The following is a 144,179-nucleotide window of genomic DNA, read 5'->3' as shown; positions in this document are numbered from 1 at the left end:
CAGCCAGATAGTACTCATTCCTTTTTATGGCTGAAGAATATTCCATTATATAGTATACCATATTTTGTTGATCCATTCATCAGTCAATGGACATTTGGGTTGTTTTGCTATTATGAATAATGCTGCTATGAATATTCATTTCTCTTAGGCATATACCTGGGAATGGAATTTCTGAATCTTATGGTAACTCCATGTTTCATGAGGAACTTTCAGACTGTTTTCTAAAGAGGCTGTACCATTTGACACTCCTACCAGCAAAGTATGAAGTTTCCAACATCTCTGTATCCTCATCAACATTTGATATTATTTGACTTTTTGATTCTCCCCATCCTACAAGGTATGAAGTGGTATCTCATTGTGGTTTTGATTTGCATTTCTGTGATGACTAATGAGACTGAGCATCTTTTCATGTGCTTATTTGTCATTTGTATGTCTTCTCTTGAGAAATGTCTATTCACCTCCCTTTTTCATTTTTTAAAATTGAGTTGTTTTTTATTGATTAGTTGTAAGAGTTCTTTATGTATTTTGGATTCTAGACCCTTATCAGATATATGAATTGCAAATATATTCTCCCATTCTGAGGGTTGTCTTTTGCATATTTAATTTTATAAGAAACTACATTACCAATCTGTTTTTTAGAATGGCCTTACCATTTTATATTCCTACCAGCAGTGTATGAGTGTTGGTTTATCTGCAGTCTCATCTGCATTTGGTGTTGTCATTATTTTTAACTTAGGCATTCTGATAATTGTGTAGTGCTATCTCATTGTGGTATTAATTTTGCATTCCCTAATAGCTAATGATGTTGAACATCTTTTCATGCACTTATTTGACAACTGTATACTTTCTTCAGTAACTTATTCATTCTGTGTATGTGTCTTGTCCATTTTCTAATTTGATTCTTTGGGTTTTTTGCTATTGAGTTTTGAGAGTTCTTTATATAGTGTAGATACTAGTCCTTTGTCAGATTTATAGATTTCAAAGTTTTCTCCAAGTTAACAGATTGTCTTTTCATCCTGTTAACAGAATTTTTCACATAACAAAGTTGTTGTTGTTGTTTTTTTTTTTTTTTTTTTTTTTTTTTTAAATATATTTTATTGATATTTTACAGAGAGGAAGGGAGAGGGATAGAGAGCTAGAAACATCGATGAGAGAGAGACACCGATCAGCTGCCTCCTGCACACCTCCCACTGGGGATGTGCCCGCAACCAAGGTACATGCCCTTGACCGGAATCGAACCCGGGACCCTTCAGTCCGCAGGCTGACGCTCTATCCACTGAGCCAAACCGGTTTTGGCGGTTGTTGTTGTTGTTTTTACATAACAAAGCTTTTGTTTTTCATTTTGGTGAAGTTCAATTTATTTTTTTTTTTAAATTTATTCTTTTTAATATATTTTTTATTGATTTTTTACAGAGAGGAAGGGAGAGGGATAGAGAGTTAGAAACATCAATCAGCTGCCTCCTGCACACCTCCTACTGGGGATGTGCCCGCAGCCAAGGTACATGCCCTTGACTGGAATCGAACCTGGGACCCTTCAGTCCACAGGCCGACGCTCTATCCACTGAGCCAAACCGGTTTCGGCGAAGTTCAATTTATTAATTTTTCCTTTTATAAACAGGTTTTTAGAGTTCAGTCTAAGACCTACTCCTTTGATCATGAAGTCCTAGAGCCTGAAAAATTTTCCCTTTTACTTCTAAAAGTTTTCGTTTTACATTTAGCTTTAAGTACATTATCCATTTTGAGTTATTTTTAAATAAGAGGTGAGGTTTAAGTCTTGCTTCATTTTTTGGCCTATGAATGTTCAATCGCTCCAGGACCATTTGTTGATAGTCTGTTTCCAGTTTTCCTCAATTGAATTACTGTTTCACATTTGTCAAAAATTAGTTGAACATATTTGTGTGAGTCTATTTCTGGCTTTTTATTTTTTTATTTTTTTAACATATTTTATTGATTTTTTACAGAGAGGAAGGGAGAGGGATAGAGAGTGAGAAACATCGATGAGAGGGAAACATCAATCAGCTGCCTCCTGCACACCCCCCACTGGGGATGTGCCCGCAACCAAGGTACATGCCCTTAACCGGAATCGAACCCGGGACCCTTCAGTCCGCAGGCCAACGCTCTATCCACTGAGCCACACCGGCTAGGCTATTTCTGGCTTTTTAAATTTGTTTTGTTGATTTATGTGTCTATTGCTCTCCCAGTGCCACATTGTCTTTTTTTTATGTTTTTATTAATTTCAGAGAGAGGAAGGGAGAGGGAGAGAGATAGAAACATCAATGATGAAAGAGAATCATTGATCAGATGCCTCCTGCTTATCCCTTACCAGGGATTAAGCCCACAACCTGGGCACGTGCCCTGACTAGGAATCAAACCGTGACCTCCTGGTTCATAGGTCAATGCTCAACCACTGAGCCACAATGGCTGGGCAATACCACATTGTCTTAATCACTATATCTATATGGTAGGCCACTTTATTTGTCCTTGTCAAGATTGCTTTAGTTATTTTAGGACCTGTGCCTTTCCACATAAATTTTAGAATTAAATTGTCAAATACCCTAACATTTAAGTTAGTTAAATGTATGTAATTTAAAAGAGCTATCTAGAGAATGTTATTTTAGTAATTTATTTGCCTTTTAAAATTATTTTCAGATATCTAGTACAAGTTAGAGTAATGCATATGGATGGCGCTGATTGACTTCTTGGCACTGCAATTTATTTTTTTTTAAATACATTTTATTGATTTTTTACAGAGAGGAAGGGAGAGGGATAGCGAGTTAGAAACATCGATGAGAGAGAAACATCGACCAGCTGCCCCTTGCACACCTCCTACTGGGGATGTGCCCGCAACCGGAATTGAACCTGGGACCCTTCAGTCCACAGGCCGACACTCTATCCACTGAGCCAAACCAGTTAGGCCTTGGCACTGCAATTTAAAGAGTTGAGTAAGCCACTAGGTTTTTATATTGCTTCAATTAAGGCAAAAAGAAGTAAAGAGGGATATTGCCATTTGTTTATAGACTTCTATATAGCATGAAAGTGATTTACTATGAATACATTATTCAATCAAACGGGTAAGAAAGAGATAACCAAATCATGAGGGAAGTGAACAAGTAGTATAAACAGTCAATTTCACAACAAAGACATGAAGGATGCTCAACCTCTCCAGTAAGTATAGAAATTCAAGTTGAAGTCACGGGAGACCTTTGGGAGCAGGATCTTTCAAAATGTTAAACATGGACAGCCTTTAACTAGCAATTCTACTTCTAGGAATAATTTATCACACATAATACTTAAATGCATGTAGAAATTCATAGTATGAGATATCACATTTGTTTGTAATAGAGAAAAATCCGAATAAGCTAAGTTAATAAAAATGGGACTCACCAAATTGTGTTTTACCATATTATATAATACTATGTAGGGTTTAAAAAAAAAAAGATGATCTTGCTGAACAATGATTCTCTCTCATGCCTCTATCTTTCTCTCCCTCTCCCTTCCTCTTTGAAATCAATAATAATAATTATTATATATATATATATATATTTAAAAAATAAAGATGATTTTGCCCTAGCTGGTTTGGCTCAGTTGATAGAGCACTGGCCTGTGGACTGAAGGATCCCAGGTTCAATTCCAGTCAAGGGCACATGCCCAGGTGTGCAGGAGGCAGCCGAACAATGATTCTTTCTCATCATTGATGTTTCTATCTCTCTCTCCCTAGCCCTTCCTCTCTGAAATTATATATATATATATATATATATATATATATATATATATATATATATATATATATATATATATATATATATATTTTAAAGTAATAATAATAAAATAAAGATGATCTTTATGTATAAAATGAAAAGATCTCTAAGATATATTGGATAAATGAAAAATGCATGTATAATAATACAGTAACATGTATAATACAGCTATAAAGTATATAAAAATGCAGATGTGTAAATGTGTGTAGAGAGAGATGCAATAATAACTTGGAAGAACACATATATCTGTTAACAGAGGTTATGTCAGGGGAGGCGAGGGGATTGGGATAGATTGGAGATGGTGATGATTAGAGAACAGGCCTGAAGGTTTCACTTTATATGTTTCTTTATTGTTTGAAATTATTTTTACAATAAGCTGCTTTAGTACTTATAATAGTCTAAGGTATGTTATCTTGTGTGTGTGTTAGATTATATTGCTGCCAATATCAGGTAACTTCTACCATAAGTCAAACCAAACCTATTTGATTTAACTAAGTATATAGGAGTGATATAATATTGGCAGCCGAAAACCAATTATAACCCCACCTAAAATATCAGGGATTGCTCCCAAATATTACTAAACAACTCCCTTAGCATTTCAGACACAGGCAGATCTGGTGCTCATTAGTGAGTCATTCCCTTTGGCTCTGATAAAACAAATCTGGGATTTCAGAAGCACTGAAGTGAACATTGACCTACTCTCAGTCTGTACACGGCAGAGATTAAAAAGTCCATCATTATTTTCATAGGTAGCGGATACTGGTAATTAATTTTTAATGGGGCAAGTATTTGAAATTTATTTTCTGAAGACTTGTTGAATTTGTGTCTGTCCATCCTCTCCTCCCAACCTCCTGTGGCACTTGTAAATTGCCTTCCTATGGTTGTCATGTTTATCAGTCAGTGTTTCTATTTGCAAGTGACTGAAACATCACTGGCTAACAAGTAAATGAGAAATTTGTTAGAAGGTCATCAGGGCTGACTGAGTTGATAAGAGGCCAGATGGCCAGGCTGAAGAAATGGGAAAAACCTCAGGGTGGACTGTCTGATCAGTTTGAGCAACAGAAACCCAAGCAACAATCACCCAACCGGACAACAAGTCCTCTGACACTGTAAATCTGACCCCCCTCTGTTCCCACAACCTTGTATGACAAAGTGCAGGACAGAGTATCCAGTGGGAGGATCCAAAGTCATCTGTCCCTTGAATCTGTCAAGGCTGAGGTGGCCACTACATCACACTGAAAATACATGCATTGGAAGGTTTCTCAAACGGTAAATGAGAGTTGCTAAAACAAAATGTCACAGTTTGCGTGGTGGCCATGACCTACAGAAAAGTCATCCAGCCTAATGAACTTATCATTAACTTGCTAATATGTGCTCTAACAGTGATATCAGAGCACAGTTCTTGAGTCATCCCTGCTTTTTCACAAGATCACTCAGTTCTGTGTAAGAATAATATATCTTACCAGGCTCAACAATTATGAAGTGCTCTTGTTTCATTGGTAATCAATAAACAACTGAATCCTGGCCAGTGTAGCTCAGTGGTTGAGCAGCGACCTATGAACCAGGAAGTCATGGTTCGATTCCCGGTCAGGGCACATGCCTGGGTTGAGGGCTCAGTCCCCAATTTGGGGCATGCAGAAGACAGCTGATCAATGATTCTCTTTCATCATTGATGTTTCTACCTCTCTCACCCTCTCCCTTTCTCTCTGAAATCAATAAAAATATATTTTAAAAAAGGAGAAAATTGTTTAAAAATAAATTAAAAATAAACAACTGAATATTGGAGAAGTGCTTTAAAGTATTTAGAAGGCAAAGAACAGGCCATTATGGATCTCTTTCTTTAGCTATAGGTAATTATAATCAGCTTTAAATAGGTAAAGATGATGGGTGTAACAAATGCATTAATAGTCTCTCCCTCCTGAAATCACACTAAAATAATACTAAATGGATATATAGTAGTCCCCCCTTATCCATGGTTTCACTTTCTGTGGTTTCAGTTACCTGTGATAAATGGTGGTCTGAAAATATTCAGTGAAAATTTCAGAAATGAATAATTTTTAAGTCTTAAATCATGGGCCATTCTGAGTAACATGATGAAAACTTGCACCATTCTACTCAGTCCCACCTGAGACATGAATCATCCATTTGTCCAGCGTGCCCATGCTGTGTACCCCACCTGACCATTAGACACTTAGTAGTCGTCTCAATTTTCAGATTGACTGTCGTGGTATTGCAGTGTTTGTGTTCAAGTAACCCTTATTTTACTTAATAATGTCCCCAAAGCCATTCCATAACTCCTATTAAAAGTATGTTGTTATAAATGAAAATAAACAAATAAATAAATAAAGTATGTTTTTATAATGGTTCTACCTTATTATTTGTTGTTAATCTCGTACTGTGCCTAATTCATAAATATTATCATAGGTATATATGTATAGGAAAAAACATAGTAAATATAGGGTCTTGTATTATCCTTGGTTTCAGGTCTTGGAAAATATCCCCCACAGATAAGGGGGGACTACTGTATTTTAAAAGATCTTTATCTAATATGAAGATTTTTGGAAGCTAGAAAGCAGATATGAGAGTGGCAACTACCTTAGCAGAACAAGAAAGCTAAGCCCCATCCTACTAGTGAGGGGATCTGAAAAGTGACTATTACAATGTAGAGAAAAGGTGTGTGGGGAGGGGAAAGCTCAGGACTTGATAGTGTCATATACTTGTAGAAGCGGTAAAAATGTGAATATTGGTTGAAAGTGTGTTGAGGAATCACGGTAGCTCCCAGATCCATACTGCGATTCTGAGCAGCTTGGCTACTGGTCTCCTCCTCCCCCTGTAGAAGACCGAAGGGTTTCTCCTTTGAAGGGGCAAAATAGAGGATCTCTTAATAGGACAATACCTGTTACAATAGAGAGTGGAGGTGGTATACTACAAACAGGGGCATTGAGTGGATATTCGCATAAGGAGTGATGAGGACCTGCCCTTCTTCCCCTACACAGCTCCCAAGTATGACAGCCAGGCTGTACCTTCCAAGCAAGTCATTGGAAGATTCTTATCTAGGGAATAGGACCAATCTAAGAGCTCAGACCTTAAGACACTGGTCCTGAGGGTTTCCCAACTGCCCAGCCCAGTCAGGTCACCCTAGAACTGAGATCACAACCAATAAGACTCATCCATGCACTCAGGACTTTCATTCATATTTTTACTTCCAATTATATATATATATATTTCAGAGAGGAAGGGAGAGGGAGAGAGAGATAGAAACATCAATGACAAGAGAGAATTATCGATTGGCTGCCTCCTGCATGCCCCTTACTGGGGATTGAGCCCGCAACCCAGGCATGTGCCCCCGACCTCAATCGAACTCGGGACCCTTCAGTCTGCAGGCTGACACTCTATCCATTGAGCCAAACCAGCCAGGGCTACTTCCAATTTTTAAATATGAACAAACACTCAAGGGTTAGCAGAAGAGAAAGCATCTACCATGAACAACAGTGATGAAATCCAATGAACAAAAGGAAGTTGGTGAAAACAGACTATGTAGGGATAAGAAAATTTCAAAATTCAACATAACCAATATCCTCAATAGTCAAAAGAAGATATTATATCCATGAAATGTAAATATCTACTTTTAAAATGGTTCATCCCAAGGGAAAAAAAGTGATCTTGGAAATAAAATAAAAAAGTGATGGCAGAAATGAAAAAGCTCAGTAGAAGTGTTGGAAGGTAACGTTAGGTAAATATCTCAGAAAGCAAACAAAAAGACAGAAGTGTAACAGATAGGAGGCAAGATCAGAAAAACTAGAGAATGAGACAAGAAGATCTAATACCTAATATTATAGTAATATGAATGCTAGCAAGAGAGGACTTGGGAAACACAGAGAAGAAAATCAACAGCAAAATAATCAAGAAAAGTTTTCAACACTTTAGGACATAAGATTCCAGATCCTAAGAACCCAATGTCCAACATAACAATGGAAAACATCTTTCAAAAAGACACAACTTTGTGACGTTTCACAACACCTGGAACAAAAAGAAAATTTAACAAGATTCCGGGGTTGGAGAGACAGAAATTCAGGAACTGAAATATTATCAGACTTTCAACAGCAACACTGGCAGCTTGAATCGATGAAAGGATGCCATTAAAGTTCTGAGCAGGATTATTTATAACTGAGAATTCTATAAACTATCAATCAGGCACATCAGCCAGAATCCTGGCAGGAAAGAGATGGTACAATCCGGAAAGGTACTGGAGGAGGTTCAATAAAGGGACTGGCTGTAAAGGTTTGGGTAGAGCATCACTACCACCGAGGCACAAAGGGAGAAACGAGTTACCAGTGCCCAGAAGGGAGCCGCATGCAGGGCCACAAGACAACAACTCACCCTTTAGTGGAGCTGGCAGGAAGGAGGCCAGGAAACATCCCCACCCCCTCCTCCTGCCTCCCTCCAATCTCCTGCCCATGCTTTCCATGGGCCAGACACTCTGACGGCCAGATGGCAAGAGTCTCCAAAGATGTCTATAAACCTCTGCATCCCGGGAAATTAAAGTTTTAAAGTTATAGACTAAATTTGTTAAAATGTATAAAGCCTTTAGAAAAATGCCCATAACCTTTTAAACATTCAATACATCTTAGCTATTATTACTGTTGTTAGTTTTGTCATCATTATTGTCATTAAGAGGAACTATAAAAATTCACTTGAAATTAAACATTGACAAACTTCCTCATCATTTTTTTAAGTCCTTCCCCTCTTTCATTAATAAGATTCTTCAACACAAACATATAAAATGTATTGTAAAATTTTATTAGTGTAAGAAACAACTTTCCACTGACTCCCAGGGACTTTTTAAATTTTCTCCAGATTTATTAGTGACACGTCATTTGTAATAACTTTTTATTAGACTTACTGGTAGAAATGTGTAATTCAGAAGTACTGTGAGTAGGCAGAAATAACTATGAAGAACTGATTCAGCACTACCAGTTTCCAAGGAAATATTATGGCTTTAGTAGTATTTTCCCATTAAGTAACTTAATCAGATCACCATAGTGCAATGCTTTGCAAAATAAATACGGTATTCACCAGAAGTGTTGAATTGGATAAGGTAAGAGGTTGGGATGGGTGGGGCACATATAATAACATAATAGAATTTAATCGATCTCCAAATCTGATTAGCTCAAAACACAAATAGCCATTACTATATAAAACATATAGTTCAATGTTTCATCTCAAAAGCAATCAATGTGATGTAAATTTAAATGATAATGAGATGCCAATTTTGGTCAACCAAATTAGCAAAGATTTTTTTTTAAATAAATCTTTATTGTTCAGATTATTACAGGTGTTCCTCTTTTTTTGCCCCCATAGCTCCCTTCCACCTGATTCCCCACCCCACCCCACCCCATGCCCTTACCTCCCACCACTGTCTTCATCCATAGGTGTAAGATTTTTGTCCAATCTCTTCCCGAACCCCTCACACCCTCTTCCTCCTGAGAATTGTCAGTCCACTCCCTTTCTATGTCCCTGATTCTATTATATTCACCAGTCCATTCTGTTCTTCAGATTTTTTATTCACTTGATTTTTAGATTCACTTGTTAGTAGATATGTATTTGATGTCATTTTGTTGTTCATAATTTTTATCTTTACCTTTTTCTTCTTCTACCTCTTCTTAAAGAATACCCTTCAGCATTTCATGTAATCCTGGTTTGGTGGTGATGAACTCCTTTAGCTTTTTCTTGTCTGTGAAGCTCTTTATCTGACCTTCAAATCTGAATGATAGCTTTGCTGGGTAGAGTAATCTTGGTTGTAGGTTCTTGCTGTTCATCACTTTGAATCTTTCTTGCCACTCCCTTCTGGCCTGCATAGTTTCTGCCGAGAAATCAGCTGACAGTTGTATGGGTGCTCCCTTGTAGGTAACTAAACGTTTTTCTCTTGCTGCTTTCAAGATTCTCTCTTTGTCTTTTGCCCTTGGCATTTTAATTATGATGTGTCTTGGTGTGGTCCTCTTTGGATTCCTCTTGTATGGGGTTCTGTGCACTTCCTGGACTTGTAAGTCTATTTCTTATACCAGGTAGGGCAAGTTTTCTGTCATTATTTCTCCTAATAGGTTTTCAATATTTTGCTCTCTCTCTTCTTCTGGCACCCCAAAAATTCGGATGTTGGTATGCTTAAAGTTGTCCCAAAGGCTCCTTACACTATCTTCATATTTTTGGATTCTTTTTTCTTTTTGTTTTTCTGGTTGGGTGTTTTTTGTTTCCTCATATTTCAGATCTTTGGTTTGATTCATGGGGTCATTTGATCTACAGTTGAGTTTCTGTATATTCTTTATTTCAGACAGTGTATGCTTAATTTCTGACTGGTCCTTTTCCATTTTTTTGGCATTCTCATTAAGGTCCTTGAAGGTCTCACTAAGCTCCTCGGGGGTCTCATCAAGTTTCTTGGCAGTTTTTAGAAAATTCTTGAGTAACCTTAAAAATGTGGTTCTGAACTTTATGTCGTCCAGTAGTTTGCTTTCCTCCATTTCTTTCATTCGTGACATGTTTCTTTGTCTCTGCATTTTGCTGCTTCCCTGTGTTGATGGAGTGGCTTTGTGTGGTAGGTGACCTATAGGGGCCAGTAGCTCAGCCTCCCCAATCACCTGAGGTGGACGCTCTTGGTACACCCCTTTGTGGGCTGAGTGCAAAGTCTTGGTGTAGTTAAGCCTTGATTGCTGTTGGTACACTGGGAGGAATTGACCTCCAGGCCAATTGGCTGTGAGGACCCGCTGTGTCTATAATGGAAGAACTGCTGCGCTGGAGACACGCTTATGGTGCAGGACTTGTTTCAGTGGGGCTTTGGTGCTCACTGAGTCTGCCTCTTGAATGTGTCACTTATGGATGTGAGGAGTTGAAATCTGGTGTCTCACACTGACCACTAGGTACACTGGCTTCTGGATCTCCAATGGGGTGCAGGTCAGCTACTGTCTGAGGCCACCCAGCAGGAGCTACAGCGAGAACTACAGTTTTTCTCCTCTTTGCTTGGGGTTTGGAGGTTTTGGAGCTGTCTGACCCGGGCTGCAAGTTTGCTAGGTTAAGCTGCGATAGGGCAGGCCATTCATATGCTAAAGCCGCTGCTTGGAGCTTGGGTGGGTTTGTAGGTTGTGCGGGGCGGGGTCTCAGGGCGTCACTAGGCTAGGGCGTGGCAAACAGCAATGGCTGCCAGTAAGCCGGCTCTGCGTCCCCACGTCCCATGCCCCAGCGCAATAAACAATTATTCCTGCGCGCAGCCCTGCAAGCAAGCCACCCTCACTTTCCGACCTGATGGCAGACAGTCCAGCTTCTCCCCAGAAACTGGAGTTCGGAGTAATTGGGAGCTTGTCTCCCTTTGGGTTGAAAAAAGCAGCGCTCCCAGTCGCCCGCCACCAGCCCGATCCGCGCGCCTCTGTACCTCAGCTTTTCAGCGCTTGTGCACGTCTCAATGCTCTTTTCTCTTTCCTTCTAGTTGTAGAACTTCCACTCAGCCAGCTTCCCCATGGTTCTGGGTGATAGACATTTTGTCTTTTAGTTGTAGTTTTGAAATTGTTGCGCGAGGCAGCAGTTTAGGTGTTTACCTACGCCGCCATCCTAGCAAAGGTTTTTTAACTTATGCTTTCCAGTGTTTGTTTGTGTGGAGGAAAATGGTACTCACACTGAAAATGGATTGAATGTTAGTTCAGTTCTTTCTAGAGGGCAAGCTGGTGTTACATGTTAAAAGTCCTTAAACATGCATACACATCACAGTCTAGTGCAGAGGACAGGTATGTAAAAAGATATAATACTTTGCATAGTAGAGATGTGTCCCGTGTGCTATGGGAACCAGTGGCGGAAATAATTCAAGTGATTAATTGTTCAAGAGAAGCAAAGGTCATTTCACAACAAAGATGGCTTTTGGATAGATTTGGGAGAAGTAATAAAAGTTCATCTCTCAGAGAGAGTAATTTCAGGAGTAGTCAGACTTCTGGTGAATTGCACGTCACTACACAAAAGCATAGAGGCATGGACAGGTAAGGCATTTCCATCAATAGTGAGACTTTTGATGTGGCTGGAAAGGTGTCTGAAGATAAAATGTCATCATTTGAAAACCCTGGACAATGAAGAAAGAAAAAGCATCTGCTTTTTAGTTAGGTGAATATTGGTTTTAAAATCACAATGTAGAGAGAAGTTAAGCAATTGCCCATCTGCAACATCCCCTCCCCCAACCACTAAAAAAAAAAATCTCAATCTGGCAAAAAGAAGATAAAATAAGAAAGCTGACATAAAGACAAATATTTAGAAAGCTAAAGTGGAATCTGTTCCATGCAAAAGGACAACCAGGTTAGCAAGGAATGAAAGAATGGGCATGAGATAGTGGCAAGTAGCCTGAAATGCCACACCACCACTTAAAATTATCTTAAGTTTTTAAAAATAATTCTTTATTGTTGATTGAATTACATATGCCCCCTTTTTGCCTGCACCTGCAACCCAACTCCCCACCCCGCACCCCACCCCCACCCCAGGCCTTCAGCACCCTATTGTCTGTGTCCATGAGTTATACGTATATGTATACAAGGTCTTTGATTGATTACCTCCCACCCAACCACCCTCCTCCACCTTCCCTCTGAGATTCGACAGTCTGTTTCATGCTTCGAGTCCACTCTGTTCATCAGTTTATTTTATTACTTAGATTCCACACATGAGTGTGATCATGTGATACTTGTCTTTCTCTGACAGACTTATTTCACTTAGCATGAGACTCTCCACGTTCCTCCATGCTGTCTCAAAGGGTAAGAGATTCTTCTTTTTTATTCCTGCATAGTATCCCATGATATAAATGTACCACAGTTTTTTTTATCCACTCATCTACTGATGGTCACTTGGACTGTTTCCAGATCTTAGCTATTGTAGATTGTACTGCTATGAACATAGGGGTGCATACATTCTTTCTGATTGGTGCTTCAGGTTTCTTAGGATGTAGTCCTGGTAGTGGGATCACTGGGTCAAATGGCAGATCCATATTTAATTTTTTGAGGAAACTCCATAATGTTTTCCATAATAAATTAACTTGAGTTTTTAAGAATAAAATAATTATATTTATTTTATAATGATAATATTGACTGTTTTGAGAAAACTTCTATTTTAATAAAGTAATGTTTACCACTTTTACAAATGAACTCATCCATAAGCACACTAGAAAGGATGACACAAATCAGGAGAATTTGGAATAGGTTTTTAAAAAATAATAATAACCAGCAAGATCTGAATGCAGCAAGTAGCAGTTGTTAGTAACTGGTGTTAAGAGAAAGAAGAGCAGCAGATGTCTGTCTGCCTACCCTGAGTTTCCACTCTTCTTCTTCCCTGGTTTACAGTGATATTTCGTCTCCTCCCTCAAATATCTCTTCTTCCATTGCCCCATCTCTTCTCATTTGGGAAATTCCTAACAGAAGGGTTTGGGCCAGCAGTCATGAGCACAGTGCCCTTCAGGACACCTCTGCCCCTCACATTTTCTCTGAGGCACTGGGAGGAACAAAAACCAAGAAGGGAAAGAAAGGAAATTCCACTTGGAGAATCCTAAATGCATTATTATTTCCTGGAATGTCTTCTCTTTATTTTCTCAAGCAAACTGGTGTGTGTGTGTGTGTATGTGTGTGTGTGTGTGTATTTGGTTTTCATCCCATCTGTGTCTTTGAGATCCCATGTTTCCCTGTCTGAGAATTCTGCTTCTGTTCAATAGAGTGTATACCAGTTCTTGTTGGGAAGGGGTAGAATCTGATGCCTAATGTGTTACAGTAGCTTATCTCTCAGAAACACCAGTTCCCCTTCCCTTCTGAGGCTAAGAAGTCCCTGAGGCTATTGTCCTGCCTCTCATCCACCCTCACTCGATCTGGGAGGGAACGTTCTGCTGTCTTCCTCCTGCCGGGACAGGGCTGACCTGGCTGGCCATTCTGGAAGTTTCTCCAATCACACTCATGATTGCTGGAGGCATCCCTTCTATTCCTTAGAGCCAGTGCCATGCATTCAGAGCAGTCTCGCAGTACTTTTCTGCTCATGTATTCTCCTCTACTTGGCTAACCACATCTGTTTCTCTTTAGAATTTTTCAAAATTTCTGCTTGATGATAGCATTTTTCCTGGTTCTTAGTCATTGTATGGATGTGTGCCTTTTGAATTTGTTCTTTTATGGCAGCTGTGGAATTTCTATATAGGAGAGATTTAAAGGCTACATCCTGTTTTGAAAGAGGGGACTTTTAAATCTAATGGTATGTGGTGGATGCTGTTAAAGTATGGGTAAATAAATAATCACTTTTTAAATTTTTATATATGTGTTTGTGCTTAACTATTTTTATTTTTATGTATTTATTCTCCCAATAGCATCTGATGGAAAAGTATACCAAATACATGCTAACACACACACAACACACACACACTTTGCCACTGGATTAAAAAGTCTCTTCCTTTAAAACATTGCAGCCCTTAAATCTCTCAAATAAATGCATTTAACTGGTCCAACGAGTCACAAAAGTTCGTGAACAAGAAAGAGTCTGCAAGGTTGAATTAAGGAAAGAAACATATTGTAGACCAAGCATGTCAAACTCATGGCCCACGGGCCGCATGCGGCCCACAACAAATATTTTTGTGGCCCAGCCAATATAATGGTATGTAAGAAACATTTTAATAAAAATTTTGTAACTTAATTTTTACAGTATTCTCTTATGCATAATATATAATAATAAAAGGGTAATATGCTAATCTTAGACTGGACGTCTTCTGGACATCATTCCAAACATCCTTCCTGATGAAGAGGCCAGAGGGAAGCCAGCCCAGGTCCCGGGTGCCAGAGGGAAGCCGGTGCTGGCAGCTGGGAGAAGGAAGGCCTACTCTTGCAAGAATTTTCGTGCATCAGGCCTCTAGTTATTAATAAGGAACTACATTTGTTAATGACTGATAACTATAATCGTGTTGCATTCATTTCCCTTGTGCCTTACGCACAGGTACACCATTTCTCTCTACTAATACTAGCAGCGAATATTTTAGCAGCCAATTGCTACATCATTAGTCTTGACTGACTTGTTCGGTGTGCGTGACAGGAAATATTTCACTTTCGGAGAACACAAAAAGGTTAATTTGTGTTACACTTATTAATTTGTGCAGTTATTCAGTGTCTGATAAGTTAATGTTCAAGAAAAAAAATTAATTTTTATTAAAATGTTCTATTATTTTATATTAACGATTACTCATTTATTTCAGCCCTTTGTATTCAGCATGTGTCTATAGAAAGAAACCTACGTTTCTATGAAAATTGAAGCTTTTGTGTTTTTGCGGCCCACATAAACTTAAACCTTGTTTATTTGGCCCGTGTTAGCCTGTGAGTTTGACATGCTTGTTGTAGACAGTTTCTTGGCCCCTAAGAGGTGCCCTCTAACTTGCAGGATGAAATTCAAACTCCTTAAGTAATACTTGGCTTGTGCTTCCCTCTGGTCTCATCTCCAGCTACTTCCCCATCTCCTACTGTGCCTGTTCTCCAGCTCTACTGAAGAACTTGCTGTTCCTCAAAGGAGTCAGCTGTTTCAGTTTCTGATCCTCCATGTGTGTTTCCCTTTGCCTGGAACGTTTTTGGCCCTGGCAAGTTTATCTCATCCAAATACTTGCGCTGTTTAAAGATAATTCTTTGTTTAAAGAACTCAATTGCTGGTGTGTTTATTGCGATTAGCTATCATGTTTCAGCTCATCATATGCAATAATATCTTCCTTTTCAAGGATGCCACAGCATGCTTTATGTGCTAGCCTCCCCTGGATCCCAAGGCCATCAGTATCTGGGAGGCGTAGCTGTGCAGTGACAGGGCATCAGATAGGTATAAAGGCTTTCAGAAAACACCCTGCTTCCCCTCTCCACGAGATAACACGTGGACTTTATTAATGATATGTGAACAGCATTCAACAGACTTGGGCCTTAGTCCAGATTCTTATAAATATGACCTTGACAAGCTAAGACAGTTTATTTCTCCAGGTCTCTGTTTCTACATTGAGGGTGTAACCACTACATAAGGGTGTTAGAAAGAGGCTCCCTGAGCTCTCTCTCCGGTTTCAAAAAAAAAAAAAAAATTCTAGATTAATTTAATTACTCCGTAACTACATTGTCATTTAAATACTCAAATAATACTGATTAAAAGATGTTCCCCTTGTACCCTAGCCAGTTTAGCTCAGTGGATAGAGCATCGGACCTCAGATTGAAGGGTCCAGGGTTTGATTCCAGTCAAGGGCACATACCTCGTTTGCAGCCCTGATCACGGCCCTGGTCCGGGTGTATGTGGGAGGCAACCAATTGATGTGTCTCTCTCACATTGATGTTCCTCTCTCTCTGTGTCTGCCCACCCCCTCCATTCTCTCTGAAAATCAATGGAAAAATATCCTCAGCTAAGAATTAACCCCCCCAAAATTCCCCTTGTATCTTGGAATTCTTCCTTCTCATTCTTTACACTGCTGCAAGCCATCATTTATTTAATTATTGCTTTGTTGATTAACATCACGGTTGCTTCTAATTTGTCTTATTATACACAGTGTTAGAGTGAATATCCTGGTAAGAAGTTGTATTTATCCTAATGTATCTCTGCTTTACTTAGAGCAAAAAGTCTGTGTTCTGGGCTTTGTCCTCAAACACAAATCAACTAAGAAGAATGAAAATAAAGGTCTCCAACATATGCAGATAAAAGTCCTTTGACCTGGGAGCTAGAGAATAGTGTCAAAGTGTTTTCTTTCACTTGAATGCCATAGGAAATCTAACAACTGCAACCTGGAGGAAGTGAATATCAGCTGTGGTCAGCCGTCCCTTGGAAAAGGATGTCAGGGCTGACATGTATGGTGCTGACTCCTTTGAGGTTTGGACCAAGGTTGAGCACTAAAAGGGGCTTAGAGAGTGCAGCAAATCCTTAAAACAGCCCTGGAACCTCCCAGCTCTTGGCTTGCTGAATCACTAGAGCCAAAAAGCCAGGAGACACCAGGAATCTATATTTCACTCCTTATATAGCACTGTGGGTCTTGCAAAAAAAAAAAAAACAACAAAACACCACATTTAATCATCATCAGAGAAGGAAGGAAACTGGAAGCTTCTCTCTTCTGCTAGTAGGGAGGTTGCTGAGGAAGGTCAGTGACCACCCTAACCTGAAGAAATAACCCTAGTGAGACAGAAGCCCTGGACCAGTGAAGGGCAGCACCACAGAACAAAATAGCAACAAAGAAAAACAAGAAAACCAGTCTTACTGAAAGGGTCAAGCCAGTGAAAATTGGTAAACTGACTTCAAATGCAATAGGAACCTCTGTACACTGAACACCATTAAACACCAGCAGGGTGCTCAGGGCTTTTATGGTGAACACCTCCTATGGTCCTCACAAGTACTCTAAAGGCAATGTTTTTCTTTATTTTTATTCTTTTCATTATTATTGTTGACACTATTACAGATGTCCCCATTTCCCCCCTCTTTGCCCCTCTCCATGTAACCCCCACCACCCCATTCCCTCTGGCCATCACCACACTGCTGTCTGTGTCTATGGGTTATGCATATATGTTCTTTGGCTAATCTAAAAGGGATATTTTTACATGTCCTCATTGGATATATGAAAACATAGAGATTCAAAGAGGTCTATTCCTCCTCCTCCCTCCCTCTATCCCTTCATCTCTCTAACCCTTCCTCCCTTTCACAAATATATGTTCAGAGTCTATGATGTACCAGATACTGTTCCTGGCACTGTGGGTACAGAGGTAACCCAGGAAGTAAGGTCCTATATTGATGACAATAAAAGAAACAAAAGAGTAAAATATGAATGAATACATAAACAAGAAAGAATATTATATTGCAATAAATTTAATGCGGAGATTTAAAATGAGGTGATAATGAAGGAACGTCAATGTGGTGATGGAAATGCTCTATATGTTAATTGTGGTGGCTCCACAATTATATGTAAATTCTATCTCAACAAACTTGACCTTTTAAAAATAGAATCTGCACTAATAAAAGAGAAACATGCAAATAGACTGTACCTCTGCTACACCCAAAGCCACACCCACCAGCCAATCAGGAGAGAGTATGCAAATTAAACCAACCAAGATGGCGGTGGCCACAGAGCTGGAGTGAGCAGGAGGCTTGGGTTGCCCCGACGATGGACAAAGCCAAGCTTCCCGCCCGCCCTAGCCAGCCCTGGCCTCCACTCAAGGCTACAAAGTTTCAATTATAGAAGATAAATAAATCCCAGATACTTGCTTCCAGCTGGCCCTGGCCTCCGCTCAAGGAGGCGCTGAAAAAAAAAAAAGAAAAAAAAAAAAGGAGGGGCTGGGAGCTTGGGTCGCCGGGGGGGGGGGGGGATCAGGCCAGGATGGGACGGCAGTTGTGGGTGATCAGACTGGTGGGGGGCAGGGCCATTGGGGGTAAGCAGACCAGCAGGGGGACCACATGGGGGTGAGCAGGCCAGTGGGGAGGGAAAGTGGGGGCAAGCAGGCCAGCAGGGGGGGGGCATTTGGGGGCGAGCAGGCTGGCAGCGGGGTGCAAGCCGGCTGGCAGGCAGAGTGGTTAGGGGCAATCAGGCAGGCAGGCAGGCAGATGAGAGGCTGGAGCCAGCAGTCCCGGATTGTGAGAGGGATGTCCGACTGCCGGTTTAGGCCTAATCCCTGTAAACCAGCAGTAGAACATCCTTCAAGGGGTCCCAGATTGGAGAGGGTGCAGGCCAGGCTGAGGAACACCCCCCCCCATGCACGAATTTCATGCACCAGGCCACTAGTTCTACAATAAGAAACGATGGGAGCATGGTCAGTGTGTCTCAGTGGTTGAGCATGGACCCATGAACCAGGAGGTCACGGTTCAATTCCCAGTCAGGGCACATGCCTGGGTTGAAGGCTTGATCCCCAGTAGGGGGTGTGCAGGAGGCAGCCAATCAATGATTCTCTCTCACCATTGATGTTTCTTTTTTTTTTAATCTTTATTGTTAAAATTATTACATAGATCCTCCTTTTTCCCCCATTAACCCCTTCCAGCCTGCTCCCATCCTCCTCCACTCCACTCCAGTCATCATTAATGTTTCTATCTCTCTCTCCCTCTCCCTTTCTCTTTGAAATCAATAAAAATATATTTTAAAAAATAAAATAAAGTAAGAAAAAGAATGATGGGAGGTTGCTTTAGATTAGGCAACAAAGGCCTTGCTGAGAGGGTAGTAATTAAGTTGAAATATGACTATCAGAAAGAAAATGAAGGGAAAGATAATTCCCAGAAAAAGGAAACAGTAATTGCAAAATCCTTACTATCGAAATGAACTTGGCATGTTCAAGTTAGAGCAGGGTGGGTGAGGTTGGAAATGTGGATAGGAACCAGAGAATGTGGGATTTTAGCAACTAAGATCAAGCAGTTGATGGTATTTTAGTGTCACAGGATAATCTGGGTTTTTAGCAAGGGAGTTCCAACTTCTGATTTATACTTTAAAAAAAAAAAATCAGCCGAAACCGGTTTGGCTCAGTGGATGGAGCGTCGGCCTGCAGACTGAAGGGTCCCGGGTTCGATTCCGGTCAGGGGCATGTACCTTGGTTGCGGGCACATCCCCAGTGGGAGGTGTGCAGGAGGCAGCTGATCGATGTTTCTCTCTCATCGATGTTTCTAGCTCTCTGTCCCTCTCCCTTCCTCTCTGTAAAATATCAATAAAATATATTTAAAAAAAAATTTAAAAAATAAAAATAAAAATAAAAATAAAATCACTCAGTGCTCGCTTCAGCAGCACATATACTAAAACTGGAATGATACTGAAAAGATTAGCATGGCCCCTGCACAAGGATGACATGCAAATTCTAAAAGCATTCCATTTTTTTTTTTAAGAAAAAGAAGAAAAAAAAAATCACTCAGGTGCTATGCAGAGAATGACTTGAAAGAAGCACGAGTATAAGGAGGAAACCAGGAGGCTATTGTAATAGTTCAAGCAAGAAATTATGGTGTCATGAACTAAGGTGGAAGCATAAAGATAGAAAGAGACAGATACTCTGTAGTCCCCCTTATTCACAGGGGATACATTCCAAGACCGCCCCCCACAGATAGTACTGAACTCTATATATACTATGGTTTTTTCCTGTATATACATACCTATAATAGTTTAATTTATAAATTAGACACAATAAGAGATTAATAATAATAATAAGATAGAATAATTATAACAATATACTATAATAAATGTTATGTGAATGTGGTAGATCTCTCTCTCTCTCTCTCTCTCTCTGATAACTGATCTGATAACCAAGATGACTTCTAAGTGACTAAAGCGTGGGCAGCATATACAGGGTGCATACGCTGGACAAAGGGATGATTCATGTCCCAGGCTGGATGAGAGGAGCAGTGAGAGATTTTATCACACTACTCAGAATGGTATGCAACTTAAAACTTATGAGTTGTTGCAGTTTTAGAATTTTCCATTTAATATTTTTGGACCATGCTGACTACAGGTAACTGAAATCTCAAAAAGTGAAACCAAGGATAGGGGAAACTACTGTAATACAATATAATGGTATTAGTGTAACAAGTAAGTCCCAACCTCAGTGGCTTAACACAGTAGCATTTTATTTCGAGTTCCTCACTGGTGTGCATCTCTCTATCTGGTCAAATACGGAATGAGACTCCTTCTACCTTTTAACTATACTCTAGGGCCACAAAAGTCTTCCTCATTCAGTCATCAAATAGCAAATAGGTGACCACATGTGGGAGATTCCTATGGGCCTGGTCTGAAACTGGTATGCATCAAGTTAACCCACACTCTAGTAACTAGCCACATACTATATGCACCTAACTGAAAAGGGGGTAGAGAAATATAGTTTATGACTGTGTCCAGGTAGAAAGGGAACCTGGTTTGGTAATTATCTAACAATCTCTGCCACCATTTTGTTTTGGAGGTAGAGACCACTGAACATAGAACTGGATTGGATGAAATTGGTGAAAGGAAGAGAGGAATCAAGAATGTAGTCTCGGCCCTGGTCAGTATGGCTCAGTTGGTTGAATGTTGTCCCATGCATCGAAAGGTCACTCGTCAGGACACACGCCCAGGTTGCAGGCTCGATCCCTGGTAGGGGTGGGTGCAGGAAGCAACTGATCGATGTTTCTCTCTCACATCCATGTTTCTCCCTCTCCTTTACTCTCTTTAAAAATCAATAAAAATATATTTTTAAAAAAGAATGAAGTCTCAGACTTTTCTCACTAGTGACGCTTGGTAACAGGGTTGAAAGAAGATCTATGCTTGATTCCTTCCTTCCCATAGCATACCTTTATCTTTTGTACTGAAAGAAGGGATGATGAGTGGAAGGAGACACAAAGCAATTTGAAGACTTAATCAGAGGTATAGGGAACAGTTTGATTGGAATGAATGCATATGAGGGAGTACTGGTAAACAAGTTTGGAAGGCAGCTCATAGACCAGTTGGGGAGCTCTGTGTTGTAAGGAGGTGGGGTGGGGGAGAGAGAGGATATTAATTAAATTTATCGTTGTCTCCTTCTCCTTGTTCTCTTCTCCTCCTCTTCCTCTTTTGCCTCCTTGTAGGAACTTTCATATCCAAATGTCCCTAGATCCCCAACCCTCTGAAGTCACCCTTTGTTTGTGTGTGTGTGTGTTTTGTTTTGTTTTGTTGTTTTAAATATGTTTTTATTGATTTCAGAGAGAGGAAGGGAGAGGGAGAGAGAGATAGAAACATCAATGATGAGACAGAATCATTGATCGGCTGCCTCCTGCCTACTGGGGATTGAGCCTGAAACCTGGACATGTGCCCTGACCAGGAATTAAACGCTGATTTCCTGGTTCATGAATCAACGCTCAACCACTGGGCCATGTTAGGGTCACTGAAGGAGGAATGCACAGGGCCAAAAGGGGTAATGAATTCTGAATTTATTGTTACATCCGCTAGCAGAAGGGCTGAGACCAAAATGGCATCAGTGGGGCAGACTAGGGGGAGCGGGATACTTATGTCTCTTGTAAAGGTCAGTTAGAGTAACCGGTCAAACCAGGTGCAGATGGGGGCCAGGTGTAGGCGGTCCACTGGAAACTGGGTGAGGCAGTTCACTGAAAACTGAAGGCCATTAATCATGAAACCTATAATGAGAATAACAGGAAAATCGCTGGGAGGGGCAAGAGCCCCAAGCAGGCCATAATGCAAGGATGTGCCTAACATTCCAGCCTCTCTCTCTTTTTTTTTTTCTCCTGTAAGCTGGGGCTCCTGCAAGCTGGGGTTGATGAAGGCTAGTCTCATTTTTCTGTAACTTCTTTATGCTTAGGTGGGTGTAGAGATGTCCCTAATTAGTCAGTAATTGAGGGAGGGGATGATCTCTAGTGTAGGTCAGGAATAGCATCATTTCCCCTATGGATCTATTGGTAATTGCTTGAATATGGTTTTGGAGAAGAAGGAAAGAGCTCTTAGGATGCATGGGCTAAAGATGAGTGCCAGGAAGAGCATTCAGAGGGGTCCAACTAGAGGTAGAAGCCAGGAGATCCCGTTAAGATTCCATAGCCAGGTGCCCCAGGATTCCAAAAGATGTGGTTGGACTTTTGAGGCCCTGTCAGCTAGTTTCTTGGCCCCATCCCTTACTATGCCAGACCGGTTGGCATAAAAACAGCATTCTTCCTCTAGGAATAGGCATAGCCCCCCTTTCTCAGCTGTGAGGAGGTCAAGTCCTCTTTGATTTTGGAGGGTAACTGCTGCCAGTGAATCTATCTGGTCCTGGACTGTGACGATACTTTGGGCAATCTCCTCTAAGCTATCTGCAGGGTCTTTGTTTAGGCTCTGATAGAAGGAAAGGGAGGTTCCCCCTATCCCAGTGCCTAGGCCTGTAACTATTCCTAGGCCGGCAAAGAGGGGAAGGACAGCAATGCCCCTCCTGGTCTGAGCGTAAGTGGTAAGAGGAACCTTAATTTTCCAATGATAACCAAAACGTAAACAACCAGCATTTCTTAGAACATTATCACTTTTAAAAAAAAACAAAAAAAAACAAATTTTAAACAAAACACATGACATTACATTAACAGTTCCAAATCTATTTTATAGATTATCTGTCACAAAAGCTAAAATCAGGTGAACTTAAAACTTATTGAAATATTTAGATGTTTACCATTTAACCCAGCAATGCTCCAAAGCTTTCAAGTTACCAAAGACTTTAGAAAATTATGTATAGGCATATGAGGCTGGAGAAAAGGCAGAGAGGGGCAGGGAGCAGGCCCTGCAGCCTGTTCTAGGACTGCAGTTTCCAGACCTCCAAATCCTTGGATTTGAAACTGCCACATTTTTCCTTAGAGATAACATGCTAAGGTTTGGGTGACGATGAGGTCAGCTTCTGATAGTATCAGGACTGTTAAGTAAGTGTTTGCAGTTTTGCAGTAAAAAAGTTGTTCTTTGGGAAGGGGGCGGGGGTGTCTAGTAAGAAGCAGTGTAGAAGTGAGGTGACTAATGGCTGTGAGATTAGTCCAGCCGTGGGCAAACTACGGCCTGCGGGCCGGATCCGGCCCGTTTGGCTGTTCTATCCGGCCCGCGGAGCCGAAAGAGCGGAGGGTTCTCTTGCTCTCCCCTCCGCTCCTTTACTTTGAATTTATATTAGTTCACACAAACACTCCATCCATGCTTTTGTTCCAGCCCTCCGGTCCAGTTTAAGAACCCATTGTGGCCCTCGAGTCAAAAAGTTTGCCCACCCCTGGTAAGTGAAAGGGAATGTCGGTTGTGAAGTGGTCTAAAGGTCAGTTCCCAGGGGAGGGGGTGTCGATTCAATGATTTGATCAGACCTAACAAGCCACTACTGGCTGGGACATCCTTTGTTTTAATACCCACATAAGCTCACTTCTTTCCATAAATCAGAACAGATTAAGTATTGCTAACCATAATGAACAACCCCGAAATATTAGTGACTTAAAACAATAAAGATTTATATTTTGTTTATGGTACCTAACATCAAGCATCAATCAGGGATTCGGGTGATGGAGCAGCCACCACCTCAAACGTTTCCTTCCATGCCAAGGGGGGAAGAGAGTTCTCAAATGCTCATCTCTGAGATAACATGTATAATTTCTGCTCACATTTTATTAGCCAGAAATAATCACAGGATCCCACAAAACTACAGAGGGCCAGGGAGTACAATGCTAAATGCTTCCAGGAATATTGTAATTTTACTGACATATTTGTAATTCACTGAGCTCCACCCTTTTATTTTCTTTCCTTTCCTTCTCCTCTTGCCTTTTCTTTCTCTTTCCAACATTGCAAAATATAATTAATAAATGAATAATTTATGTTTTGGTTTTCATACTGTTTGCCAAAGAATTGCATTTTCCCACAGTGTCTTATTATTCAAATCCAGTCTTTAAGAATAATGTGATCTCTTAGAACTTGCTTCTCTTCCCTCTCTTCCTTTCTTGCATCTGCGCACATCCACCTGACATTTTTTCAATACTTTATTTATTTATTTATTTATTTATTCTCACCCTAGGATATTTTTCCATTGATTTTTTATTTTATTTTTTTTTTAATATATTTTATTGATTTTTCAGAGAGGAAGGGAGAAGGATAGAGAGCTAGAAACATCGATGAGAGAGAAACATCGATCAGCTGCCTCCTGCACGCCCCCTACTGGGGATGTGCCCGCAACCAAGGTACATGCCCTTGACCGGAATCGAACCTGGGACCCTTCAGTCCGCAGGCCGACGCTCTATCCACTGAGCCAAACTGGTTTCGGCACCATTGATTTTTTAGAGAGAATAGAAGAGAGAGGGAAAGACAGAGAGAAACATCAATGTGAGAGAACATCGATTGGTTGCCTCCTGCATGAGCCCTTACCAGGACCGGAGCCGGGGAGGAGCCTGAAACCAAGGTACGTGCTCTTATTCAGAATCGAACCCAGAACCCTTTGGTCCACAGGCCAATGCTGTATCCACTGAGCCAAACTGGCTAGGGCTCCATATATTTTCCCTGTCAGCAGAGACTGAGCATGTAAGTCAGATGGAAAAGGACGAAAACCCATATCATCTCACTCATAGTGGAATATAAAATGAAAAGAAACAAAAGAGCCCAGCCAGTGTTGCTCAGTGGATGAGCGTCAACCTATGAACCAGGAGATCACAGTTCGATTCCCAGTCAGGGCACATGCTCGATCCGCAGTAGGGGGCGTGCAGGAGGCAGCCTATCAATGCTTCTCTCCCATCATTGATGTTTCTGTCTCTCTTCCTCTCCCTTCCTCTCTCTAAAAATCAATAACAATATATATATTTTTAAAAAGTAACAAAAGAACTAACAAAGCAAATCAAAAACAATCTCATAGATACAGACCACAGAATGGTGGTTACCAGAAGGAGTGAATGGGGGAAATTGGGTAAAGGGAGTCAAATATATAGTGATGAATGGAAACTAGACTTTTGGTGGTAAGCACACAATAGAGTATACAGATATCAAATTATAATATTGCACATCTGAAATTTATATGTGATTAACCAATGTGACCTCAGTAAAAAATTAATTAAAAATTTTAAAAGAATTTATAATGCCTTCTTCTCTTGTCCTCTGACAGATGTTTGAAATCCTACTTTAGAGTCTCAGTTGTTTCTGTTACTGTTGTTTTTAATATTTTTATTGATTTCAGAGAGGAATGGAGAGGGAGAGAGAGACAGAAACATCAGTGATGAGAGAGAATCATTAATCGGCTGCCTCCTGCACGCCCCCTACTGGGGATCAAGCCCGCAACCCAGGCATGTACCCTTGGCCAGAATGGAACCTGGGACGGTTCATTCACTGAGCCAAACCGGACAGGGCTAGAGTCTCAGTTTTTTAAGGGAGTTTGTGAAATAGTGATGTCACTAAACCACTGTGCCAGCTTAGGAGATCTCAAGCTTGTTCAGTGCAATTTCAGCCCAAACCAGATGTCTAGTTCTCCCCACCTTGTCTTTAGGTATCTAGTGGATGCTCAGGCTTATGGGCATTGGAACATTCTGGGAAAGCAACCAAAAGGGGAACTGCCTCTGCAAAAATAAATAAATAAATAAATAAAAAGCAGTTTTGTTGGGTTTTCAGCCAGTCACTGACATGTGAAAAATAAGTCACTGCACAACCTGCCCAAGAGATGGGGGAGTGTGGCTAAGGGGGTGGTTGCATTCATCATGAGGGCAGAGCATTTGACTGGTAGAGACTTCTGAGCCCTTGAAAGGAACTTTTATCCAGTGTATCTTCTCTCTGCTCCTCAGACACATCCTCAGGGGTGTGTACCAGGAGTTGGGCAGAGGTGCCCATATACCTTAGGCAACTTACAAGGTAGGTTCATAGGCAACACTCCCTCTGCCACTCCTCTCTTTTTTAAAAAATATTTTTTTTATTGGTTTCAGATAGGAAGGGAGAGGGAGAGAGAAATAGAAATTTCAATGATGAGAGAGAATCATTGATCAGCTGCCCATTGGATATCGAGCCCACAACCCCGGCATGTGCCCTTGACAGAATCAAACCTGGGACCCTTCAGTCCACAGGCCAACACTCCATTCACTGAGCCAAACAAGCCAGGGCTCTTCTTTCCTTCTTATTCTCCCCTGGTTCCCACTCACACCTATTGTATCTCTTCCATATAAAACCTCATTTTCTTTTCTTCTACAATAGAATTGAACACCCTCTTGTGGACAAAAAAGGAGCCACATACTAAACCTGATGAGCTCAGGGGAGGCCAGTATGGCAGGCCCTACAGAGTCAGAGACCAGAAGTACCCACATAGGATGATCTGAACATAAATATTCCTAACTAAAAGTGGGTCATGAGGGTCTTCATATCCTAGGCCTGTAGCTTCCTGGACAAAGGTCAATTTTACCTTAAGTGAGCCTGTGCATTGTCTTTTTGCATCTAGGATAACATACATTTGAATTGTCAGAATAACCTCCTTTATCAGACCCCTTAAGGCACAACCAGACACCAGAGCATGAGACCACAGAACCCCTCATTGTTATCTTGTTTTCTGAATACCATCTCTATGTGCTATAAATATTATTAACTATCCTGTACCCACCAGTATAAAAGAAGTATGAGTCCCTCCTCTTTACTTTTTTTTTTTTTTTAAATATATTTTATTGATATTTTACAGAGAGGAAGGGAGAGGGATAGAGAGCTAGAAACATCGATGAGAGAGAAACATCGATCAGCTGCCTACTGCACATCTCCCACTGGGGATGTGCCCGCAACCAAGGTACATGCCCTTGACCGGAATCGAACCCGGGACCCCTCAGTCCGCAGGCCGACGCTCTATCCACTGAGCCAAACCGGTTTCGGCTCCTCTTTACTTTTTATCCAATTCCAGAAATTTCACCACTTTGCTTTCTCTCGCTCCCTTAATCTACCACCAATGGAATTCATGTAACCCTCCTTATGTCTCCACCTTTGATTCTAATGTATAAAATAATCTGCAAAACTATCTTTTTTTTTTTTTAAGCATTGTCTCAATTCATTGAGATTTTGCTTCCTGGAAATTGTCTACAGTTTGGTTCAAATAAACTCATGAAATTTCTCTAAAGGTTTGGACATTTCTTAAGTTGAAACCCTCAAAACCAGAGCCCACATCACTGGGCACTATTTTCTATTTGCTGGATGGTAGGAAGGATGGGGTTTCCAAACATTGTAAAGAGGTAAGAGGAAATACTTGTCCTCTGCATGGAGAGTTAGGAAAGGAGAAAAGAAATCCTCCACCCTGGATTGGGTTAATCCATCAAAACCATCATTGAAAGTTGTTTTTATAGAAGTTGAACATTCGCACCCCACTCTACCTGGCGCTTCCTTAAAATGCAAATGAACAAAGAAGGGTATCTGCAGTTAGTTATTTGACCTAAGATTAATTTCTAGCCCTTTCCTGAAAGTAATTTTTTATAAATGAGAACTAGAGAAATTGGGTACTTTGAAGAGATGCAGAGAGGAGGGCATGACCAGAGATTGTGACCAGGCAAAGAATGGGAAGGCTGTGAGGGTTTTGCTGTAGCCTTGCGCAAGTAAAGTTATATTTACTTCCCAAACCGCAGACTTAAAATACTCATGTAATTCTGTTTTCCAGTGCAATAATATCAGTTTGTTCCTTCCAACTATTTATTCATCCTGTACTTGCTGACCATGTCTGTCTTCTCCATGGTCACACCTACTTGGTCTAGACCAGTGGTCGGCAAACTGCGGCTCGCGAGCCGCGGTTTGCCGCTCTGTTGACTAATGAGTTTGCCGACCACTTAGGGAAAAACACTTAAAAAACATTTTAATAATGTACTAATGTCTTTAACCTGAAGTCAAAACTTCTGGGTAAGGGTAATGCCTTACGCAGTGGTCGGCAAACTCATTAGTCAACAGAGCGGCAAACCGCGGCTCATGAGCCACAGTTTGCCGACCACTGGTCTAGACTATATCTCTCTTGCACCAAACTGAAAACTTTCTAACCCTATCAGTGAACTAGGATAATACAATGCTCTCCTCTCTCACTTGCCATGGGCCCCAAATAGAGATTTTGAACCCTAATAACTTTATGCATACCTCAGTGAGCGTCCAATAAATTCTGTACCCTCAGCCTAAACCCCCACAACTGCTTTTCTGAGGAGAGATGAGACCAGGCCAAGCCTTCAATGTTCAATGCAGTGATGCCTAAGGGATTTAAGGGATTTCTGGACCAGAAAGTTGTTTTTTTCAAAGGAATCCAATATCACTGGAGGAACTAAGAAAGTGTAAGAGAAATGAACATAATGGAAGCAAATGGGAGGCAATTTGGCAGCAAGAGTAGAGACACTAGGTAGCAAAGAATGACCTTCAAGAAAGAGAAGCAAAAGCTGCCAAGACATTGACTGTCAATCAACAGGAAATGACATTCACAGCAGAGCAGTGCGGATAGCACCAGACACCTGCACAAAAAGAAAACAAAATTTGGTATACTTTAAGGTATGACAACTTTTATAATTATTACCTACTATTTTGATCATCTTCAAACTTAGAATGTTGTGGGGAAGCGAGGACCATATTTTTCTTAACTTTATGACAATCTACCCATTCACCTTTTCCCCAAAACTTCAAGGATTTGTGGCCTGGGGAAATTAGTGTTAGACTAGCTGCTGGAATGTCCTAGGACTCTGAAACAAAATTACTTTTCTGGAACTGATGTATTTACCTGATAACCACAATAAACCAAGGACTGCAACAGACCTTACCCAAGGAGAAAGCAGACAGAGGATAAGGGAATCCTACATCACTGGGGATAGTTTAGGACTTGCCAAATTGTGCACACTTTTTCTTTTAAATTTTCTCTACAAGCCTGGCAATGTTTAGGGAAAACTGAAGTAACATTATCAGGGTTAAGTTCATGATCAGTGCTTCATCCCAAACCCCATACTTTATAATTGACTTACTACAAATACTATCAGGGTTTTTCTTAAAATTTCTACTGAAGTTTTTGTTCTTGTTATTATTAATGGCTGCTGACTCTGCACCAAGTTACACAAATGTCCTACCAGGAAAGTGTCTGTGACAGACAGAATTAATAAAAATGTAGATGATCACTGTATCTTTAGCTATAGTTGCCAATGCAAATGAGTCAGAGGGTTTGCTTCAGACACTGAGTTAATTGTGAAACTCTGGAGCGGGAAATGCCATTGGAGAGTGCTTGCTGACCTCACAGTTGCAAAAACTATTTAAAAAGATGTGGAAACCAGATGTTTCAGTCGCATTGCAGCCTCTGCACTGAGAATTTATCCTGAGGAGTCCCTAATAGGCTATTATTTCTCTACAGCTGAGATATGATCATCCTAATTTACTTATTTGTCTTGCTGTGGGAAGAGGCGCACGGATGGGGATTCAAGAATGGAATTTTTCATAACTCCATATGGCTTGGTAAGAAACTGTACTTATTGAACTTCTGGTTGAGAATGTCACTTCTTTGAATTTGTGGAGAAGTGAATCAAAGCAGTAGATTTTTCTGTTCTGGTCAAGCCTGGTGTTTTCAAAGAAAATGTTTAGGAAAGATAACTTTTGGAATGTCTATACCCTTTTTAAAATAGTGTTCCTGCCTTCTAAGATTTAAAAATAGCTTTTTATAAAGTTGTTCAGTAGGAAATAGAGGTTAATACTTATATTCTATATGAAAATATATTTAAAATTTTTCAAAGCAGATGTGGTGGTATAGTGGGAAATGTTTCTTTAACAAAAACATCAATGTATGTTTTGTTTTTATTTCAATGCATTTGCAATCAGATTTTATAGCAGGTAATTGTAACAAAATCATAACAGGTAAATCAGAATATACAATAACTTTATAATCATTGCTCCACGTACTCTGACCTGTAGTATATATCTTACTTTTTCCAAATAGTCTTTTGACTAGTTTGACAAAGTCAATGTATTGCTGAATGCATTCTTACCACTCTGGTTCCTTTTGTTTGAGCTATCCATGTACTTTTCTACCCTTTTTGTTAGACAAGGAACGTTCCTTTTGCTGCTTTGTTTTGTTAAATGTTAGTGAAGAATTGATTGGACCTAACTGTGAATATAAACAATAAACAAACAAACAAAAAAGCTAAATACTGAGAACCCAAAATACCCTTTATAGTATTCTGAACAATGCTTTAATTCTCATGATGCAAATTAATATTGCTTTATGTTCATTATTGTGTTTGATAGTGAAAATATTTTTGAATTCTTAAGAAGAAAATTGAGGGATTCTTGTATAAAATAAAGAAATAAAGAGAAAGCAAAATTAACTTTAGGCCAGAGCGTGGTTTTATGCTTGCTAAGCAGTGCACAGTTGTAGAATATTTCAGCATGTCTCTCCCTGGTAATAGTAACTGCAGCCATGCGGATTTAATTAAAAAGCTTGATTTGCAATGCACAGCCTTGCCGCCTCTTTTTTCAGCTTGAGCCAGTGAACTAGCTTCATGCTGAACACTGAGATCTATTTGGCAAAACTGGGGTCTGGAATTTACCAGAGGAATGAAGGCATCTCTGTTTATTTTCACTGCACACAATCAAACTAAGGAGATAGCCACAGATTTGTTAGAGAGGAAAAAGATGGTCACGAAGCTAGTAAGAATTAAACCCATATGGATGAACTTCGAAATGCTGTAAAACTCTCTAGTGCTCAAGTAATTAGGAGCTGTTGTCGTTGGTGTTTTTAAAAGTGATCTTGTATTTTACAAAAATATAAACCTGCACAATAGAAATTCTGTCCTGGTGGTAGAGAGAAGCAAACCCAAATGTTTGTTAATAGTGCTGCAAATTTGAGGCTTGGGGTAATTGCACATTGCTCCAATCTGGGACAAATTATTGACCAGTCAGCCTAGCACGAATTGTTTACCGTTGGTTAGGTCCATATAGCATGAGAAACTATTTAAGGAGGAAGGAGAGTTGGATTAGAAGGCAGGACTCAGCTAGCAACTATCAAGAACAAGGCACTTGAAACCCTTGGACTCAGTGCCACACCAGTAAAATGAGGAAACAGAGGACCCCTAAGGTTGGTTTTTAACTCTGGTATCATAAATTGAACCAACATGAATGGGGACTGTCTGTACTTGCATTGCCCACTAGTGTCCAAGTAAGCAGGAGTAGGACTTGATCCTCTGCATCTAGCAAACTACCTAATGGTACATGCTCAAAACAACCAGACTGGAAACTAGTGAAAGTTTCGTTAATGAGACTTTACCATAGGAAGGACAGTGGAAGTAGGTAGGTTTCAAAGGGGAAAATGAGTTTTGTGTTCTCTGATCTAAACTAGTAAGTGTCAAGTTGACTGAGGTCTTCAGTAATGGGCTTTTACCATATAATGTACAAAAGGACCCGTTGGCGTCCAGAAAAAAAAAAAAAAAACAGAGAAAATGCCATGCAGCATTCCTATTGAACTGTGGCAGTGTCACCTTCAGCCTGGGGAGGACAGCAAGGAACAATCTTTCTAACACTGCTGGCTTCATGTCACTGCATGCCAAGATATATGTGTTCTCATTGGCAATGGTCTTGATGGTGACTGATTGCCCAGGTTAGGGTACAAGGACTGAACCATAATCTGACAATCTACATAGAACTGTTAGAGCTACGGTATGATTATTACCCTGAGAATCTTTTCTCATTGTTTCCATGGCAAAATGCACTCCAAACTCAAAACAAGCCTTTTAAGTAGTGATCTACTGGGAGATAACTCATGTGTGATTTAACACTACTGAAAATATGTTGGGAACAAAAATGTGAGCTAAAAAAGGACAAAACAGTTAAAGAACTTAGGAACCGGTAATTAGGTGTGCTCAGGACTTTCTCTGCTGCGTTTGAATCTAGTTTTCTTCTCTTTAATGAAATATTTGTTTGCTTTGGATTCCTTTCAACTTTCCCTCTGTTTTTTATTTGTTTACTACACTCTCAATTATTTTGTATTAGTCATTTCCCTCAAATGGATATTGTGGCTTATTTTTCTCCATCATTGCAAGCTGACATAATGGATCAATTTTCATGGTTTCTTTGCCTTCACCTCCTTTTTTCTCCTATTAGTTACCTTTCCAAGTTTTTATGTAACTTAAAGCCAAAAAAAGGTCAAAACTTGATCACCTTTGGTAGTGTAGAAATGCAATGTTGTACTGAAACCCTTTCAGGCTGTCAGTTCAGAAACTTAATTTAGCCTCAAGTTTCTGTCTATGTCCCCCGGTTTCCCTAAAATTCCCCCTCATTCATATTTTTCCCCAAAGCTTTCTAATAATGAAAATGTAGCTACCCAATGCTGCTGACCCAAAGAACCCTTTGGCAGGAACAATAGCTGATGTAATCTTCCGTCTAAGGTCACAAAATTTCCCTTGTTCTGCAAGAATGCAAGTAGTGCATTTACGACTTTTTGTGAATTCACAGAACAAGCAGCAGGCGTATATCACAGAGAAGCTCGATCAGGCAAATACAAGCTCACCTATGCAGAAGCAAAGGCGGTGTGTGAATATGAAGGCGGCCGGCTCGCCACCTACAAGCAACTAGAGGCAGCCAGAAAAATTGGTAACTGATTTGACAATGGTTTTCTTTCTTGTTCACCCTTGGGAAAAAATATCCCACCTTTCCTGTAACCCCTTAATAAGACTTCTCTACTCACCTCTGCTAATAGTTCTCTAAGTCCCCATGATATCTCTCATCTCTGCCCCACTGCTTTTCCCATCTTCTCTGCCTACAACTAGGTAGTGGAAAGTTCCTAATACTAGTAACTTATTTGGGGTTACAACCCACTGTGGGCTAATAAATAAAAATCAAAAGAAAATGAAGGCATCTCGATATCATTTCAATTCCTCAGAAATTTAAAGCCATTGCTATTCATTTTAATATTCCTCTATCTCTTCTTGACTTCTGAGTATGGTTTTCCTCATGTGTTGAGCGATGTTACTATGTTGAGTCTTACAAGAAAATTTACTTGGTAGAAGAAATACTGAATTTAGTGGCTTTTTTCAAAATGTTTCAATTTTTTTCATTTTTCTTTTTTTCAACATTAAATGGGAGAATGCATTTGTATTTCAGGATCCAAAGCTGTGAGGAAAAGGAGGATAAGCAAGTTATAAGATGGTAGGAGAAAGGAATTGGGAAGATGATGTCAGGAGACCTAGTGGAAAAACCCAGTAATTAACTAGTGGTTTTTTTATTTATTTATTTAGAAAAGGGGCCGGGGGGGGGGGGGGCGGGGGGGCGGGGAGGCTGCTACCATCTCTCCTGGGCTTTCAGGAGAATCCAAAAGACCACCCTACTTGGAACTCTTCTCCATTGAAGAAGCCCTTTGCGGATAGAAAAGTACCTGGCAAAGCTTATGCTGGCAAAAATACAGGTGTTCTCCAAAATGCCCCAAGTCTCCCCAGATAACTGCTCAGCCTGTTCCCACAGGACTGAGTGTGACAGTGACTGGAATGATGGATACAAAGCCAGAGTCATTACTAGCTGCCCTGGACTTCAAGTAAAATTGTTCTTGGATGCCATTGGCAAGTATTTAAACAGCCTCTGAAGTTGAGCAAGAAAAACAGGGCTGAGGCTTTGTTTGAAATTTATGAGCGCTTTTATCCCTCTTCACATTTTAAAAAATATTAGCAATATCTTGATTAAACCTGAAATAGAAATGACAAACTATGATTTGAAAAAAAAAATAGTTTTCAGGACCAATGGTACTTTCAGAAATTATCTCATTGCACTGGATAGGTCATTGGTTAAAAGAAGCCAGCTCTGAACATGCAATGTTTTCAGATTCATGGGGTTAAGATTTCGAGTTCACCTTCATCTTTCTTTATTTTTTAAGTAATATGTCATTTCTTACTAAAAGTCAGATGTCATATTTTTATATGTGTTTCAATTTTTATTTTTATTTTTAAGAAAACCGTTTTTTTCCTTTTCCATGAACTGAATTTGGGCAGCTAAGAAACTGTCAGTGTTGGAAAGGACCATCTTTGTAAAGATGATGTTCTCTCAGCTGAGCCAGTTTACCTGTTAAGTGTAAAACCCTTTCATTCTCTTGCAGGATTTCATGTCTGTGCTGCTGGATGGATGGCCAAGGGCAGAGTTGGATACCCCATTGTGAAGCCAGGGCCCCACTGTGGATTTGGAAAAATTGGTGTTATTGATTACGGAATCCGTCTCAATAGGAGTGAAAGATGGGATGCCTATTGCTACAATCCACATGGTTTGTTAAAAATAATAATTTTGTACTTTGCAAAAACAGTTACTTGTTACTACAATGTTGTTAAAATGAGATAGCTTATTTTTCCAGAGATAAATCAGTTTAGTGATAGTAACTAATAATTATCATTCATAGAGTGATTATGCTGTGTCAATCTGCACTGTCACTCAATATTCACCACCCTACAAGGAGCTATTTTTATACCCATTTTAGAAATCAGGAAACTGAGAGTTAAGAATTTAAGCAACTTACCCAAAATTCTGTAGCCAATAATTAGTAGGCAGGCAGAATTGTGAATTTAGGTCTTGTTTGTGCCATGGAACTTCCTGACCACAAAGCAGGGGGGGGGGGGAAACAGGTTATGAACTCACACTTAATTAAAACAATAAAGTGGTACTACCAAATGTTAACTGTTCAAAGTTATCCCTTTGCTAGAATGGGGAAAAGGAAAGAGAATAAACAAGCTTCCTAATTTATTTTTGTGCATCAATTCTTAGACTTCCAAACTAAGCAACTCACACTCTGTGGTTTGTTTCAATAGTTACATATTGGGTATACTAGTCATTATTATATAGTATATTTTTATTCCTATTCTTATTCCATGGTGGGTCGTAGCTAGGAAAATTTAAGGAGCAAAATTAACTCTATATAATTACTATAAAGAGTTACTCTTTGTTCATATTCTTAGAGAAAAAAAATACACTATTCCTTTTGGATGTAATTTCTCCAGGATAATATTACAAAGTGTTAAAATGTGTTACAAAGTCTTCCCTGCATTTATGATCATAAACATCCTCAGGTGGTGTCCCATTTGTATCTACCTTATAAGAAAGTCCATAACACAGAGGAGAATTAAAATGAAGTTTCAGAATATTATTATAGAATTTATTATTTAATGATATTAACTACTGTTCTCATGCTTTTAACTAATCTATATCTCAATATAATGTGTATTTCATGTAGAAAAGAATTTTGCCTAGAGCTATCACCTATTCCCACTTGAGACAAAATGAATAAATGCAGTGCATTTATATAGGACTATAATTTCCAAATCACTTTGAGATACTTTAAGCCTATCCAGTACTACACTGTATTTAATCCTATATTTAGTCATTGTTAATAATTCATAAACCTTCTTTTCCTTCTCTCTCTCTTCATCTCTTTCTTTTTCTTCAATATATTTATACAGGCAACTTTCTTTTAACTCTCAAGAGTAACTTTTATTTCCAAATATATTCTCTGATTCTTCTTTTGCTTGATAAATTTGAGGCTCTCTGAGCATTTTATTCCATTGTTTTCATAAGTCAAAGTCTAGGGGAGATGACGAAGTGCTAATGGAAAGGTTCTTACAGTATTTTATTGCCCTTTTGTAAAAATATTACTTTAATTACAAATTTTATAAGCTTTTTTTACTTCTCATAGAAGCTGAATTCTTTTTACTCTGTAAATATGTGTACAGAATCCTGAATTCAACGATATGCTGATTATTTAGGATTATTTGGTTAACTACATGGCAAATGAGGACTGCCTCAACTAGCATTGGGAGAAGAAGAGCTCATTGAAAAATAATTGGCATAAAAAAATTACAACAATCAGAAAAAATAAGATAATTATTGTTAATTACTCAATATCACCAAATTACAGCTGATTGAAGTCAGATGAATAGGGTCATTAAGAAATGTTTAGAAGTAAACTTGCTCATTCAAGTTCTGAATGTATGAACTGATGTTGACTGCTTTTTATATGAACACTTTTTAAAAAATAATTCTTTATTGTTGAAAGTATTACATATGTCCCTTTTTTTCCCCATTGACCCCCTCCAGGCCACTCCTGATGCCTGCCCCAGGCCTTCACCACCCTATTGTCTGTGTATATGAACACTTTTAAACCAATTAAGTCCTCAGGGACCTAATCAACTTTGTGAATCTGTCCTTTTCTAAATAAAAAGAGATGAGGCAATAACTATATATGTAACATAAAATATACAGCTGAATAGATAAAGCTAAATAGACAACTAAAATAATCCAATATTTGAATTTTTATCCTAATCTAATGATATATACAACAAAGAAAGGGCGCTATGGGGCAGAGCGAGTCACTCCAAATGCTTGCACTGTACATACTTATGAACACATATAAACTATGTATTGTATAAATTGTAATAATACAATAAGAATAACTTACATTTTGTATAACGTCCTTTTTTAAATCTTATTTGTTGGGTATGAACATATCGCTTTTTTAAAAATATACTTCTTTTTTTATTTAAGAGAGGAAGGGAGAAGGAGAGAGAGAGAGAAACATCATTGATGGGCTCCCTCCTGCACGGCCCCTACTGGGGATCGAGCCCACAACCCAGGCATGTGCCTTTGACTGGAATTGAACCCAGGACCCTTCAGTCCACAGGCCGATGCTCTATCCACTGAGCAAAACCGGCTAGAGCTGTATAATGTCCTTAAGTTATCATCTATATTTTATCCCCAGAATAATCCTGAGTGGGAATTAATAGGGGAGGCATGATTACATTCAATTACCAATGAAGAAACAGGTATAGGATGGTCACAGAGTGCTCAAACCAGATCTATGAACTTCCTTTTATTTTTAATATATTTTTATTGATTTCAGAGAGAAAAGGAGAGGGAGAGAGAAACATCATTGATAAGAGAGAATCATCCATCAGCTGTCTCCCACATGCCTCCACACTGGGGATTGAGCCCAAACCTTGATGTCCTGGTTCACAGACTGATGCTCAACCACTGAGCCATGCCGGCTGGGCTCTGACCTCCCCAGCCTTTCTAAGGTCCCGTTCTGCCTTAGAGATAAGCTTCCTTAACTTCAATGGCAGTAAGAATTCTAACAAGATTTTTTAAAAATAGTTACTTTAATGGAGAATATTCTTGGAAAAAATCTCTAATTGATAAAGAGAAAAATATCTTCAAATGCTACCCTGAGTCAGCACTAGCACCACCACTCAGATTATTTTTATGTTTCCAGGTTTGGTTTGGTCTTTGAAGATACTGGATACTTACTTGATATGGAATTAAAATTAATCAGGGCCCCTCCATACCTTTCTCTCTTGGTCATACTGTAAGTGATTGGTTCTGGAAGAGATTGTTCTTATAACAGGTTATGTGACACAACATAAATATGTAAAATGAAAAATAACTTAAAAAAACATAAATATCTTCACCAAATCCTCAAATAAGATTAAGGTGTTAGTTTAAAACCAGGAAAAAAAGTATAGGAAGATTAAAAATTATTCCTTTCAGCTGGATTAGAGTGACCTCCAAGGTCTTTTGTAATCTTAAAATTCTATAATGATTTCCCAAACAGAATATATTGGACTCATTATTCTACATATTCCAGTCTCTAAAGACACAGTGGTGACACCACAAGACAAAAACACCTGACTGGGCTGTTGGTAACATGAATATATGTATTTGTTAAAACATATGGAAGGGTTCACATAATATTTGTGCATTCTATGTTTATAAAATATAAATAAAAAGACATCCCCCAAAAAATCTAACCAAGGATACAATTAATTAACTATTTTTTTGCTATCTTACTTTTTTAATTCACAAATGTCTGCTTATTTTAGAGAATTGAACAACTATTGATGAAAAATACATTTATTCTTTAGCTACAGGAATACATTATATACTATAGATGCTGTATGTTAAACCATTTCTTTACTTTTTCATAAAGGGTTATAAATAAATGAACACTAAGATGTGAATATCATTTTAAAGTAGGAATAATTTTTTCTAATGCTTTCTTATCTTTCCACTCCCCTCACCTCCCCCCCATTCCAGCAAAAGAATGTGGTGGAATCTTTACAGATCCAAAGAGAATTTTTAAATCTCCAGGCTTCCCAAATGAGTATGATGATAACCAAGTCTGCTACTGGCACATTAGACTCAAGTATGGTCAGCGTATTCACCTGAGTTTTTTGGACTTTGACCTTGAAGATGACCCATCTTGCTTGGCTGACTATGTTGAAATATATGACAGTTATGATGATATCCATGGCTTTGTGGGAAGGTAAGTGTTGTTTTCTCATACAGAAAGTTAAAGGAACACTCAATATTGTGTTTGATGTTTCTTTAATTTTTCCCCAACTGTACCTACAATATTGATTTTCCAGTGTTCCTACACTCCTACATCATATCCTTTTTTAACAAAGATTTTTCTTAGCATGTTAAGTCATAGTCAGTTGCTACTTATTATTAAAATAGTGATATATCGCTGCCTTTTGATTATTGTTAAGTTGTAACAATTATTTAAATAGTCTATTTATGGCCCTAACCGGTTTGGCTCAGTGGATAGAGCATCAGCCTGCGAACTGAAAGGTCCCAGGTTCGATTCCCGTCAAGGGCATGTACCTTGGTTGCGGGCACATCCCCAGTAGGGGGTGTGCAGAAGGCAGCTAATCGATGTTTCTCTCTCATTGATGTTTCCGACTCTCTATCCCTCTCCCTTCCTCTCTGTAAAAAATCAATAAAATATATTTTTAAAAAATAAATAAATAAATAAATAAATAGTCTATTTATGAAGACCTCAAGATTGACTAACAACATGAGGGAGAAAGATGTGAGATGAGAACTTTGTCGGGGTTTTTAAGTGTTCTAATTTCTGTCAACCTTTAAAAATAATTATAAATTCAGTAATGGGTGCCTTTCTTCTGTGTACAAAGCAATGGGCTAAGTATTGTGGGTATACGGTAAATAAGCAAAGCATAGTCCCTGCTTTCATACAAGTTAGCTAAACCTACAAAGGGCAGCTTCTTAAAAATAGCTTTCTTTGCCATAAAAAAGAAGTGCTCTTTTCCGCAATATTTCTTTCTCCCTTGGTCTTCAACATGCTGGGACATAATTTTTTTGTGTTCTCTCCTTAAATCTTTAATGCAGTTTACATTTTCAGAGCCTTACAAAATATTTCAATTTAAAGAGTGTGCAATTAGGTGTTTTATATATTCAGGTCACCATTTAATAATGTGTATTTTAGACTATCCATTATCAATAGAATATCAATTCTCCATTATCCATGACTACATATAAAAATATGTATACTATTTTTTAAAGGTCTTCAACAGGCTGTAAATTTATATTGTGTAATTTACCTTTATAATAGATCCCCCTCCCCCCTCTGGAATAAATTACACTTTCAAAAACTGACAAAACTCAACGTTTATATAATGTGCAAGGGAGCTCCTTTCAAGATATGATTCATATAAAAATGAAACCCTCTTATATCTATAAGGTCCAAGTAATTTTTCCACCTTTAAATCTGTCTACTCCAGAATTCAAAATATACTACTACCAACTATACACCCATTGACTTTCAATTGTGAAGAAAACTTTATGAGATTAATCAGAGACAAATTTTTAATTTTTTCAAGAAGATTCAAATTGTCTACTAGACAAATAGTTTTGTAGGTGCACAGAGTAGAAATGCCACATATCCTTCCTTAAGAATCTCATTAATAGTTTGAGAAGTTTACTTCAAATAATGTACATTGTTCTCACTTACAAACTGAAATTAAAAAAAAAACAATAAGACATCATAAAATAACAGAAAAATAAGCCATTACCTGGGGGAAATAAAGCACTTTAGTTATCAGTAAGAGCTCATTGCAGTAGCTGTATAATGTTCATTTGCGTGAATTCTCTTTAAAATTCCCTTTCAGATACTGTGGAGATGAGCTTCCAGAAGACATCTTTAGTACAGGTAAGGGCTCTAAATTAAGGAGCAAAACTATGATTTGTTTTCTCTCAGTGTCACTGAAAGTGAAGGACCCAGTAGTCATCACTGTTTACTTTTTTAAAGTTGAGAGACCTGCTTGCTGGCTTATAAATTCCAAGTATTTATTTATACCTAAAGAAAGATCTGTGCCAACTCCTTGCACTGAAAACGTGTAGACTCTTGTTATTTGTGGGAAATACAGACTGAGATAGTCTTGAGTATGCACATCCATGAATACTGCCGTGGCTTATGATTTCCATAAAATGTAATAAAAGGCCAAGATTTTTCATTGATAAAGAATTAAAGTAATTTATAAAGTCGTTAAAAATACCGTCTATCACTGAAAAATTTTTACCTTATTTATTGCATTTTTATCTTAGTATAGCATTTTCCAGAGAGAGTTGTAAAAAACACAGTACTGTGGAATGTTTTTAATAGGTGTTACATGAGAAAGGGCTCTTAGGTCAGGTAAATTTGGGTAACATTGAGTTAAATAATGTTAAACAGGTTTCTTTATTTGAAGATGTCAGAGACTTTTTAATATGTTAATTATGCATAGCAAGCCTCAAACGGCTAACTATGGTAGGTAACCTTTTCCAAATCTTTTTTTCTCCTGCAAATTATTTTGTGTGACTTTGTTCCACGAAATGTACCTCAAGAAATGTCCTTATAGTAGCATAAATTTATCTCATTAAGTAATACCACTGCTATTAACCCAAACTCATATTTTCTAAGAACTTGTATTTTCTTATATATCATTTTTAATGTAATCACCAGCATTAGTATTTGGCTTTTTGCATGCTCAATTTTTCCTCCAAGTCATTAAATTATCACAATACTATGCAACTAAAAATAATAGTCCGTAAGCTCAGCTACTGCTACCTAAATTATTCCCACGCCCTAGCCTTTCAATACCCACAATTCTCATTTATTTGTCATTATTGCAAGTCATGGAACTACTTGTTCAATTCTTGAATGAATAATGCTTAAAACTTACTAATTCATTACTCTGTTACAATTTCCATAGGATTAGTAAAGTATTAAACCTTTTGTTTATCTCTATTTTTTTCTTGAGGATATATTTTATGTTAACAGAAAGTTAAAAGAAGACATCATATGAGCTGTAGGAGGTAGTTGGGAGATGAAAACTCTATTTTTAAAGAGAGAGAGAGAGAGAATCAAAAGGAAGCCCTGAAACTTGCCATTTTTGTCTGCTAAGTTAAAGGAGAGTAACATCTTTCTTCTTTTGCATCCTCTTCCTCCCCAGGAAATGTCATGACCTTAAAGTTTCTAAGTGATGCTTCAGTGACTGCAGGAGGTTTCCAAATCAAATATGTTGCAGTGGATCCTCTATCGAAATCCAGTCAAGGGAAAAATACAAGTACTACTTCTACTGGAAATAAAAACATTTTAGTTGGAAGATTTAGCCATTTATAAAACAAAACAGGACATTTAGTATTTATGTTGTATCTTTTGGAACCCCTTGGATCTCACTTTTATATTATTATTGTTATTAACATTTATTTATTACTTTTCTAGATGTAAATGTTATGCCTGATAATTTTGAGAAAATTGGAAAATGCAGAAAATTTTAAATGAGAAAATAAAATCTCTCATAATCCCATTGCATGAAAATAACAGGTGTTAACATTTATATATTTTTCTTTTAGTCATTTTTTTATTTGTGGTATCTGTATATATGTTCCTATATGTATTTGTATTTGAAGTTTTGGAATTCTGCTATCTGACTTAAGTATTTTCCCATAACATTGAGTATTATGCAAAAACATGATTTTGAACAGCTGTAAAATGTTCCATATGATTTTTCCATACTTTATTTAAGCCTGTCTCTATTGTGGGAATTTTAGATTGTCTTCATAAACATTGCTTCAATAAACATATTTGAACATATGCATTTGTACAGCTCTCTAATCATTTGGGGGAGGGTCCTAGAAGTGGAATTACTGGGTCAGAGATTAATTAAAATGGAATTTTCTTTTTTGATAAGCAAAAAATGACATAACATTGTGGTTTTTGTTGCCAGAAGGTGGTGTGGGTGAAATTCCTCCATTGCCAGTGGGAGTGGGGTACTTGCGATATCTTGAGAAAAAGAATTATCTAAGATGCATTCAGGAGAATGAATGATTTTTATTTGTGTGAAATTATATTCCTCAGTTTGCGAAGTCCCATTTCTCTTAATCTAGTCCTGGAAAATGTGCAGCTGGGGCTTCAATAAAGCTAGAAGCAAAGCCAGTGTCCAGAGAGTTTCTGTTCCATGGTGGATTTGGGTCCAATGTAACATCAGGCTACAGTCCATTAGTCCATTGTGTGGAATCCACATCCATGTGGGCCACCTGGGTGAGTGCAGAGTGTGCAAGGCCACAAGCCAGGAGCACCAGAGGGCCAAAAGAGCCAGCTCCCTTTGTTCAGGAGCTTAGGATCTCAGATTTCACACCCTCGTAGTGGCCACGCCTATTTTGGCCAATGCCCTTCTCTCAGGTGTGACTAACAGATAAACACCTTCCCACATCACCCAGACCTTACTGGGCATGTGTTTAAATTGCAGCTTCCCTCTGCTCCTTTCCAGTTATTAATATTATAACCAGGTTATTACAACATGGTGTGGGAGGCAGATACAGGATAGAAGGGGACAATGGGGGAGGGGGGGGTAAAGGGGATATCTGTAATATCTTCAACAATAAAGATTTTTAAAAAACAGGTTATTACAATGATATCAGTTTGAATTTGCAGTGTGATTGATGGTTGGTTTACAGTTGTATTTTTATCCAATTTTATTTCTTTTGTGAATTATTTTTCTATGCCTTTCACCCACTTTTTTAAACCTGTGTCATTTTTTTTCTTACTGATTTGTCTATTAGGTATATGATTTCATGTCTGTCATACATGCTGCAGTGTAATTTTGTTTGTAGTTTGATTTTTTTGTAATGTTTTTAATGCATTAGAAGTTAAATTTTAGTTGCTGTCATACTTATTGCTGCGGTCTCTTATCTTTATGTTTGGCATGAATATTCCTATTACAAATTGTCGAATGAACTCAAAAAGAATTAAGAGGCTTTGCTAGAATATAAATGACAGAGATTTAGTCAAGGATCTTAGAGTTTGCAAACTGGAAACACAGCTAAGCAAAACCTAGATGTGTTCTGAAGGAGAAAGGAAAGCTGAGGGTTGGTTCTTATAGGATGTAGTACAATCTTAAGAAGAATCAGTCCTGAGTTCTTAGTGTCAGGATTGGTCCAAGTTGTTGTAGACAAAACAGGGGCCACATACTAAACACGACAAGCTCAGGGAAGGCCTGAATGACTACAAACTGAGAGTCCAAAAGCAACCACCTAAGATGGTCTGAACATAAAAATTCATAACTAACAAGTCAAGGCAGTAATCACATCCTAGGCCTGTAGCTTCCTTGACAAAGGTCAATGCTTGCTTTAAGTGAGACTGTCTATTGTCTTTTTGCATCTAAAATGACATACCTTTGGAATGTCAGAGTAATCCCTTTTTCCAGACCCCTCAAGGTACAACTACAATATCAGAGCAGAGATCACAGAACCCCTTATTGTTATCTTGCTCTCCCACATACCGTTTCCATGGGCTGTAAATATTAATTGTTATCTATCCTATACCCACCAATGTAGAAGTATTTGTCTCTCCATTTTAGTCTCTATCCAATCTCAGAGATTTCCTGTCTTTATTTCTCCCACCTCTCTAATCTACCACCCATGGATTTCATGTACCCCCATTTATGTCTCCTCCTTTGATTCTAATGTATAAAATAAGCTGCAAAACTGCCATTCTCCACAGCATTTTCTCAATTCATTGAGATTTTGCTTCCTGGCAATTGTTGTCAGTGTGGCTCTCAAATAAACTCATGAAAATTCTCTCCAGGTAATCTTCAGATGTCCAGTGGTCTAGACAATGGAACAGTTTCTTCTCGAGGTCATTCAGATGGTCATCAAACTGGCGCAGGCCTGGAAAGTTAAGAAGTTCCCAGACTAGTTAAGGCAAGAAGAGAATTGTTTCCTCATGCCTCAGCCTACTTTGTTTTGTTTTGTTTTTGTTTGTTTGTTTGTTTAAATATATTTTTATTGATTTCAGAGAGGAAGGAGAGGAAGAGAGAGATAGAAACATCAATGATGAGAGAGAACCACTGATTGGCTGCCTCCTGCCTGCCCCGTACTGGGGATCAAGCCCACAACCCAGGCTTGTGCCCTTGACGGGAATCGAACCTGGGACCCTTCAGTCTGTAGGCTGATGCTCTATCCACTGAGCCAAATCAGCCAGGGCATCAGCCTACTTTGTTTTAATAATTTAGCAGCGTAACCATAGTAAGTCCATTTTATATCTTCACTCTATTCCTCAAAGTTTAGATATATACTCATTTACATTTTATTCTTGTTGCTTTATGGCTTTGCTTTTTTAGAAGGAAAAAGTCATAGTTGCTACTTTGTATATGAGGGGTAAAGTCACTATTTAGCAAAAATGTATGTGCTAGGTACTATTCTGGACACTTGGGAAACACCCAAGAACCAAATGAACAAAAATCCCTAGACTTGCGGAGCTTATGTTCTGGTTGGGGGAGAGACACAATAATCAATAAACATGCTAAATTAGTAAACTGCATGCTGGAAATAGATGTTGTATTGCTTATTAAACTAAATGGAATAAGTGTAGATTGGGAAAAAAAAAAAAGGCTATGAACTAAACCCTGGAAGAGGAAGATTAGCAAAGAAGACTGAATTAGGAGGAAAATCCTTTGTGGTCCTAGAAGCCAAGTGGAAAATGTATCAAGTTAGAGGAAATGATCAACTGTGCTAAATACTGCCAGTAGGTCGACAAATGAGTACTGAATCTAGCAACACTGAATCTAGCAATATGAAGATCATTGGTGACTTTGATGAGCAATTTCAATGGGGAGAAGGCAAAGACCCAGTTGGAGTTTATTGAAGATGGATCTAGAGGAGAGGATTGGAGATAGTGAAGCTGCCTATCAAGGAAGTGGTAGCTATCAAGGGAACTGAGTTGAAAGAAGGCTTTCCGGTTGGGAATAAATTTAGAGAAGGGAGAGATATTACAGCACTCTCCGTGAGTCTGGGTAGTACTCAGGGTCCTTGTAGGAAGTAGATGGCGCAGTCAAAAGAAAGAGCCTGAGGAGACTATTACAGAGGTACGGGCTTACTTACGGGAAGCTCCCAATGGATGGTGAATCACCGGGTGTTCACCAAAGATGGAGATTCCCCCGAAGAGGAAAGTCAGGGACAGTGATCTGAATCCAGAGAAGGGGCTTAGGTGCTAGAAAAGGGTTGTAATCAGAAATTGGAACAGAGCTTCTGCCAACCCCGGTCAGTGGGGAGCGATTGTGGATGAATACCCCAGCTTCTGCCTCCTGCCACCTTTCTATGTCCTGGTGGTGCCTCCCCTTGTCTGTGTTCAAGTGGAAGTCAGAGTACAAGGAAACCTGGTTGATGCTATCCATAGAGATCAGCGCCAGAGCAAGGAGGAGAAGCTAGAATACACATCTGGAGGAGCAAAAGGAGGACACCTTGCACAGTAGGTGAGAGGAGGCGGGATCTAGTGCACAAGTAGAGGGACAGGCTTTAGATAGGAAGAAGGGCAGTCCTTTTACAGAAGGGGTTCTTAATTTTTTGTGTGTGCCATGAACTCATTAATAATTAAACCTATGGCCGAAACCGGTTTGGCTCAGTGGATAGAGCGTCGGCCTGCGGACTGAAGGGTCCCGGGTTCGATTCCGGTCAGGGGCATGTACCTTGGCTGCGGGCACATCCCCAGTGGGGGGTATGCAGGAGGCAGCTGATCGATGCTTCTCTCTCATCGATGTTTCTAGCTTTCTATCCCTCTCCCTTCCTCTCTGTAAAAATATCAATAAAATATATTTTTAAAAAAATAATAATAATTAAACCTATGGACACTTCTCAGAATAATTTTTTTAAATGCACAAAATACTTTGGAGTACAAAAAAACTAATTTTATTGAGATTCAAATAACTTTAGAAATAGAACCTGTGATATCCTAATGCATATGCTTCTTTATTAATGTTATAAATAATAAGATCTAGCTGTGGGCCTAATAACTATTATAATTTCAAAATAGCGATGCATGTATGTACCACATTATGTGAAAACTGTTTCATGATAATAAATATGATGTCTACTGGTGACAAAAGCATAGGTATTGTTAATGCTATGGTGGTTTACTGTAGTTTGCTGTTTACATCATAGTTTAAGGCAGTGGTCGGCAAACTCATTAGTCAACAGAGCGGCAAACCGTGGCTCGCAAGCCGCATGTGGCTCGCGAGCCGCGGTTTGCTGACCGCTGGTTTAAGGGAATGTTAGATTTAAGTTAAGAGTTCATGGAAATAAAGATTCATTTTTGCATGCAAGATCACCAACGCCTGGATTCAGTCCAAAGATCTGTTGGAGGAAGGCAGAGTGTGAGGACACAGAAGCTGATCTGTGGAGAGATTCATGGAAATCTGCAGAGCAACTATTCGCACTTCTCATTGAAGAGTCAATTCATGAGCCAAGAGTGAGGATGGAGTAGATGTAAAAGGTTTGACAAGACAGGAGAAGGCATGAGACAGTCTTCTAGAAAAGAAAGAAAATAACAGACTAAGGAAATAGCATGTCATTCATTATCAAGAGGCATTAAGGCAGCCGTGGGCAAACTACGGCCCGCGGGCCGGATCCGGCTGTTCTATCCGGTTCTCTTGCTCTCCCCTCCGCTCCTTTACTTTGAATTTATATTAGTTCACACAAACACTCCACCCATGCTTTTGTTCTGGCCCTCCAGTCCAGTTTAAGAACCCATTGTGGCCCTCGAGTCAAAAAGTTTGCCCACCCCTGCATTAAGGGCTCATTTAAAGTTTGTAGGAGACTTTAATAAAAGACTGGTCAGCAAAGTAATGGTTTCCTCCAGCCATTTTCAGCTACACAAGAACAAAGACATGTTATGGAGGGAACTGGAGTCACCAAAGCTGGGGTTCTGCCAAGTGAGTGTGGCAAAAGGATCCAAGGGAGTAGAGGATGTCCATAAGGGAATGTAATGATAACCCATGGAAATTGGTTTGATATGAGGGAAAGAGGACATCAAGAAAATAAGGGACAGCCCTAACTGGTTTGGCTCAGTGGATAGAGTGTCAGCCTGTGGATTGAAGGGTCCAGGTTCGATTCTGGTCAAGGGCATGTACCTGGGTTGCGGGCACATCCCCAGTAGGGGGCGTGCAGGAGGCAGCTGATCGATGTCTCTCTCTCATCGATGTTTCTAACTCTCTATCCCTCTCTCTTTCTCTCTGTAAAAAATCAATAAAATATATTTTTTTAAAAAAATGAGGGACAGTGAAAAAAGTGGTAGACTGGATAAAGTGAAGTTCCCACAAGGGCTCAAAGGACTGTAGAATCAGGGTTTGAAAGATAGGAAGTAAAGAATGAGATTATAACCTAGCCGGTTTGGCTCAGTGGATAGAGTATCAGCCCTTGGAATGAAGGGTCCCAGGTTAAATTCCCGTCAAGAACACGTACCTCGCTGAAACCGGTTTGGCTCAGTGGATATAGAGCGTCGGCCTGCGAACTGAAGGGTCCCAGGTTCGATTCCGGTCAAGGGCATGTACCTTGGTTGCGGGCACGTCCCCAGTGGGAGGTGTGCAGGAGGCAGCTGATCGATGTTTCTCTCTCATCGATGTTTCTAGCTCTCTATCCCTCTCCCTTCCCCTCTGTAAAAAAAAAAAAAAAAAGAACACGTACCTCAGGTGCAGGTTCAATCCCTGGCCCTGGTCGGGGCAAGTGTGGGAGGCAACCAATCAATATGTGTCTCTCACATCAATGTTTAGCTCTCTAGGTCTCTCCCTCTCTCTTCCACTCTCTCTAAAAATAAATAAATGGAAAAATGTCCTCGAGTGAGGATTAACAAGAAAAAAGAATGAGATTTTCAATATAACCTGTTATTGTAGGCAGATTAGTGCCCCCTTCCCAACATGTCTACATACTAATCCCGAGAATTTGTGAATGTTACCGTATGTGTCAAAAGAGATTTTGCACATGTAAGTGAAGAGCCGTAAAATGGGATATTATCCTGGAGTATCCCAAGGGGCCCAATGTGATCACAGGGGTCCTTAAAAGTGACTGAGCAAGGCATACAAAAAAGAGAGTCAAAGAGATCTGACAAAAAATGTGGGAGCAGAGAGATGCATCTTTGATGGATCTGAAGATGGAAGAAAGTGCTGTGAGCCAAGAAATGCAGGTGGCCTCTGGAAGCTGAAAAAGGCAAGGGAAGAGATTCTCCCCTAGAACTTCCAGATCTATTGCATCCTGTTCACAGCTTGATTCTGGCCCAAGGAGACCCAGGTCAGACTTCTGAATGACAGAACTCTAAGATAATACATTCATATTGTTCTAAGCCACTGTGTCACACTTTTTTCTGGCAGCGATAAAAAATGAACACACCTTTTAATCAGTTCCATGCAGGCTTAGACTTTGAGGAATTCAAGTCTAAGTCTAAGTGACAAAGCATAAACAAGAAGAAGCAATAAACAGAAGATAGCTATTTTTCTAAACTTGGAGAAATTAACTTAGGTGAATAATATTTAAACTAGAAAAATATCTCTCCATTTATATGGTTTTTTGCCGACATCTAATACATTTTTATATGCTTTCTCATAATTTTTTTTCACTCTTTTCCTCACTTCTATAGGCTTTTTGGTCTTTATCAGATTCACATTTTTTTTTTGTTTCCTTTGGAAGTTATGATGAATGGGATTTAAATAGGAAATTGAAGGATGTGTGTAAATTTGAAAAGTATAATGAATTCTAGGATATAAGATATTATATTACTCATAAAGATGATGAATTTAAATCCTCTAAGACTTTCCTGAAAATATTCAGAAGAGTGAAATATTTAGAATGATATTAAATGCCATTTATTACCACAGACCTATATTCCCCTATATCTCAATTACCCAGCCACCCCCAATAGTGTAGTGACAGTAGTATACACAGGGACAGAAATGGGTAATAATGACTTTTAGAGATTTGGCTGGATCATTTCTAAGCCTCCCCACCAAGGTTTGGGATACATTATGATTATATTCTAAAACCTATAGAAATAGTTGGAAAGGAAATACATGCTTTTTTTAGTAAATTGCTAAGTGACTTTGTAGAACATTTTTAAAAATTTGATTTTCTTGCCCAGCCAGCATGGTTCAGTGGTTGAGCATTGACCTATGAATCAGAGGTCACGGTTTGATTCCCAGTCAGGGCATATACCCGGGTTGCGGGTTCAATCCCCAGTGAGGGATGTGCAAGAGGCAGCCAATCAGTGATTCTTTCTCATTATTGATGTCTCTATCTCTCTCCCTCTCCCTTCCTCTCTAAAGTCAATAAAAATATATTTTTAAAAATTTGATTTTCTTTATTCAAATCTTTTTGTATGTCTACTTTAATATTCTTTACATTCTACTAATTCCATCTTATTTGAATGTTTTCAGTTTAAGACCTGCTCAGATGTATTTATAATTTTTTTTTTCTCTTTCTCATTTAGGTAGTATGGGTTTGGGAGGTTCTGTTTTTTTAAGTTTTCCTTATTTCAATTTAACCTGATCTTTATATCAATATCACTATCTGAAAATAAAACAAATGTACTGATGTTGGTATATGTATATATATTCAGTGTCTTATTTAATATTATACTAGAGGCCCGGTGCACGAAATTTGTGCACGGAGGGGGTTGTCCCTCAGCCCAGCCTGCACCCTCTCCAATCTGGGACCCCTCGAGGGATGTCCACTGGGATCAGGCCTAAATGGGCAGTCGGACATCCCTCTCACAATTCAGGACTGCTGGCTCCCAACTGCTCGCCTGCCTGCCTTCCTGATTGCCCCTAACTGCTTCTGCCTGCCAGACTGATCACCCCCTAACCACTCCTCTGCCAGCCTGATTGATGCCTAACTGCTCCCCTGCCAGCCTGTTTGTCCCTAACTGCCCTCCCCTGCAGGCCTGGTCACCCCTAACTGCTGTCCCCTGCAGGCCTGGTACCTCCCAACTGCTCTCCCCTGCAGGCCTGGGTCCCCCCCAACTGCCCTTCCCTGCAGACCCAGCCACCCCCAACTTCCCTCCTCTGCCGGCTAGGTCACCCCTAACTGCCCTCCCCTGCAGGCTTGATCGCCCCCAACTGTCCTCCCTTGCAGGCCTGGTTCCTCCCAACTGCCCTCCCCTGCTGGCCATCTTGTGGTGGCCATCTTGTGTTCACATGGGGGCAGGATCTTTGACCACATAGGGGCAGCCATCTTGTGTGTTGGAGTGATGGTCAATCTGCATATTACTCTTTTATTAATAGGATAGAGGCCTGGTGCATGGGTGGGGGCCAGCTGGTTTGCCCTGAAGGGTGTCCCAGATCAGGGTGGGGGTTCCCTTGGGGCGTGGGGCAGCCTGGCTGAGGGGCCTGTGGTGGTTTGCAGGCCGGCCACGCCCCCCGGCAACCCAAGCAGAGGCCCTGGGATCTGGGGTTTATTTATCTTCTACAATTGAAACTTTGTAGCCTGGAGTGGAGCCAAGCCTTCTGCTCGCTCTGTGGTGGCAGCCATTTCTGTTGGGATTTATGTATCTTCTATAATTGAAACTTTGTAGCCTTAAGCAGAGGCCAAAGCAGGCCAGGGCTGCAGAAGCTTGGCTTCCTCCATCACCACAGGCAACCCTAGCCTCCTGCTCCCTCCAGCTCTGTGGCTGCTGCCATTTCTGTTGGGATTTATTTATCTTCTATAATTGAAACTTTGTAGCATTGAGTGGAGGCCTGGGCTGGCAAGGGCAGGTGGAAAGCTTGGCTTTCTCCATTGCCGGGGAAACTCAAGCCTCCCTCCTGCTCTCTGTGGCTGCAGCCATCTTGGTTGGGTTTATTTGTATATTCCGTCCTGATTGGCTGGTGGGTGTGGCTGGTGGGTGTAGCAGAGTGATGGTTAATTTGCATATTACTCTTTTATTAGATAGGATTCAAGTTCAGATTTTATGAAAGAAAAATTTTTGGAAAGAAAATTTTTTATAAATATGATTTACAACTATCTCCCACCAAATAAAACCCACAAAAACATTTTTTTCAGGCTCTATTATTGTAAAGGCAACATGTCTTGCATTGCTTTTAAAATTTCTAAAACATATATCCACAGCTGTTTCATTTCCTTCTGAACAAATTGCCAGCAAAGAAAACCACTAGGAAAAGTCACATCCCACAAAAAGTAAACTCCCTAATAACACAGGCTCTTGGGCCTCCACTGGAAAAGCCACATCCTTAAGGGTACTTACAAAATACAAAACAGTTTTTGAGCATTTATTTGACTGTCAAAAAATTATAAATGGGACTTCCTTGCCTAACTATTAATAATCTCACAGTGCCCTGACTGGTTTGGCTCAGTAGCTAGAGCGTCAGCCTGCAGACTGAAGGGTCCCAGGTTCGATTCTAGTCAAGAGCACATGCTCAGGTTGAGGGCTCGATCCCCAGTGGGGGGCATGCAGGAGGCAGCCGATCAATGATTCTCTCTCATCATTGATGTTTCTATCTCTCTCTCTTCCTCTCTGAAATCAATAAAAATATATTTTTTAAAATAATAAGAATAATCTCCCATTGATTCTCATGATATCAAAGGAAAAGTTACATTATATTAGATTTAATCAAACCAAGACATTTATTTAAAATAAAATTATATGTACAATATCTACAGTATAAAACCTAATCTTCACATTGCTCTCTGAAATTCTATCCCAGCTAGAGCGAATGGGGATCACTTACAAAACAATCTTAAAAGGATTCTTTTTTTTTTTTTTAATATATTTTATTGATTTTTTACAGAGAGGAAAGGAGAGGGATAGAGAGCTAGAAACATCGATTCAGCTGCCTCCTGCACACCCCCCACTGGGGATGTGCCTGCAACCAAGGTACATGCCCTTGACCAAAATCGAACCTGGGACCCTTCAGTCTGCAGGCCGACGCTCTATCCACCAAGCCAAACTGGTTAGGGCAAAAAAGGATTCTTTTTGTTTTTCTATTCTAAAATATCAAGTATTTTAGTAATTATTATTTTTCAAAGACAAACTATTGCACTTAAAAAATAGTGTATTGATGATGATGATGATGATGATGGTGATGATGATGATGATGATGTTAGCCTCCTGTTTCACTCAGAAGAAAAGCCAGTTATTCCTGCCACCTAGAAGACCCATCATGATCTGGTCCCTTCTCTAACCTCTCTCATCTCCTCTCTTACCTTACCCTCTCCTCTGCCAATATCTCCACCCCAGCCACACCGGTGTCCTCACTGTGTTTTGACATATTAGCACACTCCTGCTGTAGGGCCTTTATGGATGCTGTTCCTCTATCTGGAATACTCTTCCCCAGATAGCCACATGACTCACTCATTGTCTTCAGATCTTTACTCAAAAAGTGGCTCAGCGGTTGAGCATCGACCCAGGAACCAAGAGGTCGCTGGTTTGATTCCCATTCAGGGCACATGCCCAGGTTATGGGATGGATCTCCAATGGGGGGTCATGCAGAGGACAGCCAATCAATGATGTTTCTCTCTCATTGATGTTTCTATCTCTCAATTCTTCTCCCTTCCTCTTTCTCTAAAAATCAATAAAAACATATTTTTTAAAAAGGTCACATTCTCTATCTTTCTGGGCCCTTTATTTCAAATTTTCTAAAATGTCATATCCCCTTCCCTATTTTATTATCCTAAGAGCCTATCACTATTTGGAAGATTAATAAACAGAAAACTGGTTAAAATTGAAGTTGGGAGGGCTTGTAGGGATAGCTTTCACATCCTACCACTCATCATCAATTATCCCAACAGGAAGAGACTGGACTTTTCATTTCCAACAGAACACCCAGCAAATGTTCAGACAATGAAAGACTGTTATAACTCAGGCAATGAAAAGCCACAGCACTTCAAATTTCCAGTTTCCTCCAAAAGACACTTTGTTTACAACAGCCCCTCTGAACTCCTTCTTTTTAAATTAAAAACAAATGCTCCCCTCTCCCCCCGCAAAAAATGCTCCTATCCTTTTGTTCTCTGGACCTGTGCTGTGGTTCACCATTAGACCGTATGTCCCAAATTGCAATTCTTTGTTGTTCCCAAATAAACTCATTTTACTAGAGAACTATCTGGCTGTCTATTTATTTAAGGTCAACATTAGCATTCTACATATGTAGGCATTCAGAGTATTTAGACTTCCTAAATTGAAAATGCCATCTGTGCTCAGCATCTACTGAACAAGCTCATTCAAGTTTTACAAATAGTAGCTTATTAATAAGTTAATGCACTGCTCAGGAATGGTAAATTCAAGGGTAAAAGATAAAAGGACAAAAGGAAGAAAGACTCTTTAGACTAGAAACATTCAATGTTAACTGCAGTAATTACAAAATGTCTTTTATGGTGTCATTTTTGGTGTAAAGTTTCCACATTTGAATTACAGTAATACAGATTTGCTTAAAATATTGTGGCATGCTTAGAACAGAAGTCTAAGAAATGCCAACTCTAATAAAACTTGGGTCTGTGAAAATTGCCTATTTTCTAGTAACTTAAATTTTTTATTTGTTATGTTTCTTTGTAATCCCAAATGACCAGAATGTTCTTGGACAAGGCTGCTAAACATTCTCTCTCAAGGGCTCTTGGTCACAGTTATACTCAAAACATTTCCCAATAGAATCCCACAGTTTCTTCTTTATATGAGTTTACTCAAGATATATTAGACATAGCTCCTAACCTAATGTCAATCTGAAAGTATAAGATAACAAAGGCTTTTAAATTTCACAGAAAATCAGATGTTGGAAGTGTACATACGGATAAGTCATTGGCAAAACCCAGAAGGCTGAGTCTGGAAGGTTTGTTGTATTTAAAATCAACTTTTCCCACATTATTAAAGTACTTATAGCCCTAGCTGGTTTGGCTTAGTGGATAGAGCATCGGCCTGTGGACTGAAGGGTCCCAGGTTCGATTCTGGTCAAGGGCACATGCCCAGGTTATGGGATTGATCCCCAGTAAGGGGCATGCAGATACAGCCAATCAATGATTCTCTCTCATCACTGATGTTTCTATCTCTCCCTCCCTCTCCCTTCTTCTCTGAAATCAATAAAAATATATTTTAAAAAATATATATTAATATACCAGTTTATTCACACATTCTAGGCAGAAGTAGAAAAAAATTGCTCCAGTGTATGAGTCGTTTCTTATAAAAGCAGAAAGAACAAAGTTAAAAGTTAAAAATGATTAGAGTTGTGATGTTTTCCTTCTTTTTTAATTTTTTTAAATTACAGTTTACATTCAATATTATTTTGTATTAGTTTCAGGTGTACAACATAGTGGTTAGACAATCATATACTTTACAAAGTGTTCCCTCTGCTGTTTCAAGTGTCCCCACCTGGCATCAAACATAGTTATTACAATATTATTGACTATATTTCCTATGCTGTATTTTATTTTATTTTTTAAATATATTTTTATTTATTTCTTTCTTAATAATTCTTTATTGTTGAAAGTATTACATATGTCCCCTTTTCCTCCCCATTGACCCCCTCCAGCCCAGCTCCATCACCCCCCCACTCTCCACCCCCACCTCTGCCCCAGACCCTCACTGCCCCATTGTCTGTGGCCATGGGCCATGCATATCCATATACTACCGTAGTATATAAAAGTGTCTATATACTAGTAATATGCAAAGTGTCCTCTCGGGAGTTTGGCTGGGAGACTGGGAATTCGATCACTGGCTATGACATGCACTGACCACCAGGAGGTGGCGTGGAATGAAGGAAGACCCAGGCCAGCAGCCAGAAGGCCCCCAATCAGCTCTGATCACTGGCCAAGCCTAGGGACCCTACCCGTGCACGGATATTGTGCACCGGGCTTCCAGTATGCATATAAGGTTCTTAGTTGATTATTTCCCACCCTCCCCCACCTTCCCTCCGAGATTCTGCACTTTGTTCCAAGCTTCATGTCTCTGGATCCACTCTGTTCATCAGTTTATTTTGTTACTTAGATTACACATGAGTGAGATCATGTGATACTTGTCTTTCTCTGACTGACTTATTTTACTTAGCATGATACTCTTCAGGTCCCTCCATGCTATCGTAAAGGGTAAGAGATTCTTCCTTTTTACTGATGCATAGAATCTTTATTTTTTAAGAAATATATTTTTATTCATTTCAGAGAGGAAGGGAGAGAGAGATAGAAACATCAATGATGGGAGAGAATCATCGATCTGCTGCCTCTTGCAGGCCCCACACTGGGGATTGAGCCCACCTGGGCATGTGTCCAGACCAGGAATCAAACCATGACCTCCTGATTCATAGGTCAACGCTCAACCACTATGCTATGTGGCTGAGCCATGTCGGCCAAGCTCCTATGCTGTATTTTACATTTCCATGACTATTTTGTAACTATCAATCTGTACTTCTCAATTCCTTCACCTTTTTCACCCAGTTCCTCAAGTACCCCCACCCCCATGAGTTTTGGGGTTTTTTTCAATTTAAAAGTTATAGGTGGTCAAGTTTAAAAGTGATGTAGATTCCACACTTACATCATTTTTAAACTGACTGATGAACAAAATAGATCCAGAGACATAGAAGCATGGTATAGACTTTGGAATCTCAGAGGTAAGGTGGAGGTGGGTGCGTGAGCGGGAAGAGATTAACCAAAGAATTTATATGCCTACTAGAGGCCCAGTGCATGAAATTCGTGCTGTGGGGGAGGGGTCCTTCAGCCCAGCCTGCAATGACACCAGAGGCCCCCCCACCCTCCCTCCGTGGGCCAGGGCACACAGGACGCTGGGGCTCATCGCCAGGGTGACACCGCCACTATGAGCGCCGCCATCTTTGTGATGGAGTGATGGTTAATTTGCATATTACCCTTTTATTAGACAGAATAAGCATAACCCATGGACACACCACAATAGTGTGGTAAAGGCCTGGGGCAGGCAGAAGGTGCAGGCTATAAGGGGTCAATAGGGGAACAGCTATAATACCTTCAACAATAAAGATTTTTTAATGAGTGATGTAGAAGATGATGCAGTGCTAGACAAATATTAGCACCCTATCTAAAGTTTTAATGCTATGGGGGAAAAGCAACTTGTGCTCTCTGCTTGAACAGCAGTATCTTTAGCACAGTTATAAACCCATTTATCTAATCAACTAAGATTTTTTTCTTTCAATTAATTTAATATTGGGGTAGTTTATCTGATCATATCTCCTCTGATAAATGTTGTACCCACCTGATACATGCATAGTTATTACAATATTATTGACTATATTCCCTATGCTATATTTTACATATCCATGACTATTCTGTAACTACCAATTTGTACTTCTTTATCTTTTTTTTTTTTTTTAATCCTCACCTGAAGATATTTTTTCCACTGGAGACAGTGAGATTTCATGAAGCATTCACTCTGTAGAGAACAGTAAGTTCTAGAAATTCAGAATTGGAAATAGCTATGCCAATTGGTGTCCTAGCCATGTATTCTAAATTTAGAGTCCTTTTCTGCACTCTCTCATCCGGTCTATTCTCTTGGCTTTCATCACTACCAGTAATATATTAGGAGAAGAAGAAGATAGGAGGAAATGTTGCATCTCTGTGCATGGTGGTTTTCCTGTTGGGCAAAGAAAATGGTATTCCTTTGCTTTCTACATCCATTTCCTCTTCCTCCTCTCACCAAGCTCCTTCAGTCTCTTTACAATTTGTTTTTATCTCTATCCTGCCCCTCCTACACATACCAGCCTCAATGTCTTGAAAAGCTTTTTTTCTCCTGGCAAGGCAAAACAGACAATAAAAAAAACCTACTTGAAGCTAAGCCTTGTAAAAGCTTTATAATATTTTAAATTTATTGTAGAGGTTATTTCAAGATTTCTCCTATTCTTTCATTTGGGACATGTTTCTTTGACTTTTCATTTTGTTTGCCTTCCTGTGTTTGTTTGTATGTATTAGGTAGAGCTGTTACACTACCAGTCTCTGTAGAGCGGCCTTATGTATTAGGTATCCTGTAGAGCCCAGTGGTACAACCTCCCCAGTGCCCCAAGCCCGGTGCTCCAAGTATACCCCTCCTCCCACACCCAGTGTGGGCTGTGGGCACCCTCCTGTTGTAGTTGACCCTTGATCACTGTTGGCACATGAATAGGAGGGATTGACTCCCAGGCCAATCAGCTATGAGGATCGGTCATGATTACAGTGAAGGAGCCGCTTTTCAGAGGCTGACCACATGGAGCAGATCTCACTTCAATGGGGCTCTGGTGTCCAACTGTTGCTATGGAAGTGGTTAGGTGGTACTCTGGTTTGGGCTGAAACTGTCCACTGGCTGTACTGGCTCTGGAACATCCCAGGAGGTGCAGGCCAAGGTCAGTTTCTGCTTGTGCTTTGCCTGGGGCCACCCAGCATGAGCTACAGAGCAATCTGCCAATGGCTGCTACCTCTGCTGGGCTTGGAGGTTCCTGAGAAAGGCCAAGCTGTGAACTGAGACCTGTTGCTGCTCATGCTGGGCCAGGGGCACCTTAGCAAGAAGTACGTAACATGCAGAGGCCAGATACTTCTTGTTTAGGGTTTGTTAACCTTTGAGAAATTTTAGGAAAGTTTAAAGCTTGAGCCAAGACAGACCATTTGTATTGAAAAGCCACTAGAAGTGGCTTGGGTGGGCCCACAAGTTGGGTGGGGTGTGATCTCAGGGAATACCAGGTCTGGGCAAACAGTGTTAGCCAAGATGATAGACACTCACATATGGCTTCAGCCTCTGCCTGCAGGGGGAGGGTCCAGCAAAGGAACAACGACTTCTGTCTCAGAGAAAGCTGCCCCTCTAGTCCTCACCCCAAAGCCAGACAACTCGGTTTCTCTCCTTATGTACCTGGTGCTTTGTGGGCTGCTGCCCCAGGACTGGAGCTCAGAGTGAGTCCATCCACACATCAGTATGTGCACAGCTCCCTTAAGAGGAATGGCTGGGACACCAGCAGCCCTCCGTCTTATTCAGCCACAATTTCTGCTCGTTTTCACATCCAGAAGTTATGGAGACTTCTCCTTCTGGCTTTGGAACCCTGATCTGGGGAGCATGCTGAAGGGCTGAGACTCCGCGCTCCTCTGGGCACACCTCCACAGCTGAGATGTCCCTCCTGATTTTTAACTGCCACTTGTGGGTGTGGTTTCTTTTACAGTCCACTCCCCTCCTACCATTCTCAATCTGGCTTCTTTATATCCTTATTTATACGACTTCTGTTCAGCTAGGCTTCAGGCAATCTCATTGATGTAGTTCTGTAATTTAGTTATAATTTTGATGTGGTCATGGGGAATGCAAGTACCACATTTATCTATTCCACCATCTTTACTAGAGGACTATATCCAAAAGTTTTAAGTTTTGATGAAGTCTAATTTATCATTTGTTTCTTGGTTTGTGTTTTTTATTTGGTTTGTGTTTATTTGAAAAACATTTGCCGCCCTAGCCAGTTTGGCTCAGTGGATAGAGCATTGGGCCTGCAGACTGAAGGGTCCCAGGTTTGATTCTGGTCAAGGGCATGCACCTTGGTTGCAGGCTCGATCGTTGGTCCCTGGGGTCCAGAGCACATCCGGGAGGGATCCAATTGATGTGTCCCTCTCACGCTAATGTTTCTTTCTCTTCCCCTCTCTTCCACTCTATCTAAAAAATCAATGGAAAAATATCCTTGGGTAAGGATTAACAAAAAATTAAAAAAAAACAAAAACATTTGCCTATTCCAAAGTTACTAAGACTTTCTCCTGTTTTCTTCCAAAAATGTTATAGATTTTATTTTGACATTTCAGGTAGTTAATGTGAGTTTAATTTTCTATGTGGTATAAGGTAACTAAAAAAAAAAAAATTTTTTTTTTGCATCTAGATATTCTATGTCCTAGCATTCGTTTATTTATCCTTTTTCCCACTGAATTGCATAGGCAGCTTCAAGAAATTCAATTGACCATACATGGGTGGGTATATTTCTGGACTCTATTCTGTTCCATTGACCTACAGGTCTGCCTTTACACCAAGCATTTTTTTGATTGCTGTAGCTTTATAACAACTTTTGAAATTTAAAAATTTCTGCTTTTTTTCAAAATTGTTTTAGCTATTCTCTTGTTTTCATTGTTATTGTTGTGCCTTTGATTTGGCCATTTTCACTGTTTCTTTGTATGCCTTGTGTTCATTTGTTGAGATGTAGGGATTTGAAAAGCTTGTCTAGGAATTCTGGAGCCTACTCGAACCTTTTTTGGCCATTTGTCTTCTCAGGGCTTGTGTATCTAATTTCCCAGATAAAAATGTTTACCCTGCCTTACCCTGATAAAGGGAAAGGAAGACACTCTACAACCATGAACCAATGTGGCTCAGTCACATCGATGTTTCTCTATCTCTCTCCTGCCTCTCTCTAAAATCAATTTAAAAAGCATATCCTCTGGTGAGAAAAAAATAAAAAACAAAAAACAGGAGCTTTGCCCCTGCCACATCTCAGGAGCCCATAATCTCCTTTTCCCTCTAGTGTCTATCTGCAGTACTGCGGGCTCTCTGGTGCTATAACAAGCTATGGTGCTGGCCATTGTTCTCAGCTGCTCCCAATCTGGCATCAAACTACAACTTTCCTTCCCATTAGCACTCTGAGTCAGGCAAGACAGAAACCAACCCTTTGAGCAGCCCTCTTTCCCTCCCAAGGGAGAAGCTGGGAGTTGAGGGGTTTCTTCTGATAGCTAGTATGGCACTGTGCTTGGGAGGGTAAGAGTTAGGATAGACAAATGGGAAAAACTTTCCTATCTGCTTACACAGGTCTCTTCTTGGCTTTGCACTCATCTGGGGTGCTACAATATGTTAACTGATTTCTGGAATTCTCACAAAGACAACTTGGCACTTAGAGTGTTGTTAATTCAGTGTCTCCATGGGGGAACAAGGGCCTGGAACTTCTTATTTCACCATGATGTCATCCATTTTTGTTTATATTATTTAATTTTGGAAAATATTTGAAATTTGCAGAAAAGTTACAGACTACTATAATGAACTTTCATCTAAATTTACTAACAAAATACTAATATTTTTGCCACATTTGCTTTGTCTCTGTCTTCCATATAAACTTTTCTGAACCATTTGAAGTTGCAGACATCACATGTTTTACTCTCAATATTTTATTTTATTTTTATTTGAAAAATATATTTATTGATTTCAGAGAGGAAGGGAGAGGGAGAGAGAGAAACATCAATGATGAGAGTGAAGCATTGATTGGCTGCCTCCTGCATGCCCCACACTGGGGATAGAGCCCAAAACCTGGGCATATGCTCTGACTGGGAATCGAATCATGATCTCCTGGTTCATAGATCCGACACTCAACCACTGAGCCAAGACGACTGGGCTTACTCTCAATATTTTATGTGTATCCATTTTTTGGAGAATAGAGTCATATTTATCATATGATGACAAAACCAAAACTCAATATCTGGCATGTTGAGTTTATTCTTTACTATAGAAAAGGAATTTTTCATAAGGCTTCTGGGATTGGTAGATTATCAGAGGCATACATGGATTAATGCCATCAGTCAAAGTGTGGTTAGTCAGGTGAGGCTGCTGTTGATTGTTTGGCACTCCAAGGCATGTTTGTTGGAGTGAGTTCATACCTGGTTGGCAGACTTTCAAAAGTGATGAGCTGATGCTGGTTAGTTGGCTTTTAAAACTGTGTTCACTGAGATGAATTGATCAATTGAACAGGTTTAAGACCAGTTCTAATTGTTACCTGTTATCATGGCTTCTGAACAAGGAGGTGTTTTTTTCTACATTCAAGGGGACTCTTTTATTCTCAATCCTCTCTTTTAGTCCTCATCCAGCCAAAGCTGAAACAGAGACTACAAGTCCAGATCTTCACCACTGTTGTTGATTGTTCTTGAATATAAGGTTTCTTTATGGAGATTTTATTTTCAATTTGCACACTGATTATTGTGATTTTTATCTTGATTTTTGTCTTTGAATCATTTGTTGAATCACTGTTAATGCAAATGCCTGTGTGGAAAAATCTACTATTTTGGGCAACAGACATTGAACAACAGTGAGACAAACAAGTAAAACTGGAAGTACTTATAATATTAAAAGGGAAAGGAATACACTCTCCAACCATGAACCAAGATTTCACAAGTCTGATTAATAAAACAAGGCCTATCAACTCCTTGACTCTTAGTCAGTTTGTGTTTTCTTTTAGCTTAGAAATAGACGGTTTTATCTCAGCTAATGTGTTGCTGCCTGCACAGCAGAAGTTTGAGTAATGGCACAGACTCCTTGCTGGCTGGCCAAAAAAACCCTTAAGATATTCTATTCTTAGAACCCTGTAGGGCTCAACTAACGTGAAGAAACACTTTTTTTTTTATCGTCACCTTAAGTTGTGCTCCTGGATAGTGGAAAAGCAACCTGGGGAATCATTTCTCAGAAACGGTTTTATCCTTCAGAATTTTTTTTTTCAAGATCTGTATTTCATTGAAAGTACAGGAATTATACCCATAGAATGTCCTATAGGTCAATTAACCCTGGTTCTGGGCCAGCATAGAAGAGATTGATTTTCACACAGGAAAAATAATCCAGGAGGTGCCCAAGGGAGATGATTAATCTCAGTGGAGTTGCAGATATAGTGCCTCTGGGTGTAGTTATGAGAAACAGTTACTGCTATAGCCCAAGAATAGTTTTATCCCCCTCTCCTAGCAAAAGAACATTTTCTTCATTTTTGTAAACAATAATAGCATAATTTTATATAATACACTTTGTTAAATAATATATTGTACATAATATTACATCCTATCTAATAAAAGAGTAATATGCAAATTAACAATCACTCCGCTACACCCACAAGCCACTCCCACCAGCCAATCAAGAGCGAGTATGCAAATTAACCCAAACAAGATGGCTGCGGAAGCCAGCAGGAGGCTTGGGTTTCCCCGGCAATGGAGGAAGCCAAGCTTTCCGCACACCCTGGCCAGCCCAGGCCTCCACTCAAGGCTACAAAGTTTCAATTATAGAAGATAAATAAATCCCAGATACCAGGGACTCTGCTTGGGTCACCAGGGGGCGTGGCCGGCCTGCAAACCATCACAGGCCCCTCGCCTAGGCCGCCCCATGCCCCAAGGGAACCCCAAACCTGATCCAGGACACCCTTCAGGGCAAACCAGCTGACCCCCACCCATGCACCAGGCCTCTATCCTATCTAATAAAAGAGCAATATGCAAATTGACCATCACTCCAACACAAAAATGGCTGCCCCCATGTGGTCAAAGATGGCTGCCCTCATGTGGACACAAGATGGCCACCACAAGATGGCCAGCAGGGGAGGGCAGTTGGGAGGGACGAAGCCTGCAAGGGAGGGCAGTTGTGGGCGATCAGGCCAGCAGGGGAGGGCAGTTAGGGGTGACCAGGCAGGTAGAGGAGGAAAGTTGGGGGCGACAGGGCCTGCAGGGAAGGGCAGTTGGGGGGACCAGGCCTGCAGGGGAGAGCAGTTGGGGGGGGACCAAGCCTGCAGGGGAGGGCAGTTGGGGGGACCAAGCCTGCAGGGGAGGGCAGTTGGGGGGACCAGGCCTGCAGGGAAGGGCAGTTAAGGGCAAACAGGCTGGCAAGGGAGCAGTTAGGCATCAATCAGGCTGGCAGGGGAGTGGTTAGGGGGTGATCAGTCTGGCAGGTAGAAGCGGTTAGGGGCAATCAGGAAGGCAGGCAGGCGAGCAGTTGGGAGCCAGCAATCCTGGATTGTGAGGGATGTCCGACTGCCTGTTTAGGCCCGATCCTACTGGGATCGGGCCTAAACAGGCAGTCGGACATCCCTCAAGGGGTCCCAGATTGGAGAGGGTGCAGGCTGGGCTGAGGGACACCGCCCCCCCTCCCCCCGTGCACAAATTTCGTGCACCGGGCCTCTAGTAGTTATATAATTATTAATATCTATGTTATAATCCTTCCTATGTAATAAAGAGGTAATATGCAAATTGACCATCACTCCAACACAGAGATGGCCGCCCCCATGTGGTCAAAGATGGCCACCACAAGATGGCTGGCAGGGGAGGGCAGTTAGGGGTAACCAGGCCCGCAGGGGAGGGCAGTTAGGGACAATCAGGCTGGCAGGGGAATGGTTAGGGGGTTATCAGGCTGGCAGGCAGAAGTTGTTAAGGGCCAGGCAGGGAGGCGAGCGTTTGGGAGCCAGCAGTCCTGGATTGTGAGAGGGATGTCCGACTTCACTCGAGGGGTCCCAGATTGGAGAGGGTGCAGGCCATGCACGAATTTCATGCACCGGGCCCCTAGTAGTTTCTATAAACAGTTTAGTGAGGCACTCTTATCAGTTATTGTTGGGAACCTCCCAAAATCTAAGTTCCAGAGGCCAGCCAAGTGCTAACCTTACAAACTGTCCTTTCCAAGGATAGCAGTTCAAACCTGCTATGCTGATTGTGTTCTGCACAATGTTATATCACAGAGAAAGAATATTCCTCTGATAATGATAGCAAAATATCAGTTACAGCCCTGGCCAGGCAGCTCAGTTGGTTAGAGCGTCATCCCAATACACCAAGGTTGCAGATTTGATTTCCAGTCAGGCATATACAAGAAGCAATCAATGCATGCAAAAATAAGTAGAACAACAAATCAATGTCTCTCTCTCTCTCTCTCTCTCTCTCTCTCTCTCTCTCTCTCAAATCAATTCTAAACATTTAGAGATTGAATATATGTGTGTATATATATATATATATACACACACACACACACACACATATATATATATGTATGTTACAGTTGAGACATTGAGTTGTTAGAAAACTTGAGTGGTTCTATTAAAACAAGTTAAATAAAGTTTATTTCTTCTCAAGTCTGACACAATTACTGTATATATTCAGATTTGTCTTGTCTTTTTTTTCAAACAGTCTGACACTGTCACTTTTACTGTAACACAAACTTTTTTCCTGTTTTTTTTTCTTTTTAAAAAAATATGTTTTTATTGATTTCAGAGAGGAATGGAGAGAGTGAGAGAGATAGAAACATCAATGATGAGAGAGAATCATTGATCAGCTGCCTCCTGCACGCCCCTTACTGGGGATTGAGCCCGCAACTGGGCATGTACCCTTGACCAAAATCGAACCCAGGACTCTTCAGTCCATAGGCTGACACTCTATCCATTGAGCCAAACCAGCTAGGGCCTTATTTATTTTTTAAAGCTACTTAGCAATGTTAAGCCACATATTAGATATTTTCTATACTGGCAAATTCACATTTTAATTAAGTTATTTTGTTATTGAATCCCCTAAGTCAGATTTCAGCCCATTTATAAAAAGGGAAGATAAGGCTGCTTTTACTTAAGATATTGAATGTAACCCAGACTAGTGTTGGAAAGTTTCCAAAAGTCTATTTAGTAATTTTATCTATGTTAACAATTTTGAATCTTTTTCTACTTTTAAAAGAAAGGTTTATATAATTGCTTTATGTACTGTATTTTCTTTTTTTATTTAAAAAATTTTCACAGCTGAATTATTAAAATCTCTTTCATGCCTTGCTGACCTGAAACATTTTTCCCTTCGGTGGGGTTTATAATTTAATTAAATTAGTTGGTATAGCTCTGTGGTCCAGGACAATTAGTATCTCTAAGAGTCCTGGATTCTATAGCAAAATTTTGTCTCTCTAAGGATTAGCAAATTCTTTAATTATAGAATACAGGCCATATTCTATAATTGGATTTTCTTTATTTTGAAACAGTATATCTGCTTTCCTTTGCTTCTCATGACATTGCCATTTGAAGAATATATGCCAATGTTTTTGTTTTTTACTTTTTTCTTTTTTATAAAGCATCCTTCAACATGGATTTCTCTGATTCTTTCCCCATAGATAGATTCAGGTTCTGAACTTCGGCCAGCACACCAAAGAAGTGATATTGTTTCCCCAGTGAATCACTTCCCAGAATCTCAGTGATATCAGTTTGTAACAGTCTGGGGGATTTTCATAGATGTTTTCATTGTAAAGTTACCATTTATCTCTTCTTGTTTGATAAGTATCTTATGGGGAGATAGATATTTTGAGACTGTGCTCCCCATCAGAGTTTTGTTCAGTGGTCTTTCCACCTACTGATTTAGCATCTATTGAGTTCTTGAGTCAATTATTACTATCACTAGAGGCCTGGTTCATGAAATTCGTGCACAGGGCGGGGGGTGTCCCTCAGCCCAGCCTGCACCCTCTCCAATCTGGGACCCCTCGAGGGATGTCCGACTGCCCTCTCACAGTCCAGAACTGCTGGCTCCCAACTGCTCACTTGCCTGCCTTCCTGATTGCCCCTAACCACTTCTGCCTGCCAGCCTGATCACCCCCTAACCACTCCCCTACCAGCCTGATTGATGTCTAACTGCTCCCCTACCAGCCTGTTTGCCCCCAACTTCCCTCCTCTGCCAGCCTGGTCACCCCTAACTGCCCTCCCCTGCAGGCTTGATCGCCTCCAACTGCCCTCCCTTGCAGGCCTGGTCCCTCCCAACTGCCCTCCCTTGCTGGCCATCTTGTGGTGGCCATCTTGTGTCCACATGGGGGCAGGATCTTTGACCACATGGGGGCAGCCATCTTGTGTGTTGGAGTGATGGTCAATCTGCATATTACTCTTCTATTAGATAGGATAGAGGCCTGGTGCACGGGTGGGGGCTCGGCTGGTTTGCCCTGAAGGGTGTCCCGGATCAGGGTGGGGGTTCCCTTGGGGCGTGGGGCAGCCTGGGCGAGGGGCCTGTGATGGTTTGCAGGCCAGCCACACTCCCTGGCGACCCAAACAGAGGCCCTGGGATCTGGGATTTATCTATCTTCTACAATTGAAACTTTGTAGCTTGGAGTGGAGCCAAGCTTTCTGCTCGCTCCATGGTGGCAGCCATTTCTGTTGGGATTTATTTATCTTCTATAATTGAAACTTTGTGGCCTTAAGCGGAGGCCTGGGCCGGCCAGGGCTGTGGAAACTTGGCTTCCTCCATCGCCGGGGGCAACCCTAGCCTCCTGCTCTCTCCAGCTCCGTGGCTGATGCCATTTTTGTTTGGGTTTATGTATCTTCTATCATTGAAACTTTGTAGTTTTGAGTGGAGGCCTAGGCCCGCCATGGTGTGTGGAAAGCTTGGCTTTCTCCATCACCAGGGAAACTCAAGCTTCCCTCCTGCTCTCTCTGTGGCCGCAGCCATCTTGGTTGGGGTTAATTTGTATACTCGCTCCTGATTGGCTTGTGGGCGTGGCTTGTGGGTGTAGTGGAGGTATGGTCAATTTGTATATTACTCTTTTATTAGATAGGATTATTAGATAGGATAGATAGCTGCATAGTATTATTCAGCATATATGTACCATAATCTATTTAACATGTCCTCATTAATTGTTTCTAATCTTTTTTTTTTAAATAATTCTACAATGAACAAAAGTCTTGTCAAAATAATATAAATGGAGCTTCTTTCAAATGGAGCTGCCAAAGGTGCAGGGGTGGGCTAGAGGGGGTCAATGGGGAAGAAAAGGGGACATAGGTAATACTTTCAACAATAAAGATTAACAAATAGAATAAAATAAAATGGAGCTGCCAGAGGAATTGCCCTGCATGTCCTTTGTCTCAAATGTTAAAACAGGACAAAATAAACTTGGTACTGGGCCTACAGCAACAATGCGATCGAAAGAACTGTTTGCAAAGATAACAAGAAAGCAGTTATTATGACAACTGGACAGATGACTACCAGACTGAAAATTAAAAATATCTTTTAGAATTAGTGTCACTATATTATATCATCTGCCCCAATAGAAATGCCTTTCTTCTAATGATGTAATTGTTTCCCTTCCCTTTCTCGTAAATACCCTTTGCCTCTGTCTCCTAAGGGAACATTATATGGGCTTCTGCCTGAATTAATGATTCCTGAATAAATGCTTGTTTGCCTCTCACTCCAAAAGGCTTTTGCATTTTTATTTATTTTTTCTTTTAAAATATATTTTTATTTATTTCAAAGCATAAGGAAGAGGGAGAGATAGAAACATCAATGATGAGAGAGAATCATTGATCAGCTGCCTCCTGCACGCCCTCTACTGGGGATTGAACCCGCAACCTAGGCAGTGCCCTTGACCCCAATAGAACCCAGGAGCTTTCAGTCCTCAGGCCAGTGCTTTATCCACTAAGCCAAACCAGCTAGGGCACTTTTGTATTTTTTTGTAAACATATTTTATTGATTTTTTATAGAGAGGAAGAGAGAGAGAGAGAGAGAGTTAGAAACATTGATGAGAAAGAAACATCAGCTGCCTCCTGCACACCTCCTACTGGGGATGTGCCCGCAACCAAGGTACATGCCCTTGAACGGAATCGAACCTGGGACTCTTCAGTGCGGAGGCCAATGCTCTATCCACTGAGCCAAACTGGTTAGGGCACACTTTTATATTTTTAAGTTAACATTCTCCATACTTTACTTTGCATGTGAATAAGTATATTTGTAAAATAATCATCTAGAAGGGAAATTTTTGTATCAAAGACTTTGAGAATTTTTAATTTTAATAAACATTGCAAATTGTCCTTCCTAGAGGCTGTATTTATATTTCCATCAGTATCATATGAAAGCAGACAATCAAGCTTACAAATTTATTTTTTTAAATACATTTTTATTTATTTCAGAGAGGGAGAGGGAGAGATAGAAACATCAATGATGAGAGAGATTCATTGATTGGCTGCCTCCTTCACACCCTCTCCTGGGGATCGAGCCCGAAACCTGGGCATGTGCCCTTGACCAGAATCCAACCCAGGACCCTTTAGTCTGCAGGCCAACACTATATCTACTGAGCCAAACTGGCTAGGGCCAAGCTTACAAATTTAGGTCAAAATTCTGTTTTATCAATAGCACATTTAGAAGATTTAAAATTTTCAATTGCATTAGTTTACTAGAATAGGTAGTTAAAAAAAAATTTTTTTTCTTAACCCATTGATCAAGAAAAATAGGGCATTTAATCCTGCCCATGAGTAGGCATGGTAATGAATTCAAACTGGACTAATTTTCTAAATTTGTGATTACATTCTTTTTCCACAAAGGCCTTAAGCATAATAATGAGTCACTTTCCCTTTTGGCTCCTCAGGCTGTCAGTTTAAATTATGTTTCTAGGTGTGCTCCCTCCTGGGAGCACACCCCTGCCTTTCCCTTTCCCCTTCCTCCCCCAACTTCTCCCTCTCCCCACCCCCCGCCCCAGGCACTTAAAAGAAAAAAAGAAAAAGAAATTGTGTTTCTAGTTTCTGAGCTTCGAAAATATTTTGTTTTCGCTTCATGTTTTGAGATGTAAACAAAGGATTTCTGCTATACATAGGTGGGTTCTTTCAAAAATGGATATTTGTATTCCAATTACAAATAAAAGTAATAGTTAAGAGCTATCCTTCAATGTTAAAGAAAATTTGTATCTTGAGCACAGTAGGAATCTCAAACTTTGGAACTGAATCGACTCACTCAGGGTGCATACTAAAATTTCAGATTGCTGGGCTTGCCCTGGAACTTGTGGTTCAGTACATCTGACAAGTATGGCCCAGATACTTGCATATAAAGGTCCCTTGTGAATCAATGTGATGCAATGATACAGGAACCAAACTTTCAGAAATATTATATTGCCCTTGTGTGGTTCAGTTGGTTGGGCATGGTCCTGGTTCAATTCCTAGGTTGTGGTATCAATCCCTGGTAAGGGTGTGCAGGAGTCTTGAGAGTGTTCCTCTCACATTGATGTTTCTCTTTTCCCTCTCCCTTCCTCTCTCTCTCTAAAAAAAGAGAGAAATATAATATTAAATTATTGCTGATTGGCTATATTTTTTGCAGACATTTAAAAATTGCTTTAAAAAATTTAACATATATTTTTTAATCCTCACCCGAGGAGTGAGGATATTTTTTCCATTGATTTTTAGAGAGAGAGAGTAGAAGGGAGGGGGGAGAAGGAGAGAGAGAGAGAGAGAGAGAGAGAGAAACATGGATGTGAGAGAGACACATGGATTGGTTGCCTCCTGCACACGCTCCAACCAGGGGCAGGGATAGAGCCTGCAACCAAAGCACGTGCCCTGACCAGAATCGAACCCAAGACTCTTCAGTCCATGGGCCAGTGCTCTAACCACTCAGCAAAACAGGCCAGTGCTAATTGCCATTTATTGAATTTTGATGTTGGTGTATTTCTTCTCATTTTACTGATGAAGACATGGTGAAGCTAAGTATTTTTCTGAAAGATCTCAAGTTTCACAGTGGCAGAGTCAGTATTTGACTTCTATCTGATTTCAAAGCTGGATTCATTACATTAACATTAGTAATTTGGGTTACAGATGGGTACTTTATTTTATTGAATGAATAACTATAGGAGTCCTTTAAGTAGTGCGCTTCCATTGGACTCTTTCTATATATATACTTTTTTATTGATTTCAGAGAGGAAGGAAGAGGGAGAGATAGTGCCTCCTGTATGCCCCACACTGGGGTTTGAGCCCACAACCTGAGCATATGCCCTGACCAGGAATCAAACTGTGACCTTCTGGTTCATAGGTCGTTGCTCTATCACTGAGCTACGCCAGCTGGGCTCCATTGAACTCTTTATATTGAATTTTCTTGGAATGTTCAAGAGTAGATCTACCATGAAAACTATACCACCATACTGCTTTATGCAGAGTAGAGCTCATTAAATGTTGATACATAAATGTAGCTTAAATAGATTAGTTTTAGAGTTACACATGACTACATTAAAGTTCTCTACTCTTTAAGCTTCACATGCTTATTTGTAAATCTGGGAAAAGTGCTTTTTCACCTTAAACCACTGTAAGGAGTAAAGGAGATAATGTATATAAAGCATTATATATGTATATAATATATGTATATAAGCATTAATGTATATAATGTATAAAAAGTAGTTTTATAAAGAACAATGTTACAATCCTGAAATGCTACATTTAGGGTATAAATTGGGATTCTAGGTAGATACTGGGTGGACAGAGAATTATTAGATAGGAAGATTCATTAGGACCACTCAGGGCAAGTAGGAGAAAGTAGTCATTTAGAGGCATAAGGTTATAGACTTGATATTTGCTGTGTGATATTTGATATGTGGTTAAAGACAAGAATAGGGAAGTTAGAAAGGAGTATTGGCTTGCAAGTGTAAGTCTTTTACTTCTGAAGATGTTCTGAGGAGAAAAAGAAATAAAATATTTGAAAGGCAAAGAAGATAGAAATTGTGTATTAGTTGAACAACTACATGAAAAGATAGATGAATTAATACATGAACAAATTAATTCAAAATATATTTGAGGCCAGATACTACCAATTTATTTATTTATTTTTATTTTTAAGTACATTTTTGTTGATTTCAGAGAGGAAGGGGGATGGAGAGAGATAGAAAAGAAACATCAATGATGAGAGAGAATCATTGATCTGCTGCCTCCTACACACCCGCCCACTGGGGATCGAGCTTGCAACCCCAGCATGTGCCTTGACCGAAAATCGAACCATGACCTCCAGGTTCATAGGTCAACCCTCAACCACTGAGCCATGCGAGCTGAGCCAGATACTATCAATTTCTTGTTCAGTCAAGCAGGTCCATAGTGGCAGGTACAGAATTTCTCTAAAAGTGAAGTTTGGGAGTAGCAATCTGGTTGAAAGGGTGCATGAAGGGTCTGGGTGGGGAAGGGGATTTGTCTTCACTGCAATTTCTCAGCACTTTAGATCAGATTCAGAAAATACCAAAGAACAGGGAGGGGCACTGATTGAGATTGTGGTTGGTACTAATTCCCTTCAGGCTCATCTGTAAGGTCTGGGGCTGGGAAAGCAGGAACTTTACAAACTTTGCTTTCTAGCCTGCTTGAATAATGAGGAAAATAAACTTAAGCTGTCTGACCTTGTAGGCCAGAGACTAGATATGCCCATAATTTCAATGCCATGCCAGGTGCATTTTTTAATTGGATAGAACTGTGTTGTTTTCAAGGCCAGCAGCGAGATAACCACTAAGTGCACATAGGGCTGGCTCTTTAATAAAAAGGGTAGTTCTGCTTGTAGCCTTGCTTAGAATTTGAATTCATTTTCTCTAAGCCCACCGGTGAACCCACCGGTGAATAAGTGTGACTCCCCCGGCCTGTGCTCTCGGACCGCGGGACCTCACCCGAGAGCTTTCAATAAACGCGATTTTTCGCTTTAACCTGCTTGTCTTGGTCAACTTATTGGTTTCGGTCGGGTTAAGTCTTACATCTCTGATTAAACCTTACATCATCTTCAACTCAGCCACAGTAGAGGTGTATAGCCAAACAATAGCAAATTAATGAGATACTCCTTTTAACAGATGTACAAAGAGCTACCTCAGATAGAGGTGGAAGAATTTATTTTCCATGGGGGGACAGTAGAGGGAAAGATTTTATAAAAAGATGTGATTTTAGTTGACTCATTTCTCACACTTGAAAAACTGAATTAATGTTCTAAACAATAACAAAAAAAGGGAGCAACAGCCCTAACCAGTTTGGCTCAGTTGTTAGAACAGTGGCCCACGGACTGAAGGGTCTCAGGTTCAATTCTGTCAAGGGCATGTTCGGGAGGCAACCAGCCAGTGGATGTGTCTCTCTCACGCTGATATTTTTCTCGGTCTCTTTTCCATCTTTCCAGTCTCTCTGAAAATCAATGGGAAAAGTATCCTCAGGTGAGGATTAACAAAAAAAGAAGAAACAAGGGAACAATATAGACTTTCAAAGAAACAGAAAAGTCAGAGACCCTGACAGACTGTTCAGAACCTGGCTTTAATGGAGGTAAGGCAGGAAATAAGGGTGGTTATGTGCAGGCTCCCTCATTGCAAACTTACAGTTTAAGTGCTGCAGCAGCACCCAGGGAACGTCCATAGCTTGGCTCACAAGTACGTGTATGCCTCCTTCCCTCTCTTCCTTCTTTTTTTTTTTTTTTTTTTCATTTAAGAAACATGTTATGTATTCAATGCTTGGCTTGGCAGACACTTTGCTGGGTGCAGATAACAGAGAAGAGCAAAACAGCCCAGAACTAAACAAGGCACGCGGCCTGCCTGCTGGCCTCGAGTCTGACATGCTTGCGTGTAGGTGTAGCTGACAGTTGTACTGTGTGTGTGTAAGTGGAGGCTCAAGCCTGATGCCTGGAACTATGAGGCCAGAGCCAGAGTGCAAGGACCTGTTGCTGCTGGGCCTTAAGGTGCCTGGTTTAAAGTGAATACAGCCCTGGCTGGGTAGCTTAGTTGGTTAGAGCATGGGTCCTGTATGCCAAGGTTATGGGTTTGATCCCTAGCAGGGCACATACAAGAATAAACCAATGAATGCATAAATGGAACAACAAATCTATGTTTTCTCTCTCACTCTCTAAAATCAAATCAATAAAATTAAAGTTAAAGTGAATATTAATCCTGTGTGCTGTGGAGAGTGTTCAGACAGAGGCCTATGAAGAGGGGAGCAACAGCCTAGCTGGTTTGGCTCAGTGGATAGAGTGTCGGCCTGCAGACTGAAGGGTCCCAGGTTGGATTCCAGCCAAGGGCACATGCCGGGGTTGCAGACTTGATCCCAGGGGCGAGGCGGGCCTGGCCGGGCGGGGCGGGGCCCTGCGGTTGTGCAGACGTGCAGGAGGCAGCTGATGGATGATTCTCTCATCATTGATGTTTCTATCTCTTCCTTTCCTTTCCTTTCCTCTATATGTATGAGGGGAGCAACATATTAATAGTTAAGAATTGATTTTCATTAAGAATTTACAGCCAAGACCCCACCCTTGAACACCTGGGACTAAAAGAATGCAGATCCTTAGGAGATACCTAAATCTACTGAATCACAATGTCTAAGGGAAGGGCGGGACACAGAAATCAGCAGTTTAATCAGGAATAGCTTCAGGCCATTGTTATGTACAGTTAAAACTGGAGAACCTTGGGCCTCACACCTTTCCTTTTCTTTTTAAACATATTTTTATTGTTTTCAGAGAGGAAGGGAGAGGGGAGAGAGAGATAGAACCATCTATGATGAGAGGGAATCATTTATCAGCTGCCTCCTGCATGCCCCCTACTGGGGATGGAGCCCACAACCCAAGCCTGTGACCTTCACCTTGATGTGAATCCAACTCAGGACCCTTGGGTTTGCAGGCCAATGCTCTATCCACTGAGCAAAACCAGCTAGGGCAACCTTTTCTTACTTCACTTTTACCTGAAGTAGGTACCATTATTACCCCTATTTTACGGAGGAGGAAATTGAGACATAGGGTTATGAACTTGCTAAAGTCACACTGAACTAGGGTTGGCATCTAGACAAATCTAGCCCCAGCTCTCCGTCTTAAACATTGCAGCGCAGTTATCTCCTCTTGCTAAATGATTTCATGCTAATACTTCAACAAGCATTACACTCGGAAACAATCTGAAGGTTCTATTTAGTCTGGTGAACTGGGAGGTTCATTAATATTTTAAGTCCCTCCCCGGTTAAATTTAGGCCAGAACACCTCTAGCCCCCGGGTGTGACCTGCCCGGTAGGGCAGGGCAGCAGGCGGGGAAGGGCGGCGCTCGATGACCTCGGCGCGCCGCCGCCTGTTGGACCAGCTCGAGGCTCGCCTGCCCAGCCTGCCTACTCCCGCGCGCTCCCGGCCCGCCCCCGCCGCCATCTTGGCCTAGGTAGGAGCGGGCTGCACGCGTGAGTAAACAGCCCACGCCGGGAAAGTCGAGGCTTGACTGCGTCTGTGTGGTGCGGGAAGCGGCGGAGAGGACGCAGTTCTGACCTTCGTACGTGGGGGTACGTGTCGGGGTCGCATTGCTAAGCCGCAGGAAATCCTCCGTCTGGCGCCCCCTCCGCCCCCTCGCGGTGGGAAGCCTCTACTCCCGGCTTCTCCCGCCCCACGCCGGTCTCCTCCCCCTGTTGAAAGCTGCCCGGGAAAGTGGTGGCGGGAGAGGACCGGCGCCGTGTGGGCCTGGATGCGAGCTGCGAGGCGCAGGAGGTTCGGGTCGAGGGTTCGTGCGCCCGGGGCCAGGGGTGCGGACGTGGTCGGTGGGCCTGGGAGGCCCTGGGCGGGCGCGCGGGGCTGGGGCCTGGGATCACGCCGGGTCGGCGCGGGGTCGTTTCCGTCGGTCACTGGATGTTCTCCTCTTCCGGCCGGTGCCTCAGGGTGGCCGACATGACGGCCCCGGGCCAGAGCCCCCTCGCGCCGCTCTTGGAGACTTTGGAAGACCCTGCCGCCTCCTGTGGAGAGCAGACCGACGCTTACCTTTCTCTGACAAGGTGAGGCCCGCCGGGAGGAGGGATGGGGCGTGCTGGTGGTTCTTGGGGAGAGTGTAGTTGGGGTGGGGTACGCTAGACGAGTGTGTGTGTTTTAGAAAAGTCAGCTGCTGGGAGGACGCCGGGGTCGCGGCCGAGGGCGGAGGGTGGGAGTGAGTGCGGGATGAGCTGCCGCTGCATCGCCGGAGGTGCATGTTCAGGTGTATGTTCGGAATGAGGAAGTCCGCTCCTGCGTCTTGTAATCGAGAGTTTTTAAAAGTTTGGTTGGAAGTGGGCATGCTGGTTGGAGGAGTGGTTTTTAATGTAAGTCGCGTATGTACTGGGACAGTGTGGTAACCCAGAATTTTTTTTTTAATCGAGTTCTATTTTAATTGCAAATCCTTTGTAATGTCCCCCCCGCCCCCCCCGCAAACCATTGAGTTTTCTGCAGTTGGACATTGCGAGGAGAGGATAGCAACTGGTATAAAATGATAAAGATTGTAAATTTGCGACTAGGGATAGGTTTCTCTCTTCCCTCTTCACAAAGAGAAACTGTTGAAACTTGTACAGTGGATGCAAAAGTAATTCTGAAGGTTTTTTTCAGATGTATATTGCATTCTATACTTAAGTACCTTAGCACCAGATCAAGTTAATTTGCCAGGATTCTAACATAAACTTTAAACTTTAGGGAGTGATTATACTTTTGTGTCTATTTGCATAAACTTTTTATTTTTGCTCTTAAGTCGTATTACTGGAGAAGATGGAAAAGAAGTCATTATAGAAATTGAGAAAAAACTTCCTCGGTTATGTGAAGTTTTAAAGGTATGTGTCTGTTAGTAATTTTTTATTTGTGGGGAAAAGTTTTACCAGTTTACTCATAAAAACTTTGAATTTAAATAAAATTAAAGCATATTATAGTACTCTGAGTTCCCTTATAGTTTTCTCTCACTTAATCTAACTCAGTGTCCCTGTAAAGTTACTCTTTAGTCCCCATATTTCAGAACAGATTGGTTTAATTTGTCCAAGGCCATTTGAATCCAAAACCTTTGCTCTTAATTTAAAAGCAGTAATCGGAGATTATTTAATCTGTTTTATCTCCTTTTGTAGGAATGTACTTCTAAGTAATGACTTTATCATTTTGTTTTTGGTATATTTTTTTATCTTCACACACCCTTAGTTTTGCTACTCTTGCCTGGTTAAAAACCGTTAACGAAGGTTATCTGCATCACCTGTTTATAGGAAGGTGGTATAGCTTAACCTCAAACTGAAGACCTATGTTCTTGTCCTCACTTGAGTACCCTGTAGCTTTGTGACCTTCCTTAAAACTTAACTTTAATTTTCTTATTTTTAGAATTAAGAGGTTGAGCGCAGTCTTTAAAGTCACTTTGAGTTCTTACCTTTATCTTGTTTTTGTGCTTTTAAAATAGAAGTATTCTATCAAGATATTCATTGTACTTTTTAGCATGGTTTCTAGCTAAATGTTGAGGCATTTGAGGTTCTGTCTACCTCTTAAGCATCCTGTTCCAGCGATCAGGAATCAGGAGCTTACTTTATTGTGTAGTAATTAGTTCAAGATATTAATAGTATTGTTATACAATATCAGTGGTATTATTTATTATCCCACTTTTTTTGCTCATGTTCCACATTCCAGTAGTATAATTATGCTCTGCATAATGAGGTTTTAGTCAACAACTTGAACCAACCCAATATACAATAGTGGTCCCATAAGATTGTAATGAAGCTGAAAAATTCCTAATGACATTTTAGCCAGCGTAACACTGTAGCTCAAGAGTTACTCTTGCCCTAGCTGGTTTGGCTCAGTGGATAGAGTGTCATCCTACGGACTGAAGGGTCCCGGGTTGGATTCTGGTCAAGGGCGCACATGCCCTGACTGTGGGCTGGATCCCCGGTGCAGGAGGCAGCCCATCAGTGATTCATCACTGATGTTTTTTCCTCTCTAAAATCAATTTTTTTAAAAAAGTTACTCTTGCATCAATAGATCGATGTAGAGACAAATGGTAGGGGAGGGAGGGTAGAGAGCCACCAAAGGACTTATATGCATCCATATCTTAGCATAACCAATGGACACAGACACCGGGGTGGTGGGGGCGTGCCCAGCTGGAAAGGGATGGGGAAGGGGGTCAGTTGGGGAAAAAGGAGACGTATGTAAAACTTTAAACAATAATAAAAAAAAATGTTACTCTCACCCTAACCTGTTTGGCTCTGTGGATAGAGCGACGGCCTGTGGACTGAAAGGTCCTAGGTTCAATTCCAGTCAAGGGCATGTACCTTGGTTGGGGGCACATCCCCAGTAAGGGGGTGTACCGCAGGAGGCAGCTGATCCATGTTTCTCTCTCATTGATGTTTCTAACTCTATCCCTCTCCCTTCCTCTCTGTAAAATATCAACAAAATATATTTAAAAAAATGTTACTCTTGTGATGTTGGTGTAAACAAACTACTATGCTGCCAGTCCTATAAAAGTATATCACATAAAATTAAGTACAGTGCATATAATATTTGATAATGATAAGTGACTTACTGGCTTATGTATTTACTATATTATACTTACTAATCATTATTTTAATGAGCACTTTCTGCTTATAAAGTGCTGTAAAACAGTATGTTAGCCTGGCAGCAGCCTCATCTTACACTTAACACATCTCTTGATTGTATCGTTTTTTCTTGTGCTTGATTTAATCTCATGTTTCATAAAGGCTTGTAGCCTAGGAACAGCAGGTTATATCATACTAGAGGCCCAGTGCACGAAATTCGTGCATGGGGACAGGTGTCCCTCAGCCCAGCCTGTACCCTCTCCAATCTGGGACCCCACGAAGGATGTCCGACTGTCCGTTTAGGCCCGATCCCACCAGGCAGTTGGGCATCCCTCTCACAATCCAGGACTGCTGGCTCCCAACCACTCACTTGTCTGCCTGCCCGATTGCCCCTAACCCCTTCTGCCTGCCAGCCTGATCACCCCCTAACCACTCTCCTGCCAGCTTGGTAGACGCCTAACTGCTCCGCTGCTGGCCGGATTGCCTCTAACTGTCCTCCTCTGCAGGCCTGGTTGCCCCCAACTGCCCTCCCCTGCTGGCCCGGTAACCCCTAACTGCCCTCCTTTGCCAGCCTGGTCGCCCCCAACTGCCCTACCTTGCAGGCCTGGTCCCTCCCAATTGCCCTCCCCTGCTGGCCTGATCACTCCCAACTGCCCTCCCCTGCAGGCCTGGTCCCTCCCAACTGCCCTCCCCTGCTGGCATGATCGCCCCCAACTGCCCTCCCCTGCTGGCATGATCGCCCCCAACTGCCCTCCCCTGCAGGCCTGGTCCCCCCCCAGCTGCTCTCCCCTGCAGGCCTGGTCCTCCTCAACTGCCCTCCTCTGCAGGCCTGGTCCCCCCAACTGCCCTCCCCTGCAAGCCTGGGTCCCCCCCAACTGCCCTCCCCTGCAGACCTGGTCCCCCCCAACTGCCCTCCCCTGCTGGCCTGGTCCCTCCCAACTGCCCTCCCCTGCTGGCCTGGTCCCTCCCAACTGCCCTCCTCTGCCGGCCCAGTCACCCCTAACTGCCCTCTCCTGCTGGCCATCTTGTGTCCACATGGGGGCAGCCATCTTTGACCACGTGGGGCAGCCATCTTGTGTCTTGGAGTGGCGGTCAATTTACATATTACTCTTATTAGATATTACATATTACTCATATTAGATAGGATAACCTAAGCGTGTAGTAGACTATACCTTTTAGGTTTGTATGAGTGTGCTCTATGATGTTCGCACAATGACAAAATTGCCTAATGACGCAGTTCTCAGAACATGCCCGTTACTAAGTTGCACAAGACTATTTGATGTGATAAAAACATGCATTTTCATATATTTAGTACTTGACAACGTGTAGGGTCAGGAGCTCAATTGCTTGCATTTCGAATCAAGAGGCACTGTTTTAGATAGGGTTTGTAACTAAAATACCTGATGAATAATTTCAGTTGACTGTTGAACAGCTTGGGTTAGAGGTACCAACCCTTGCTTCCTCCTTGTAGTAAAAATTCCACTTATAACTTTTGACTTCCCTAGAACTTAACTATATTTAGAAATGTCTGGGTGAGTACAATACTGATAGGACAATCAACAGAAGCTTTATGTGTGAATTACTAAGCACTAAAAGGATAGTTGAATTCTTTTATAATAGGAATCATATTAGGTGAAATGTTATTGTTTAGAATTCTGCTAGTATTGTTTCTATGAACCCACAACATTCTTGAAGGTAAGACACCATTTTTAAGAAACCCTTTAAGTTTATTTACAGACACATGCTAGCTATTATCCAGGAGATACAGTAGTAGCTCAAAGTATTCTATTTTTTTCTTTTTAAATATGTCTTTATTGATTCTTTAGAGAGGAAGGAGGAGAGAGAAAGAGAGAGAGAAAAACAAGGATGAAACCGACTGGTGTGGCTCAGTGATTGTTGACCTATGAAATAGGAGGTCATGGTTCGATTCCCAGTCAGGACACATGCCCAGGTTGCAGGCTCATACCCTGATTGAGCTGGCAACCTAGGCATGTGCCCCGAGTGGGAATCACCCTGAGACCTTTTATGTTTGAGTCTGTTGCTTACCCATTATGGAAGGGCTTTGCTCCTATTGTTTATTTTCTGTCTAGTGTCTTTAGCATCTTCATTTGGTTGACTTTTCCTTTGCTTTCAGATATGTGGAAATGTTCTTTATCTTTTAAGAAAAATGTTCTTTTTTGTTATCTTTTATTTATTGATTTTAGTTATAGGAGGGGGGAGAGAGAGAGAAACATTGGTTTTATTCCACTTATATATTCATTGGTTGCTTCTTGTATGTGCCCTGATAGGGATCAAACCCGCAACCTTGGTATATTGGGGCAATACTCTAAGCAACTGAACTACCTACCAGACCAGGGCCAAGAAAAATGTTCTTTACTTAGTTGATCTTTATATAGTTTCCCTCTTTGCCAAGCTATATACATGGACTCCTGGTCTTATTTCATTTACTTCAAAAGATTTATTGATTGGTTTGATTAAAATGTCATTTTGCTTTTTAATCAAACTTTGCTCTCTAAAGATCGGTTCACAGTTGTACTCATTTGTAACAAGTGTGTGATTTTATTTTATTTTTCCTATAGGCTCACATTTCCAGTCAAAACTCAGAGCTCAGTTGTGCTGCTCTACAGGCCTTGGGGTTTTGTTTATATAATCCCAAAATTACCTCAGGATTATCAGGTAGTTGAATTTATTATGCCTTAATATTTTAAGAGTTTATAAGTATATACTTAGATGTTGTGAAAAGTACTGTTACTTCTGTTAGAGTCATAATATATTTTTTAAAATACGTTTTTATTTTAGTATTTTTTTTTGGAGAGGATAAAAACATTGATGTGAGAAACATTAATTAGTTGCCTCCTGTATGCACCCCAACCGGGAATCAAACCCAAAATCTGGGTATGTGCCCTGACTGCAATTCAAACCAGCAACCTTTTGGTGCATGGGACAGTACTCAACCAACTGAGCCACACTGAACAGGGCTAATAACATAATTCAGACGTTTAGATTATTATTGGAAAGCTTTATTTTTTCTTAGACATAGCTCTTTGATTGTAAAATTTGCTCTAAAAGAAAATAAGCTTATTTATAAATGTTATGAAAGCTTGAACTTTCCCTTTGGAAATTCTTATCTGCTTTAGAAGTTAATAATTTAGATGGTCACTTATTTTGTATAAGCACATACAGTAAGCAATATGCTGAATTAGAATGTTTTTATATAGTGGTAAGTGGGAGGATTTAGAACTAAAAATGGTAATGAAAACAAGACTTAACTGATGCTTTCTACGTTTTCAACTAATCTAATTGTTGCTTTAAGTTAGCAGTTTGACATGGTAAAGGAAACCTAGGAAATGATCTTTAGAGAAGGGAAATTAGGAAATAAAGATGTCAGAAAGTTGTTAACATCTGTTTTCTGAGGGAGAAGTTTCTGCTCTTTTTAATGTACAGAGTGAGGGAAAAGTAGGTTTACAGTTTGTATGGAAAATAATAAATAATAATACAAGAAGAATCTTTAACATGTTCACAAATGTAAATCTACTTTTGCCCCACCCTGTATAGAAATGGTAGCAATCTAAAGTAGTTGTTCATTTTGAGACAGATGTAGGGTTCATAACATCTTGCCAAAAATTATCTTGTCTGTTCAAACCTACTAATATCTATAAAGTTAATTGCACAAAATATCTCATTTAGAGGCTACTATTTTCTCTAAATATACCATCTTACCTATTTTTATGTTTTTGGAAAGTAGTTTGATATCAGCATTGGTTCTTTGGTACTTCTCTTTGGATATGCATTTAATTTTTTTCTCTATTTTTATATTTGGTGTTTTAAAGGATGTAAACTATTCCACATAATTAAAGCTGTTTGTTTTTCAGAGAAAAATATTCAAGAACTGCTTTCAAAATTGAATGATAATGTTAAGAGTTCAGACAAAAATGTACGTACGAGGGCACTTTGGGTGATATCCAAGCAGACGTTCCCCACTGAAGTTATAGGCAAAGTAGTAAGTATAGTTTTTATATGTGTCTTCTTAAATACATGCCATTTAAAAAAAATTCAGGTTTAATTGGTTTGTATTTATTTTGTTCTATCTTTTAGGTACCCAGTATAATTGATTCATTAGAAACAGTATTTAATAGAGGAGAGATGCATTCTGCTGTTGTTGATTATGAAGCATTAAATGTCATCATAAGGTATGAGTTTGGATGCTCTGCAAATTGGAAGAATAGTTTCAGGAAGTTCAGAATTTACTTTTAAGGAGAGGACTTTTGGGACTTGAATTAGAGTTAGACATTAAAAGAAGGAAATGTCTTCTAGACTAAAAGTCTCAAGAAAAAAGTAACAGGAAGAAGGAGGAAATATATGTGCTTAAATTAGTAGGTTTCTTTGTTTAATTTTACTGAGATAGTCTTAAAAATAAAGTCTTGGTTAGGCTGCTGTTGCTAACACAATTCTGGGTTTAAAAATTATTTCTTGCTTTAGCTGGTTTGGATCAGTGGATAAAGCCTGTGGACTGAAGAGTCCTGGGTTGGATTCTGGTTAAGGGCACATGTGTGGGTTGCTGTAGCCGATCAGTGATTCTCTCTTATCATTGATGTTTCTATCTCTCTCTCTCCCTCTCTCTTCCTCTCTGAAATCAATAAAAAAATATGTTTTTTAAAAAAGGAAGAGATGATGAATTTATAGTAAATGTAAACACATTGAAAAATGTGTTTCTGGCCTAGCAGGCGTGGCTTAATGGTTGAGCATCGACCTATGAACCAGGAAGTTAATGTTCAATTCCCAGTCAGGGCACATGCACAGGTTGCAGGCTCAATCCCCAGTGGGTAGTGTGCAGGAGGCAGCTGAGAAATAATTCTCTCATCATTGATGCTTCTATTTCCCTCTCCCTCTTCCTTCCTTTCTGGAATCAATAAAAATATATTTTAAAAAAATTATTTCTGTTAAAGCTTTTGCAAGAGTTTTAAAAAAAAGTAGACTCCTAAGTGAGTTATAGTGGGTAGTTAGTTAGGATGTAAGTAACAGTGCTTAGTAAGAGATGGCAGAACAAGAAAATCCCCACTTTCTTCCTTCTGATCCTGCTCTTTGTTGATATGCTTTGTCTTACCTTTGTTTCAAAGCTTTCTTTAGTAGTTGAGCTATTTGCTCTAATTAAATGTTCTGATGTCCTCATTGATGCTCACATTATATCACAGTTCTCTGGCTGTCCCATAAGAACACTGAATTTAATTATATATAAGAACTAGAGGCCCGGTGCACGAAATTCATGCACGGGGTGGGCGGGGCCCTCGGCCCAGCCTGGAACCCCTCTCCAATCCAGGATCCCTCTCACAACCCAGGACCTCTGGCTCCTAATTGCTCACCTGCCTGCCTGGCTGATCACCCCTAACTGCCTCCCCTGCCAGCCTGATAGCCCCTAACTGCCCCCCCCCACCGGCCTGGTTGCCCCCAACTCCCCTCTGCCCCCCCACCGGCAAGGTCACCCCCAAATTCTCCCCCCCCCCCCGCCGGCCTGGTCTCCCCCAACTGCCCCCCTGCTGGCCTGGTTGCCCTTCACTGCCCCCCTCTGCTAGCCTGGTTGCCCCTCACTGCCTCCCCTACCGGCCTGGTCGCCCCATGCAGCCAGCTGGTCAGTCATTTGGTCATCCCTCGCTAACCCCCCTGCCGGCCTGGTTGCCCCATGCAGCCTGCTGGTCAGTCATTTGGTTGTCCCTTGCTAACCCTACCCTGCCGGCCTGATCACCCCATGCAGCCTGCTGTTCTGTTGTTACTATGAGGGCGTCGTGACCAATTTGCATGTTATCCTTTTATTAGTATAGACTAGAGGCCCAGTGCACCGAAATTTGTGCATGGGGGGGTGGGGTCCCCTCAGCCCAGCCTGGACCCTCTCCACTCTGGGACCCCTCGGGGGATGTCCGACTGCTGGTTTCGGCTCGATCCCAGGGAGAGGGTCCCAGGGATCGGACCGAAACTGTCAGTTGGACATCCCTCTCACAATCCGGGACCGCTGGCTCCTAACTGCTCACCTGCCTGCCTGCCTGATCGCCTCCAACCGCCCCCCCCCCCCCCTGCTGGCATGGTCACCCCTCACTGACCCCCCCCCACCTGCCGGCCTGGTTGCTCCATGCAGCCTGCTGTCCATTGTTACTGTGAGGGCGTCGTGACCAATTTGCATATTATCCTTTTATTAGTATAGACTAGAGGCCCAGTGCACGAAATTTGTGCACGGGGGGGGGGTCCCCTCAGCCCAGCCTGGACCCTCTCCACTCTGGGATCCCTCTCACAATCCGGGACCGCTGGCTCCTAACTGCTTACCTGCCTGCCTGCCTGATTGCCCCCAACCGATCCCCGCTGCTGGCATGGTCGCCCCTTACTGCCCCCCTTGCCAGCTTGGTCACCCCACGCAGCCTGCTCAGTCATTTGGTCGTCCCTTGCTAACCCCCCTGCTAGCCTGGTCGCCCCATGCAGCCTGTTCTTCGGTTGTTACTGTGAGGGCATTGTGATAAATTTGCATATTACCCTTTTATTATATAGATAATTAGTATTTAAAAAAAACTTTAAAGACAAAATATCTTTTTATTTTAAAAATGTATAAGAATAATACAGAAGTAGAAAAATTAGCCAGAAAAATTAATCTTGTGTGTGTGAATATATGTACATATTCTAAAACAAATGTTCCATACCATGCATATTTCTGTGTGTGCTGCTTATTTTCCTGGTAGTTTAGACGTAAAAGGTGAGGTCAAACTAATCTATTCATTGATTTCTTTCTTACAGGCTAATTGAACAAGCTCCAATTCAAATGGGAGAAGAGTCAATTAGGTGGGCAAAACTGGTCATACCTTTAGTTGTTCATTCGGCCCAAAAGGTACATTTGCGGGGAGCGACTGCTCTAGAGATGGGAATGCCATTGTTGCTTCAGAAACAACAAGAAATAGCGTCTATAACAGAGCAGCTTATGACTACCGTAAGTATTACTTTTTATAAGGATTTTTTGAATACTGCTTTGTAAGGTTCTTCACCATGCTTAGGGCTCATATTGGTATAATTGTACTGTGATCTAGAAAATTCCTCTTTGAATTAAAACAATGAATTGTTTAAGTTAGTGTAGGCATACTGCTCCTGCACTGCAGTAAGGAAGGGAGCTGTTTATTCAGTGTTGCTATGATCCAGGCATTTTATACAATCCCTAGTGAATATTGATTGAAAGGGATTGCATTTTTGGAAAAGGGAAAGTATTAACTAATTCAGTGCTATTTGGGTGGTTGTAGCATAATCCCAGTGAATATAAATTTAATGCGCATAAATGCATCAGCTGTGTAATTTCCTAAAGTTTTTATTTGCCCCAGGCTTTAGGTTTTTCAACCTTTGTTCATGTAACAAATACTTATTGAACACCTATTATATTCTGGGTATTGTTTTAGACACTGAGTATATCAGTGAACAAAAGGAATTGTGGAGCTTATTTTCTAGTGGTAGAGATAATAAAGTATAGAGTAGATTTAGTGAAGAACATTATGAAGAACAGCAGGAATTAGATCGGGAGAGTGTCTTTGGTGAGGAAGGGTGAAGTGATCAGGGAAGAAAAAAGAATGGGTATTTGAACAGTGATTTGAAGATGATATAGGGGATAGCTCTTCGGGGGAACCATGAGAGCAAAAGGCCCTGCTCTCATGGTTGTGTTCAGTGAACACTGAGCAGTATAAAAGTGAAATTCATGAAGGTGAGGAGTAGGAGATGATTTTAGAGAAACAGAGAGCCAAATCACATTGGGGGTCATTGTAAGAGTTGGTTCTACTGAAAATCATATTTGAAGGTTTTGAGTCTAGGAGGGGTACTGACTTGGGTTTTAAAGGGATCGCTCTGCCTATGTTGAGAATAGACTCTAAAGGGGATTGAGTAGGAGCAGGGAATCTAGTTAGGGCATACTGCAGTAATCCAGACAGTGAGGGAAGCTTCCAGATTCTAAATCTTGGGGTTTTGTCTGTTCATTTTAAAGTTACTTCATAGTAATAGTTGGAGTCTAATGAAGTATCTCCCTTGTTTTTGCAAGTTTTTTATTGTAAGTTTATTAATTTTTAAGAGCATATGTAAAATTATTCATAAATTTGAACTAGTTTTCTCAGTCTTATCCATGAAGCTATTAATGTATTTTTAAAGTTATCAGAGTGAGAAGTTAACAACCGGACGGACGACCGAACAGCAGGCTATGTGGGGTGACCAGGCCAGCAGGGGCGTTAGTGAGGGACGACCAAATGACTGAACAGCAGGCTGCGTGGGGTGACCAGGCTGGCAGGGAGGGCAGTTGGTGGCGACTAGGCCGGTGGTGGGGGGGAGGCAGTTGGGGGCAACCAGGCCAATGTGGGGGAGGGGCAGTGAGGGGCGACCAGGCCGGCGGGGGGGGGGGGGGGCAGTTAGTGGCCACCAGGCCAGCAGGGGGGGCAGTTGGGGGCAACCAGGCCGGCAGGGAGGGGCAACCAGGCCAGCAGGCAGGTGAGCAGTTAGGAGCCAGCGGTCCCATATTGTGAGAGGGATGTCTGACTGCCGGTTTAGGCCCGATCCTAAACCGGCAGTCGGACATCCCCTGAGGGGTCCTGGATTGGTGAGGGTGTAGGCTGAGCTGAGGGGACGACCCCCCCGCCCCCTGTGCATGACTTTCGTGCACTGGGCCTCTAGATTATTGTAAAACTCAGCTTTGGTATATGTAAGAAAGTTATCCTTATAAAACATTGGTTAAAGTTACTTGGCTAAGGCAGTGGTTGGCAAACTGCAGCTCACGAACCACATGCGGCTCTTTGGCCCCTTGAGTGTGGCTCTTCCACAAAATACCATGTGCGGGCGCACACGTACAGTGCGATTGAAACTTCATGGCCCATGCGCAGAAGTCGGTTTTCGGCTCTCAAAAGAAATTTCAATCGTTGTACTGTTGATATTTGGCTCTGTTGACTAATGAGTTTGCCGACCACTGGGCTAAGGTAATCAGCCAATTTGATACTGCATATTTTTTCCTTTCTAAGAGTCCTTTTGGTAAATATCTTTGCTTTTGTTTGCAGAAATTACTTTCAGAACTCCAGAAGCTATTTATGAGTAAAAATGAGACATATGTTTTAAAATTATGGCCTTTGTTTGTCAGACTTCTTGGAAAGGTAAGTCCACATCTAAAGAATAGTTCAGTTTTACATGCTAGACCAGCTGTGGGCAAACTACGGCCCGCAGGCCGGATCCGGCTGTTCTATCCGGTTCTCTTGCTCTCTCTTCCACTCCTTTACTTTGAATTTATATTAGTTCACACAAACACTCCATCCATGCTTTTGTTCCGGCCCTCCGGTCCAGTTTAAGAACCCATTGTGGCCCTCGAGTCAAAAAGTTTGCCCACCCCTGTGCTAGACCCTTTCATTTCTTAACTTTATTTACATAGCATAGTCAATCTACATTATTCATCATAACATACATGCACATTTATCTGCTCACTAAAATTTATTTGTAAAGCTAACATCGGTACTTGTTCTGTATAATTTTCTAAATGTATTACCAGTGTGTATAACAGACATGCAGGGTGGCAAAAAAATTTGAGTTCCCCAGTACATTTGTTCCCAGCTGACCATGAATAAGGTTATGCTCTGCCATTTCATTTGAATTCTCTATATTCTCTAAACAAATGTCCTTTTCATGATCCATTTAGTGCCATATTTTTCACATTTTGTGCTTTTTCTTGACAATCACATCGTTTAATGGCCCCCAAGCATAGTGTTGAAATGCTGTCTATGATTCCTAAATACAGAAAGACTGATGTGTCCTATGAAGGTAATATGGATATTAGATAAAGGTTTGTTCAGACCTGAATTATAATACTTTAGGCTAGGAGTTCAATGTTAGTGAAGTTAGTGATACACAGTTACGCACTGCCTAACGATGATTAGATCAACAACAGACTGCATATACTATGCTGGTTTCATAAGATGATAATTGAACTGAGAATTCCTATTGCCTAGTGCAGTGGTCGGCAAACTCATTAGTCACCAGAGCCAAATATCAACAGTACAACGATTGAAATTTCTTTTGAGAGCCAAATTTTTTAAACTTAAACTTCTTCTAACGCCACTTCTTCAAAATAGACTCGCCCAGGCTGTGGTATTTTGTGGAAGAGCCACACTCAAGGGGCCAAAGAGCCGCATGTGGCTCGCGAGCCGCAATTTGCCGACCACTGGCCTAGTGATATCATGTGTTTGTGGTGTTGCTGGTGTCAAACCTGTGTTGCCAGTTGTGTAAAAGTATATCATATACAATTTTGTACAGTACATAGTATTCGATAATGAATAAATGTCTGTTACTGGTTAGTATATTTATTGTCCTATTTATCACTATTTTAGTGTACTCTTTCTGCTTATTAACAAAAACTTTCCTATGGGATAGTATGCCATGTTACCCTGGCAGCAGCCTTATACATCCTGGTCTTATGTCATCTCTTGATTGCATCATTTTCTCTTGTGCTTGATTTAATCTCATGTTTTGTGCATTAGCATAATGTACAGGTATGCAGCCAAGAAATTGACTGGTGTGTAGTAGGCTATACCATCTAGGCTTGTGTAAGTACACTCTATAATGTCCGCACAACAATTGTCTGATGTAATTCTCAGAATGTATCCCTATTGTTAAGCAGTGCATGACTGTATAAGTCAGGTGTCTTTAAAAAAATAATCCTAAAACAAGGTTGTGTATTGATTGGTTGATGTAATCTGACCAGAAGCTTGCAGGAACTTAACTCTGCATTTTTATTAGGAGTGATGTCTCAGTGTTCAAGGTGACTTAATAAAACATAACTATGGTGAATAATGAGAATTGACATGTTCTTTCTGTAAGCCAGGTATTCTTGAAATGAGGGGGTGTGTTTTTTCTTTATTGTGGTAAATAAATGTAATACTGTAATACTGTAATCATCCTGAGTGTACAGTTTAGTGGCGTTAAATACATTCAGTTTGTGTGAAAAATCACCACTATTTATACCCAAAACTTATTTGGTATCCCCAACAGACTCTCTAAATGTTAAGCAATTGTTCTGTCTGATCCTTTCCTTCCAGCCCCTGGTACCTTCTACGTTGTGTCTCTATGGATTTGCACTCAATATGTGCAGTATACGCTATTTGCCCTCCTGTGTATTATTTCACAGAAAATTTTTTCAAGGTCAAGCCATATTTTACCGCATATTAAAATTCCATTACTTCTTAAAGCTGAATAATATTTTGTGTGTATATACTTCATTTTGTTTATTCATTTGTTGATGAATATTGGTTTGTTTTCTTACACCTTTGGGTGATTGTGAATGTTGGTGTACAGATAACTGTTGGATTCTCTGCTTTCAGTTATTTTGGATAAAAGTGGAATTCATGTGGTAGTTCTGTGTTTAACTTTAAGAGTAACCTCCAAACTCTACAGTGGCTGCACCATTGTACATTCCTACCAGTAATGCTCGAGGGTTCAAATTTCTCTACATCCTTGTCAGAACTTATTATTTTCCCACTTTTTGATATAGCAATTCCAGAAATTTTTTGTTTTTCGTAAAAGTGGTCCATTTTAATGTTTTTTACAATATGATAAATAGTCCTTTTGATGATTGTGGACATGTAAGACTATTGGGTAGTATTCAGACACACAGTAATATTGGTTTTCCTGGCTGGTTTGTAGTCTTTAATAATTATAAGGAATTTATTGTGTGAAACAGCTGTCAAGCCAATAAGACTGCCTTTATGCAGCCATCCATCCTTTTCAGGATAGTTAGTAATCTAGGTATATTTGCCCCAAATAATCTTGCTAATGTTACAGGCCCAACTTGTCCGTATTCACCTCAATTATGGTATTGGTTGTAATACCTTAAGTTGTATATAGTGGGGATGAGGGATTTTCAGTACTCTGTGTATTGACAAACAAAAGTTGACTTTCAGTTATGAATGACATGGTCCTTATTGAAATATAAATCCAATTACTTAAGGAATTTTTCCTACAGTATTTAGGTGATTTTAGATAAAGCCATTTTCAACAGCATAATTAAATAATCAACTTCTTTCATGCATTTTCCTTTCTATTTCTGTTCAAATAACTTAATGTTTCTGTTTATCCGTGAGTATGAACTTTGGGCAGAGGGTCTTCCTTCTTTCTCTGTTTTTATTTGAGAATATTCAAGATAACCTTGGGATTTGTAACCAGCAGAATGGCAGTTACTGTTTCCTGTGGAGTCTTCATCATTCTTTTGTTTGGTGTTTCTCTTTTTATGCATCTTAATATTCGTTTCCTTTTCTCTCTCTCTTTTTTTTTAAGTTTTCAAGCCCAGAAGAGGAATCAGCTGCAATTTCTGTTTTTGTTTTTTTCGGGCATGTGTCCTGACTGGGAATCTAACTGGTGACCTCTTGGTTCATGGGACAGTGCTCTCTCTATTTCTTCTTCTCATCACAGCAGTCCTTTTAGCATTTCTTGCAGTGTTAGTTTGGTGGTGATAAACTCTTCTAGCCTTTTTTTGCTGGGGAAGCTCTTTATTTCACCGTCTATTTTGAATGATAGTCTTGCTAGATAATAGTAATCTTGGTTTCAGATCCTTGCTTTTTCTTACCTTGAGTACTTCATGCCATTCCCTTCTGGCTTGTAGAGTTTCTGATGAGAAATCAGGTGTTGGCCTTATGGGAGCTCCTTTGTAATAAATTGCTTTTCTCTCGCAACCTTTAAGGTTTTCTCTTTGGCCGAAACCGATTTGGCTCAGTGGATAGAGCGTCAGCCTGTGGACTGAAAGGTCCCAGGTTCGATTCCGGTCAAGGGCACGTACCTTGGTTGCGGGCACATCCCCAGTAGGAGGTGTGCAGGAGGCAGCTGATCGATGTTTCTCTCTCATCGATGTTTCTAACTCTTTATCCCTCTCCCTTCCTCTCTTTAAAATATCAATAAAATATATTTAAAAAAAAAAAACAAAACAAAAAAACCCCAAGATTTTCTCTTTGGCCTGGCCAGTGTTGCTTAGTTGATTGGTTGAGTGTCATCCCATGCACCAAGAAGTTGCTGGTACGATTTCTGGTCAGGACACATTCCTAGGTTGTGGAGCTTAGTCCCCAGTAGTGGAGGCAGGAGACAGCCGATCGATGTTTCTATTTCTCTCCCCCTTTCCCTTCCTCTCTAAAAAAAAAAAATCAATAAAAACATATTAAATGATTATTTTTGGCATTTTAATTATGATGTGTCTGGGCGTGGGCTTGTTTGGGTTCTTCTAGCTTGGGACTCTTTGTGCCTCCTGAACTTGTATGACTTTCCTTTACCAGGTTACAGTTTTCTGCCATTATTTCTTCAAACACGTTCTCTGTCCCTTGCTCACTTTCTTCCTCTTCTGGTACTGCTGTTATGCAAGTATTGTTATGTCACACAGCTTCCTTAAGCTTTCCTCCTGTTTTTTTTGTTTTTTTAAATATATTTTATTGATTTTTTTACAGAGAGGAAGGGAGAGGGATAGAGAGTTAGAAACATCCATGAGAGAGAAACGTCGATCAGCTGCCTGCTGCACACCCCCTACTGGGGATGTGCCCGCGACCAAGGTACATGCCCTTGACTGGAATCGAACCTGGGACCCTTCCGTCTGCAGGCCGAAGCTCTATCCACTGAGTCAAACTGGTTAGGGCTCCTCCTGTTCTTTGTTTTTTTTTTTTCTTTTTGGTTCTCTGGTTGATTTCCCCCCCCCCCCCCCACCCTGTCTTCAAATTCACTGGTATGATTCTCAGCTTCCCCTAAACTGCTGTGCATTCCTTCCAATGTGTTCTTTATTAGTGCTATGTCATTATTTCTTACTGGTCTTTTTTTTCCATAGTTACTCTTATCTTTACTCATGCTGTTGAGCATCTTTGCCATCATTATTCTGAACTCTATATCTGATAAATGTCTTATCTCCATTTTGTTTAACTCTTACAGAGAATTCTCTTGTTCTTCTATTTGGGGCTTTTTTTTTGTCTCCCCATTTTGGCTGCCTGTTTGGGTTTGAGTGTATGTATTAGGTAGATCTGCTACGACTCCCATACTCTAGTGCAGGACAATGTCAGAGCTGTTTGTGACTGGCCCTGCATACCCTGTTTTTAGCTATGCGCAATTCACAGCTTGGCTTCCTCTGCTGGGGCTGAGTGCCTTAGGAAAGGACCAAGGTGCACTAGGGTCTGCTTTTCCTAGCCCCAGGCCCAGAAGGAGGTCAGGCAAAGATTCAAAGCCTCCAGAGAGCTGCCTCTGCCTGTGGTCCAATTGACAATCTTGATTAGCCTCAGGCAAAAAGCGCCTGGAAAGCAAAGGTCTGGTGGAGAAAGATGTCCTCCCCAGCATGAGAGATTGACTCAGCACAGGAAACTGGGGTGGCTGCCCTCCAAACTCCAACCCAGAGCCCCCAACCTTGGATTCTTCTCAGACAGCTCCAGTTCACTCTGCCCTTCCTCTGCCAGAGCCCAAGGTAGTGGCTGCACACAAAATTTTGTGCATTGGCCATTTAAGAGGGTGCCTGCATTTCTAGATATCTCTCACTGGCAGATAGCAACCCTGGTGCTTTTCACAGCCAGATGTTATGTGGGCATCTTTTTCACTTCTGGTGCTCTGGGCTGGGGAGCCCAGCTTGGGGTTTTGACCCCAGACTACTCAGTGGGAACCCTTACAGCTGAGATATGTCTCCAGAACTTCAGCTGCTGTCTGTGGGAGCCTGGCTAGCCCTTTTGTGCCTCTGCACTTCCTATCAGTTTATGCAGTCTCCACTTTCCATCATTGGTTATCAGTGTTCTCTCCAGCTGGTCTTCAGTTGATTATTCAGGGTGGTTTTTCTGTATTTTATTTATTTATGTGGGGAAGCAGGGCTCCCTGGTGGGGTGAACAGTGAACACCCAGGAACATCCTGATCACAGATCTCATTGTATTCTGCTCTCCATAATAAATATTGACTGGTGTCCAGAGTTGTTTTGGTTAAAATCTGCCAGTCCCAAGGGTCATATAATAATTTTCAGATAAGACATTAAGGAGTCCTTTTGTAAATGGACTGTTAGCCCCATTTTCCTTATTTCTTCAAAGGTATTAAAGGAGAGCGGCTCATAAACTCTATTACCTTGCTGATCTTGTATAACTGGGCAAGCCAAAAGCTCTCCTAACATGGCTTGCCTGACACAGGATCCCATACTGAGGATCTAGTTCAGGGGTCCTCAAACTTTTTAAACAGGGGGCCAGTTCACTGTCCCTCAGACCGTTGGAGGGCCAGACTATAATTAAAAAAAAAAAAAACTATGAACAAATTCCTATGCGCACTGTGGGCCCGGGACAAGTGGAAAGTCTGTGAGAATCCTTCTTACAGACTTTCCAACCAAGTCCTGCGCTTCCCCACATGTTTACAGTTTGGTCCTGGGAGATTGTCAGTGTAGCTTCCACTTACTCTGCCTCCACTTTGGAATCCAGCTGGTCTCTTTTTTCTTAACATGGCCCTATTTGTAGTAGAGCTTGGCCTTCTGACCAGTCATGTCTGACTTCTTTGAGCATTTATGAGCACCTCAATTTTCCTTCTTTCTCTTTTTCTCATGGTAATCCCAGTACTATGCAGGGGTCCTCAAACTTTTTAAACAGGGGGCCAGTTCACTGTCCCTCAGACCGTTGGAGGGCCGGGCTATAGTTTAAAAAAAAAACTATGAACAAATTCCTATGCGCACTGTGGGCCCGGGACGAGTCGGCTGCTAAGCAGGACAGGCAGCGGCACCCCGCGGGCCGGATAAATGTCCTCGGCTGGCCGCATGTGGCCCGTGGGCCGTAGTTTGAGGACCCCTGATCTATAGTATTTATGATGGTAACTCAGTATATTTGTTTTGTGGCATAGTGATGGCTGTCCAACTGCTTGGTAAAGGAGCCCTAAGTTTTTTGGATCTGAGATCCAGGAGCTAATTCCATACAACTTACAGGACAGTAAAATGTTTAAGTTTTTAATTTATTTCCTAGGTTTTGCTCTGAAAGTGTAGTACTCATTTTAAAGTTTTTACTTTTTTATTATAGTTTACATTCCATATTATTTTGTATTAGTTTCAGGTATGCATCATAGAGTTTAGACAACCATACACTTTACAAAGTGATACCGCCCCCTTCAATATTTCAAGTACCCCCTGGCATCATACATAGTTATTAGCATATCATTGTCTATATTTCCTATGCTGTCCTTTATATCCTGAGCTTTGTGCATTTTTAAATTGGGTGGTTTGTTTTTGTTGAGTTGTAGTTCTTTATTCTGGATATTAATTCATTGTCAGACATGATTTGCAAATATTGTTTCCCATTTTGTTGGCAAAATTTGCTTTATTCTTCTTTTTTTTTTTTTTTTTAAATTCTCGCCCAAGGATATTTTTCCATTAATATTTTAGAGAGTGGAAGAGAGGGAAAGACAGAAACATTGATGTGAGAGAAACACATCGATTGGTTGCCTCCTGCATGCACCCCAACCAGGGCCTGAGCCAGGGAGGAGCCTGTATAACAAAGGTACGTGCTCTTGACCGGAATTGAACCTGGGACCCTTTGGTCCGCAGGCCGATGCTCTATCCACCGAGCCAAACCAGCTAGGGCTTTGCTTTCTTGATAGCATTCTTTGATGCATAAACTTAAATTTGATAAAGTGCATATAAATTAGGTAAATAGAAAACTTTTTCCTTTTTGTGTGTGTGTGCGCTTTTGGTGTCATCCATTCAGTTGTTGCCAAATCCAGTGCATTAATCTTTTTCTCTGTTTTCTTCTTGGATCTTTGTACTTTTAGGTTATAAATTTTGATCTTTGATCCATTTTCAATTTATTTTTGTATATAAGGCAAGGGTCCAGCTTTAATTTTGCATGTGGATATTTTATTTTTCCCAGCACCATTTGTTGGACTGTCCTTATTGAAAAGTCTCTAGGCACATTTATAAAACAACAATTGACAGTATATGGAAGGACTTATTTGGGGGTTTCTATTTTATTCTATGTATATTCTTATGTCACTATCATAAGTATTAATTACTATAGTTTTGTAATAAGTTTAGAAGTCTTGGAAGTGTGAGTCCTCCAGCTTTATTTTTCAGAATTGACTATTTGAGGCTCTTTGCAATTCCATATTGAATTTGAGGATTGTTTTTTTGTTTTTTCTGTGAAAAAGGCTGTTGGAATTTTGATAGAGATTGAGTTGAATCTGTAGATTGCTTTGGGTAGTATTGATATTTTAATGATAGGAAATCTTTCTACCTATGAATGTGGAATGGTTTTCTACTTATTTAAGTCTCTAAATTTCTGCAATCTTTTGTAGCTTTTAGTGTATATACTCTGGCTTTCTTGATTAGATTTATTCCTGATAAGTATTTAATCTTTTAAGTGCTATTATAAATGGAATTGCTTTCCTAGCTTCCTCTTCAGATTATTGAGACTGATTTTCAGGGGTTGATCTTGTACTCTGAGACCTTGTTGAATCAATTTCATTAGTTCTAGGAGCTTTTTTGTGAATTGCTTGTGATTTTTCTAAGCCAGTTTTTTTCTGTTATTATATTCTGTTTAGGTTATATGTGGTTTATAGCCACTTATGAATTAACTAGAGACCCAGTGCACAGATTCGTGCACATTGAAAGGAAATTAATTAGAAGGTGGCCGGCAGGGTGGGACTGGGTGAGATGGGCCAGACACGCCTTGGAGCCAACCTCCCCCAGTCCCTCCCTGGCCGGCCACACCTGGGGTGGCACTGGGACTCAAAGTGTGTCTGTGGAGTGAGTGGGGTCCCTTCGGTCAGGTGGGGTCCCCTCAGCCTGGCCTGTGGGGATCAGACCGAAACTGGCAGTCTGACATTCCCTGAGGGGTCACAGAATGTGAGAGAGCACTTTACAAAGTTGCTGTTGCTCAGCAGCTCCTGTGTTTAGCGTCAGACCCCTGGTGGTCAGCTAACAGTCAGATGGTCGCTTAGGCCTTTATATATATAGATATTTTACCTTTTTATGTATTTTTTTAGGGTGCATGCTTATTTGTCATTTACCCATTTTTCCCTTAACCATTTTTCATACCTGTTTTATTTACTGTATTTGAAAAGGTGTTTTATTAGTTTCAGGGTTTAACATTTCTTATTTATTCTTTAATATACATTATATTTTTTTCATGTACTCACTTTTTGGTATTATGTTATTAAAATTTGGTTTTTATCTGACCTTCCTAATTTTCTGTAATGTTTTAGAAATGTTTTGTATTATATATTATCTGCTTCATGAAGTTTTATATTTTGTGATCTTGAAATTTGAATGTGCATACAGAATTTGGTACTTTAAAAAATGTTGCCCTGACTGGTTTGGCTCAGTGGATAGAGCGTTGGCCTGCGGACTCAAGGGTCCCAGGTTCGATTCCAGTCAAGGGCATGTACCTTGGTTGCGGGTACATCCCCAGTAGGGGCTATGCAGGAGGCAGCTGATTGATGTTTCTCTCTCATCAATGTTTCTAGCTTTCTATCCCTCTCCCTTCCTCTCTGTAAAAAATCAATAAAATATATATATTAAAAAAAAAAATGTTAATTCCTAAGACTTTTATATAACTGAAACAGAATGAATTAGATTAGTGAATCATACTAGTGCCTTATGTATTGTTTCAGCAAGTCAATAACTTTTTAATGATTTTTCTTTTTTAGACCTTACATCGAAGTGGGAGTTTCATTAATTCTCTATTACAGCTGGAGGAACTGGGATTTCGTAGTGGAGCACCCATAATTAAAAAAATAGCTTTTATTGCTTGGAAGAGTTTAATAGATAATTTTGCATTAAATCCAGGTAAGTAATATTTTAAAATTTTGAATATTTATGTTCAAAAAGTATCAAATACCATTTGTGGCACTCTTAGTACATTACCACCTATCTTATTTATGGTCACAATAGACCTGAGGTACTAAGTATTTTTACTATTTTGGAGTGATTACATAATTTATCAACGGTCACAATAGATGATAGGAAACAATTGTGATTGTTATGGAATAAACATATCACTGAATTTTTAAAACAATATATATATTTTTATTGATTTCAGAGAGGAATGAAGAGGGAGAAAGAGAAACATCAATGGTGAGAGAGAATCATAGATTGGCTGCCTCCTACACGCCCCCAACTGGGGATCGAGCCCGCAACCTGGGCATGTGCCCTTGACCGGAATCAAACCCGGGACCCTCCAGTCCGCAGGCCAACACTCTATCCACCAAGCCAAACCAGCAAGGGCAACTGGTGAACTTCTTTTTATCTTTTAGGACATTTAGAACTGTACCTAATAGTAGATTAATATTAATATACTAAGATGCCTGGTGCACAAAAATTTGTGCACTCGGGGTGGGGGCGGGCAGATCCCTCAGCTCAGCCTGCACCCTCTAGTCTAGGAGCCCTTGGGGATGTCCGACTGACAGACATCCTATGGGAGCGTACTGACCACCAGGGGGCAGCTCCAGCCCCGCTGCTGGTAGCTGGTAGCCTCCCTCTGCGGGTGGCAACCAGGGGGTGGGGAGCAATCGGGGGACAGCGCCAGCCTATGAGCAGCTGGCCCCGCCCCTCCCCGATTGCCTCCTGATTGCTGTCCCCTCCATGTGCCCGCTGGCACCCACCTTGGCTGGTCTGGCGCCGCCCGCTCACCTACCCCACCCCCTGCCGACTGGTTGTTCCGCTGTTTGGTTGCTTTGCATATTAGGCTTTTATTATATAGTATATGTTTTCTTTTGATTTACCTTAAACTTAACATCATATTATCCTAGTGAAGGTGTTTGATATAGATGTATGGGTGGGTGGATGGATGGATGGATAGATAGATAGATAGATAGATAGATAGAAGGTGTTTGAGATAGATAGATAGATAGATAGATAGATAGATAGATAGATAGATAGATAGATATAGATAGATATATAGATATAGATGAGAAAGAATGTTTAGCCCAAAGGTGGGTCAGTATTAGTACCCACTTACGGGGTAATTAATATTCAGTATAATAAATACTGTAAATTGCCAGATCTACTAAGTAATGTGGATTTCAACCTATATATATTTTTTCTACCAAAGACCATTAATTCCTTTCTCTTTTAAAGTGTTTTATAGAGGCCCGGTGCACGAAATTTGTGCACGGGGGCGGAGGGTGTGTGTCCCTCAGCCCAGCCTGCACCCTCTCCAATCTGGGAACCCGCGAGGGCAGTCGGACATCCCTCTCACAATCCAGGACTGCTGGCTCCAAACCACTCGCCTGCCTGCCTGCCTGATTACCCCTAACCGCTTCTGCCTGCCAGCCTGATCACCCCCTAACCACTCCCCTGCCAGTCTGATAAGACGCCTAACTGCTCCCTTGCCAGCCCGATTGCCCCTTACTGCCCTCCCCTGCCAACCTGGTTGCCCCAACTGCCCTCCCCAGCTGGTCTGGTTGCCCCAAACTGCCCTCCGCTGCCGGCCTGGTCGCCCTCAGCTGCCCTCCCCTGCAGGACTGGTCCCCCCCAACTGCTCTCCCCTGCAGGCCCGGGTCCCCCCCAACTGCCCTTCCCTGCAGGCCCAGTTGCCCACAAGTGCCCACCCTTGTGGCAGCCATCTTGTGTCCACATGGGGGCAGCCATCTTTGACCACATGGGGGCGGCCATCTTGTGTGTTGGAGTGATGGTCAATTTGCATATTCTTTTATTAGGATAGAGGCCTGGTGCACAGGTGGGGGCGAGCTGGTTTGCCCTGAACGGTGTCCCAGATCAGGGTGGGGGTTCCCTTGGGGCGTGGGGCAGCCTGGGTAAGGGGCCTGTGGAGGTTTGCAGGCTGGCCACGCCCCCCAGCAACCCAAGCGGAGTCCCTGGTATCTGGGATTTTTTATCTTCTATAATTGAACCTTTGTAGCCTTGAGTGGAGTCCAGGGCCAGTCAGAGCGGGTGGAAAGCTTGGCTTCCTCCATTGCCGGGGAAACCCAAGCCTCCTGCTCGCTCTGTGGCCGCAGTCATCTTAGTTGGGTTAATTTGCATACTCACTCCTGATTGGCTGGTAGGCATGGCTTGTGGATGTAGTGGAGGCACGGTCAATTTGCATATTACTCTTTTATTAGATAAGATGTTGGTAAAAGTGCATTTCCAGGCAACATTTTTAATTAGAAATGTCACTTTCTTTTTTTGTTGCTTATGAACTATTAGCATGAGATAATGTTCATGACCAAATCTGCTGGAATTATAAATGGTTGAATGTTACAGCACAAAATAGGGGTTTAAAGAAGATGAAGTAAGTCTAGAGCTAGAGAGTCTATGATTTGTATTATGGGTCTAGGCCAGCCATGGGCAAACTACGGCCCGCGGGCCGGATCCGGCTGTTCTATCCGGTTCTCTTGCTCTCCCCTCCGCTCCTTTACTTTGAATTTATATTAGTTCACACAAACACACCATCCATGCTTTTGTTCCGGCCTTCCGGTCCAGTTTAAGAACCCATTGTGGCCCTAGAGTCAAAAAGTTTGCCCACCCCTGGTCTAGGCAGTTGTTAACGAATCAGGTGCTTGACTTTCTTTTCTGTCATCTTCAGTATGCCTTAGTTGCAGACTATAGGAAAATGGGAAGGCAGAGAGCAGAAATGAACTTCTCAGCTGAGCTGGCTATCTGTATTGAGCATTCTAGAAATCCACATTCATCCCCACTTAAGTATCATTGGGTAGAATTGCTAAACAGGAGACTAGATAAAGAAGTCAAAATTTGGCAGCCATCACTGTTATGAATGAATGCAGGTCTTGTAACTAAAAGAAAATGGATTATTGTATGGCAATTGGCAATCTCTGCTACAGGGTATTTTTTTTTATTTTGGAGCTCCTCATAAGTAGGGGATTTGTTCTCACAGTAGTCTGACTTATTTTCTTACTTCAAAGTCCTTTTTAAGTCTTTTTGATAAGTTACTTTAGCGCAGACTGTCTTTTTATGTATTCCCAGTCATACACACTATAGACTTACGATGTAAATATTTTGCTTAAAGAATTGGATTTCATTTTTATGCTGAATTTTAATATGTAATTATTATTAATGTAGATGTAGGTTTCCAAAATCTAATGGCAACAATGGTTATAATGCTTGATAACATAAATTACTAGCAAAATTTAAATATATCCATTTTTGACAGAATGTAAAAAATGCCTCTATTTTTAAAAATCCGTTTTTATTCGTTTTAGAGAGAGAGGAGTGAGAGATAGAAACATCAGTGATGTGAGATAGTCATCAGTCATCTGGCTCCTGCACAGCCCCTACTGGGGTTTGAGCCCCAAACCCTGGCATGTGCCCTGACCGAGAATTGAACTGTGATCTGGTTCATGGGTTGATGTTCAACCACTGAGCCACACCAGCCAGGCAGTAAGCCTCTATTTTTTACCTATAAAGTGGAGATGTCAAGAATACAAAGCAGCTTGGACAGTTTCTCAACGTTTTGGAATATCGGGCTAGACAGTTCGTTGTGGAGGACTGCTCTGTATTGAAGGAAGTTTAGCAGCATTTCTGAATGCACCTCACTAGATGCCAGTAGTGTTCTCCATACCCTTGCTTCTCAAGTTGTAACAACCAAAAATATTTGACATTGACAAATGTCGCTTGATTGCAAAATCACCCCTGGCCCTCAGTATTTAATAAATAATACTCCTTTTTTTTGTCGTTGCCTTCCTAACTATTGTTGTCTAGGTGTACTGGAGTTTGTCAGGGGAAAATTTTGGGTGAAACGAACACACCTGTTGATTAAAAAAATTTTTAAACAATTTATTCCCTTGATATGGAAAAAAAAAAAAGGACTATTGCATATTCATTCTTAAAATGTAATCTTTTGCTCTTAAATGTTTTTACCTGGGTGCTTATTTCATTTTCTTTTAAGAAATACTATGTAGTGCGAAAAGACTAAAGTTGTTAATGCAGCCTTTGAGTTCAATCCATGTGCGAACAGAAGCTCTAGCTCTAACAAAACTAGAAGTCTGGTGGTATTTACTAATGAGACTTGGACCTCATCTTCCTGCTAATTTTGAACAGGTAATGTTCTAAGTGTTGATTATAATATTTTGTGTTTCCTTTATTAATGTGTTCTTTAATCTTTCAGTGTTACTTTTGCTGTGTTAGCAGACCACAATATATAGAAGATCTTTTTTCTTGACAGACTTGAGTTCATTTCCCTTAAAGGATAAGCCCTTTTAATTAGCAAACACTCAAATACCTATTTTTTTTTTAATATATTTTATTGATTTTTTACAGAGAGGAAGGGAGAGGGATAGAGAGTTAGAAACATCGATGAGAGAGAAACATCGATCAGCTGCCTCCTGCACACTCCCTAATGGGTATGTGCCTGCAACCAAGGTACATGCCCTTGACCGGAATCGAACCTGGGACCCTTTAGTCCGCAGGCCGACGCTCTATCCACTGAGCCAAACCGGTTAGGGCTCAAATACCTATTTTTTAGAGACATGAATATTTTTAAAAAGGAATTTCAGAGGACTTAGAATATAACTAAGAGTAGATTCAATATTACTAAAATAGAAATCAAATGCTATATTGGGTAGATAACAAAATTGGATTAAATCTTATTTTTGTTCCTCTTTTCAGGCTACATAGTGATAACCAATCATTTAAATCCCATCATAGGTTTTCAATATTGTTGAAATGATTTTACAAATTTCTTTAGATATTGATATCCTCTGGGCATTTAGACCCAGGCTTAATCTTACCTGTACCTCTGTTTTTGCAGTTAATCCCATCCTTGGTTTCTGAATTTTTTCTAAAATTTTTTTATTGATTTGAGAGAGAGAGATGGACAAACATTGATTTGTTGTTCCACTTATTTTATGCATTCATTGGTTGATTCTTTTTTTTTAATTTCTTTATTGATTAAGGTATTACATGTGTCCTTATTCCCCCATTACCCCCCACCTCCAATTCATGCCCCCACCCCCCTGTTGTCTGTGTCCATTGTTAGGCTTATATGCATGCATATAAGTCCTTTGGTTGATCTTTCCCCTTACCCCCACCCTCCCCTACCTTCCCTGAGGTTTGACGTTCTGATTGATGTTTCTATGTCTCTATTTTTTTTTTCATCAGTTTATGTTGTTCATTATATTCCACAAATGAGTGAGATCATGTGATATTTATCTTTCTCTGCCTGCCTTATTTCACTTAGCATAATGCACTCCATCTCCATCCATGTTGTTGAAAATGGTACGAACTCCTTTTTTACTGCAGCGTAGTATTACATTGTATAGATATACCACAGTTTTTTAATCCATTCATCTGCTGATGGGCACTTAGGCTGTTTCCAAATCTTAGCTATGGTGAATTGTGCTGCTATGAACATAGGGGTGCATATATCTTTTCTGATTCATGTTTCTAGTTTCTTGGGATATATTCCTAGAAGTGGGATCACTGGGTCAAATGGGAGTTCCATTTTTAGTTTTTTGAGGAAACTTCATACTGTTCTCCACAGTGGCTGCACCAGTCTGCATTCCCACCAGCAGAGCACGAGGGTTCCTTTTTCTCCGCATCCTCGCCAGCACTTGTCATTTGTTGACTTGTTGATAATAGCCATTCTGACAGGTGTGAGATGGTACCGCATTGTTGTTTTGATTTGCATCTCTCTGATGATTAGTGACTTTGAGCAGGTTTTCATATGTCTCTTGGCCTTCCTTCTGTCTTCTTTCAAAAAGTGTCTTATTTAGATCAGTTGTCCGTTTTTTGATTGGGTTGTTTATGTTCTTTCTGTTAAGTTGTATGAGTTCCATGTAAATGTTGGAGATTAAACCCTTATCCTTGATATCATTGGTAAATATGTTCTCCCATGCAGTGGGCTTTCGAGTTGATGGTTTTTTGTTGATGGTTTCCTTTGCTGTGCAAAAGCTTTTTATTTTGATGTAGTCCCATTTGTTTATTTTCTCTTTAGTTTCCATTGCCCTAGGAGCAGTATCAGTGAAGAAATTGCTTTGGCATATGTCAGAGATTTTTCTGCCTATGGATTCCTCTAGTATTTTTATGGTTTCCTATCTTATGTTTAAGTCCTGTATCCATTTTGAGTTTATTTTTGTGTATGGTGTAAGTTGGTGGTCTAGCTTCATCTTTTTGCATGTATCTGTCCGATTTTCCCAACACCATTTATTAAAGAAACTATCTTGGCAACATTGTATGCTCTTGCTTCCTTTGTCAAATATTAATTGGGCATAGTGGTTTGGGTCGATTTCTGGGTTCTCTATTCTATTCCATTGATCTATATATCTGTTCTTGTGCCAGTACCAGGCTGTTTTGAGAACAGTGGCTTTGTAATACAGCTTGAAATCTGGTATTGAGATCCCACCTACTTTGTTATTCTTTCTCAAGATTGCTGCAGCTATTCGGGGTCTTTTTTTATTCCAGATGAATTTTTGGAAAATTCGTTCTAGGTCTGTGAAATATGCCGTTGGTATTTTAATGCAAAGTGCATTGAATTTATAGATTGCTTTGGGTAGTATGGACATTTTGATGATGTTGATTCTACCAATCCATGAACATGGTATGTTCATCCATCTGTTTACGTCTTCCTCTATCTCTTTTTTCAGTGTCCTGTAGTTTTCCGTGTATAGGTCTTTTACCTCCTTAGTTAAGTTTATTCCTACGTATCTTAATTTTTTTGGTGCGATGGTAAATGGGATTGCTTTTTTAGTCTCTCTTTCTGTAAGTTCATTATTGGTGTATAGAAATGCCATAGATTTCTTGGCATTAATTTTGTATCCTTCTACATTGCCGAATTCATTTATGAAGTCTAATTTTTTGATGGGAGTCTGTAGGGATTTCTATGTACAGTATCATGTCATCTGCAAATAAGGACAGTTTTACTTATTCTTCTCCAATTTGGATGCCTTTTATTTCTTCCTCTTGTCTGATTTCAATGGCTAGTACTTCCAGCACTATGTTGAACAGGAGTGGTGATTGCGGGGCATCCCTGTCTTTTTCCTTTTCTTAGAGGAAGTGGTTTTAGTTTTTGCCCATTGAGTATGATGTTGGCTGTGGGTTTGTCATATATGGCTTTTATTATGTTGAGGTATGATCCTTCTATTCCCACCTTGCTGAGAGTTTTTATTAAGAAAGGGTGTTGGATTTTGTCAAATGCTTTTCCTGCATCAACTGATATTTCTGTGATTTTTATCTCTCAATTTGTTTATGTGACGTATCACGTTTATTGATTTGCGGATATTGTACCATCCTTGCATCCCCAGAATAAATCCTACTTGGTCATGGTGTATGATCTTTCTGATGCACTGCTGGATCTGATTTGCTAGAATTTTGTTGAGGATTTTGGCATCTACATTCATGAGGGATATTGGCCTGTAATTCTCTTTCATTGTGTTATCTTTATCTGGTTTTGGTTTTAGGGTGATGCTGGCTTTATAGAAGGAGCTTGGAAGTGTTCCTTCCTCTTGAATTTTCAAGAATAGTCTGAGGAGGATAGGTTTTAGTTCTTCCTTGAATGTTTGGTAAAACTCCCCTGTGAAGCCGTCTGGCCCCGAGCTTTTGTTTGCTGGAAGCATTTTGATGACTACTTCAATTTCTTCCATAGTTATCAGCCTATTGAAATTTTTAGTATCTTCCTGAGTAAGTTTTGGAAGGTTGTATTTTTCTAGGAATGTGTCCATTTCCTCCAGGTTGACTAGTTTGTTGGAATAGAGTTGTTCATAGTATTTTTTAATAATCCTTTGTATTTCTGTGGGGTCTGTTGTTATTTCTCCTCTTTCATTTCTGATTTTGTTTATTTGGGTCCTCTCTCCTTGCTTCTTGGTGAGCCTGGCTAGAGGTTCATCAATCTTGTTTATCCTTTCAAAGAACCAGCTCTTGGTTTCATTGATCTTTTGTATTGGTTTTTTTGGTCTCTGTGTCATTCATTTCTTCTCTGATCTTTAATATTTCCTTCCTTCTGCTCACTGTGGGCTTTTCTTGTTGCTCTCTTTCTAATTCTTTGAGTTGTTGAGTTAGATGATTTATTACCATTTTTTCTTGTCTTTTGAGGTAGGCCTGTAGAGCTATAAACTTCCCTCTCAGGACTGCTCTCATTGTGTCCCATAGTATTTGCATTGTTGTGTTTTTATTGTCATTAGTCTCCAAGATGTTTTTAATTTCTTCTTTGATCTCATTCATAACCCAATCATTGTTTAATAGCATGCTATTCAGCTTCCAAGTGTTTGAATTTTTTGGAATGTTTTTATTGTAGTTTATTGTTTATATTATGCCATTGTGGTCTGAGTAAATGCTTGATATGATTTCAATCTTTTTGAATTTGGGGAGACTTTGTTTGTGACCCAATATGTGGTCTATTTTTGAAAATGTCCCATGTGCACTTGAGAAGAATGAATATTCCGTGGCTTTGGGGTGAAATGCTCTGAAGGTGTCAATTAGGTCCATCTGATCTAGTGAGTCATTTAGAATTGTTGTTTCTTTGCTGATTTTTTTGTCTAGAGGATTTATCCAGTGATGTCAGTGGCGTATTAAAGTCCCCTACTATGATTGTATTGTTGTCGATCTCTCCCTTGATATCGTCCAGGAGTTTGGATGCTCCTGCATTGGGTGCATATATGTTTACCAGGGTTATATCCTCTTGTTGTATCGATCCCTTTATTATTATGAAGTGGCCTTCCTTTTTTCTTGTTATGGCCTTTGCTTTGAGGTCTATTTTGTCAGAAATAAGTACTGCTACCCAAGCTTTTTTTTCATTTCCATTTGCCTTAAAGATGTTTTTCCATCCCTTCACTTTCAGTCTGTATGAGTCCCTTTTTCTGAGTTGGGTCTCTTTTAGTCAGCATATATATGGGTTGTGTTTTTTTATCCATTCAGCCACTCTATGTCTTTTGATTGGAGCATTTGGTCTGTTTACGTTTAGAGTTATTGAAAGGAACTTATTTGTAGCCATTTTTATTTTTTGTGTCTGTGTTCCTTCTTACCTTTTTATTTCTTCTTTTTACACCAGTCCCTTTAGCATTTCTTGCATTGCTGGTTTGGTAGTGATAAATTCCCTTAGCATTTTTTTTTGTGAAGTTCCTTATTTCCCCTTCAATTTTGAATGATAACCTTGCTGGATAGAGTATTCTTGGATTCAGTCCCTTGGTTTGCATCACTTTGTAAATTTCCTTCCATTCTTTTCTGGCCTGATGTGTTTCTGTTGAGAAGTCATTCGATAATTTAATGAGAGCTCCCTTGTATGTAACTTTCTTTCTCTCTCTTGCAGCCTTAAAGATTCTCTCTTTGTCCTGAATATTTGCCATCGTAATTATGATGTGTCTTGGTGTGGGTCTTTTTGGGTTCATCCTGTTTGGGACTCTCTGTGCTTGTGTGACTTTTTTCTTCGCCACATCAGGGAAGTTTTCTGACATTATTTCTACAAATAGTTCTTCTAACCCTTGTTCCTCTTTCTGTTGTTCTGGGACCCCTATTATTCGTATGTTGCTTTGTTTCATGTTGTCCCATAGCTCCTTTAGGCTCTCCTCCTGTCTTTTAATTTTTTTCTCCAGTTGCAATTCAGTTTGGCTGTGTTTTGCTTCCATCTTCTAGTTCACTAATTCGGTCCTCCGCTTCTCCTAGTCTACTGTTGAAACTTTCCATGGTGTTTTTTATTGCAGCTATATCACTCTTCATTTCTTCTTGATTCTTACATAAGTTGTTGATTTTTTCTTTCATCGGTTTATGAACTCTGACGCTTATTCTGAATTCTTTTTCTGACATATTGCATGCCTCTGTTTCACTTAGTTGCTTTTCTGGCGATACCTCCTTTACTTTCCTTTGGGGGTATATTTGTCTATCCATTTTTTGTCTCACCGACTGATCCTGATGTCTAGCTGTGCAGGGGCTGCTCCTTGGGTGGCAGCTGCTCCTCTGGCTGCGGTTGCTCCTCGGGCGGTTACGGTAGCAGCTCCTTCTCAGTTGGCAGCGGCTCCCCTGGTGGGTGCTGTTCGCAGCAGTGGTCCCTCCTCTGGCTGGTCAGGGAGGCTGCTCGTATAGCTGCTGTTATTTGGACGGGGGTGGTGTGATTATGAGGTTGCTGCTCCTCGGATGGGGACGGGTTGCTCGTGTCCACTGCTCCATGGACCGGGGCCAGCTGCTCGCCTGGCTGCTGTTCTTTAGATGGAGGTTGGCTGCGTGCTGCTGCTGTTCTTCAGATGGGATGGGCTACTTGTGATGCCGCCACTCCTTGGACAGGGGTAGGTTGCTTGCAGGGCTGCTGCTCCTTGTACGGGTGCGGGTTGCTTGTGCAGCTGCTTTTCCTCGGATGGGGGGCCGTCTGCTCATGCGGCTGCTGCTCCTCGCATGGGAGTGAGCTGCTCGTGCTGTTGATGCTCCTCGGACAGGGCCGGGCCACTCACCCGGCTCCTCCTCGTCAGACAGGTGCAGGCTCCGTGTGGGTGCTGCTTCTCGGACCAGTGCGGACTGCACAGGGCTGCTGCTCCTTGGACGTGGGCGGTCTGCTTATGTGGCTGCTGCTCCTCAGATGGGGGGAGGCTGCTCGTGTGGCTGCTGCTCCTCAGAAGGGGGTGGGCTGCTTACACAGCTGCTGCTCCTTGGAAGGTGGCTGGCTGCTCATGCGGCACAGCTGCTGCTCTTCGGACAGGTGCAGGGTGTGGGCTGCGCGCAGCTGCTGCTCCTCAGAGTGGGGCTGGCTGTGTGGGGCTGCCGCTCCTCAGTAGTGGGTGGGCTGCTCAAGCGGCTGCTGCTCCTCGGATGGGGCAAGCTGCTCGCGTGGTTGCTGCTCCTCAGACAGGGAAACTGGTTGCTCACACAATTGCTGCTCCTTGGACAGGGGCAGGCCACGTGAAGCTGCTGCTCTTAGGCCTGTGGCGGGTTGCTCACGGGGCTGCTGCTCCTTAGACAGGAGCAGGCTGCTCCCGTGTCTGCTGTTCATGTGTTTGCAGTGCCCTGGACCAGCAAAGAGGATTCCATTGGTTGTTTCTTATATGTGCTCTGACTGCGGAGAGAATGCACAACCTTAGTTGTATGGGGACAATGCTCTAACCAACTGAGCTATATGCCCAGGGCCTAAACATTTTTTTTAGTTAAGTATAAAACAGGACAGGTGCGATAGCTTTTATCTTTTTTATTGCTTATCTTGGATTTTCAGTATATTTTAATTTTGGATCTGTAAGTCCTTGTCTTCTAGTCTATGTAAATATCTAATAAGCAGTGAGTATATTCTTAGAAAGGGAGACTTTAAATATACTTGAAATTTTTAACATGTTAAAATTTAATATAACAGCTTCTAAACTTGGTGGGAGATGAACTAATTAAAATTGGACATTGATAGTATTACATAATTGGTACCGTAATTTTTTGAAATTTTGCCATTGTGAGGTCCTATTAGGCCAACCTTATCCAGTTGTCCCCAGTCATTGGCATAATTTATTCTCATTGGCTAGATTTGACTGGTGCAGAATTATCTTAGAAATGAGTTTGAAGTTGTCTTAGTTCATATATTTTTAGCAGGTTTTAAAAAACCTTACAATGAGTCTGTCTGCCAATAGCATTAAAGCTCAGGTAGATGTTATTTGCAAAAATTATTTGTGTATAATTTGGAATTTAGAACTGAAATTTATAGATAGTATGCATCTAGGGGTAAATACAGTTTGTTAAAGTTTTCACTTGTCCAAATTTCAGTTTTTTGCCTGTGTATTGAAATAGCTCATAAAATTCAACATATTAAGAGAATTTATGCTGCTTCTTAAAGAAAATCAACTGTATTATACAAGGCTTTTTTTAAAAAAAGAAAAGGAAATTATGCAGTTTACAAATATCGTTTCCTTTTTATTATTATTACCCTAATAGGTTTGTATGCCTCTAATTCAAAGCACAATAAGCATTGATGCTAATGCTTCATCTCAGGGCAGTTCATCTCGACTAGCTACTTCTCCAGGCTTAAGTCCTATGACCCCTCAACACAAAGGTAAGAGATAGACATACTTGTTTTTTATCTTCTTAAAAAAATGCTTTGGCAGAATGCTTTGTTCAGTGTTATTCACATGAAATGAAGGAGTTCATAATTTTGGTCCCCCATCACAAAGACGGTTATATATTCTCGATTGTTAATGTTTACTGCAATAATTGCATTGTTGTAGTTGGAAAAGATCAACTTTTTCCCAGTACATTATTTGAGGTACATTACAGATAATTGTGTTGGTTTCAGAGCCAGTATTTTAAGGGACACTATTAAAAACAACATCTTAAGAGATGTAAGAAATGTGGCTTAGCATGTACACCATGAAAGAAAGTTATTTGCTGCTATTATTTTCTGTTAGCTGTTCTGAGCCAAAATTTTATTCTTAAGTTTAAGGAATGCCTGCATAGTAATAATTCAGGGTATGGATTAATGCCTGAAAATTATATTCATTTAAATGGTGTGTAACAAATAATCTTGTTCTTAACCTAATAATATTTAATTGGAATTCTGTGGGTTTTAAACAAAAACTTACAATTCTTATTTGAGAAACACACTGTTTACATTTGAAGGAACATTTCATTGGAAGGAAGTAACCAATATATTCATTTGGGTAGATAATTTAAGCTTACATAACTTTTTTTTTTTTTTTTTTGCTTTAAAGGTGCTTCCCCATATGGAGCCTCGGTAACCACCCGGATGAACTTGAGTTCGAATTTTGGTGTAATGGCCACAATCCCCTCTATTCAACTTTTAGGACTTGAAATGTTACTTCATTTTCTGTTGGGTCCAGAAGTTTTAAGTTTTGCTAAGCAAAACAAACTTGTACTGAGCTTAGGTATTTACTTTAAAAATAATTTCAGTTATTAAAACAGTATAGAACACAGTTAATTGGAGGTGATTTGATTAGTACTGGAATGATTTTAGAAATGAGCTTAAAGTTTCTTAGTTCATATTTTTTTTAGCATGTGACTTTTAAAAAGCTTAAATGAGTCTGTCTAACAGTAGCATTAAAATTCAGGTAGATGTGCCCTAGCCGGTTTGTGTCCGTGGATAGAGCATCAGCCTGGGGACTAAAGGGTCCCAGGTTTGATTCCGGTCAAGGGTACCTTGGTTACATGCTTCTCCCTGGCCCGGGCCCTGGTCAAGGCTTGTGCAGGAGGCAACCAATCTATGTGTTTCTTTCACATCGATGTTTTTCTCTCTTTCCCTCTCTTATACTCTCCTTAAAAAATGAATGGAAAAATATCCTCAGGTGAGGATTAACAAAAAGAAAAAACAAATTCAGGTAGATGTTATTTGTAAATATTATTTGTGTATAATTTGGAATTTAGAATCGAAATACAGTTTAATAAAAATTTTTTGTAATTATGAAATAAGTATAAGCTTTTTAAATGGAAAACATCAGACCACCTAAAATTTTATATTGAGAAGTTTATTTCATAAAGTGGTTTTACACAGTTGTCTCTTTTTTGTTCTAGAGCCTCTCGAATATCCGTTAATCAGCAACTCTTCTTTTTTTTCCAAATATGCAAATACACTTATCACTGCTGTTCATGATAGCTTTGTTGCAGTTGGAAAAGATGCTCCTGGTAACTATTTAAGAGAAGTTTTTAAAATTATTTGTTCAAAAAGCAAATAAAATAGCAAATAGTTATATAGTGTCACCTATTATCTAGATTATGTTGTAAGATATAGTTCATTTAATCCGCACAACAATCTTTTGTGTTAGTCAGTTTTCCAGATGAGAAAATTCCATTGTTCTGTAAGTAAATAACCTGTGCAAAGTCACAAAGTAAATGGTAGAGCCATGAATCAAGCCCAGACTCTATTGTACCATCATCTACACCTAAACTCCTTTGTTCAATAGCCTATCAAAGGAAGAGAAGAAGTTTCATAAATAAAATAGTTTGTTATTTAATTGGCTTGGGAAATTTTTTTCTAGTGGTTTTTAGGTATTCTGATCTTTGTTTTTTGTTGGCTCAAAAGTTTAAGATATTGAATACAGAACATACAGGTGAAGGGGAAAGAAAAGAATTAACTATAGTTACATGACCCAGTGTTAATATGGTACAGTCCTTAAAAAAAAAAAAAACCAACCACATTTCTTGCTTTAACAAAAATAAGGTGATAGTGTTTTATAAACTGATTAATTATAAAGTTGAATATTACAAGGAAAATTATATTCTAAATTAAGTATTGCTCAATTTCTTTAGTATAAGCATGAGAGGAGTGCCATTATAGTCATACCTACTTTGTTCTAAAGTACTTTACGTTTTATTTTGACAGATGCAGTTGTCAGTGCTATTTGGAAAGAGCTAATTAACTTGGTGAAGTTAGTTATTGAATCAGGTAAGCACCATAATACTGATCAAATGATTTTTATAGCACTCAGTGAATTATTTGGCTTTTATATATAAAATTTATTTTAAGACAATTTTTTGAACTATAGCTTCCAGACTAGTTTTTAACAAAGCACTTTATATATATGTTTTCAATGGTTTTAGAGAGAGAGGAAGGAAGAGGGAGAGAGAGAAAAGGATGGATGAGAGAGAAAGATTGATTGGCTGGTTCCTGCACAGCCGCCACCTGGGCATGTGTCCTGACAGGGAACCAAACAGGTGACCTAGGTGCATAGGACAACGCTCAACCAACTGAACTACACTGGCCAGAGCACAAAGCATTTTTTGGATTTAGTAAAAAAATAATTTTCATAGCTTTCTTAAATGTTTATTTTTACCCCTGAATATCTATCTATCTATCTATATACAAAAGCCTAAGCCACCCAACGACTGGTCACTATGACGTGCACTGACCACCAGGGGGCAGATGCTCAGCACAGGAGCTGCCCTCTGGTGGTCAGTGTGCTCCCACAGTGGAAGCACCGCTCAGCTGACTGACAGGGGCCAGATGCAGGGCCCATGGCTGGTGAGCGCTGCTGCAGCTGGTGAGCGCTGCTGCAGTGGCACGAGCCTCTCCCGATCAACTGACTGGGGGCGAGCCTGCGGCAGGCGCAGTGGGGCTGGGATGAGTGGTAACGGCAGGCAGAAGCGGCAGGTGGTGTGCCAGTTTCAGCCCAATCCCTGCAGCCCAAGCCAAGGGACTTCACTGGTGCACGAATCCATGCACCGGGCCTGTAGTACTTGTATGTTTAGAAGTACATTCATGCTTTTACTTGTTCATAGGTAACAAAAAAGAGAGACCAGGTTCTGAGGTTTTGACCCTCCTATTAAAATCTTTGCAAACCATAGTGAAATCGGAAGTATTTCCTGTATCAAAAACACTGGTAAGTACAATACCTATATGCTGGTATTTAAAAACCACTCTTTGAAATTGAATTTTATATTGCAGATCAGGATTTGGGAAAACATAACAAGTATTAATCATGAGTTTGGCCATGTAATAAATGCTATTCCATTAACTTAATAGTGATTTGAAAACAAAGTAAATAGCTATAATGTCAACTATAAAAATCTTTCATTATGATGAGAAGGATAAACTACAGAGAGAAAATTAGGTAAAGGATATGAAATTTGAACTGAAGAAACTTGGATGAACACTAATATTATGACAAGATTGCTAAGTTCGCCCTAACCGGTTTGGGTCAGTGGATAGAGTGTCGGCCTGCGGACTGAAGGGTCCCAGGTTTGATTCCAGTCAAGGGCATGTACCTTGGTTGTGGGCACATCCCCAGTGGGGGTGTGCAGGAGGCAGCTGATCTGTGTTTCTCTCTCATTGATGTTTCTAACTCTCTATCCCTCTCCCTCTCTGTAAAAAATCAATAAAATATATTTTTTTTAAAAAAAGATTACAAAGCTCCACTAATTGTTACTTTGTACACTTAAGAAATGTAATAATCTTATTATGGATCTTTCGCGTTTCAAATGAACCTTTTTTAAGTCCTCACCCAAGCATATGTTTTTCATTGATTTTAGGGAGAGGGAAAGAGAGACACGCACACACACAGAGAGAAAACATCAATGTGAGAGAGAAATATCAATTGGTTGTCTCCCACATAGGCCTGGGAGATGGAAACGGAAACCCTGGTATGAGCCCTTACTGGGATTCGAACCCGCCACCTTTCAATGTATGGGACGATGCTCCAACCAACTGAGCCACACTGGCCAGGGCATTAAATGAAATCTCTGTAACCAACATAATGACATTGATATTAAACATCTCTTTTATATATAGGAGAGTAGAAAAAAAGCTAATTAGATACACTTTTTATAGTAGTGAATCTCCCCAAATAAGCTGCAGATGGAGCAAACAATACTCTTAACATAAAATCTGAGTCTGTTTCCTGTATGTGTTGTGACAATACCTAGTATGGCAGTCGAGCATAATGGTTAATAGCAAGGGTTCTGGAGCTGGCTAGGTTGAATCTCAGCCTATTTATTAGCTGAATGAAGTAGGGCAATTGATCTATTTTTCTTGTCTCTGTTAAGAAAGAATGCAGTGTTCTCACAGAATGGGTTGATACGTATACAATACTCCAGGAACAAAGTAAATGAATTAACAAATGCTATTGATTATTATCATTAGTATCTGCTTCAAATGAGTATATGTGAAGCATATTTTCACTAACAACAGTTTTCCTTTTTGTTATGTCACTTTTGTTATATAGTTCAGGTTAATATTGGTATAGTGATAGTTTGGATCAACAGTTTGCTAGGTTCTCATATTTGAGAGGCATGTCTTAGATTCAGCTTTTAGTTAGGAATTCTTAGAAATACTTGCTTCTGCTACTAGTGAGTACATAATTCATTGAAGAATTTCATTTTGTAATATAAAAAGCTAGAAATAGCCTCAAGCCATTAATAGAAAAAATGTTTGCATAAATTATGTATGTTCATATAGCAGTTAGACATGTGTCTACAGATATTGATGTGAAAACTCCACAAAGTCAGATGAAGGTGATAGTATCTTAGTAAAATATCACTTGTATAATGGTATAAAAGAGTATGATAGCCACACGTAGAAGATGTTTCTTGGTATACTTACATATATGGAAATTTAGGTGGTCTAGAAAAATAAACTCTAAACTCACATTAGTTATCCCTGGAAATAAAGAAGGACTTTGTCATTTTAGTTTTTATATTTCTGCATTTGAACTTTTTAAACTAGTGCAACATTATAATGACAATATATTTATTGAAAGTATCATAAATCGTTCAATTAAAAATAGAGTTAATACTATGTAGATCTTTACTATATAAAGTACTATATGGATCACTTATTATAAAATCTTTGTCTTTCTTAGGTTCTCATGGAAATTACAATTAAAGGACTTCCTCAGAAAGTATTGGGTTCACCAGCATATCAGGTTGCTAATATGGATATTCTTAATGCAAGTATCTTAAATGTTATTATATGATTAATATGAGCCAAAAAGAAAACTTCCATGATTTCCCTTTCTTCAAATAGTGAGGCTTAAGTTGTAAAATTTTAAGAAAATTGGATTTGCTGATTATGTTAAAAAATTGATAGAGTAATAATGTAAAAAATTAAGTATGTCACTATTAAGGGCATTATTTTCTGGGATTAAAAGGGGTTTCAGAAGGAAAGATTTCTATTTGCTTGTACATAATAATAGTGTTGGTTACCGCTACAAATTTTGCAAGTTTAGTAACATTGGCTAAATTGTGAAAGGTGTACTTAATATCAGCAAAATATAGGTATTGTTGGGCCAGCAAGTTTTAAGTTAACAATTTTTATGTCTGGAATCTGTCACCATTTCTCATTGTACATGGAACAGCTGTGATTAAAATAATAAAGAGCTTGATTCTTTGGTCAGTTTATACAAATACATTTTTATTCTTGTTTTTGTCATATATGTCATAAGTTAAATTTTGTCAACCTTAAATGGATCATGTTTCACATAATTGTAGAAAACAAGTGTAACAAGAAGATTGTACTCTTTATAACAAGAAGATTGACTGCAATCTCTCATCTTTCTTCAGGGAACGCCTGCTTTATTCTTAATTCAATTAATTTTCAACAATAATCTCTTGGGATATGGTGTAGAAGATGAAAGGTAATTTAAACTGAAAATATTTTTAAAATATATAGATTTTTTTTTTTAATTGATTTCAAAGAGGAAAGGAGAGTGAGAGAGAGATAGAAACATCAGTGATGAGAGAGAATCATTGATTGGCTGCCTCCTGCACCTTCCCTCCACACTCTCCCCCTGGGGGATTGAGCCTGCAACCTGGGCATGTGTCCTGACTGGGAATCCAGCAGTGACTTCGTGGTTCATAGGTCAGTGCTCAACCACTGAGCACAGGGTGGCCGGGCTGAAAAGAACCTTTGTTTATCTTGGAAAGGTGGCTTTGTTATGAATAAGATTCTCTGGGTTGACAATATATAATAAATTTTGTCAAAAAATAAGATTTGGAATTCATTTCTTGTTTTTGTGTTATTTTTAGAATTGTGTTGCAGTGTAATTAATGAATTTTGGGAAAACATACAGTTTATTTCATGGTTCCAAATTTTCTCTTTAGGTTTTTTCTTAACCTGGAAACACTTGTAGGTTGTGTTCTTTCTGGTCCAACTTCACCACTAGCTTTCAGTGACTCTGTTTTAAATGTTATTGATCAAAATGCAAAACAGTTGGAAAACAAGGAGCATCTCTGGAGAATGTGGAGCATTATAGTCATTCCATTAACCGAATTGATTAATCAGGTATGATAAAAGTCTGCTACATATTTATGTTTCCCCCAAGATTTAAGGAATTTTTTTTCTTGTTAGAGCATTTGAGTAAATGAATAGAAGCTTGCATTTGAATAGAAGGTATTAAATTTTTTTCCTGTGATTGGTTCATTTTCTACTTTTACGATTACTTGATTTCTTTTCATTGCATTTCTGCCTTATTGTTCAATAAAGTATAATTTAAGGGGGACTAATCCAGTTCATTTTCTCCAATAGAGCTTCTAACGCTAGAACACTCACATATGATACAAATTTTCACGTGTGTATCTTGAGTTCTTTCAGTATTTGTATTTTGGGGAATAATAACTGTCATCTTGACGAGACTGTATGTTAGGATTCTCATGATCAAGCCATGTTAGTGAAGCCATATAGTAGTACCTAAATCAGTAATCTGTTGAGAGTTGATTGGTCCTTACATTTAAATATGTGGCAATATTGGCAGAGTTGTGGAGTTTACGTTCTGTCCCTTGGTGGTTTTCAACTATTTTATCAATCTTTAAAAATTATTCTTCGGGAAATATTTCACCATAACTCTCAAATGAAGTGATGACTGAAGAATTTATTAAGTGAGACTGCAATAGCCTTTATTTTGGCTACTCAGGCCAGCACATCATTAAACACATTCTTCTGGAAGAAAATAGGTGCACATTTTTAAATATTTTCCCAGTGTTTGAAGGACTGCAAGGCCCTGTTTTTTAAGTCCTTTCCTGAATGCTACCTTCAGTGTGTAGTACCATAAACGATTTTGGAGTCATCTCTGGGATTCCTTGTTAGGACTTGAAACATAGTGCATTGTTTCTCAGAGTTGCTGTAACAAATTATACCACAAATTGATAGCTTGAAACAGCAGTTTATTCTCTTATAGCTCTGAAGGTCAGACATTCAAAATCAAGGTGTTTGGCAGGTTTCTCTGGACCTCTTGAGGGAGAATCTGTTTCATGGCTCTCTCATAGCTTGCTATGGTCACTGACAATTCTTGATGTTCCTTGACTTCTATATGCATTACTACAGTCTCAACCTTTATTTTCACATGGCATTCTTCTTTATATCTTCTCTGTCTAAATTCCCCTTTTCTTATAAGGTGACCATTTGACTTTTTAAATTTTGATTGTATCTGCAAAGACCCTGTTTCCAAATAAGATCACATTCGGTTATGGTGTGAGGAGTTTACCATCTCATGAACATCTGAACATTGAGGGACACAATTCTATTCACTACACATTGTATGATATTAATAATTATCACACTAAAATTAGGTGATATATCTAATTTCTTTATAATTTTTCTTGTTTCAGACCAATGAAGTGAATCAAGGTGATGCCTTAGAACATAATTTTAGTGCCATCTATGGTGCATTGACTCTACCAATAAATCACATTTTTTCAGCACAGAAAATTCCAGGGGTAAGGCAATGTCAAATTTTTACCTAAGGAATTTGCATTTTTCTGAAAACATTATTTTATCCTTTTTAATGAATTATCATAGTAATTGTACCAAGACTTTTTTATGACTTAATCAGTATGAAAGAAAGGAAAATGGAGAAGAGATAACTTCCTTTTAACACTTGATAACTGTTGGTATTTGGCATTACTACAGTTCTCCCATTAGAGCTTTGTTGGTGGATGGCAAACTTATTATCCTATGCTTGTTTCTTCTATAACACTTTTAATGTTAGTATTTTTTTAAATGTTAATGATGTATTCTATTAGGTATTTGACATGTAAATCACAAGTTTTTGGTGTGTGTGTTTTTTAATGTTATTGTTAGGCCACCATGAAGACCTTACTTAGAACTTGGTCAGAATTGTATAGAGCATTTGCCCGCTGTGCTGCTTTGGTGGCAACTGCAGAAGAGAATTTGTGCTGTGAGGAGCTTTCTTCCAAGATAATGGTCAGTTTGGAAGATGAAGATTTTTCGGTGAGTTTATCCTGATCCTGACCTTTTTTTAATTTAAAGGATTATTTCCATGTCTCTGGATCCACTCCGTTCATCAATTTTTTCTGTTAATTAGATTCCACATATGAGTGAGATCATGTGATACTTATCTTTCTCTGATTGACTGACTTCATTTAGCATGATACACTCCAGGTTGGATTTGGGGTTTTCTTTGTATATATCGGTTTATTTAACCTTTCTATGTCTTATGTAGCATATAAGTAAAGATGAGCTCTGTGTTTTAATAAGTATATTTAAATTCTCATATAATTAGAAATAGAGTATATATTCTTTTACTTTACATTTTTTTCATTTTGTTTTTCCCTTTACTAACATTTTATTTTATTTATTATTTTTTAAATATGTTCAGAGAGGAATGGAGAGGGATAAAGAGAAATAGAAACATCAATGATGAGAGAGAATCATTGATTGGCTCTCTCCTGCAGGCCCCCTACTGGGAATTGAGCCCATGACCCAGGCATGTGCCCTTGACCGGAATCGAATCCAGGACCCTTCCTTCAGTCCACAGGCCGACGCTCTATGCACTGAGTCAAACGGGCTAGGGCTTTACTAACATTTTAATCAGGCTTTATACTTTACATGTTTTTATATATATATATATATATATATATATATATATATATATATGTGTGTGTGTGTGTGTGTGTGTGTGTGTGTGTGTGTGTGTGTGTGTGTGTGTATCCTATTTTATCTTTTTATTATTTTTTAATATGTTTTTATTGATTTCAGAGAGGGAGAGAGAGATAGAAACATCAATGATGAGAGAAAATCATTGATCAGCTGCCTCCTGCATGCCCTACACTGGAGATTGAGCCCGCAACCTGGGCATGTGCCCTGACCGGGAATGGAAGCATGACCTCCTGGTTCATAGGTAGAACGTTCAACCACTGAGCCACGCCAGCTGGGCTCTACCCTATTTCTTTTAGATACATACTACTCAAATCTGTCAGATTTGAAGAGTTAACATCCTATAGATGTTAAGATTCTAGCCCAGCAAGTGAAGAGATGGATATATTACAATTCTACAAATTTTTGTTTTTACCACCTATCAAGTTTTGTTAAAAAGATTTGAGTTTTAGATATAGTTACTTATACAGGGTAATTTGTATCACAGAATTTTGCAGTAAAGTTAATTTGTTATCGCTTCTGTTGCAAATAAATAGTTTGATGTTAATTTTCTTGTTAGCCTTTTTTTCTGTACATTTTAAGATTTTTCCCCCCCTAATATTTGTAATTTATACAGTTCATCAGGGTGTGTCTTGGGGCATCTTTTTACATTATTCTTTTAAATACTGGATAGACCTTTTCAATCTAAAGCACTGTGTCTTCATCTTAGGAAATTTTCTTGCATTAGCAGTACTCTGTAGTCCTTTTAAATGAGTATCATTTTACGTGGGTTTGTATTTATTTACTAGAGGCTCAGTGCACGAAATTCGTGCACAGGAGGGGGGTGTCCCTTAGCCCAGCCTGCACCATCTCCAGTCTGGTAGGATCCGGCCTAAATGGGCAGTCGGATATCCCTCTCACAATCCAAGACTGCTGGCTCCCAACTGCTCGCCTGCCTGCATTCCTGATTGCCCCTAACTGCTTCTGTCTGCCAGCCTGATCACCCCCTAACCACTCCCCTGCCAGCCTGATTGATGCCTAACTGCTCCCTTGCCAGCCTGATTGCCCCTAACTGCCCTCCCCTGCAGGTCTGGTCACCGCTAACTGCCCTCCCCTGCAGACTTGGTGCTCCCCAACTGCCCTCCCTTGCAGGCCTGGTTCCTCCCAACTGCCCTCCCCTGCTGGCCATCTTGTGGTGGCCATCTTGTTTCCACATGGGGGCAGCCATCTTGTGTGTTGGAGTGATGGTCAATTTGCATATTACTCTCTTATTAGATAGGATTTATACAATTTATTTAATAAATTAATGTCATTCAAAATACAGTGCCAGAACATTATGCAGTTGAACATGTTAGGAATGTTTGTCATGAAGCACCTATGCTCATGTTAGACGGGCGGTGCCACTTCTGCTAGTGGTTCCTGGATGAATGCCAGAGCAGCACTCATTACCTGCTTGTCCTGTCCGCACAGCCCGTTCAGAGAATTTCTGAACAGTTCACCTTTCTAATCCTACCCACACACACAGCGGGTTAAAAAAACACACCCTGATGGCTAATGGGTATCTACACACAATCACTCTACAGTAATGCTTGTTATTAAGATGTAATGACCTGGTTGACCCGCTTTAAATCTTTATGATGGAGAAATACAACAGCAGCAGGTAATACAGAAAGTGGAGGCATTTACTGATCAAAACTGCACCCAGAGCCGCACAATGAGGGACTGACAATCATGGTTTTTAGACCTTTGGGTTTATCTTGTGTTCCTTTTATTTCTCTACATGTGTTTGTGCTTTGCTTCTTATTTTTTTTTAAGCCCAGTCTATTTTTTAAAATATGTTTTTATTGATTTTCGAGAGAGGATGGGGGGGGGGGGAAGAGAGAGAGAGAGAGAAATGTCAGTGATGATTGGTTGGCTGCCTCCTACATACCCCTTTCTGGGGATCCAGCCCTGATCAGGAATCAATGTGACCTCCTGGTTCATAGATCAGTGCTCAACCACTAAGCCACTCCAGTTGGGTGAAAAGCTATTGAGGTATACTTTGACTCATTGTGCTGGGATTTCCTTTTATTTTTAGTCTTTCCTTGAAACCTGTCGCCACATCTCCACAAAACACCTGCCCTGTTTAAATAAATTTCCAGAAAAATCTCTGATACTTTTATGGGCTTATTTTTATTTCAGTTGGATTGGAGGAGGGGAAGGAAGGGGAGTGAAGTAGCTTAGCAACCTTTTAATTTTTTTGTTTGTTTTCTCTGGGTTTAGTGAAGACTTGCAATTTTCCAGAGGAATTTGATCAAAAATCTAATTATAAACGTAGCTCTTCCATTCCCAATTGATGCGTTTATATGTTGAGTTTTATGACCATCTTAAAGCTGGATTATTTTCTCTGTATGTTGAGAAAAAAGTATAGTACATGGCACACAGCAGTTAACTGAGAAATATTCATAACCTATACTTAATGTAACTTACATGGTATAAACTATCACTTGTGTGTTATTGTAAATTATATATGGGAGTAAAAGTCTTACAATTTTGTCAGTGTTTACTGTTTTTGAAAACTTCCAGTAATTGAAAGTTTTTAATACTTTTAATTATTCTTCTCTAGAATTTGTTGTTCTTGGATAGGATCGTTCATGTTATTACTGTAGTGGTTGATAGCATCGACTTCTCACCATATAATATTAAAATTCAGTCCAGAGTTAAATGTAAGTATTTTCTTTACCTTTATTTGTTCATATATTTTATAAAACTGACTGTCTAAACTGTTGTCATGGCAAATTCTAATGGTTTTCTCCACCTCATTTTACCTATTTTTGATACTGTATAACAATGTCAGTTACTATGCTAGGAACACTTTTGAAATATACTCATTCTCCCCCCCCCTCCCCCCCCCCCCCCACACGGCACAAAATGACTTTACTGCTTGTTATAACTCAGAAAGACAAATATCCTGTGTAAGACATTGCCTAGTCAAATAATTTTACTTACTCCATTCGGTGCAAGGGATTATCTAGACAAGAAACTTTGACGTTTGCTAAAATAAAAATGTTCTTACTTGGTAGTCTGATTTGAAATAATCATTGAGTTGACATTAAGTTTAATAGAAAACCATGGCAGGGATTGATTGGTTATGATTTACAGAAAATTTAAAGTGATTCTAAAAATTTAACTTCATTTTTATTTAGTTAAAATTGCACAATTAACATAGTGATATGATTTTTAAAACTACATGCTTTGGTTCATTCTAATAATGAGCTATCTTAATCTAATTGATTCTTTGAAATTAAATGTCTCCAGAATGAGTATACAGTTGAACCTCGTTTCTCAGTCACGCATCTCTCAGGTGACAAAGGAGAAAATGCATGAATATGAGTCAGTTTACCACTTAAAATCTCAAGATATCGTGCTGTGAATATTTTCATGTGGGTTTTTTTTTGCTTTTGATTCTGCTTATAATTAATAGTTATATTTTCATTTTTTACTGTACATTTTCTTTCCTTTTTGTTAAATTTTCATGTCATGTTCTTTTTGTTTTTAAAGTGTTTATTTATAGATTAAACAGTACAATAGACATGTATGTGAGAAAGATTAAAACCAAATCATTTGGGGGTCTGAAATGAATTAGTTCAATTTCCATTATTTCTAATGCAAAAAAATGATTCAGTTTTCGAACAGCCTTCTGGAGTGAGTTAAGTTTGAGAAAAGAGATTCCACTGTATATATTTATACTATGTAGAAAATAACCTTCCAGTAATAATTAGAGCTAATTATTTTTCTTAAATAAAGGGTAGGAACATAATTTTAGTAAGATCTATCATTGATGAATTAGTGTAAATATTTCTAGAACATAGACTACTTTTAGAATTGTTTTTTATGTTTCAGTTTTTACTAAATAGTAATATAGAGAAACATGTTATGTGCCTAGCATATAACAGGTCAGAGCATCCCCATGTTGACACAATGCTACCTATTTTGTTAGTTCTGAAAAATTAGGATTAAATTCACAATTATAAGTTTGTCTTTTTCACTTTCCTTAGAAGATGTGTTCTTGATACTTAAAATTATGGATACTGGGGGTGATTTCTAAAATCAGCCAGCAGAAGCTGAGGAGGAGAGGGGGAAAAGTAGAAATAGTTGAAAGAAAATATTTATGGATATGTATCAAGATCTCCTGGGGTTTTTGAAAACTCTGATTTTGTAATAATTTGTTTTATAGAAACATTACAAGAATTTTTCACTGACACCTTATATCCTTTACTTAGATTCCTAAATTAACAGTTGATTGTATTTTTCTTACTATTTTCACCCCCCTCCATGTATACATTTTCCATGTGGAACAATTCCCAAGTTTTGTCTTTCATGACCTTCAGAAGTGAAGAGCACAGGCTTATTTACTTTTTGACAATCCCTCAATCTGGTCTTGTCGATATTTTGTCAATATTAAATTCAGGTTTCATTTATTTATTTACAAGGATACTTCAGAAGTAATACTATAGTCTTTTCTAGTGCATTATGTCAGCAGGTATTATGCCAGTTTGTCCTATTACTGGTGATGTTAACATTTACTATTTGTTAGGATGGTATCTGGCAGGTTTTTCACTGTAAAGTAAATTAGTAAATATTTGCAATTAAGAAATTAACGTTTTGTGGCAAATACTTTGAGATATTTAAATATCCTGTTCCTCAGCAAATTTACAGTCATGAGTTTATCATTCAGTGATGCTTTTTGCCTGAAACACTAGGATGATTCTCAAAGTGAGTTTATATTTCCAAGGAACATGGTTCCTTTAGCTGAGAATGGCATTTACAAACTGTAAGATCTGTTCATTGCCACTATGGTATCGCTGTTTCTGGATCCCTTTAGTGGACAGGGATGGGAGAAATAGATGTGTTTGTGAACTACACAGTTATTTGTTTCTCTAGATAAGGGGTGGGGAACATCCGGCCTGCAAAATCATTTAGTCTGGCCCTGCCAAGGCATTAAGGGTGAGTTAATTAAATGTTGGACCAAATATAGCAGGTAATTTTTAAGTTGATAGTTTTGTATGGCCCGAGAATCTATACTAATAAAAGAGTAACATGCTAATTGACTGTACCTTTGTCACGCCCACCAGCCAATCAAGAGTGAGTATGCAAATTAACCCAACAAAATGGCAGGTTAATTTGCAGGCGCAGAGCAGCCAGGGGTGGGGCAGGATGCTAGCGTTGTCGCCATAGTGACGATGCTGGCCTTCCGCACCACCCCAGCTGCTCTGGGCCTTTGGGCAGCGTGGGAAAGCAGAAAGGCAGCTCTGGCCAGAGTGAAGGTGGTGCCAGCAGCCAGGGGAAGGAAGGCCCATTCTTGCACGAATCTTCGTGCATCAGGCCTCCAGTGATGTTATAAATATCCAAATGGCCCTTGGCAGAAAAAAGGTGTCCCACCCCTACTCTAGATATTTGAGTCTTACCCTTTCCTGTATTTGCCCACTTTCTCTAATAGTGAGAAACCTGGCCCCCATTACCCTAAATACATTTACTGTTTAATCATTATCTTATATGTAACCAGTCTCCGGTTTTCTCAGCCTCAACATCCTGGCCACGAATTTTTGGGTAGACATTCCAATTTATATTCATGTCTGGGAAACTGCTGTTTCTAGGGAGGATTATTGACTTATTTTTAGTAACACTTGTTTTGCACTTCACTACATGATATTTTAAATTAACAAGCACTGAATTAGAGTTTTCTTTTGAATCTGACATCTTACTGTAAAAGAATGGATTGAGGGAAACAAAGGTAATTTTGGAATGGGGTTTATCCCTGTAGGTTAGGCACCTTAACAGAGATGGAGGGTACAAAGGAAAAGTTGGACAATACTTTTAAGAGACTTTTTTTTTCTTTAAAGGCATTATTTCTTTAAATCTAGGCCTTTTTAAAAAAAAAAAAAAAATTCTGCCCTAGCTGGTTTGGCTCAGTGGATAGAGCATCAGGCTATGGACTGAAGGGTTCCAGGTTCCAGTCCGGTCAAGAGCATATACCAGGATTGTGGGCTCAATCCCCAATGTGGAGGGGCATGCAGGAGGCAGCCAATCAATGATTCTCATCATTGATGTTTCTATCTCTCCCTCTCCCTTCCTCTCTGAACTCAATAAAGTATTTTTTTTTTTAATCTTAGAATTTTTGGATCTTTTAACTTGTTCAGTGTTATTTCTGGGTTCAGTGTAATATATAGATGAGCCAGGAAGCAATAATTTCTAAGGAATATTTTGTTTCTTATTTTTTAAATATCTTTTTGTTGATTTTAAAGAGAGGACAGGAGAGGCATAGAGATAGAAGCATTGATGAGAGAGAAATAATCAGTTCGCTGCCTCCTGCACACCCCCTACCAAACCAGCAACCCAGGCATGTGCCCTGACCAGGAATTGAACCATGACCTCCTTCCTGGTTCATGAGCTGAAACTCAGTGACTGATCCACACCAGCTGGGCTGTTTCTTATTTTTTAAACTGTTAAGATTTAATTTGGGAACCTATCCTATAATTTAGTACTTGCTTACAAATTAGTTGTTGAAATTCTGAGACCATAAAATAAACTTTTGAAATGCTTCCTTAGAGAAAATGATTCATTTTTTCCTTTTTTCTCTAATTTTGTTTTAAAGATGTTGTGATGATATTTATCCATTAATGGTATGTATATAATGTTAAGATTTGTGGGTATTACTACTGAAGCAAGTATAATAGATGTATTTGTCATTTAAATGTTAGATATAAAGATGGACAGTGACACTTTTCAAAGTACTTGAGTTTTTAATAAATTCAATTTTATTTTAGCACTGAAGAGAACTTCAGATTGGTCCAAAAAGAAGAAGGAGCCCCTAGGCAAATTGGCTTCTTTATTTAAACTTATTGTGAGAGTCATCTATTCCTTCCATACTCTGAGCCTCAAGGAAGCACATTCTGATACTCTTCTCACTGTTGGAAACTCAATCACCAACATTCTTTCCAATGTACTTGGACATATTTCTTTGCCTTCTATGATGCAAAAAATATTTGCAACTTTAACAAGACCTCTGGCATTATTTTATGAAAACTCAAAGTAAGTATTTGGGCTTAATAGCTTTGAAGTATAAGTAGGTAATTGAGATCTAGGTAGCAAACTTTGGTGGTTTTATCAGCTTTGTTGCTGATAGTAATTTTTTACAATTTAATGGAGAGGATAATGTATTAAACCATGCGTTTGTTAAAAAGATAGTTGAAATAATACATAAATATGAGGTAGGAGTTGGTAGCCCTTTAGGTTTATATGCTAGTCTAACCCCTTTTCCATTTAGTGTGTATATTTTTAGATTTGTTAATACAAACAAGCATACCTATTAAATGTATGATGTATATGAAAGCATATTTGACATGCTACTTTGCAATTCAGTATATGGTATGCACTAAAAATATTATATGCACCTTGCTTGCACCATACGCCTAAATAGCTCATTCTTTTTAATGTCTGCATAGGGCTTCATGAAATTTATCCATATTCCTGTTAGTGGACATAATATTCTTTTTTCTAGCCTTTCCCCTCTTAACCTACAATGTTGCAGTTGGAATGTATTTGTACTTAAGTCATTGTCTACATTTGCCACTTCCTGCAAAATAAGGTCCTAGAAGTGAAATTATTGGTTTAAAAGGATATATACATTTACATTTCTGAATTATCTCCCAAAGTTTTATTAATTTACATTTAATTGAAACAAGTAATTCCTTAAAGAAATCTGAAAAATTGCAAATAATATACTTTTTAAAAGCAGTTGCAAGGATTCATCAGTGTTCTTTATAACAGTTTATATTGTGCAATCATAATATAATCTATATTTTATAATTAAATTCACAGAGAAAGTTTTAGGAACAGATTTTATTTATTTTTAATAATTCTTTATTGTTTAAAGTATTACATATGTCCTCCCCTTTCCCCCATTGTTCCCTTCCAGCCCACCCCAGGCCTTCAGCACCCTATTGTCTGTGTACATGGGTTATGCATATATGTATACAAGGTCTTTGGTTGATTACCTCCTCACCCTTCCCTGCCTTCCCTTTGGGATTCCCCACTCTTAGGAACAGATTTTATAAAGAATAAACTAGAGCCTCAGATCTATTAACTTTTTGGAAATCTTTTTTATAGTTCTTAAGCTTCATCAGAAATAACTGATACTTACAGGTCTATACCATACTTTATATTTGATAATTGGCCATTTTAAAAAAAGTCTTAGGGTACATTTTTTTTTATATCACTATACATGCATGTCTCATTTTTATGGCTGCATTCATACTTTTAGGTTTAAGTTTTCTAAAATATAAATGATATTGCATCTTTTTTTCTTCACAGGCTTGATGAAGTTCCTAAAGTGTATAGTTGTATGAACAACAAGGTAAAAAATAGACAATTACCCATAAACATAACATCATGGTGAGAAAATGTTAGGGTTTAAATAATTGTCTTCCTTAAATAGAAATCTGCTGACTTTTAAAGGGGTTAATTATCATACTTCAACTTTAATGGACATTTAATAATATGGCAAACAAAGGATGATTTATTTATTTTGTATGTTTGTTTGAAATACATTATTTTCACAGTTTGCAGGTTAGGGACCTGGGCCTGTTAGAATTAAATCAGGCTTTCTGGACCTCTTTCCCTGCTATGAAATCCATAGGGTTTATACCAGTGGCCTTCAAACTTTCTCCTGCAGCAGAATTACCTGGAGGTCTTGTTAAAACACAACTTCTAGGCTTCAGCCCTGGAGTTACATGGAGCCTGAGAACGTTTGCATTTCTGACAAGTTCCCAGGTGATGTTGATGCTGCTGGTCTGAGGCCCACATTTAATTAAATTAATTTATTTTAAGAATGTATTTGGTTTCAGAGAGGGAGAGAGAAAAACATCAATGATGAGAGAGAATCTTATTGATTGGCTTCCTCCTGCATGCCTCCCCACTGGGGATCAGCCCCACAACCTGAGCATGTACCCTGACTGGGAATCAAGACTGTGACCTCCTGGTTCATAGGTTGATGCTCAACCACTGAGCCATGCTGGTTGAGTGTTATTTTTTTTTTTTTTTAACTTTTTTTTCCCTTCATATTATATATATATATTTTTTTTAATATATTTTATTGATTTTTTACAGAGAGGAAGGGAGAGGGATAGAGAGCCAGAAACATCGATGAGAGAGAAACATCGATCAGCTGCCCCTTGCACACCCCCCACCGGGGATGTGCCCGTAACCAAGGCACATGCCCCCGACTGGAATCGAACCCGGGACCCTTCAGTCCGCAGGCCGACGCTCCATCCACTGAGCCAAACCGGTTAGGGCTCTTCATATATTTTTATTGATTTCAGAGAGGAAGGGAGAGAGAGATAGAAACATCAGTGATGAGAATCATTGATCAGCTGCCTCCTACACACCCCCTACTAGGCTAGGGATTGAGGCCGCAACCTAGGGATGTGCCCTTGACCAGAATTGAACTCTGGACCCTTCAGTCAGCAGGCGCAGCCAGGCTGTAACCACTGAGCCAAGCTGGCTAGGGTGGAGGCCACATTTTAAGAAGCACTGATTTGTACCCTCTGGACTACTTTTTCATCATGCTGGTTCACAGCAAAGCTAAGCTTTTTTTAAAGTATAGTTTTTTAAAAGGATTTAAAAATGTTTCTTTAAATTCATATAACTCACTCCTATCATCTCTTTATAGGGGTAACTGGTTTCAATTGTTTATATATACAAATGTATAAACACTTAATCTATTAAAATTGATGTGAAAACAAAGTTTTCTGTTAATGGAAAATAAGCTTGAAATAAGGTTCTAATATTAGTAACCTTTAAGTCACATATGTCAGCTTATATGTAGTATATATTGAAGGTGATGGATGGGAGCTTTTAAAAGACCATTTTAAGTTTAAATTTTTTTAAATTTCCTTCCAGCAACATTAAGGTTCATTACTAAAAGCCAGAAGTTGTTTTAAAAACCACTTTAACCCCATTCAGTAGTAAGCGTTATTTTAGGAATCTTTTTTACATTTTTCCATATAGAAAAGCACGCATATACATGCAATACCCATAGCGTTGTTACCTACTGTGCGCATGTCGTGGGAACATGCGTTTAAAGTAGCGCTAGGCCCTGTCTCGCCATCCACCCTGCACCCTGGTGGCCTCGGAAACGTTCCCCGGGTTCCTGCTCCCGCAACCAGGCCGCCTCCCATCACCCTTCCTAAGCCCGGACGACCCTCAATCTAGCTTGGCCGTGCCCTTTCCCCACCTTCCACAGGCTTGGGACAGGCAGCCTAGGCCGCACCCACACTGCGCCTGCCCACAGGCTGTTCGCGGGCACCGCCCAGACCTCGCCAAGCCCCGCGATAGCTCACGCGTTCACAGCGGCTTCGCCGTAACGGCTCTGCGGACCTGGAACGTTCTCGAAAGCTATTTGAATTTTAAAAATTGTGTCACATGTTGTGCGTATTTTAGTTTAGTATGCTTTGTGCTTTTATTTTTTTTCTGCTTTAAGTGGTACATTTTCAAGTATTATCCTAATAAGCTTTTTCTCTTTCTTAGTTAGAAAAGCTTCTCGGAGAAATCATTGCTTGTCTACACTTCAGCTACACTGGGACTTACGACAGTGAACTTCTTGAACAGATCTCCCCATTATTATGCATAATATTTCTGCACAAGAATAAGCAGATTCGAAAACAGAGTGCTCATTTCTGGAATGCCACATTTGCTAAAGTGACGACGTTGATTTATCCTGAAGAGTTAAAGTATGCCAATCTTACATAGTTACTCTATTGATCATGTAAATTCATTTTTTAGTTTAAAAAATTTTTCTTATAACGAATTATTGCAGTGGATTTCTTAGTTGAACTGTTTTGTGGAATACGTGCTAATTATTAAACATTATTTGACCCTTTCTTTGGGTTTCAGAGTAGTAACCTCTTGGTTTTAGGAAAATAAAAAGCAATTTGAAATTATCCTTAATAAAAGAAATACAAAGGTCAGGAAATTGATGGTTATTAAATCTGGGTCATGTGCACTTGGGTACATAAAGTAATATAATCTACCTTTGCTTGACATTTTCTGCAAGAAAAATTTGAAAAAAATTTTTATAAAGAAAATTTGGAAATGGAAGAATTTAGCAAAAAACATTAAATGTTGCCAGTAATTTCTCTCAGTTTTGTGTTTGTAGAGTATGAAGTAGTCTTTAAGATGGATGTATTTTGCCACTTTAAAATTATAATTAAAGTGTTCTTGTAGATAACTGATATTCACCAGTACTACTTGACTCAAGGTATGCATATTTATGTACTTTTTTAAAAGACCTATACTAAGACAAGCCAGAGAAAAATTTCTGCTTCTGTTGCCTGGTTTGGAAAATGTTGAAATTATGGAGGAATCCAGTGGACCATATTCGGATGCAGTGAGTTTTTTTGTTTGGTTTTTTTTTTTTTTGCTTTTGAATGATTAGTTTGTTTATTGGGTTTCAACATAATTTTTATTGAAGTGATAAGCAAGTACAACCTGAATAGAGATACTTTATAATATAGGATTTTTTCCTTAAAGTCAATTGTCTGGCTTGAAATACTTTTTTGAATGAAGGGCAGTAAATTTCACCATAGATTCTTGTGTAAGTAATCTCTGTGCTTGCTCGTTAATGATCTCTTGAATTACTGTACATCATGTGTGCTGTTTTGCAAAGGCTGTAAATTATTAAAATACATTGTTAAATGTTGCTATTTAGATAAACTAGGAGTGATAGTTATTTGTTCACATCTAAGCAAGAGTTACCCTTTAGTTTCTCATTTCTTTCCATTGAATCATTCATTCCTTCTGTCAGAAAAACGCATCTTTGTTATTACGTCACCCGATTGTACCAAAGTTACTTTGGCTAATGATACCTGATGACTATCTGAAGATTAAGGAGTAAAGGCATGGATACAGTATACCCCATGAAGTGAACATCCTTAGACAACTTGATCCTCAGACAACTTATTTCTTCAGTAACAGTGTAGTCTAGTTATTTTTTGTTTAGAACCTGTAAAAGACAAAAGGTCAAATACTCTTTAGTTTTGGTTTTTAGCTAAAATAATAGACTGTTGAGACTTTTTGATTGTAAGTTGGCTTGAAAAACCTATATAGTCTGTTGGGAGGGGCATGATAGTATTTTCTATCATACATGCTTATTTAATGTCTTAAAGTTTTATGGCTTTGGTTTTTCTTTTAGAACTATTAATAGTACTAGGAGGAGTATTTGACATATTTTTTACAGTATTTATTTTGTAGTATATCTTATTTTCAGAATTCATAAAATTAAGTGGTGCAAAACAGCTATTGCATATGTTGGAGATACAAAATTTATCTTTTGACATGATTTTACTAGAGTTGAATCAAAAGAAATTTAATGAGTATTCTTTACACTGGAAATTTTAAAACGTGAAAAGGAGAAATATTGTATTTAATGATATTGTTTTATATGTCCTAAAACAGACAGAAAACTCACAATTAAATATGAAAATAAGTGGCATGGAAAGAAAATCAAGTGGAAAAAGAGATTCTTTTTTGGCACAACCAAAGGTTACAAAAGAAAATATGAAATCGCCAGCCAAAGTATGTTCTTTCAACATTTATTTCATAGAACTTTTAAAGTATATGTGGGTTGAAAACACACAACTTCTAATTGGAAGAAAAAGCTGTTAAAGACTAAAAGTGGGATTGCAGGAGAATATGAGTTTGGTCTGGAAAGACTATATTAGAATGACATGGATGTCTTGAAGCTTTAGTAGATGATTCCTTCTTAGTAAAGTTAGATCTACATAATACTTTGCATCCATTAAGTAGCAGTCTTCTTGAGGTGGAATGAAACTAGATTTGAAAAGCTGTAACAGCATAAGAGGAAAATATTATAGAACTTATATTATTGAATAGAAACAAAATGCCTAGGTAAGAAATCTATTTTAACCTCAAATCTAAAACTAAATATCTCTCTAGTTGCCATTTAACCAATTTATATTATTGGTATGCAGGGCATATTATTTTGGCAGCTGGAACTTGACTAGTTAATACTTCACCATGAGAGCTGTAGATATACTCTTCTCCTGTCGAACAAATTGATTTCTATGTGTTGGCCTGAAAAACATTTCCCATGCTTTGTTGGTAAACACATACTTGCCTACTTTTTAAAGAGATACAATAATTTTTATTTTCTGAGTATTAGAGGTACAATGAAACATAGGGACATTTTACTAATTGTTATTAAGAAGAAATGTTGTAGTTGTGTGGTTTTTGAACTTAAAACTTACTACTCATCAAAAAACAGTGTTAGAATAGAGATTTATTGAAGTATTAGAAAAATAATTTGGCAACTCAAATGTATATTTACTTTTTTTAAATTTATAGCTCAAACTAGAATCTTCATCCCCCAAAATAAAGAGTGAAATGCCTTTGGAAGAAGAAAAGTCTACTGAATTTGTGTTTATACCTCCAGAAGGAAAAGAAGCAAAGGAAAGAATACTAACTGAACATCAGAAAGAAGTACTCAAAACAAAGAGGTTTGTAGTCCTTTTATTTTGAATTGAGTATTTTGCAGTCACACTTCGATTTCATGCAACAAACTATAGCTTTGTCTTTAGAACTAAGATACTGTGTATATTATAGTGTATTTTAATGCTGGAAAGATATACTAGGTAACTACATTTGATAGTGTATACAGCTCCATAGTAATGCGCCAGATGTTTGTAAACCCTTGTTCCTTTATTGAGGTGTAGTGCGGGAGGGAAAGGTAAAGAAGATGGTTTCATGGAAAATAATCATCTAAGCCCTTGATTTTTATTCTTAAAAGAACTAGATGTAGAATTGTAGGCTTTACTTTCTGATTGTAGGAATATCAAGATTTTGAACTTATAAAATATTTTTCAGGTGTGATATTCCTGCCATGTATAATAATCTGGATGTTTCACAAGATGCATTATTTTCTCAATATAGTCAGGAAGAGTCTATGTAAGTATGGAAGCTGCTGAAGTAACTGTTTTTTAAAGTTTTACTTAACTACTATAATTTATGTTTGTTTATTTCAGGGAAATTCCTAGATTAGCTGAAAAATCGAAGGAAGATTCCAAGATGGCATTTAAGGTATACATATTTTGGGGGTTTTCAAATCACTCTTTCATTATGGAGTCTCTTGTATTCATTTTAAGATGTGCTGTTTAGTTTAACTTTACTAGCAGATGTTAGCAGAATTATAGTCATCTTTTGTGGGTGTGGATGAGTTTAAATGTATTTGGCTTTATTGAATACTAGAAACCCAGTGCACAGATTCGTGCACCAGTGGGGTCCCTCGGCCTGGCCTGTGCCCTCTCGCAATCCAGGACCCTTGGGGGATGTCGGGGTCTCAGTGCATGGATTTGGCCCAATCCTGCAGGCCAGGCTGAGGGACCCCACTGGTGCACGAATCTGTGCACCGGGCCTCTAGTATACATGTAAGATCTTTGGTTAATCTCTTCCCGCCCTACCCCCTTTCCCTCTGAGATTCATCAGTCTGTTCCATGTTTCCATGCCTGTGCATTGAGCTTCTGCCCCCTGGTGGTCAGTGCATCATAACTACCAGTCGAAACGTTGAACAGTCAGACACTTAGCATATTATCCTTTTATATATATAGATTTATCATTAGAAACAGGTTAGTGGGCATCTACCACCACCTTTGGATTAATTACAAAATATCAAAAGTCAGCGATTGCCTTTGAATTACTAAGGCATTACACTAAGATATCCCTAGAAAGTCAGACTTGTATGCTGGTTAATCTATATATATATATGTACCTTTCTGTGCAGGAGGAACTAACGAAGAGTGACATTGTCATTACACAAGATGTTACAGGAAAGTGTGGTATGGAAGAACATCTTGAAAAGACTTCTCTTTCAAATAATGAATGTAGTTCTATTGAGGAAACCCATCCCGGAATACTGAGCAGTAATAATAATGCCCAAAAAAACCCTTTAATTTCATCAAAGAAAATTTCAAATGAATGTGCATCTAGTGCAGAAAACACTTTTGGTGTTAGCAGTAGCTCAGTTTCTAATATCACCAATTCTGCAACACCTTCACAGCCTACAAGTCGAAGGCAAACCTTTATTACTTTGGAGAAGTTTGATGGTTCAGAAAATAGACCTTTTAGTCCATCCCCCTTGAACAATATGTCATCAGCTATTACAGTGAAAAATAGTCAGGAAGGCATGGCTAAAACAGATATTCCACCAAAAGCAAAGAGAAGAGAAGTGGCTCTTTCAAAATCTGACTCTGAAAAAATAGTGCATGGAAATAAGCGGTCAGGCCTAAGGTCAAGTAAAGCTGAACAAACGGGAAATAAAAGTTCTAAGCTCTTAATGACATCTGATCAGAAGGAAAATACTCAGGAATCTATTGATAGCATGGTAGACTTAGAAAATAACCCAGCTGGTTTGCTTAATCAAACAGAATGTGTGTTAGATAATCAGGCTCATCTCTCTGAATCTGTAGTGGAACATGAGGATACAATGCTTAAACCAACAACAGAAAATGCTTTATTAGAAAACAGTACTGTAGAGGAGAAAACCTTAGGAACTAATTTGGAATCCAAAGAAAATACACCCCCAGCCATAATACCAGCAGATCAAATGGTAAATGAGGATAGTCAAGTTCAGATAGCTCCAAATCAGAAAACCCTTAGACGTTCTTTAAGGCGACGTTCAGAAATAGCAGAATCTATCACTGATAGCCAAGATAAAGAAAATAATCTTCAAAAAAAGGAAAGACATAAGGAAGAAGAAAAGACTCTTCAGAAAAGTCCATTACATGTAAAAGATGATACGTTACCTAAGCAAAAACTGATTTCTGAACAAAATGTACAGGAAAATTTAATTGAGAAAGATACTTCACATGAGAAGACTTTAGGGGAAACCAGCACTAATGCTGAAATTGAAAAAAATAGAAGAAAGCCAGACCTTGAGAATAGTAAATCTGAGGGAGATGCTGGCCAGGACATTGCAGATAAATCCTCTGAGAAACAAGTAAGGGGTCGGACACGGTATCAAACAAGGAGAGCATCCCAGGGTTTACTTTCCAGCATTGAAAACTCCGAATCTGATAATTCCGAGGCAAAGGAGGAAAGTTCTAGAAAGAAGAGATCTGGAAAATGGAAAAACAAAAACAGTGACAGTGTTGACATTGAAGATCAAGAAGAGAAAATGGAAAAACAGGAATGTCTGCAAGTTGAAAGTCAGACACATGATCATAAAGCAAATTCAGAAGTGGACATAAATATAAAATCTCAGATTTGTGAAAACAAAGATGAAAATAATACTGTAGCTCTCCAAAATTCTACAGTATCTTCAGATTTAGTGCTGGTTTGTGATATATCAAATACTCATGAAGAAAAAAGTAAAACTAACAAATGTGCAGATTATTCCTTTTCAAATTCTGTATCAGAATTAAATTTAAGGACTAGAAATGCCAATAAGAGGTTACATAAGCGAGATTCCATAGAAAATAATGTGGAAGAAGGGTCAAAAATAGGGACACCAGAAATTTCTTTGCCTTCTGAAAAAACTTTTCAAACACCTGAATGCCGACACAAGAGAAGTAGGAGGGTAAGGAGATCTAAGGGTTGTGATTGCTGTGGAGAAAAGTCACAACCTCAAGAAAAGTCACCCCTTGGGTTGACAAATGCAGAAAATTACAATGTAAACGTCAGTGAAACCAAAAAGATAGATGTGCCAACTCCTGTAACTATATCAGAGACTACTACAGCTAATATTCACCTTGAGGCTAAACTTCCAGATGAGTGTCAGAGTGTGAATTTTCACTTGGGTCTCAAGGAGGAGAACGATACTATTGATTCATTAATTGTACCTCAAACTGAGGTGAAAGAAAGGGATATTCAAGACTCTCTTCCTTCTGAAATAGTAAATTTTAAAGAAGAATTGTGTGATACTGATTTTAAGGAAGCAATTTCGATTGAAAGCCAAGAGCCATCCAATAAAAAATGTAAGACTGTTGGCCCATGTATAGGTAATTCCAAAGATATTTCACTGGAATGTTCGAATTTGGAGACCAAAGAAGAAAAGCCAGAGGCTATACTAAAAATGGAAGTAAGTACAGAGAACATAGTTAATGTTGAAGCAGATGGCTGTAAAGTAAAAGCAGAATTCAATCCAGAAGTAGAAGCTATGGAACTGGATGTAGAGTGTGATAAATCTGAAGCTAGCTTCTCTGAACAAAAGAGTGCCAAAACTGGTATTTTTGAAGAAGAGGCAGCAGAGAAAAACAGTACAAGAAGTGATGAATCTGAAGCAGATGCAGCTAAAGTACTGATTGCTAAAGAAGCAGTAACTGAGGAATTTAACTCAGCTATTGGTCATCCTGATAATACCACACCTATAGAAGTAAGACCTCAGTTAGAAGTTTCTGAACAAACAGCAGTTGGTGGACTAGATGGAGAAAATGATGAATCTGATCCAGGCTCATCTGAAGAAATTAATGCTGAAATAGAAAATTATGAAGAAAGAGTAATTGGTGAAGTGAAGGCTGAAACTGACCATGTCAGTGAAACAGAGGATGAGGACTTGATTACCAAAGCATCGAAGTCCATAGAAGCTGAAACAAACAGATTGAATATAGGAATTGGCTTCCCTAACACACTTAAGGTGAACACTGAAGAAGGAAACGTTAACTCTAATAAAACAGAAACAAGCATTGTACTTATTAAACCTGAAGAAGTAAAATTAGATGACAATCAAATGAAAGTGGAAAATGATGGTGAAACTTTACAGGAAGTTCACCATACTTCAGAGAAAGTGAAGGAAACATCACAATCTCTGATATCTGAAAGAGATACCTCTGAACTGATAACAGAAGACAATAACACATCTCCTCAAAAGTTAAGTGAATTTGATCCTTTACTTCTGTCAGCAACTGAGAGTCCTAGTGGCATGCAAGCACGCTGTATCTGGTCTCCTTTGGCTTCTCCATCCAGTAGCATTTTAAAAAGAGGACTAAAAAGACCTCAAGAAGATGAGATCTCACCACCTGTTCACAAGGTAGGGGTTTGAGGCTGAATCTTGGCTCATGTTTAAATGGAATATTTTTGCATATATCTTTTCGAATTAGTGTTCTGTTTTCTTCAGATAAATACTCGGGTGGAATTGCTGGGTATATGGAAGCTCTATTTTAATTTTTTGAGGACTCCATACTTACACCCATAGTGGCTGCACCAATTTACAATCCTACCAACAGCTTTATGAGAGTTATTCCTCCTCCACATCCCCCACCACCACCACCAACACCACTACCATTGACTTACTTGTCAATTTTTTTGTGGTTGTCATTCTGACCAGTGTGAGGTGGGTATGTTCCCGTGGTTTTGATTTGCATTTCCCTGGTAATTAGTAATGTTGAGTATTTTAACGTGTCTGTTGGCCATCTGTATGATCTCTGGAGAAATGTCTATTCAGGTCCTCTGCCTATTTTTAATTAGATTATTGGTGGGTTTTTTTTTGTGTGTGTTAAATGGTATGAGTTCCTTTACATATCTTAGACCCCTTATCAGAAGTATCATTTGTGAATAACTTTTCCCATTTAGTAGGTCTTTTCATTTTGCTAGTGTTTTCTTTCTTGGTACAGAAACTTTTCAGTTTAATGTAGTCCTATTTGATTACTTTTGCTATTGTTGCTCTTTCCAAAGAGTTATAACCCAAAAGATTATGCTAAGACTGATGTCACAGAGTTTATCGTCACATGGTTTCTTCTAGGAGTTTTTGGTCTCAGGTCTTACATTTAAGTCTTTAATCCATTTTAACATATATATATATATATTTATTTTATTGATTTCAGAGAGGAAGGGGAGAGAGAAACATCAATGATGAGAGAGAACCACTGATCGGCTGCTTCCTGCATGCCCCCTACTGGGGATTGAGCCCACAACCCGGGCATGTGCCCTGTCCAGGAATCTAATCCAGGACCCTTCAGTCCGCAGGCCAACACTATCCACTGAGCAAAACTGGCTAGGGCTCTTTAATCCATTTTGAGTTTATTTTTGTAGGTGGTGTAACAAAGTGTTCCAATTTCATTTTTTTCCTTGTACCTGTCCAGTTTTCCCAGCACCACTTACTGAAAAGACTGTCTTTACCCCATTGTATAGTCTTACGTCCTTTGGCATTAATTGATCATATAAGCAAGGATTTGATTTTTGGTTCTCCAGTATGCTATACATTGTTAATACAAATTAGTTATGTTTTGTTTCGTAGTATCTCGTATTTCAGTTTTATTTAGGCAACAGCATAGTGTAGTTTTTTATAGCCAATATGTACAGAATCTTCGCACTTTTTTGAATTAAAACTAGGGAACATTTATATACATATTTAAAAATGTAAGTGCTCTGTTGTGTATTTATGTCACGTAGCTGATTGAGTGAACATATTGTAAGTTTAGAAGAGACTTCAAGCTAGAGCTAAGAAATAAAAATTGCTACCCAATTGCTGTGAATCTGGTACCCTCAAAGTTTAGAACAGAATCAATCTAAGTAAGATATACCAGAGGCTAGTTGGTACTATGTCTAACTCTTTAACTTGTTCTTTACAGTCATTGTAGTTAATAGTTAAACCCATAAAGTTAGCAGTATTGGATTATGCAATTTTTATTGCCACATGCACTTTCATTAAGTTTCTGCTACTCTTTCTGTTTCAATCTTTGTTGCTATAGAAAATAGATCATTGGAATGACCTGTGCTAGTTGTGAAAGCAAGTCATTAGGAAAAACTATACCTATATACGTACACTTGGTTTCTAGTGAAATAATTTAAGCTTCTAAACCCACACTCTATTTTTGGGTAACCTTATAATGAGAATTTATGGTGTTATTTTTTCAAACTTTAATTTTGTTAAATAAAAGCATGACCTGTGTTTTTAGGTTCGCCGAGTCTCCTTTGCAGATCCAATATATCAAGCAGGATTGGCAGATGACATTGATAGGCGATGTTCTCTTGTTAGGGCCCATTCTTCAAATAGTTCTCCCATAGTAAAAAGTGTTAAAACTTCACCTACTGCACAATCTAAGGTAAGCTATAGGCTTTAAAATACACGTATGTATGCAGACAGAATTGCATTGTGTAGTTTGTCTTAAAATTAATTAAGGACAAAACTTGTTTGGTTTGGATATATTCTTTTTCTGCCACTTGGTAAACAGACATGAACAGGTTATAAAAGGCAATGATGATCCAGCAAGTAATTGATTATGTAGTTTATTACATTTTAGATTTTCTGAAAGTATTAAGAAATTACTATATTCTAAATTGTGAAAATAGAGTTGTAAATATATAGTTATCTAGGGTTCTGAGTTTTTTTTTCTCTCCTTCTATCTAGCATAATACCACTTCAAGCAAAGGATTTCTGTTCCCAGGATCACGTAGCCCTAAATTTAAGAGCTCAAAGAAATGTTTAGTAAGAAGTGCTTTAGTTTTCATGCAACTTTTATTTTCATGTTTAGTGAGGTGATGTCTATTTAACGGTTTTTGAAATTTATTCTAAGATTACAGAAATGGCTAAAGAATCCATACCATGCCCAACAGAAAGTGTTTACCCAGCTTTGGTAAACTGTATGGCACCAGTTGATATTATTTTACCTCAGATTACTTCAAACATGTGGTAAGTAATTATTTAGGTTTCTGGCTTATTCTTAAAGTTGCCCCTTATTTAAGAGGACAATTTAAATTATCAAAGTCCTCATATTTAGAATTGCTTTTATATGCACCTTTATACATATTTTAGAAATAAAAAGTCAGCTGGGAAGATGGATCAGAAAGGACAATAAGAGAAGCATTTATCACAGTGGCTAATTGTGTGCTTATTTTCCAGGTGCCATGCTGAACTCTTTGTAAGAGTATTAGTGTTATTTCCACTTTATAAGATGAACTTTACAAAGGTTAATCCATCAAAGTCAGTTATGATGTTAGTAAAGCATGAAGCACACATTAGGCTTAGTCTGATTCCAATACTATTGCTTAAACCAGGCATACACATCAGATTAAAATTTTATGTTTTAAACTAGAGACCTGATGCACGAAATTCATGCAAGAGTAGGCCTTCCTTCCCACAGCTGCCAGCACTGGCTTCCCTTTAGCACCCAGGACCCGGGCTTCTCTCGCAGCCCTGGCTTCGTCTGGAAGGTCGCCCAGAAGGACATCTGGAAGGAAATCTGGTCTAGTTAGCATTTTACTTTTTTTATTACTATAGATTATATTTTCAGTGTCTGTCTTCACAGTAGGTTAGGTGGACATATATAAATTCAGTATGGTTGAACTTAAATTAGGAAATTCACCTGGACAGACTCTCACAAATAGAGTAAATATAAAACTTTATAATAATGTTCTACCTTTTTTTTTTCTATTGTCTGTTCAGGGCAAGAGGACTGGGACAACTCATTAGAGCCAAGAATATAAGAACAATTGGCGATTTGAGTACTCTTACAGCATCTGAAATTAAAACTCTTCCTATCCGTTCTCCAAAAGTGTCCAATGTAAAAAAGGCTCTCAGAGTATATCATGAGCAACAGGTAAAAACTTAGATGTCAGTTATAAAGCACATATAAACACAACCCTGTGTCACATGCCAATCTTTTGGTCAAAAACAGACTGCATATACAGCAGTGGTTTGATAAGATAATAGTGGAACTGAAAATTCCTATCACCTATTGATGTCATAGTGTAAATGCATTACTCGTGTTTGTAATAATGCTGGTGTGAACAAATGCACTGTGCTGCCAGTCATAAAAACGTAACACATGTGATTATGTGTACAGCACATAATACTTGATAATATGAATGACTGTTGCTGGTTTACATATTTACTAAACTTCGTTGCTTTTTAGAATGTACTCTTTCTACTTAGGTAAAAAAAGGTTTGCTGTGAAAGTTTGCCATGTTACCCCATCAGCAGCCTCCTAACTACGTTTACTGCATCTCTTGATTGCATCATTTTACTTGGTTTAATCTCATTTTTCTGTGCAGTAACATGCTGTAGCCTAGAAGCAATAGAATATACCATATAGCCATTTATGTTATAGGCTATGCCATGTGTAAGTTTGTGTGAGTACGCTATGATATTCTCACAATGACAAAATTTGCCTAATGCATTTCTCAGATTATATCCCTGTCATTAAGTAGTGCATAACTGTAAATGATCTAGTAACACAGTTAAACAGTTTGTGCTTAAACTGTACACGCATTTCATGACGCCTTTTCTTCCCTTCCATCAGGAGTAACTTAAAAGATCACATTATAATTCCACAGAGAAGTGTTTTGCATTTATTTTGAACTGTTCTTATGCAGTGTACCTCTCCATTCTTTGAATTCTAGTCTTCTACCACCTTCTCTCTTTCATTTATACAAAACTGGCTATTGAATTCCATGGCTGCGATTCTTAAAACCTAGATGTTAAAATCTAAATGTTTATAAAAATCTTGCAGGTTTTTAGTTTAACAGTATTTTGATTTTGATACCCAACCTTTTCACACACAAACATTGTGGGTCATGGATATTTTCAGAGTTTCTGATGAAAGCCAATACTCTTCCCCCTATAAAAATATATGGAAAATTTTATGTTATTTTAGAAAGGTTCATAGACTCCTAAAACCCATTCAGAGACGCTTTATATATCCATTGACATTCAGAATTGTGAGTGAATGGAAAATAGGGTCTGTTAAAGATGAAAATCAGCATTCTAGATTTGAATCTTTGAGACTAGAGTTTGCTAACTACTTGAAATTCCTAGAATTAGCATTAATTTGTATTGTGATTTTTAAACATTTGTTTTTAAAAACCCAAATACTTTATTAGTAATTTTTAGTCTTATAGATCAAAAATTTAGTTTTTTAAGTATATTCTGTGGTCCATGGGTCCTGAGAATTGTCTCTGAAACTTTATATAATTTTTTAAAACTGCTTAATTGAGACATCCACATACCATAAAATTCACTGCTAGCTCCTCCCACACACACACACTTCAGTGATTTGTGTGTGTGTGTTTTTGTTTTTAGTACATTTACAAACTTATACAATCACAACTGCAGTCTTAATTTTAGAACATTTTTATCACTCCATAAAAAAAACTCTTACAGTTATTAGCAGTCACTCTTCATGTGCAACCCCATGGCAACCACTAATCTTTTTTCTAAGTAGCTTTGCCTATTACAGACATTTCATAAAAGTGGGGTCATATAAACCTGTGGTCTTTTGTGACTGACGTTCACTGTACATAATATTTTCAAAGCTTATTTGTAGTGTTTTTTTTTTTTTTTTTTTTTTTTTTTTGGTGTGTTATTAGAACATAGTTTCTTAGCAATATTAGCTAAGCTAATAATCACGTGATGGGCTGTCAGATTCTGTTCTGGTGTTAGTACTATTGTTAGTCCTATTAAGAGTAACTTTCCATTTGTTGGTTTTGTTTTTTACTGACCTAAATGTTTAATCAAGGTGAAGTCTCGTGGACTAGAAGAAATTCCAGTTTTTGATATTTCTGAAAAAACAATAAATGGAACAGAAAAACCTCTGTCTGCTGATGAAGAAGGACTTGCCTCAGGTATATTTTAGCAAAGTAGGACAACTTTATAGATCAGTTGACTTTCTTGAATTGTTTTGTTATGCTTTTAGCTTTAATTTGACCATGCCTGTGAGTTACACAAGTTTTTCTTTTGAGCTAGTTGCCAAGTACATGAAAAAATAATTGTTTTACTGTGGTCAATGGACCCTGTATATTCAGTTGCTTTTCTGTAATTGTCAACTCTACTCCAATAAGGATATGAACTAAACGTTGTGTTCTGGCCAAACTTTCAATGAAAATGAAGTAGGTGTAGAGATTTCTTTAATGGCAAAGAATAAGCCATGTTAGATTTTCCTGTAGCCTGTTCTCTTGAGGAACATGGTTACATACCTCAGCCTGCATTTTCAATATTCAAACCTAGGCACTTAGACTTTATATTAACTTTAGAGGCAATATATACAACTTAGGTTTTACCTGAAATACATCTCATTGTTCTTTTTTCCTCTTTTTTTAGATTTAGTTGATCCTGTTGCTTTAGAAACTCCGTTATCTAAAAATCTTGTGGCACAGGTCAGTGCACTTGCTCTTCAGCTGGATTCAGAGGATCTCCATAATTATTCAGGAAGCCAACTATTTGAAATGCACGAGAAACTTGGTAGCATGGCAAACTCTATAATAAAAAATCTGCAGTCGCGTTGGAGGTCACCAGCTCATGATAATTCTGTTTAGTATTTTAAGACAAAGTTGAAACTTTTAAAATTTTCACTGAGTTTGTTATTTCATAAAATAAGTTCTGAAATATGGCACAATTTCAGACTGAATGTTTTCAAAATTGGTAACATTTCAGAACCTGAAGGGCAATGACTTATGTAAGTTCAATTTTGTAAGTTCATTATGTAAGATGATTTTTTTGATATTACGTATTTTATTGGCTGCTATGCATAATTTTTCCAAAATTTTAAATTTACTGAAATATGAAAGCAAAAACTAGAAACAAGCAGACATTTATTTCACTTCATGCATATTTTGATTAAACATTTTACGAAAAATATCTTATTTGAGGTAAAATTGAAATTTCTTATTTGGATTTTTTGCTGAACTGATAAAAGGTGTTTATACTTGATTTTTTTTTTTAATTTATATTTGTTGTGCCTAAGGTTTAAGAAATTTGGTCTTGGTAAAATATACTATATGTGCCATGTAAAAGAATTAGAATGTTTTTCACCGATTTCAACTATGGACAACTTTTAAGAAAAACATAAAGTTTTAGGTTTTGGGTTAAAGTATTAAAGCAGACTTTACTAAGATACATACCATTCATTTATTTGCATTAGCAAATATTTGTACAACAGCATTTGCCTGTGAAAATTTACTCTTTGGGGATATAGTATTCATTTAAAAATGCACGACTACTTGTACATTATGTATAGATTACAATGTTTTTAATTTATAAATTTCACCTTTCGTTAATTGCGTGTTTTTCTAAAGCTTCTTGTGAATACTTTTGTGTAATAGAAACTATTTTGTATATATTAAATACTGAGATATCAGTATGGACAATAGAAGTGCTTTGTGAACTTGCTGCAGATGTTTGTAGGATTCTGTATTTACAAATGAAACAGCAAATAGTTTTGTACTTAGTAAATAGTCTCAGTTAAAACATAAGTTTATTTTCTTAAGTAACCAAAATGAGTAAAGTTAATAGAAATGAGAAAGTGTTACATGACAGTTTTACTATTCATATCTATACTTTTTTTTTTTTGTCATTTGGAAGAGGGTATCAGCCACTAGAAAGCATGCCTCATTACATTTCTTTTTAATAGGAGAGTTAGAGTATTTTCATTACAACTTGGACTATAAGAAATTTAGTTTATCTGCTCTTTTCACCTGCACCTAAAGCAAACTTGGAAGAAATTTTAAACTATTTTTTTTAAATATGTGTGTATTGCCTACTTTACAAAAATAGAGTGTATATAGTTAAAACATTTGTGAATTATTAGTGCCTGACTTCGCTATTTGTTTTTTTTTTTTATTCATAATGAGAATATCTCATTTGCTCTCTGAATAGAATGAGTGAGCGATCTCAGTTTCACTCTTTATTCAGAACTAACCCCTACTTGAAAAGGCACACATTCTTCAAATTGTTGGAAGTTTAATGTTTGTCTCTAATTCGCTTCTATATTCAGAAGGGGGCCACCAGTCAGCCACAAAAAAAATTAGTGTCTTTTGTAATTGTAAATCCACGGTCATTACAAATATTTTGGGGTCTAAGTTTGAAATTTTTATACCAAGGATGGTTTTAAAAGAAATTGTGGGGGCATTGAATTGAGGATTGTAGCTTGAAGAAATAACATGAAATATAAGAATATTTTTGTATTGTCTATCATTTCTCAAATAATATTTGACAGTAAAGAGGCATATACGGTTTTAGTGGTCAGGTGTGTATGTGTGTTTCAAATGAGTCAAAATTACCTCATTTCCTGACTACATATTTTAATGTTTGTGTGAACTAAAAACTTGATAGTGGAATGAAATTCTTGGGAAAGTGAACAGTATAGCAGAAAATGGGACCAAAATGATTACCATTCACTTAAGTTACTGAATTTGATACTAGCATAGGTATTAATTTATAACATTTGGTATTCAACAAGGATATGTTTTAAAATATTTGAGGGCAAAGATTAATTTGCTAAGTCTTCATTGTTGATATAGTTATAAGTTTATCTCTGAGGATCCTTACTTAAAATATTCTTGCCTTAAAATTTTCTGCAAATTTTCCCGAGTAGCAAAATGCATTAATGTTTCTTAATTAACTCCATTGTGTTGCTTCATTATTAAAGTTAACTCAGCTTTTTCAAATATTTTCTAATGGTTAATAAAACATGACAGTAATACTCAAATGTAATTTATTTTGCATTTACTAAAAGGACCCAGGTGCATTCAGAAGCGTAGTAAGATTTTTTATGTTCCAAAATGGATTTCATAGTGGATTTAAATTTTCAATATTTGAGTGAGCCCATTAAAGGTGCTCTGCTGTTTGAACAAGTTTGGAAGTCATTGTTGAATGGTATATGGCTTTTGCTTTAATTCCATATAGTAAAGGATGAGTCAAGTTTAGTGATAATGCTGTTTGATAATGTAAAAAAAATAAGACTTAAATCTGAACAATAAGAGCATGGTAGTTCTTTTTATGTATAAGAATCATATGACTGCAAAGCAAGTGAGATTATATATTGCCTAAAATAAAAGTGGCAGGGCAAGAAACAAAGTTAGGGGCAAATGGGATGTGTGTGTGTAAAGTATACAAGTAGAATTTTTTTAAAAGGGTAACAAGGAATGAGAAAATTTAAATAAGAACTGTTTAAAACACTGGCTTAGTTGAACTTGAACAGGAGTTAAGAGGGCCAGGTCATGTTTTCCCTTAATGCCATGTCTTCCAACTTTGGCTTGATAATTCAGTAAGAATTATTCTTTATTATCAATTTATAGGGAGATCGGTTGTTAACATTATTAGATTAAGACTTGAGTGAGTAGGGGAAAAACTGTTAACTCATTATCGTTAGTACAACCCATGTCCAATTTATT

General features: G+C 39.2%; 2 protein-coding genes across 2 annotated transcripts; both read left to right on the top strand.

Moving 5' to 3' along the window:
* The first annotated feature begins 29,403 nt into the window (after positions 1 to 29,403).
* On the top strand, positions 29,404 to 42,040 carry TNFAIP6 (TNF alpha induced protein 6). The gene is made up of 6 exons (XM_080668997.1): positions 29,404 to 29,604; positions 32,593 to 32,730; positions 34,223 to 34,384; positions 38,197 to 38,425; positions 40,071 to 40,111; positions 41,394 to 42,040. The coding sequence occupies exons 1-6, from the start codon at positions 29,511 to 29,513 to the stop codon at positions 41,561 to 41,563; spliced, it is 834 nt and encodes a 277-aa protein (XP_080525123.1). The 5' UTR covers positions 29,404 to 29,510; the 3' UTR covers positions 41,564 to 42,040.
* Positions 42,041 to 73,693: 31,653 nt separating this feature from the next.
* On the top strand, positions 73,694 to 143,491 carry RIF1 (replication timing regulatory factor 1). The gene is made up of 36 exons (XM_080670017.1): positions 73,694 to 73,850; positions 74,220 to 74,333; positions 75,053 to 75,131; positions 79,442 to 79,538; positions 80,735 to 80,862; positions 80,958 to 81,052; positions 83,637 to 83,826; positions 85,913 to 86,005; positions 95,512 to 95,650; positions 99,708 to 99,859; positions 107,645 to 107,762; positions 108,418 to 108,591; positions 109,235 to 109,345; positions 110,043 to 110,105; positions 110,939 to 111,039; positions 113,017 to 113,103; positions 113,717 to 113,790; positions 114,257 to 114,437; positions 115,760 to 115,867; positions 116,232 to 116,381; positions 119,632 to 119,731; positions 123,833 to 124,097; positions 125,379 to 125,421; positions 127,593 to 127,795; positions 128,352 to 128,451; positions 129,519 to 129,638; positions 130,428 to 130,579; positions 130,947 to 131,027; positions 131,105 to 131,159; positions 131,860 to 135,102; positions 136,970 to 137,116; positions 137,422 to 137,499; positions 137,588 to 137,703; positions 138,457 to 138,610; positions 140,528 to 140,633; positions 141,109 to 143,491. The coding sequence occupies exons 2-36, from the start codon at positions 74,230 to 74,232 to the stop codon at positions 141,321 to 141,323; spliced, it is 7,422 nt and encodes a 2,473-aa protein (XP_080526143.1). The 5' UTR covers positions 73,694 to 73,850; positions 74,220 to 74,229; the 3' UTR covers positions 141,324 to 143,491.
* The last annotated feature ends 688 nt before the right edge of the window (positions 143,492 to 144,179 follow it).

The sequence above is a fragment of the Plecotus auritus genome (assembly GCF_963455305.1).
Source record: "Plecotus auritus genome assembly, chromosome: 5".
Taxonomy (NCBI): Eukaryota; Metazoa; Chordata; class Mammalia; order Chiroptera; family Vespertilionidae; genus Plecotus; species Plecotus auritus.
The sequence above is the reverse complement of the archived record's forward strand: the minus strand, read 5'-3'. Positions and strand labels throughout refer to the sequence as shown.

Coding starts and splice junctions, on each gene's coding strand:
- TNFAIP6 (XM_080668997.1), top strand. CDS start 29,511: ATGATCATCCTAATTTACTTATTTGTCTTGCTGTGGGAAGAGGCGCAC. Junction 29,605..32,592: donor TCATAACTCCATATGGCTTG/GTAAGAAACTGT, acceptor GTGAATTCACAG/AACAAGCAGCAGGCGTATAT. Junction 32,731..34,222: donor AGAGGCAGCCAGAAAAATTG/GTAACTGATTTG, acceptor ATTCTCTTGCAG/GATTTCATGTCTGTGCTGCT.
- RIF1 (XM_080670017.1), top strand. CDS start 74,230: ATGACGGCCCCGGGCCAGAGCCCCCTCGCGCCGCTCTTGGAGACTTTG. Junction 74,334..75,052: donor GCTTACCTTTCTCTGACAAG/GTGAGGCCCGCC, acceptor TTTGCTCTTAAG/TCGTATTACTGGAGAAGATG. Junction 127,796..128,351: donor ATTTATCCTGAAGAGTTAAA/GTATGCCAATCT, acceptor CTTTTTTAAAAG/ACCTATACTAAGACAAGCCA.